At 45.8% G+C, this 144,179-nt stretch overlaps 2 protein-coding genes across 2 annotated transcripts; one reads left to right on the top strand and one right to left on the bottom strand.

Moving 5' to 3' along the window:
• Positions 1-3,909: 3,909 nt before the first annotated feature.
• On the top strand, positions 3,910-28,160 carry GDPD4 (glycerophosphodiester phosphodiesterase domain containing 4; the record flags this gene model as incomplete). Its single annotated transcript, XM_080363289.1, has 15 exons — positions 3,910-4,092; positions 4,930-5,033; positions 6,084-6,177; positions 11,533-11,592; positions 13,112-13,210; positions 17,025-17,118; positions 18,662-18,807; positions 19,173-19,255; positions 20,120-20,270; positions 21,892-22,116; positions 22,930-23,087; positions 24,332-24,479; positions 25,627-25,709; positions 27,127-27,209; positions 28,037-28,160. 15 exons carry the CDS (start codon positions 3,910-3,912, stop codon positions 28,066-28,068), a joined length of 1,743 nt encoding a protein of 580 aa, XP_080219415.1. The 3' UTR covers positions 28,069-28,160.
• Positions 28,161-32,077: 3,917 nt separating this feature from the next.
• Positions 32,078-101,802, bottom strand: MYO7A (myosin VIIA; the record flags this gene model as incomplete). Its single annotated transcript, XM_080356313.1, has 48 exons — positions 101,737-101,802; positions 98,714-98,827; positions 97,589-97,741; positions 92,267-92,451; positions 90,333-90,454; positions 88,329-88,471; positions 87,833-87,946; positions 85,920-86,073; positions 85,174-85,250; positions 84,291-84,410; positions 82,929-83,071; positions 82,274-82,484; positions 81,677-81,812; positions 81,070-81,176; positions 71,885-72,022; positions 67,801-67,959; positions 67,372-67,464; positions 65,960-66,054; positions 64,525-64,609; positions 63,413-63,631; positions 63,143-63,250; positions 62,372-62,581; positions 61,614-61,817; positions 60,491-60,667; positions 58,535-58,624; positions 57,132-57,259; positions 55,674-55,800; positions 52,087-52,206; positions 51,184-51,357; positions 49,812-50,039; positions 47,607-47,777; positions 46,477-46,594; positions 46,070-46,196; positions 45,786-45,955; positions 45,497-45,687; positions 44,863-44,987; positions 43,899-44,067; positions 41,435-41,577; positions 41,165-41,320; positions 40,642-40,747; positions 38,880-38,993; positions 38,022-38,109; positions 37,086-37,192; positions 35,972-36,157; positions 34,738-34,854; positions 33,546-33,629; positions 32,919-33,038; positions 32,078-32,167 (listed from the first exon to the last, which is right to left on the bottom strand). Exons 2-48 carry the CDS (start codon positions 98,810-98,812, stop codon positions 32,078-32,080), a joined length of 6,501 nt encoding a protein of 2,166 aa, XP_080212439.1. The 5' UTR covers positions 98,813-98,827; positions 101,737-101,802.
• Between the last annotated feature and the right edge of the window lie 42,377 nt (positions 101,803-144,179).

The following is a 144,179-nucleotide window of genomic DNA, read 5'->3' on the forward strand; positions in this document are numbered from 1 at the left end:
GTGTTGGAGAAAACTAGTTAGATACAGGAGAAAAGAAAAAAGACTCAAAATGCCCAAGGATAAAGCTATTGGGCAATGCCAATTCGGCTGCTATACCTTTTTACCCCTCGAAAGATGGATGTCCTAGCTCTACATCGCTAAAGAAGATGAAGATTCCCCCTCTTTGCTTGTGCACTGGCCGCTCAAGCAAGCTCGGCTTGCAGTGCTTTCTGCTTTCAGGCCATGTGGCTGAATGTTTCCTGCTTTTTTCTCCCCTGCTCCTTCCTCCGTCATCCCCCCAGGGCTATTTTTCATGCTTTTCCTCACTCTCTGTCAAGAAGTGGGAAATGAGCAGCCCCGTTCAGCTGCCCGCGATTATGGGGACTCTTATCTGCGAGCAAACAAAGTCTCCGTTTGCAAGGGAAAGACCTGAGACCTCTTGGGTTTATGGGGCTGAAAAACATATGTTACTGCTTTCATGGCTCACTGGCTAAGGAGTCCTAAACTTTGCTCTCCTACTGATGCATGTTTTCCTGCTTGCTCTTTGTTCCCTTGGCTTTCCCAGTGAGTGCATTCAGATTTGCTCTTTCCCTCCTCTATCCGTTTACCTTTGCCTGGCAGAGATGGGTGGGGATTGCAGATGACCTCTGAGTTTTAGGAGCACTCTGCTTCAAATCTAGATGTGAGCATTGTAAGGCCTTTTGCTGTGTCATAGAATCATAGAATCATTTTGGTTGGAAGAGACCCTCAAGGTCACCGAGTCCAATTATTAACCCAACTCTGTCACTAACCCATGTCCTAAGAACCTCATCTCTGCATCTGTTCAACACCTCCAGGGATGGTGACTCCACCACTGCCCTGAGCAGCTCATTCCAATGCCTGACAGCCCAAATTGTTCCCAATGTCTAAACCTCCCCTGGCTACAACTTGAGGCCGTTTCCTCTGCTCCTGGCGCTTGTTCCTGGGGAGCAGAGCCTCAGGTCCCTCAGCCGCTCCCATCACACTTGTCCTCCTGGCAATGACTGAGTTGCTTTAAATCCTGACATAGATCTCCTGTCTTTAGGCCTCTGCATCTACCACATGTTGTTGTATTCTTTACTCTTTAGATGGTTGCTGGGTCCAGATGCTTGGATATTTGTTCAAGTCAGATGCTTGTGAATTCAAATACTTCAACATTTGTTGTGGTCTGAGATATGGCAGATTTAGCCAGACCTTGGGAAAGATGTTTTAATGGCTTTTGAGTGCTTCACTGCAGCTGTAACAGCAGACTGGTAATTTGTGAGCAAGGAGGAAACTGTGGGGTGGAGGGTAATGAGAACCTGAAGAGTGGCTGAGGTGTAAAGATGGAGCTTACATTACATTAAATGCAATGTATGAGCATATGAAGGTGGGAAATGGGAAATGCCAGGAAAATCCTAAATAGCAGGTGACTATGGACCTCATACAAAGATTGTCTGAGGAGGAGAGAACATGAATTACAAGAAAAGACTATAAAAGCTGGGGTTGTTTAGTCTGGGGAGGGCTGCCCTGAGAGGTTGTGGAGTCTCCTTCTCTGGAGACATTCAAACCCGCCTGGACACCTTCCTGTGTGATCTGCTCTGGTGATCCTGCGTTAGCAGGTGGGTTGGACGAGATGATCTCCAGAGGTCCCTTCAACCCCAACCAGCCTGTGATTCTGTGACTGGGGGGAAACATCCAAACCATTGTGAAATATGTAACAGAGGAAAGGCTTAAGCTGTTCTAAACACCCACCGTGAACAGGACATGAAGTAGTGGGCTTTAACTGTACCACAGAAGACTAGACATTGGGGAAAAAAAACCCAACACATTTTAATGTTAAAGTTTGGACTGGATTAGCCCATCTTGGGACTTGGTGGGATCTCCGTCCTTGGCAATTTTTATGAGGGGTAGTATGACACCTGGGTTTGACACCTGACATGTTGCTGTAACCAGCCAGATGGAGTGAAGAGTGCTTCGAGGTCTCGGCTATCTCTGTTTTCCTACCAAATCCTGTGTGTTAATACATAAACATTGATGTGTGAGCCTCATGTCCACACCTGGAATGAGAATAGCAAGCTTCATGGCCCTCTGACTTCGAAACTGATAGTTTTGGCCTATTGTCCTGAATTCCAATTGCAGAAGGACAAGGGCTGGGCAAGAATGGATGCTGTGTTTCAGTTACAGCGGAACTCATGGTTTAGGGATCCTCGTAGGAGGTAAAAATACTACAACTTTATGGTGTATGACACCCTTCTGGTAAGAGCTATGAGTCTCAAATGTATTCCAAAGACGTGGCGGGGGTGACTTGGTAATTTCTGGGTTTATGCCAGGTGTGCTTGAGGACGGCTCATGGAGACAACAGGATCATCTGTCATCTGCACCACTCGCTGGTGGCATAGCCCTCACACCCCCATCTGTGCTCTAGGTAATTCAAGAGCAGGATCGATCGCTATCTTGCCATGTGAGATTGGTATCAATTTTTTACAATGGGGTGACATACTGGTGCCCAGATCCAATACTGCTGAACTTCCAGGGAAGGAGGTTGTAGCAAGGAGGGTGTTGCTCTCTTCTCCCAAGTAACAAGCAATAGAACAAGAGGAAATGGCCTCAAGCTACACCAGGGAGGTTTAGATTGGATATTAGGAAAAATTTCTTCCTGGAAAGGGCTGTTGGGCATTGGAACAGGCTGCCCAGGGCAGTGGTGGAGTCACCATCCCTGAAGGGGTTAAGCAGACGTGGAGATGAGGTTCTTAAGGATGTGGTTTAGTGCCAATGTTGGGTTATGATTAGACTCGATGATCTTAAGGGTCTCTTCCAACCAAAATGATTGTATGATTCTATGGTTCCTTGCACCCCAGCTGCCAGTAGACTGGCACATTTGGGAAGGGTACCAGCGATGCATCATTTCAGTTTTAACTTGTGTCTTATGGCTCTGTTTTATTTGTGCCTTCTGCAAACTGATAGTGTTTTTAGAAGTGTCAGTTTGCAATGATTTATCCACTGATTTCTGCAAAGATATGTCAGATTCTGAGTTAATTATGAACAATTCATATGTACATTTCATCCATGGGTATAGTGCAGGAAATAGTTCATTTTGGTCTTAAATGACTGTTGTTACTTCAGATAAATCAGGGAAATTTGACCCCAAAGCTGGGACTTCGCAGCAGATATGCAAGCTTGTGAACATAGTATGGGCTCAAGGATACTATGGCAGTTTTTAATGCAACAGAAAGGCATCTCTGGCTATTTTTACTCTAAAGAAGTGCTGGATAATGGTGCTTCTTTGTATGCTGAAGCAAGACTTCTTTTTCTAAACCTTTCTTTGCCATCTTGATAGTGCCTTGCTCAATGAACCCCTCTTTGCTGGCACAAAGCCCTGTGCTATTTGCTTCACTTTGGTTGTGATTTACCACCCAGTTCTTGGTTTAAAATCTTGGTTATGAGCAGATCTCCTTGTGTGCATCTTTACAGCTACTCTTTCTACCCTTGAAAAACTGTGCCAAGTGAAGTTTTTTAAGTAAGGAAATAATTTTTAATTAAGGGATCGTTCTCTGCAGTGCTGCAGTTTTGCCAGGACAAGAGACTTGTGTACATGGAGAGTTTTAGTCCCTTTCCTACATGAGCTAGTTAAGTCGGTCACAGGTTGCATATGGGCCACAGAGATGTTGAATTAATTCCTATGGCTAAGCCTAGGCTCAGGTTCATCTGACATAATTTGGGAGTCTGCACAGAGTGTGTGATTTCCCTCAGAAGTGGTTCAGAGCACATAAGTTACAACCAGGAGTACCTGATGGTCGCAGCAGCCTCTTGAGAAATCTTCCTCTCTTTTCTTCTGATGTGAAAAAACTTACCCAAAAGGAACATGGTTTGCAGTCTCCCCATAAAACTTGTGGTCTCATTTCAGGAGGAAGATGAGATAAAGCCACTCCAATGGAGTCCAGCTCCACCAGCCTCAAGAGGCTCAAGTTTGGGAAGCTGAAGGTGGTACGTCGGCGCTTGCTCCAGAGGTACGAGCATCAGCCCTTCATCTCCTGCCTGGCTGGGTTCTACAGCTGCCGGTGGAAGCGGTACCAGCGCAGAAGGACTGAGCCTGGGAAATGCTGCTGCAAGACGGTAAATTAACTCAAAATCAGCACAGACGACAATTTCTGTGTAGGGACGGGTCAGTCCAAGCTGACAAGTGACATGTTGTGGGCCAAAGGCATCCCTGCCCAACATCATTTGGAGCTCACTAAGTTAGAATCATAGAATCATTTTGTTTGGGAAAGACCTTTAAGATCATCAAGGTCAACTGTTAACACAACCCTGCCAAGGCCACCATTAAATCATGTCCCTAAAAACCTCATCTATGCATCTTCTAAACCCCTCTGGGGATGATGACTCCGCCACTTCCTTGGGCAGTCTGTTCCAATGCCTGAAAACCCTTTCTGGGAAGAAATTTTTCCTAATATCCAATTAGATTGTTAGATTTTGGCTCTGAGCGATGGATGTATTGCTGTGTTTCCATGGCAGACTCAGTTTTTCTGTGCTGCCAGGCAGCCAACAAATGTGTGGTGGCAGGAAAGGACCTTGCACCAAAGCCTCCAGGCCAGTGCAACATCTCAAAGCCATAGGCTGAAATTAAAGTAGGAAAGTTTGGCCTGGGTGTGCAGTAAAAATTGTGAAGATGGCTGCTGCCTAGTGCAATTCTCTCACACATGAGGTGGCTAAAATCCTGCTCATTTGAGTCATGAGATATGTTTTCCCTGAAAAATAAATACCGTAGAGTACGCTTTTGAGGCCATCTCCCTGGTCACAGAGGGCATGGCGGGAAGTCATCTCCACCTCTGCTTCTGGAGATCCAGCATCAAGCCATGTGTTTTATGGATAGACTAGAAGTATCTGCTCTTTGCTCTACTTGCTTTGGGGTAGATGAGGCTCTGACCACTTGTCCTTCCTCTCCCTCTCCAGCGGGAATGTGTCTTTTTCCCACTGCTTGTTGGAGCTTTCTGCTTTTCTCTGATCTTTCTATACATGTGGAGTGAAGCAAAAAATGACTACAATAACTTTGACTGGTAAGTACCATCATTTTCTCCTCTTCTGCTCCTCAGGAGGTCCCCAGGGTGGTGGGAAGACATGAGCACCCTCCCCAGCAGCTCGTCTGCAGCAGGACACTTTAGACATGAGCCAAAGATTTGGCTTCTTAAGCTCTTGGTTACAGCATCCAAATTGAATATCCAGTGACTTCAGAGGTGCTGAGGCTCTCCTCTTCGTTTGGCGACAGTTTTTAGTGAATTTCATAGAAAAGGAAGAAACATAATCACAAAAATTGTGAGTGAAAGGGACTAAATAGCTCTTCCCTTTCCACCTCCAAGTCTTTTTTTTTCCTCCCTGTTCCTTCTGAAGAAATGTAGAGGCTGGCATCAGAGGCATTGCACCAGCTATCTCACTGCAAAGAGAACTGCATGTTCCCAGCCTTGAAAGTAAGAAATATCTGTAAGGGATTAATGCAAATCCTTTGCTTCTGCAGTACGTAGGTTACAGTTATGCAAACCTGGCCCCTAAAAATTAAGTGAAACCAGCTCAAATATTATGGGGAGGAAAGGTGTAATGATACTATTCATCCTTTTTGAGCCTTTGGGTAAAAAGCAAAGCTTCCCTCTCTCTCCCAGGGCAATCCCTCTACAGCTCCTCCAGATTTCTGGTGTTTTCTCCTTCAAAACCTGACTCAAATTACCTTTTTGCTGTGGTGCACTGAACAACCACAGGCAGACAAGGTGGGCTGTTGGCTTGAGTAATTTCGTTTTACCCTTTCCCCAGGCTGCCTTGTCTGCAGCAAGGTGCTGTGTCCTATGGTCAGACCAGGAGCTCTTTGGAACAAGACCATCATTTGGTCCTGTATTTTACTCCCCCCAGCACACTGAGTTATTAGTCGGGTGGCTAATGCAATAACAGATTTGGAGAAGGAGGCGCTTAACCGCTTTTGCCTGTTACAAGGTAGATTATCCCTCCCTCCTTCTTTGTTTTATTAATTTGAAGATTTCAAAATGTCAAGGAACAGGGCTGTTTCCCTCCAGTCCATGTGCTGAACATAAACACTATCATAACATTTTATTACTTTTTAGGTATAACTATGGGAACCTGGGCTTCTGGTTTCTCTGGTCTCTTGTTCTCCTGATTGTGGCCGCGATCTTGTTCACGTACATCACACTGTTATTGGTAAGTATTACTCCTTGTAAGTTTGTCCTGTGAACCGTGACAAAGCTGGCCATGATTTATAGTCCTGAAAAATAAATGTAGGGATGACTTTAATGTGTCATACCAAAGCTCAGCCTATCCCTACAGATGATCCCTAGACAGCGGATATCTCTTGAAGATTTGAAACACAAAGAGTAGTTATGGTACTTTCTCCACATGTCCACCTGAGGATGACCAGTTGCAACTTCGGGGTCTCTGAACCAGATGTAGTTTCTGTAATTTCTTTCAATGATTTCCCTTCGATTCATTTGTTCAATATCTCCTTGAACTCAAGTGAAGATGTGCCAGCAGTGGCTGGGTCTGGGTTTAGGGGAAGGTAAAAATTGTCATTCTGACAGCAGGGAAGGATGGGGCTCTGAATCGTGTAGCAGCAGTGATATGTCATCAAAGCTGAGTTATTCCTCTAATCCTAAATAAAAATGCTCATTAGAAGAAGGGCAACATTATCACTGAAGCTGCCTTCAGTCTCTCTATTTTGCTAGAAGGATTTCTCTCCAGATGTGTTCACAAAATACTCCTGAAGTTTATACCCAAGGAGGCACCATTCCTAAAATCTCCACTTTTCCAAATTCTGTGAGTTCTTCTTGGGAATTTTGATCTGCTGTCTGCCTTTGTCACTGGAAACATACCATAAGGAGGCATTTCCTAACGTTTCTACCTAGTCATCTTTTTTCCCTGTCCTTAGTCTCATAGGGACCCCCAAATAGAGATCTGCATCTGTGTTTCCACCCTCTGCATCCAGAGCTATAGGCTGAAAAATGACTTTAACTCCAGAACTGGAGCCCTCGTTCAATCTCATGTCTGCTCAGACTTTCATTTTGAAATAGCAGGTGCTGGGGATGAGGTTATAGCTTTGACTCACCTGTGTGACCAAGACAACCAGCTTTTATCTTCAGTTCCTGCTGTTCTTACCCATTCCCTCATGTGTCGTCATATAGTCAATCTGTAAATTGTTCATGGCAGGGAATCTCTTTTTGCTTTGTTCACGCAATGCTCAGCAGAATAGGTTTCTGGGGTCCTTTGTCTCAAAAATATAGTGATTTTATTCTAGTGCTAGCAATAAAAAAACAAAGTGATAAAGAGGACAGCTGCTTGGCCATGCCCACGGCAATCAATAGCATCATAAAAGCAGCAGACTAACTGAGCTCTGAGTAGGACAAATAACAATATCTAATTACAAGGATTTTGTGACACCTTGGTGACCCTAGGGCTCAATGTCTACTATTCAGCAAAGCCTACCTGCCTTTCCCAGTGGCCATGGAGCTGTGAGGGTGGTTTGGTGGTTAAAATGCGACTTCGGGCAACCCAAAGCTTTGCCAGAGATGCCCGTGTGACATGGATACTTCTGAGATCAAACCTCAGCAGGCTGCGGATCTGGAGGCAACCTCAGGATCAGAATAACCATCATAACACATGCTAGAAATGGGCTTTACAGGATTTTCTGGGCTTGGGGAGCCTGAAGACCCCTGGGCTGGTGTATCAGCTCAGTCATGCTCTGTCTGGATCCAAACAACAACCAGAGTCCAAGCAGTGGACTTCCTTAGAGGAGTTCAATGTCTTTGGAAGCATGAATATGATGGCCTCAAGCACTCAGGGCAGGTGATGGGCAAAGCCAAGCCAGAAAGGAAGATGGGAAATATGAGGCAAAATTGGTGTCCTACATGGTTCAGTTTAATCTTGGTCCTACTCTTCGTTGTGCAGACACAACCTCCTCCTCCCCTCAGCAGCTCGGTTCTGTCTAATGACAGCATTTGCCCTCCTTGGGAGGGTGAGCATGGATAAACATGGAAGCATACAAGTAGTCTGGATGCTATCAGACAAGTTCTACAAGAGGAACACCACAGAGGTACCTCTGCTCTGGGCGCAGCCCCTGCAGCGAGGGTCCATTTGCTACTTGCTTTCATGAAGCTGTTAAGCATCCCACCCAAAGCTGTTGGGCAATTGTAAGGGCACTTGACCTGCTTGGTTGCATCACCATGTCATCATGTCTCACTTGGCAAGACTTCTGTAGGTGTCTATGTTGAGAAGTGGATGTTGGAAAGCACAAGGTCCCACACCATCAGGTCTGTTAACCAAACAGGATTAGGTCTTGAAGAAAAGGGGACTGAGGAAAGTAGTCACCACCACCATTCATGTTCCCACTATCTCAAAGTACGCAGGCTCACATGATGAATTGCATCCCGTGTTCTGGTTGAACGGTGTTGGATGGAGCCTGTCCCTGCACGTGTTGCAGGAAGGATCGGAGACCTTCACCCAGGCAATGTTTCTTTATGATGTTTTGCATCAGTGACCCATCACATCAGAAAACAGAGCACACTGATGCCCTTGTTGGAGCAGAGAGATTTTATAGCAACCAGTGGCAGGTTTGGTTTTGTTTGGGAGCACCATACCCTCTTCCTTAATGATGGCACCCAACTGGAGCCTGCAAGCCTGCTTCCATGACCTTATTGTGAACCACTGAAGCAAACACTCTTCTGCCCACTGGCCACCAGCAGCTGAACAAAATGCTGCACAACAAAGCACTTGCTGTCTGTGCAAAGATGTTCTCTGTTCACATGCATCATTGTCATTTTTTTTTCAAACAATCAGTTTCAATTAATTCAATTGTTATCACTCTACAAGACAATTTTCTCAACCCTATTAGAGCTAAAAGGTTAAGCTGAGGGGTCTAATTGCAGAGCAGTTCATGCTCAGTGGAGAGGAAAAAACTTTTCAAGCACCATCCTACTGTTTTCCTATCTGCAGTTCAACTGTGTTTGTTCCAATGGTTTTGAGGAGGTGACTCAGGACTGTACAATATAAAGAGTTTCAGGTGTGTTGTGGCCTCTGCATTTGTAGGCTAAGAATGAACTCAAAAGAGTACATTTGCACTGAATTCCAGAAAGTGATCTCAAACGTCCATCCCTAAGAGACTGGGGTACCAGAGAAGTTCTGAGTTGCTGCATTTTTGCTAGAAAGGGAGTGTATGGACCTGAATTCTGCTGTTGTGAACATCTAAGTGAGCAGATGTTTTAGGTGAGCTAAGTGCCTCCATATCCTTGCGATGGTAGGTTCAGAGCCTGCCTAAGCTTCTCCAGCAGTATTGAAATGAGCACAAGGTCATTCCCGTGCTGAAGTAGAGAGGGGTGAAGAGTCTGTTGTCCATCCTTTTGCAGCATAACCTTGTGGTCAGTGCACCCACTCAAAAAGAGGGAGACAAAGGTGCAGTCCCCCTTTTGGCAAATCCATCTATCTCATTTACTGGAAAGCTTCCCTTAATTACTGCTTTGCAGGTAGGTGGTGGAGGGGAGACACTTCCACACCTCATACTGAAGAGAAGAATGCAATTTTTGGAGGCTCTAAGGTTAAGGGAGATGATGGGACTGACAAGAGGGACCTTGGCGTGAGCCTCAGCAGTGCCAGTCAGACACGTATTGGTCACCTAAGCACACATGTGTGTGTACTTGTTTTAGGCAATCCCAGGATACCTGTGGAAGCAGTTTGAAGGTTGGTGTTGGTTGTCCCTTTGCCTGAAGAAGTTCGGTTCTAGGTGCAAGCTTTGCTAAAGGCAGCTGCTCTGCACAAAGAGCATGTTGTACAGGTCCTGTGGCAGCTTTTGCGTAGCAGGATGAAGTTAGATGACTGTGGCTTGAGATGTTAAACTTCAGGGGTGCACAGAAAGCAAAGAAAACTCAAGCTCACTGTGCCAGAGCATGCGGAGGATAGGCCTTGTCCACGTCCCATCAACTCACTGAACCATCAAGATGTGTTCTCCTACAGCGACCAGTGGTGCAACAGCAAGAGTTCCTTCTTCACCCTCTGAGGAAGAAACCTGGTGATCATTCCTCTTGCAAGCTGATAATGAGATGTTGTTTCCATCCATAGAAATGAGCTGGCCCTCTGATGACGTTCCCAGGTGTGATGCATCATTCATTCAAAAGTTGTACTGCAATAAGAGGGGACGGTCCATTTGAGCATGACCTGTGAATTAAGTTTATGGCTGTACCTTAGGCAAGGACCAGGTCTGTGTAAGATTGCTTGCAGAAAAGGGGCAAAGAGTCTTTTTTCTTCCTTTTTCTGAAATATCTTATTTAAATGGGACTGCCTTAAGATCTTCAGCAGTAATTAAATTCTCTCTGAAATGCTCCCGTGGTTACTCATCATGTCCTGGGTGTAGGATTCGATTAAAGGAGACTAACATGTCAAGAAACACTTAAAAGCTGATCTTTATTCTCTGCTGAACTTTTATCTTGCTTCAAATCAGCATGATCCTAGAAAGAGAGTGTGTTTGTAGCTGGACGGAAAACAACTGACATTCCTTTGTAGTTGCATTTTGGGGAAGTAGAACACCTTCCCCTAAATCTGTATTCACATAATCCCACTGTGTTAGGGTCTGCAGGGGCATGCACCATAAATGGTACTTCTGAGTGGAGCACTGATGTCTATTAACATATACTTTTCTCTAAACTTTGATATCTGGTGATACTGGTCCCTAAATTGTCCTGTATAGTGGCTGGGAATCTTGCCCCAGACACTCCAGATTCCTGAGCCTAGACCTGTCCATTTTCATGCAAGAAGGTACTTCTCCTGGCGAAATCCATCACCAGGTTCATCAGCTGTTTAGGTCTGGGACAACTTGAAGAAACTCTCCATCAGGCTTTCCTCATCCTTTTTTTCTTGGCTTCTCGGGTTGTCCTCTGCCCTGGGGGGGTTTGCACATCTCACAGGACCCCTCCCCAAGGGCTCCAACTTGACATCAGAAGAGAAGAACATGCCATCCACCAAAAACTAGAGTCTTTTAACCTCCAAGGCAGTTTTCACTGTTCTGAGATGTGCCTATCTCTTGTGTTTCCTGCGATTACTGTAGAAGTGTTGTTTCCTTCACTGCCTACTCTGTGTCTTTGTGGTGCTTTGGGGGCATTTTTCTAGTCCCTGACCTCTCTCGCACGGCCTCTAATCATGACAACTGCACAGAAAATAGGCAAGGGTTTTTCTGTACATACAATAGCAGTTGATCCTGGCCATCATTTATTTCTCAGAATTTGTACTCACAAAAACAAGTCATCCAAATTATGTAACCTAAAGTGCCCAATTATTTGTTAGCCAGGAAAGGGCTTTGTTCCTACAAGGCAGCTTTGCTTGGCCATTTCAGAAGCATTTTTGCTGTAGCAACAAACGTTTCTCTCCATACACCTGTCCTGCTAACAGCCATGACATTGTGCAGGAAGACCTGGTATAAAGTGACTTCACAATGCAAAAATAATTCCAGAAATGCCTCACTGAAGATACTTCACAGTTTTCTTCCAGGATACAAACAAACTTTTCTTGATTTCCCAGGTCCTAGCGATGTGTTTGCTTGCAGAAGGTCAGCAGCTGTACCTACACTGGAGCCACAAGGTGGGATAAGTCAGAGGTTTCTGGTAACTCTAATCCATGCTTTAAACCAATTGGGTCTGTGGTGTTTCTCAGCATGAAAAACATCTTAGATTATGGGCAAGAAGGAAGAAAGGGAAGAGGTTAATCTTTAGAATGATATCTCCAGCTGAAATGATCACCTGAACTCCTTTTCAGTCGGTTGTGGGAAATGAATCCTCTCAAGATGCAACTCATCCAGCTGGTTGTAGACATCTAAATTGAGATGAGATGAATCACACCTAAAGAACCCTTTTCCCCCACTGACACCAAAAGGAGCTTGTGGTGACTCATTCAGGTGATGGTGTCTATATTTCACATGTCGACATGTGGTGACATGAAGACAAAAGCAAAGTTTTCGTGACAAGCACAGTGTAATTTTCTGTAGAAAGCTCCAGCAGCAGTGAAAAAACAATAAAATCTGACATTTCCAAGGCATCTTGGTGCCTTATGCCTTTTGATCATTGGGTGGTTTGAGAAATGCCACCTGGAGATTTGGAAGGTGCCGAAACCAATCTTCAGAGAGCTGTTGCTGCATAATGGTGCATTAGAATCACCCTCCTCAAGAAATCCTTGAGGTTATGTAAGGCATTTAAAAAATGAGCTTCTAGCCATGCAGTTTAGGGGATTGTAATTCTTGCAGTGGAAGGGAATAGCTGAATGTGCAGATACTTAATCTTGTGTTATGTCATTTAAGTAACAGAAACACAGTCGTCTTTGCTGTTGAAAATTGGTTTCCAGAAGAACCAGAAAGATGTAGAACAATTTGTAAAAAAAAAATAATTGTGACTTGTGTGGAAGAGATTGGAGTGAATTATTAAGGTGTTGGTCTGTAGGATCACCCTAAAGAATGGTTAGGGCTTTGGTCCTGTTTCTGCTTGAATGTAGCCCTCAGCAGATAGATGATGTACCAAGAAGAACCTGCCATCACAACTGTGCTGGTACCAAACTGTGCAAGAAGCCAAGAAAAAGACTGAGCTACTTCCTTGCTTTTTTGATTATAAAGTGAACTTCCATCTCTTAATTATGCAAGTGTTGCTGAAGCCCTGTTGCGCAGGAGCTCATAGCACAGGGAAACTGTGTTGCTGTCTCTTTTGAGTGGAATTAATCACTTCTGAATGGAGCCATTTGCAGGTTAGGGATTTAATGTAAGCTGATTATCCAGGCTCCATCTAGAACAACAGAGATGGACATCTCCCATCATAAAGGAGACAGGAATAGATCACCTATGGAAATTCCTCTCTTTCTCCAGTGATTATAGAGGGAGTCCAGAGGGCTGACTTTATTGGGTACCCAGCTCTTAAGATCAGTCTTGCCATGTAGAAAAGCGCTGTTGGTCTAGTTTTAGTCCCATTAGATCTCTCTATCTTTGAACTCGCATAGTCAAGCTCATGCACCCTAAACTTATCAAGTCCAAGTTGCTTCAATATGCGTGTGAGTCAAATGGATGGCATGCCCTGTGCAGAAATGCTGAAGCTGATTTTTGTCTTCCTAACCTCCCCAGATTGGGACTTTTCTTGTCCTGGGCTTCTCTGTCACAGCCCTCTTCATATTATCGGTGCTCTGGGGAGATCAATGGAAAACTGTCCACCTGTCATTTCAGGTAAGAGGGGCTAGGAGGTCTGTTTGAAAGAACAACTTGTTCATAGAAGTATTTTGTGGTAAATGGTAAAAAATATTCCATATACTGTTTTTACAGGAGTTTTCTTGGCAGGGTACATCATTTAGAGAAAACTTTATTATAACTTAACATTTCCTATTGTGAGAAAGGAAGCCAAGAGGTGAGGTTGAGTTTCAGGCTACCTGATGTAACATGTCTCAGTTTGGGAAGTTACATCCAAAACACTGTAGGTGTAGTTTTAATTTCCAGGTGCCCAGGGCAGGTAAATCAGACCTCTTTGGCTGGCAGGGTTGCTGGAGCAAGAACTTTCTCCCTAATTAGCTCCTGCCAGTTCATCAGCTTTAGCATTAGCACAATTTCAGTGCGCTGTGACTCAGAAGAGCTTCATCTCCTAGGGGCATGACAGCACTGAGATTTTGGGCAGCAGGTGGGGAACGTTGTTGTCAAGTGGGACAACTTGTGGGATACTGTGTTCAGTTTTGGGCCCCTCACACCAAGAAAGGCCTTGAGGTGCTGGGGCAAGTTGAGAGAAGGGAACAGAGCTGGTGAGGGGCTGGAGCACAAGTGTGATGGAGCGGCTGAGGGACCTGGGGGGTTCAGCTGGAGAACAGGAGCTGAGGGGAGACCTTCTGATCTCTGAACTGCCTGAAAGGAGCTTGGAGCCAGGGGGTTCGGGCTCTGCTCGCAAGGAACAAGCGCCAGGACCAGAGGAAACAGCCTCAAGTTGCGCCAGTGGAGGCTGAGGTTGGATCTTGGGAACAATTTCTTCTTGGAAAGGGTTGCAGGCATTGGACCAGGCTGCCCAGGGCAGTGGTGGAGTCACCATTCCTGGAGGGGTTGAACAGACGTGTAGATGAGGTTCTTAGGGACATGCTTTAGTGACAGTGTTAGTTTAACAGTTGGATTCGATCTTAAAGACCTTTCCAACCAAAATGTTTTCATGATTTTGTATACGAGGTCAGAGTGCATGGTCTGAGATGTCCAGGACATTTGAGACTCTGAGCAGACCTGAAGGTGGAGGCAAGAGTTGCCCAGTGCTGTTTAGTGTCTGAGCATCCAGGTCCCCACATGTATTGGGAAGAAATTGTCTACTTAGCTGCCTTGTGGATGCTATTTGGACATATCACCTCTCCTCCATGTGGCTTAGGGCTTGTGAATGTTGGGAGAGCAATGCATACGGATGGGAAGAGGAATCAATTTGTAGCTCCAGAGTTTTGGAAGTCTCTTGGAGATGTGTTTTTTGTAGGGTGTGGTTAATTGCACTTTCCCACTCTGCAGAGTTTGGTAATGGTTGGGCTGGCACAGGTGATGAGAAACCATCAGATTCTCCTCCCTCTTACAGACTCCAGGGGACGTGGATGAGGAGAAGAAGATACAAGAGGTTTGAGTTCCCCACAAATGCTATTTATTTTAGGTGTTCTTGCCCTTTCATAGAAACATAGATTCATAGAATGTCAGGGATTGGAAGGGACCTCGAAAGCTCGTCTAGTCCAATCCCCCTGCCGGAGCAGGAACACCTAAATGAGGCTACACAGGGACGTGTCCAGGCGGGTTTGAATGTCTCCAGAGTAGGAGACTCCACAACCTCCCTGGGCAGCCTGTCTGTTACTCTTACTGAGAAGAAGTTTCTTCTCAAGTTTAAGTGGAACCTCTTATGTTCCAGCTTAAACCCATTACCCGTTGTCCTACCATTGTTTGTCACCAAGAAGAGCCTGGCTCCATCCTCATGACACTCACCCTTTGTATATCTGTAAACATTAATGAGGTCACCCCTCAGTCTCCTCCAAACTAAAGAGCCCCAGCTCCCTCAGCCTTTCCTCACACGGGAGATGCTCCACTCCATTCAGCATCTTGGTGGCTGCGCTGGACTCTCTGCAGCAGTTCCCTGTCCTGCTGGAACTGAGGGGCCACAACTGGACACAATATTCCAGGTGTGGTCTCCCCAGGGCAGAGTAGAGAGGAAGGAGAACCTCTCTCAAGCTACTAACCACCCCCCTTTGAGATGCTTCACGTGGCCTCCTGCTGCTGATAGCAAAACACATGAATCTCTTGTAGATCCTGTGTCATCCTTTAGCTCTGCAAAGCTATCTCAAATGTCCTGGACATCTCAGATGGCACTTCTGTTTATGCAACTGAATCCTGCTTCTAATCAAAAGATGTTGGTATCAAGTCTCTGGGGCAGACGCTGTCACAGGCAATAATATCTCCCAGTAAGTTCTGCATTCTTCAACCCTTCTAGCTTAGGGATTCAGGCATGGACTAAGCGATAGCAAAGCCTTACATCTGAATAGATTTTTTCCGAGCATGTGTCTTTACAACTCTCAGTTCTAGCTGGAATGGCACTTATGGGCCTCTGACAAGCATGAGAAAATGATAGATTAATTTCTTTGACAAATTCCACTAGTTTTATGAAAGGTTTGTCTTATCAACATTACTTGAGTGAAGAGCATCCATTCAGTGTCAAACTATTTCTGCTTGGTTTTCAGCTCTGTTCATGCATTCATGATAAGCAGAGAAGTGTTTCTTAGCTTCTGATCTTTTTTAATCTTTAAGACCAAAGAAAACAAGTCAAAGTACTTTATCTGTCTGGCAATTGGTATTATCTAATAGGGCATAAGCATTACATGAATATATTATTTTGAGTCAGTAAATTGAGAAAAATACCTACACATTGAGTTTAAAGTGGGGAAAAAAAAAAAAGAAAAAAGGGATGACAAATGCAATTAGCCCTAATGCCAGTGACTTAAATGCTTTGAAATAAATGAAAATGAATTATTGTCCTGGAGCAAGTCCAGAGGAGGCCACGAAGATGATCTGAGGACTGGAACAACCTTCCTGTGAAGACAGGCTGAAAGAATTGGGCCTTTTTAGATTGGAGAAGAGAAGGCTCCAGGGAGATCTTATATCAGCCTTCCAGGGCCTAAGGAACATCTACAAGAAAGCTGGAGAGGGACTTTTTACAAGGGCAGGTAGTGATAAGGAAAACAGTAATGGCTTTAAACTGAAAGAGGGGAGATTCAGGTTAGATATAAGGAAGAAATTCTTCCTCGTGAGGGTGGTGAGGCACTGGAACAGGCTGCCCAGAGAAGCTGTGGATGCTCCATAGCTGGGAGTGTTCAAGGTCAGGTTGGACGGGGCTTTGAGTGACCTGGTCTGGTGGAAGGTGTCCCTGCCCATGGCAGGGGAGTGGAACTAAATAGTCATTAAGGTCTCTTACAACCCAAATAATTCTATGATTCCATGAATATATTGATAACATGTGAAATTAGGTGCTGCGGGGTGTATATGAGTCTAATATCCACGATCAGACAGGTACCAGATTAACTACGTCTCTTATACCGCAATATTTAGTTCCATACAGGTGTAAATACCACATTTTATCTGTCAGGCTTGTTGATGTCAGTTTAATGATTCAGCCACAGTGTGGCATGGAGACGAGATGATGTTCTTAGGTACATGGTTTAGAGGTGGACTTGGCAATGTTAACAGTTGGACTTGATGATCTTAAAGGTCTTTTCCAACCAAAATGATGCTGTGATTCTATGAAAGGAGAGCTGTGTAGTGCAGCGAGGAGCACTCCTCAGCCCAAGGAGCTAGCACATGATGGGGCACATATATATCTCTCCCCCAACTCCAGAGGTATTTGGTGGATCCAACACAGATAAGGGAGAGATTGAACTTGTAGTATCTGCAGCAGGAACCCATTCAGGTGGAAGGTTGTAACTGTGTTGGAGTTGTTTTCCACCTGTCTTCACACTTCAACCTTTTGACTAAAATCCCTTTCTCTCCTTGCCAGATCACAGCTCCCTATCTGCACATAGGGGCAATAACCATCATGGTCCTCCTGTCCTGGCCTGTGGCTCTTCATGCCATCAGAGCACATAAGAAAGGTACAGTAACTCTGCTTCCTGCTCCTTGTATGAAAAAAGATGTATGTCAGTGTGGGAAAACAGGCGTGCAGGAGCCTTCTATTCCAACACCTGCACTGCAGATGGAGGTCACTTTTAGCCTCTGTGTATCCCAGGGAAATTAGGGCGGCTGGGGCTTGGGCTGTGCCCTCTCCTCTGGCTGTCCAGGTCTGTTACTAGTTTGCATGCTCCCTTGCACAGTTTTGGCTTACACTGAGGCAGTGAACCTATTTTGAGACGGAGGAGATTAGCAGAAGCAACCACATTCTGAGTCATGCATGGAAATTTGGCCAGCTCTCTGCAGGAGAAAACAGACAGTGGCAGCTCTCCTGCCTGACCTTTGCTTGCTATACTCAACTTCGGCATCTCAGGAGGGGTCTCAAGTCCCATCAATCCACTTCAGACTGGTGCATATCAGGAGAAGCCATCTGAAAGAGGGAAAGAGCTTTTTGACTAGTTCCTAGTATTGTCCCATGGCAAGTTCTGTCTACCTCAGAGAAGTGTGACCAAGTAGTGTAAAACCAAGGCCAGATGCCAGTAACAACTGCACAAGAGCCTGTTTCTGGGACTGACTGTTTTTTTCTGACTTAGTATCTCCATGTAGTCAAAGTTATGTACATGACACCCATTTGCAGATGTTAATTTGTAATAAAAATCACCGACAGAATGAGCTGGTGAAAGTGTATTTTTTTCTGCTCAGGATTTTCCTATTGAACTACAGCTGGGAAGGTTGGGGGGAATATGCTGGGACCCTAAACATTACAGTTCACCACGTCTAATGGATTATCAGCTCAATACATCAGCTTGATGTGAGCCCAAGTTCCTTCAGAACCACTGGCACAACGTATGGAAGGGTGGTGGTACCCATTCAAAGAAAGAGATGTTGGTGCACAGATGCTCATTTCTCAGAGGAAATGTTTTGTTCCCTGAGGTGAAGGATCAGTGTGTCAACAGACTCCAGAGAAGACTGTAGGTGATGAGCTGGGAAGTTTCTGAGGTGCAGTACCCATGCAGTCAGAGTCTGCAGGATTCTGTAGGTCATTGACAGCAACCTGAATGAACTGGAGAAGTATTCACCTTAAGGGGATGTAACATAGTTGAAGGAGAAAGGTTCCTCCTCTTCTTCACTGTGAATCAAACTTCAAAATGTTTGTTGTTCTTATCTGAGTAAGAAAAATATTAGCATCATTCTGTTGAGGATTGTTTTTCTACAGATGGGGGATATTTCATTGTACTGCCTCTAAAGAAAAAGAAATTAAGGCCGTGTCTTGCTTTAAGGCAATAAAAGCACAAAACCTGCAGTCCTGACGTGGACAATGAACATCCTTGCTTTGACCAGTTTGTTTTCCTGGGTTGCATTGCTTGGAGAGAAAGAGAAAATTAGGGGAAGAAGGGGTGGAAAAAGGGATGGGACAAAGCCCAACAGCTACTTAGCTGGAGGGCTGTATTAAAAGTCGAACTACAAGGCAAACTCATGCATTACCACATGGATTAACTCTAGCCTTCCTCCTTCAAATTCTTTCAGTTGTTCAGGTGATAATAGTTGGTCCATACCTGGCTATCCTTCTCTTTCTTTTCTTGATACCTCTGGGGATGTACTCTCCTTGCATCAGAGAGATGGGGACACTTGGACCAAAGCCAGCCCTCATTGGACACCGTGGAGCACCAATGGTAGGTCTGGAGAAGTTATTTTACATCATTTTTTTCATCCTGTGTCTTGCTTCTTTCTACTTTCATCATCATCTTCTGGGTTTTTTTTCCATTAAAGTTGTGGAGAGTGGGAGGGGAGACATTTCTGTTAGAGACTGCATGCCAAAAGCATCGCTGCATAGGTTTGCTAACAAGGATAACACTGTTCCTGAGGGACAAGATGGATTTGGTGGCTGAAGTGGAAGAAAACAAACAGTAGACTTTAACAAGATAATGATGGTCCTTTAACAAAAAGCAGAGGTGTTACGAAGAGACAGAAAGTGCTTATTGAGTACTCCAGAGTGTATTTGAAAATGATCTGTTTATGCACTTTATTTTTTTTCCAGCTGGCACCAGAGAACACTGAGATGTCATTTCAGAAAACAATTGAACATGGTGCGGATGGTCTCGAAACAGATGTCACCATTAGGTAAGGGAAAAGCATCGCGTCCCACAGAATACACGCTGCTTCTCCTAAGAGTTGCCTTTGGAGACATGCAAGTGCGTGCAATTAGGGTTTACCGATGGCTGGGACAGCGTCCCTCGATTGACATGTGATGATAGGGGCTGTAGGGCATGGTTGTTCTCAGGCAAGTCAATAAGCTGCAGCTATCGATTTAACAACCGTTATTTCTACAGTGTATTTTAAATGCTTTGCAGGGTATAAAGACAAGTCCCTACCCTGGTCTGACTTCCAGGTCATGGCAAGGGTTGTGTCAGGCCTACAAACCAGCAGAAAATTATATTCAGACTTGTGACGGCATTGTCCTAATTATTAGATCTTTAATTGCCTCTGTGTGGGGGACTCATGGACATAAATTGCTAACATGCTGTGCAGGACGAGCGTTTGTCAGGCACTGAATAAGAAAAATACTCATGCTTAGATGTTCTACTAATTTACACCTTTCTGTAAGAGAATATTATGCCTTTCCATCACTGTCTGTTTAGACTTCAGTCCTCTGAAACCTGTAACAACACTTTGGTGTCAGCAAAAAGATATTTCAACCTCAAGTTACTATATATTTTTTTTTGGCATAAATGCCACTGTCTCTACTTTGCCTCTGAGGAAACTGAGACATAGAGAGGCATGACTTCTCCAAGGTAACTCAGCAGTATTCAAGCCAGAAATAACCTGGTGTCTTGAGCCTCAGCCTTCCTATCCCACCCTCTGCATTGAGAGAGGCCGTACTACCGTGTTCATGGTGGCCCATGTATACTTCTGACCTGGCATGAGTCTGCTCACACCAGGAATGAACCCGCACCCCAGGTCACCTGAACTCTTGGTCTCCAACAGCTACGATGGGGTTCCTTTCCTCATGCATGACAGCACCTTGAGGAGGACAACCAACATCAAGGAGGTCTACCCCAATGACACTGCTCAAAATGCTGCGTTATTCTCTTGGGATACCCTGCAGGAGTTGAATGCTGGAACATGGTTCCTTAAGGTAAGTGCCATAAAGGACTATCATCAACTGGGTGTACAAGAGACACCAGCTGGCGACTACTTAATAGCATAAATGTTAGGAGAGGAACTACTGTGTTAAGGTGGTTCCTTTTCCCTAGGCTTTCCATGGCAGAGACTCAGTCAATAAATCATGAAGTTCTTCTTAAATAAACAACTCATTTGCAAGATACAGCATAGAGCAGCTTGAGTTCAAGAAGGACAGGGAACTACTGGAGGTAGACCAGCGCAAGGCAACAAAGATGATTAAGGGAGTGGAGCATCTCCCGTGTGAGGAAAGGCTGAGGGAGCTGGGGCTCTTTAGCTTGGAGAAGATTGAGGGGTGACCTCATTAATGTTTACAGATATCTAAAGGGTGAGTGTCAGGAGGATGGAGCCAGGCTCTTCTCGGTGACAACCAATGATAGGACAAGGGGTAATGGGTACAAACTGGAACACAAAAGGTTCCACTTAAATTTAAGAAGAAACTTCTTATCAGTGAGGGTGACAGAACACTTGAACAGGCTGCCCAGGGGGGTTGTGGAGTCTCCTTCTCTGCAGACATTCCAACCCGCCTGGACACCTTCCTGTGTAACCTCATCTGGGTGTTCCTGCTCCGGCAGGGGGATTGGACTGGATGAGCTTTTGAGGTCCCTTCCAATCCCTGACATTCTGGGATTCTGTGAGTTGGGGGCCTCCTGAAGAGGGACCATTAGTAGAAAAAAGCTTGGATAATTATGTGCCCATAAGCCAAATTTCTACCCCCGCTGCGTCACTCTGGGCCAATTGCAAAATTAAAGTCTGTGGTCTCCCCATTCTTCACTGGATCTCTTCATTTCCTTCAGGCAGGCCATCAATCAAAGTCCTGACCTTCAGTTGCTATTTCATACCTGCAGCTGGAGAAAAATAAGTTCTTGCCAAACTAAAACATTTTTCTGTTTTATCTTCTTCTGTTAAACATAGTTCTCTTCCTTCACTTATCTCCAGGGATGCAGATCCCCTTATTTAGTAGCTCGAACCACTCTGAGGCCTTTTTTGCCTTAAAGAGGCAGAAAGTTCAAAAGTTCACAGATTGCAGAAGTTATGCTAAACAAACTCTATACAAGAAGTTTCTAAACAGGTTCTGTAAGGAGCAGTGTACCCAATACTTCAATTAGCTAAGGCAGTCTGTTCCCTAACAACTGGTTGAGGCAAAACTCAAAGAAGTCAGTAGAGATCCTTCAGTTGGATTGTCCAGTTGTCCTTTAGGCATAGGAGACCTATGACAACTGCCTGGTGGGTGTTCTTGTGGCTCCTTATCATGGCAGCAGCAGAGCACGTGGTCTAGAGGAAGAAGACAACAGGTATTATACTTGTGCAAGGTGCTGGGTATAACAGCGGTGGGAAAAGCCACACAGCAGAGCCTACAGAACTACACAATTTAGGTCCCAGAAGCAGTGTCATCACAGCCTGGCTTAATTTCCCTCATTTCTCAAGTAGAAGAGCTAAACAAAATAAAATATCCTTACCTACTGAGGGCTCATGTCAAACGTTTTCCCTCTTTGAGATGAGTTTTTTTGCATGCAGCTGACTCCCATAGGCGACTACCTGATTGATTTCCTTTTTTAATATCTGTTTATTTCTAGGACAAACCATTTTCATGCATGGGCTCACTGTCAAGGGCAGATCAAAACCAGGCAATGAATCAGTCCATTTACAAGCTAAGTAATTTCTTGCGCCTCGCAGACAGTCAGAATAAAGTTGTGATATTTGATCTCTACCGCCCTCCAGAGAAACATCCTTATAGGAACTCATGGATCAACAGAACCCTGGAAGTCATCCTCAATGAGTCGGGGATTAGACCCCATCTGGTAGGGTGGCCTCACTCCTCTGTATGCTTTTTTCTTGCTCTCTGAATTTAGACTTTGGGGTCATGCCCTGTGTGATTTTACCTGCATAAATTCCAGGCCCTTTCATTTCACGTGTTTTAAGAGGCATCATTTGGGATACAGTCCTACTATTGGCACCTCAGCAGGTACAAAATGGTGTAACCTTACAGAGAACAAAGAAATAAGCTGTTGTATATACTGGCTGATGCCTTAGCCCCCAGACAGCATCCTTTCATAATAATTGACAGCCTACTCCCTGCCACACATGTTTATTTTATATATTGCATAGAAGCTCCTGTCTTACATTAAAGCACATGAAGCTGTGAGCCTTCATTGCCTTCCTCCTTCCCCAGGCAATTCCCTGCTTGGGATGAATGCTAAATCCATATGGGTCAGGTTATGCGTCCATTGGTGTCTGGGTGGTTACGCTGATTTGTATCTGCTGAAGTTTCCCCATGCTAGGAGAATGGGAGAACAGAATATTTTCTGTTGCCTTTCCCAGAAACCAAAGCCGTCTTTTCATCCATTTCAAAGACCACATCTTTTGTTGGGCTGTGTGAAATGTGCTCACTGATTTCAAGTTGATAAGCAGGGAACAGTGAGTACTTATTTCTTGATGAATGTGACTTGCAAGTTTTAACCCCGCATCCTAATGTTCTTTGATCATCATAAGAAATATGTCATTTGACAGGCAGGCTTAAGCTCCTCAAGACCTTATCCTTACTGGGTTTGTGTGAAGGGTAGGGCACATAGTAAGTCTGCTGCGAATTCACTGGTCCCTCTTGTTGGTTGCAGGTCCTATGGCTGGAGGACGACATGAGGTCCTTTGTTCAGTCTGTTGCTCCTGGGTTTCAGCAGACAATAGGCCGTAAAGCCCCAGTTGAAGACCTCTTGATGGACAACATTGTCAAACTCAATCTGCCCTACGCTGAAATGTCCAGTGAAGATATCAGGTAGGCTGGAGTTTCAGCCCCAAGGACGCTTGGACTGCATCTGGACTATGTTTGCCTCATGCATGTAGCAATGTCTCCCTCCAGTGACCAGCTCCAGGATCTGTAGCATTTTGGGAAGAGCTCCTTTAGATCAAGTGGCCATTCCTGTTGGATCCTGGGAGAGAAGGACTCTAGTCCACTCCTACTGTTGACCTCGTGTGTGGCCAAGAGGTGGCAGATGTAATTGTACTCCCTTGCCCCCAAATCCATATTTACTTGACCAGTATCTGGGTAGCATAACACAGGTATCTCTTGATTTTTTTGTCTTTCTATTCATGCCATTCCCAGTCCCATCAACACTGAATCACAAAGAAGGAACAACCATTTAACCTCTCGTGACTCTTCCATAGACATCAGTGTGAGTGCATAAAGCTGTGGTGCATAACACCACCCTCTTGTGGCTGGTGTTTTGGATGTTTCATTTCTTGTCTGTTTTACTACCAGTACTCTGTTGCTTGCAACACACTAAAAACATCATATCTCCAGTGGAAGGTTCTGCATTCATTGCAGGAAATTACAAAGTGTTTCTTTCGTATGAAAAATCAAAACTAAACAAAACCAAAAACAAGTCTTACCTGTCCATCTCTCCATTTGTAAATATGATTTTTTTTTCTTTTAAGTGCACAAAAATATTGTAATCTAATTTAAAAAAATAAGATAAAAAGTTTAATTCTTTGGATGAGAATGATGTTCATGTTTTCTCAATTATAATTTTCACAGCATGTAAAATCCTAGGTAAATCCGTTTAGGTTAGATCCTGGTAGATTTACAAGTGCTGATATTGATGATACATTCCTTTCCTATTACACAGAGTAGGATCTTACTTCATATTAAGTTTTGATAGCTTGTAAGAGCTTGAAAGATGAGTTAATGCAGAAAAATTAACGAACATGTGTAGCCAGTTTTGAGGTGGTTTTGAACGCACCGTTGGGAGATTACAAACACATAATTATGTTGATTTGTATGGCAGAAGGTTAAGCAAAGTTTTTACCTCTTGGACATTTTAACTGCATTTTCTTCCAGCAGATCAGCTATTCTGTTATGACCAATTATGAATGATTAATTATTGGCTGGTTGCTTTTCCTTTCTATTCCTTATCTAGGTCCTAAAGCAATCTTTTCTACAGAAAATTGCTGTCCATCCTTGATTCAGCCCAAAGGAAGTACTAACCTTAACAAAGGTTATTGCCTTTTGGTCTTTTAAAGGAAATATGCTGAGAGAAACATCACCACCAACTTCTATGTGATCAGTGAGCCATGGCTTTTCTCCCTGGCGTGGTGCTCTGGGGCACACTCTGTGACCACCAATGCCGTCCACACACTGAAGAATCTCAGCCAGCCACTCTTCCTCATGGTAAGTGAAAATCCTCTGCCTCTCATGGGTAGGAAGTAGGGTTGGGATGGTCATGGTTACCTTTAGAGACCATGGGCCCGTTTGCGCAAGGGTAAAGGATCCTTTATATGAAAAGGACCTGAGTTGAAACCTGGTTTACCTGGAACCTCTGAGCTGCTCCAGGTATCACCATACCCTTCTCCTCGTTTCTCTTGGCTCAGGTAGAAGCACCCTGCTCATTAGGATTTGCAACTTAGGCCTTGAGATAAGAAAGAAAAGCCATAATGAGACCTGTGTGGGAAGAAAGGGCCTCTGAGGGCACATGCCGATGCGTGAGAATTTCTGTTTCTATGCTTTTGAAGCACCTTATTGGTGTCAGAAATTCCTCATTTCCCAGGGCTTCCCACTGACCTTCTCAAACTTGATCTTGTTCCACAAGACTGAGTGAAACAGACAGAAATAAGCCTTCCTTGTTGGGTGTAATTTTTTTTCACATAATTTGTCTATTCCCTATTCTGCCTTGGGCAACCTGTAGAGCTAAGGAACACCTGGGGCACTGGTCCCTCTGGAGTCCCTGCAGCCTGAAGGCTACTACTTTGAATAACTGGCTTCATACTCTTGAAGCAGATTTTGCTGTGCTCCCATCCAGACAACTGCAGTGTTTCCGTCCATTGTGAGGGTGGGTTGAGGTCTAGTCTAAGGATGAATCTTCAGATGATCTTAGACTTGAAGCAGGAGCCAGACCCTCTGTGGTGTTCACTAGAGGACAGTTTTGCCAAGGAAAATGAGATGCCACCAGTTGACATTAATGTCGGAGGGAAGTGAAGTGAAGTGAAGTGAAGTGAAGTGAAGTGAAGTGAAGTGAAGTGAAGTGAAGTGAAGTGAAAGGCCTGCCCATACAAACAGGAGTTCCCCGTTATGTTCACTGTGATGTGGTACAATCTTCTTGGCCACAGAACAGATTTGTGTTTATGAAGGATGATGATTTGGCACCAACAACCACTGGTGAGTGGCCACTTTGAAATACCACCAAATGCTTTAAACACTGCACATGCAAACCAGGCAGCTAAATGGCCATATTTGAGAAGTGAGAAGGAGCCTGAGCAACTCTTTTTTCAATACCTTGGGGTCCTTGGTGGTGGATGCATCCTCTGTTGTTCTCTTCCAGACTCCGCAGCAATACAACATCATGTGGATCCTGACAGACCTGACCTCTGTGCTCCTCATCTCACTCATCTTTGCTCTGCACTGGTAACTACCCGAGTTGCTAATGGCTATGCTAACCTGATCTTTTGTGCCAGGTGGAGGGAAGGAAAGATGCTTCCAGGTGACCTGAAGGGTTAAAACTACTCCTGAGAATAATTAATTTCCCTTCAAGAACTAGAAGAAAACCCTGAAAGTCTCCAAATACCTCTCTACTCCTCCTGCTTGCTCTCATTTTTCCTTTCCACCGTGGCAACTCAGGTATCATCTACCCTCAGGATTCAGTGGAAACCTGGTGGATTTGCAGTAGCAACATAAACCAGTTATCAAAGCTGATGGGCTAAGAAAGGAACTGATTTTTCTATGCTTACTATTTATATAAATACCATTGCATTGGACTGAGTGAGGAGGAAAGCTCCCAGTGTTAATATTTGGACACCCTGGGTGGTGTCTGAAGAGCCTCTGAGGAAATCCATTCTCCCAGATGAAAATGTCTGAGTGTGGCACAGACACTGTTTTTGGTTTCCTCCCATGCCATCAAAGACATTGCCTCTAATTAGTAATTGGGAAAACTGGGGTTCACAGAACAGGCACAGAGTGGCTCCTTCCCTTCCTTCCCATCTCACCCTGACCTGGTCCTTTCCCAGGTCCTGCTTTAGAAGATGTCACCTTGTTTTTAAGGCAAGACATGAGGAAGAATTTTTTTACACTGAGGGTGGTGAGAGCCTGTCCCAGGTTGCCCAGAGAGGTGGTGGATGAACCATCCCTGGAGACATCCCAGGCCAGGCAGGACGGGGCTCTGAGCAACCTGAGCTGGTGAAGATGTCCCTGCTCATGGCAGGGGTGGCACTGGATGAGCTTTGAAGGTCCCTTCAACCCAAACCATTCTGATTCTGTGATTCAAGGCTGCAAGTTGCAGGGTGGTTTGCAATCACTCCTCTAAATCATCCACACCACCATCAGACCTTCCCATGCCCATCTTCTCCAGGCTTTTGTTCATGTTGTCTGTGCATTTCCCAGAGCCCGGCAGATGCTTCTGATCCAGCCAAATAACAACCTCTTCTGGGCTGGCATTGCAGCAAGAGCATTCCCAGCCTTACTGGAGGTGAAAGACCATCAGCAGTGCCTGAGAGTCCTGTGTGGTCTTTGTCAGGTTTATGAATGCACCAAAATCATAGCTTTTAAATTTCCCTGTTTGCAAACTTTTCTGGGGCTTTTGAGCTCTTAAATATTTCTTAGTAAAGAGGGCTTAGTCACAAAGTTGCCTTCAAAATACTGTTGCACATGTGAAGTGTGGATGTTTAGTCCCTCTGGAGTCCCTTCTTGGTAAGGACCTGAGCAAATCTCAAAATATCAAAGCAGTTCCTGCCATGACAAAGTAGAAAAAAGGTGTCTGGGGCATGAGGGAGCTGTGAGGGTAATCACAGCAAGCGGTGGTTTGACCCACATGCTTTGCCCCATGCAGGTGGAGAGAGAGAAGTTTCTCCTGCTGTGCCCACGATGACGACCCGATGCTGGAGAGTGGCACTTACAACAAGTTCAGGACAGGTGAGCATGGCAAGGAGAGCATCCTGCTCAGGGACATCTCCACAGGGGCACCAGGGTCCTGGTAGATGGGTTGGTGACAGGTGCCCATGCTGTGGTGAAGGATGGTGGCATCCCGGGTTGTCTCAGGTGCAGGTGGCAGTGTTTTCTCCTCTCTATTCAGCACTGGTGAGGCCACATCAAGACACTGGGTCCAGTTCAGGCTCCCCAAACAGATTGTGACAAATGGGAGCGAGCTCAGTGGGACAACAAGCTAGAGGATGAGACATTTGAGATCTGAGTTTGCACAGTAGGAGAGGTCAAGAGGCATCTTATCACTGTCTGCAACCATCTAATGGGAGGGTGTAGAGAAGATGGAACCAAATGATTCTCGGATGTGCAGTGACAACAGCAAAAACTGCAACCTTGGAAATTTTGACTAAACATCAAGAGTAAAATCTTCCCCATGAGGGTGGTCAGGATATGGTACAAGGGCCCAGACAAGTGGGGAATATCCACTTTCAGAGAAGTTCAAAGCCCTGAGCAGTCTGATGTAATTGGCTGTGCTTCAAGCAGAGGTTGGGGCAGAGACCTCCAGATGTCGTCTCCAAATGCATTACTCTGCAATGCTGTGAAAAGAGAGCCCAGAGGTGCTGAGCACTTTTGGGTCTGCAAGGTAGGGTGAGATTGGCTGGGGACCCTCTTAGATTTCTGTCCTCATGGAGCTACCATCCAGACAAAATGACCTGACCTGGGCTGCATGCATTTTCAGACAGGTTCTGTTTGCTCATGATGGCTGATAAAACAGCTGCAGATGTTTTGGTGGCTTCACTGCATGTCTCCTTTTCCAGAGCTCAGCGACATGCCTGCCACCATGGCCTGACATGGACAGGAAGGGGATTTGGACCTGCCATCTCGATGAGGACTGGACAGCAGATCCTTCCATACTGCTCTTTCCTGCAATGCAAACATCAGCCTACCAAGGGGTCCATCTGGGGTGCTCAGATCCTCTTAGTGAGGAGGAGCAATTTACCTCCATGACCCTCTTGGAGATGAGCACTGAGCTTCCTCTCCTACAGCTTTTCTCATAGTCCCATGCCTGGCAGAGATCCCTGGGTTGTTGGCAAGCACAGATGGATTTGCAGCCATGAAGAAGCTGTGCACCATGGTGAGATGCAGCAATGATGTGGGAGCCACCATTTCCCTCTGAGACCACTGGCATCCCACAGGGCACTCATCCTGCGATCCCTCCAGCATCTGTAAGCCCTGTGTTTCCACAGCTGTGTTTAGCACACGCTGCAAACACCTGAGCATCCCCTGATCCTCCTTGTTCATGGCTGCCCATGTTTCTTCTTCAGACCAGCCTCTTATCCACACATTCCCTCCCTCCCTCCCTCCTCAGAGGTCTTCTCCAGCCCCAAGACCACACCACCCCCACCACGATGGCATCCTTGCCCTGCCATAAACCCTGACAGAACAGTCCGTTCCCCTTGGCTGTGGGCAAGAGCATCTCCTTCCAGGGGTGCTGAAGGACTCTTTGGTGCCTTGGCCATCTAACTGCTGGGACTATGACCAGGAACACACCACTTTTCTTCAGAAGAATTGAGCTGCATATGGGTTGGTCCCACGAAGTGTCCTGTTCGCTCTTCCCTTGGGAAGGTCTCTATACACTCTCTGCACCTGGGGATCTATTCTGATTTTCATTTCTCCCAGTGGCTGCTGGCACATAGAAAGAAGGGGGTTCCATGCCCTGTTCTGCAAGGGAGATGTGAGCATCTCCCAGGTTTAAGCCATAAATTTCTACTTGAACAGATAGTAAGAACAGATGTTTTTTGTAAATCGCAAGTGCTGTTTTAAATACATTTTAGTTCTCCTATCATGTTTTGTTCTTATTCTGTCAGACTGGAAAAGGGGAAGAAAACAGCAGTCTTTGCCTAAATCAGGCTACAGACATTTTTCCGTACATAAGCCTCACGTAGCTTGGCGATTTTGCTAAATAAAACTATCACAAGTGAAATATGACAGGAAAGCATTAGGTTTTAGAGTTAACTGTGCTGAGAATCTCTCAAACATTTCTAACTTACAATTTAGGAGTGTTTTGGAGGCTAGACATGCAAAAAAGCAACATCCTCCTTTGAAAAGGGCTAGAGGGTGGGTGGATTGGTGTAGAGCAGCTCCAGATCTATGAATCACGGGGAGAACATGCTACTGATAGTGTTAAACCCCCTCTCCATGCCTTGTATCCATAGCAGGTTCATGACTTTTTGTGGGTATCACTCATGTAGAGGTACATAAGCAGCAAAAATGGCAGGTGGAGAGGATGTGGATTGACTGGTGCTGTGAACCATGAGGTCCCCTGTTGTCCAGGTGGTGGACTTGGCTATGCTCCCACAACCACTGCCTTTTTTTAAAAAAAAAACCAAAGAATATTTCACTTCATTTTCCATCTGGTCACGCTGATGATTTCCTCCTCATTTCTGGATACTCTCGCCACGAGTCCCGCTCTGCAAAGAAGTCCTGATCCCAAGGACCTGGGAGCCCTGAGCCCACCCTTCCCCGTGGAGACATCACCACAACCGCACGGTGCAGAACAGCCTCCCACAAACCACTTGATGCTTTTTAATTAGAGTATTTCACTTGGACATATGCTTTTTTTGTCATATTACATTGCTTGGTGTGTATACAAAGAGGCCAGCAGACGCTAATACATATGACACACAGGCACACGCACACCGAGTCCCGGCACCCCCCCAAAACGGTGGGGTGGATGGGAGGCTGACAGAGCTGTGAGGGATGAGGGTGGTGGTTGGGGAAAGCTGGCCCAGGACAGAGCTGGAGAACATTTCTGTGCTGCACCATCTACTGAGTGTGCTGTGGGAGGCAGGGATGGCTGGAGACTCACAAAAAGCAGTGGTGGTGATGGGGATGATGAGCACATGTCTAAGGACAGGTGGAATCCCTGGGACAGCTGGATCGTGGCTGCTAGGAAGGGGACAGAAGCATCAGAGATGGATGGTGAGAAGGCAGCTGAGCTCCCAACATAGCCTTGGCTGGTGCAACCATGCTCCTGACGCCAGAGTGTCTCGGGTAGGGTGACGGTGGAGGAAGAGCATCTCCTAGAAGCCCTGGCTGGCTGGTGGATGCCTCCATGCAGCATCTCATTTGCTTTGGTGGAGCAACCAAGGTCCAAAGTCACTGCTGCATCCCAGTCAGATGTCACAGTCCTTGAGGTCCAGTAGACAGTGCTGCTGACTCTGCTTGTAACACCATGGTGTTGAGGGACTGAGCCCAGCTGAGCTTAACAGAGCAACACACGACAGCCTATAATACAGACTTTTATAAAAGCAGCCAAACCCAGCCCAATGCATGGGCTCAAGAGAGGTCTCCCACATCTGCTGAGATCCGTGCAGTGTTAGTGATGCCAGCATCAGGTCTTGGTGGACAATTCTCATCCCTCCTGTTGCCACACATCCAGGCACGTGCTCCTTTGAAGCCTGGATTTTTGGAAAGGCAACCCCTGTCTCCTTCCCCTACATCCTCCCAGACACAACACGGCTTCAGCCTCCTCTCTGCTGGCAGGTCCCATCTCTGCTCCAAAGCAGGCTGGTCCACACTGTGTGGTATGGGGTGGAAGACGTGACTTCCAGCCAAGCAGATTAGTACAGCCAACCAAAGGTGGAGAAAAGCCCACCGAAATCAAGGGCCTGCCCTTGCTGTGAGTGGTTCAGGTCCAGCTGGGACTCATAAAGAGCCATTTCATACAGCAACACACACAAAAGCACAACAAAATCATTATCTGTTTCCAACCCTGATGACCAAGTCCATGTTTGAATTACAACTCAACACAGGCTTGGCCTCAGTCTTCCAAACACAGGGACTTCAAAACCCCTACATACATATTGAAACTTGCAGTAAAGATCCTCCCACGGCTAATTTGTCTGGACACAGCAGGCAAAAGGAGATAATTAATCTTCCAAGCCTCACTTCCAGTTGAGCCTGTAAGTTGGGAAAGATGTGCCTTGGTCTCTGGTGATCGTGGAATCCCTGGGCGAGGGATTGTCCTGCAGGTCGCCCTCAGCCCCGAGCCAGTGTCCAGATACTGGCATGAAATGCAGGATTTTTTATTTGTTTTTCCTTTTTAATATTTTAAAAAATAAATAGAAGAAGAAACAAAACTTTAAAATCTGTTCTTTAAATATTTCCAGCATTGCACGGACAGCACTTTAGTACTCTAGCCTGTTTGATCAGTAGTTTGTTTATTCTGATTCCTAGTTAAAAAGTGCTCTTCCCAGCCTGCTTTTTCATTCTGTCCTTCTTAAGAACGCTACATATTCTTTTGTAATGTCAAAAAAACACAAGCCCTTCAGCTTTCATTGGATAGTTTTCCAGCATAGGCTGGGGCTCCGTTATTCCTCTTCAAACCTGAAATTCTCATAACCTCACCAGAAAGGCATTAGCATCTTGATAGCTCTCAATTAAGAAAAAAAAACCCGAAACAAACCAAAACAAGCCACACACACACACACACACACGCAAATCCTCTTCCAAGAGCTTTTGTGATGCCAGCCATTGGGTTCAGGCAAACCTCTTGCCAGAGCGTCTTTGCTCAGTCACTGTCTGAGAGCGGTGGTGTCCCCTGGAAATCTTTGAGGTGTGAGACGGAGTTGGGGTGCAGGGTGGGCAGGTAGAACGGGAGGTCACAGGTAGTCATCTTCGCTGGAAGGGGAGGTGGGATTCGAGCCCTCAAGGTCAGAGTCCAACGAACTCCCTGATGGCGTTCGGCTCATCTTCCACATCTGGGAGGCAAAGGTTGTCCCCCAGCTGCACGGGTACCCCACAGGCCTCAGCTGGTGAATTAGCCCCATGGCCACCTGCCAGTGGCTTCTTGCAGTTCACTTGCTACCCTTTGCGCTCCTCTGTTTGCTCATGGCTGTTAACATCTGGCTGATATACGAGGTCAAAAGATCATCCATCTTGTAGCCCTGAGGGGGAAAGAGAAGATATTACCTGCCTTTAGGGAACATTTTACAGGTTTTTGTTCATTCTGCCTGAACACACTGGCTACCAGTTGTTGACTTTCATGTTTTCAGGTACGTTTTGACCTGCTTCGCCATCCTCCTTAAGTGAAATGACACCACCACAAGGAACACATCCTAAATATAAATTGCAGTGTTGGGATAGAGGAACTCACTGTCCCAGGATGCTATTGAGGCTGAGAACATAGGGATATTTGGATGGCACCTGGATTTTCAAATGACCAACAAAAACCTGAATGCCTCAAATTAAATAACAACTAAACCAGCAGGGATTTTTATCGCTTGTGTTTTGAGTTTAAGATAGTCTAGGACGAGGCTTATTGTTGCTAATGTTAGTAGGGACACACTGGGCAAAGGATCTTGGTAAAAGGGCTTGAGAATATTTCCTAAGCCCACATTTGCTTTAATACGCCTTTCAGCGTAGTGACAGGGAACAATGTCCCATGTTCCTGAGATGGCAACATCCCAAGCACCCGAGGCTTGTAAGTTGAATGATGGACCAAGTGAGAGCCCCTGATCTGTTGAGCAGAGCCATGGGAAATCCAGAAGAAAAAAAAAAAGACATATTGGGGGCTCTTCTAAGCAACCATTTTCAGGCCAGAGAATCCCCGAGACACATTTTGCTGGAACCATTTAGTTTTGCCTGCCAAAGATGGGATTTGGTCTGACTGGGCTCAATAATGTTAACGCTCATTACCAGGGAGGTCTCGCAGAGCAGCTTGCTTCCTCTGACCAGATTGCCGATGGTTATATGGAAGTACGTGTTGCCACTGCTCCAGTTGGAGATCTTGGTGAAGGGGTGAGTGATGAGAATATCCTGGTGGGAACACAAGATTGACGTTCAGTATGTGAAAGCCTCAACTTGCACAAAGGGCTGTGAGGACCTCTCATATCCCCTGAGATGAGATTGTACCATGGCCTCATGGAAATGGAAGTGAAGTGCATGACTCTGGATCTTCCAGTGTTTGTGGATGACTGTCATACTAGAAAGACCATGTGGCTGGTGGAAGTAATTAGTAGGAGCTCATTTACTCCATCTCCTGCCCTAATGTCTGTGAAAGGATTAAGGAAGGAGTGTGAATATTCTCCAGTTATAGGGCCCTAAGGGTTGATGCTCCCAATCCATCTCCTGTTGAAAAACCCTGGGCTGGCTCTATGCAAAAGTGAATTTCTGCCTCCTGAAACTTTTCTTGCTATCCAGCCTTTCTAACGAGGCTTAATGAGAACTTCTGAAGTTCTGAGCAACACACTCTTTGGGTTGACTTCTGTGAGGGGTTGGGGAGTGGGATCAGGATCATCTAGTAAAGGCCTCAGTTTTGCTTACCTTGGTTTTGGGATCGATGAGGCTGACTCCATGCTTATTGATGGCAATTAGAAGGATTTCTGGATAATTTGGCTCTGTAGTTTGCTGTTGGAAATGAGATGAACTGGTTAGGGGATGTGTCATGAAAAATTTGATCCCTTCCTATTTCCTCTCTCCCTGTCTTCTCCTGCCAGGATTTAGTGTCTCATTAACTGCTCTCCAGTTTATCCTTTAAAGATAAACACAGACCTCATTAAGATATCAGCAATAATCAGGGCTGTCTAGTTAAGTACAGATCTCCTCATTGCATGATGACCAGTGAGTGAGTTGCTGACAGCAAGTTTCTTGCCATTGACAAGTAAGAGCCGTGACAGGCTGGAAACCCCCAGACATCTCCTTTCCCTTCCAGTGCCTCTGCTCCTCCTCACACCTGCTGCTGTGGACCTCCAGGCCAAGACTATACTGCTCTGTCCCCTTCTGATTTTTACGTTGGATTTTGTTCCTGCTGGTAAATCCTTCTCCGAGCCCTGTGCCAGAGGACCTTCATTTTGTCCCATTGATGAGGTAGGGCACAGGGGATGGGAGCTCAGCTCCTGGCCCTGCCACAGATTTCTTGGCTACTGAGCCACTTTGGGTGGGAAATCGCAGGGTATATTCAGGTCACTTAAGCTATCTAAGATGGACATCATAACAGAAAACGGGGTGCCCAAGTTCAAGGAACTGATGAATAATTTCAGCAACTTGTTTCCAGCCCAGGCTATGTGGCCATTGAGAAGAGGGAGTTATAATAATGTGTCCAGAGTACTTGGACAGACTTAATGACTACTGTCTCCTGTCTGGTATTGTTGTGGGTTGTCTGAATTTGCTTCATGGTGTGTGCAGACACATCCCTTGGAAAGCTGCACACTCTCCTTTGACTTGGCAAAACCAAGAACTGCTCTTGGCTCTTCAGCAGCACAGGTACGAGTATAGATCCAATGTCTGAGATAAACTGAAGATTTACAATGCCTCTGTCTGTGCAAAGAGGCAGGGCAACAATAAATGAGTGTATCAGCCCTTTACTGATAAAAAGTGACACATTTCCTACTTCATGAGGGTCGTCCCATTGTGGTCCAGACACTGGAACAATCCTGCCTACCTGGAACCCCTCTATGATATAAGGCTCCTGACCTTGGCCCAAAGCTATCAGAGAACCCCCAAGCAAGGCAGGTACCTTCACTTCAAAGAATGCTGATCCAAACGTAGGCCACTTGAAGATAATCTTTAGGAAGGCAAGCTTGGCTTCTTCTCTTGTTTTGCCCGCGTGCTTATTGTAGTATGCCACAATGGACTGCAACAGAGAACACGACAGAGCTGGAGGGTTTGCACTACCTAGCACCAGGGATGTTTGCAGGGAAGGAGCACCAGTCCCACAAATATAGTCAGTTCTAGTCTCTGCTTCAGTGACAGAACCTGAGGGAATGGCAGGAAGATGTGCCAGGGGAGGTTTAGGTTGGACATGAGGAAAAGGTTCTTCACCCAGAGGGTGCTGGACACTGAACAGGCTCCCCAGGGAGGTGTCACAGCCCCAAGCCTGACAGTGTTCAAGAAGAGACTGGACAACATCCTCAGACACATGGTGTGAATTTTGGTGTTGTCCCGTGCGGGGACAGGAGTTGGATTCTATGATTCTTGTAGGTCCCTTCCAACTCAGGACACTATATGATTCTGTGAACATTTCACAGAAGTGCTGGTTGGTCTCTGGAGCAGGGCCTGGAAAAAAAGCAAATCCCTTTTTCTTTAGATGAGCTGTGCTGGTGTCTCCATTAAAGGGATTATAAGTTTTGATCCTCCAATTTATGCAGCAGAGGAGACTGAGAGACCTTCATCCCTGAGAAGCTGATAGCTCCCTGGTTAGGCATATCACCAAGTTCAAGTCCCAGGAAACCAAAGAGACTTATACGAGTATTTCTTGGCAGTGAGACACCTATGTTATTTTATGGCTCTAGACCTGTTTATACCTATGCCACAGCTCTCCTTGTGTGAGGCAGGGAAATTATCACAGAACTGTATAATAGTTTGGGTTCGAATGGACCTTCAAAGGTCATCTAGTTACCCCCTGCAATGAGCAAGGACATCTTCAACTAGATCAGGTTGCTCTACACTGAAGTCTGCTTCAAACATTAGACTTTCACATGGGACCATCTCTCACCATGTGTCCGTATGGTGCTTCATCCACCACTGCAGCCACAATGCAGCACAAACAGAACCCACTTCAAGGTATGAGTGTATGAACACACATGTACCACTCCTCATCTTGGTGATGCTGGAGAGTCTGCAGGCTCTGGAGGGACCATGGGTCACTCATTCTGGCAACCTCACTTTGATGTTATATGTCAAACAAGTCACCCAAGAGGCTGGGCTATCCCCAGCCACGCCTGGCAAGTGACCCAAGCTGCTGCTTTTACCCTTTTCCAGTCATCTGGAGAGAGCTGCCGGACAAGGTCCTGAGGCACCAGCTCCTTCAGGAGCTTGGGGATGCTGGGAAAATAGGACTTGTCATCCTCGAACTTCACCCGGTAGATGAGAGCCGCCAGCTGCAGGACCTCTTCCCGTGTGCACTTGTGGTAGCCACGCAGGTACTTTGGTAACTCCTGGATGGGAGAAAGAATGGTTCAGAGACAGAGAAGATGGCAACAGGCTGTCATCCTCAGGTGCTAAATGGAGTTTGTGGAGGTCTCCATCCCCTGGCTAAGATGTTATCCCCTGGGAACACTTGTGGCCTCTGTGCTGAGTGTGGTGGAGAGGCAGCTACTCCTCTGAGACCACACTAGATGTTTAAAAGTCCTCTCTGGTCTGAACCAGTCTCCTGATATGTGGAACAGGAAGGTTTATGTGTTAGCTATCAAGTGTGTGAACCTACAGTCTTGTCCAGCCTCTCTCATCCCAGGAAATCCAGCCCTAGTAATGACCTCTTGTAATTGAATGGGTTTCCTGCTTTTTTATTTTTTCAGTTTTAAAAGTCTACACCCTCATTACCAAAAGTGTCTAAAAATGTGTCAAGTGACTAAATTAAGGGATACAGTCATATTGGGGTAACCACTTTATTCAGGCAAGAACACAGGGAGTGTGAGAGAGAGTGAGCTTGGGGACATGAAAGTGTCTCTTCTTGTCTCTTCCTTTTCCCAGAAGGAAAAAGGGCAGAAACTAAAACTAAAACCTTTTACCTGGCTGCTGGGACCACCACAGCTCATCATGAATGGAGGTGGCTGAAAACCCTCAGGATGCTTCTGAATTGAGCTGCCCTGCTGAGGCTGCCAGCAGGACACGCTCTCTCCTGTTTCTTGCTGCCCACCCAAGAGCAGATGGCCCAAAATCATGCTGAGCTGGTTACCCTAAGGTGCATGAAGGCTGCTCCTTGTCATGCAACTCAATAGTGCTCTTTGTAATGCTCTATTTAAGGCAAGAGATCTTCCTATTTCAGGCAATAAAAATTTCATTTCTGTAGATGGACCAAGTCTTTTTGTAACCCATTTCTGACTCCTCCCAAGTCTCCACTGCTATTGCAGGCTCCCGGAGTACCTGGTAATAGTGGAAGATTGAATCTGCCATCGAATCCTTTCCAGGCATTGTGTTGGTCCACAGCTTTTTCATGAAGAACACTTGGTAGGTGAGGGAAGGCACTATACCTGTGCGAAGGAAGGAGGGAGTTGATATGTAAAAGCTGTGCTGTGAGCACCAGCTGGTAGTCAGTGTCCCTACAACCCAGTGGTGCCCATGTGCCATCACAACATGCAGGGACAGGGGCACTAGCAAGGACAGATAGGCTCTGACTTTGTAGAGGAAGCCACATCTTTCCATTGCAAAGCTTCAATAAGATAGAACAAGCGTCTGGATTCATTTGCATGGCTGTACTTTGACTATAGTCATATAATCGTAGAATAGTTTGGGTTGGGAGGGACCTTCAAAGCTCATCCAGTGCCACCCCTGCCATGAGCAGGGACATCTTCACCAGCTCAGGTTGCTCAGAGCCCCGTCCAGCCTGGCTTGGGATGTCTCCAGGGATGGTTCATCCACCACCTCTCTGGCCAACCTGGGACAGGCTGTCACCACATTCAGTGTAAAAAATTTCTTCCTCATGTCTGGCCTGCATCTCCTCTCCATAGTGCTCATGTCTCATGCAGGACAGATGAATTGAACCCTGGAGTCACCTGTGACTTGCAGCTACTGATACTCTGCTGCAGATATGGGCAGCAAGGTGAGATGAATCCCACCACTGAAACTCTTCCCTATGCCAGCCCTGGAGAGCTGCCCGTGAGCAGGTGGTCCTCATAGCGGCCAGGTCTACCCCTGCTGTTTCTGGACATCTTGCAGATGATGTCCCCAGGGCTGGTGTCAACAGCACAACCACAGCAGTGTGGCCCAAGAGATGTGGCAGACTGGTCAATCTTGTTTGAAAGTTCTGTAGGGATTCAGGAGGTCTCTGTGTAACCCGCAACAGAGAAAAGTCACTGTTACCATCTTTTGCTGGTCTTGCTTTCTTTATCCAGTCCGTCAGGTGTCTTACAAAGTCAAAGAAGAAATCTCCCTCAGGAACACTGATGACCTGGGGGACATAGCACATGGTTACAAAGGCTGAGCAAGTGGCAAGAGGCCACAGGCAGATTGGCCATTGCCCCATCTTCTGTAGTTGTCACTCGCTGTTTTGTCCTGGTTACACTGATGTGTTATGAACTGCTGATGTGAGAAAGCCACAGCCTTGCTGCAGGCTCTCTCTTATCCTGTTTCCTCAAAAATAAGACAGGGTCTTATATTATTTTTTGCTCCCAAAGATGTTTACTTTTTTACATATATAGCTGCCTGGATGCTATTTAAACCAACTTTTAAAATTAACTGTAACAAGGGCTTATTTTTGGAGTAGGGATTATATTTTGAGCATCCTCAAAAATACTGAAAAATCATGCTAGTGCTTATTTTTAGGGTAGGTCTTATTTTCAGGGAAGGTCTTATTTTTGGGGAAACAGGGTATTTCACCCATTACTCCTTATTGCAGCTTCCTGTTTCACTGAAACAATTAATTTCCCTTCATGATTACTATCTCCATAGGTTTCTCACAGCTGCCTGAGGCATGTTTTTCTTAGGCCTTTCTCATAAACCTGACCCAGCAACAGCCTAGGATAGCTTTGCCTATCTGTGTTTTAAGCCCTTTGGGATGATGGCTGTAAACCAGGGCTGAGATACTGCAAATCTGATCTGTACCAGGTTGGATCTGACTTAGAAACACCACAATTCTTGCAGAGAAATGCATCTCACCTGTGAGGGTGCAGATAGCTCTGGCTCCACCAATGCATACCAAATGGCAGGTGGGTCACTCACCTTGTCAGAGATTTTGACGAAGAGGCTGAAGCCCTCAGAGGACTTTAGGAGCAGCCTGTTGGAGATGTTCTGGCAGAAGTCCTTGGCTTTTGTGCTGGACTCCACCTCAAATGCCTACAAAGAAAGGAAGATTGCCACTACTGCTACCTCAAGGTTAATTTCCACTTTATTCTCTCTTTGAAGAACTTTAGGCTCAGATGCACAAAGGGATTTAGGTGCCCACCACCAATGACATCAGTGACATTGTGGATCGTGGCACTGGGCATGGGAAGGGACATTTGCAGGAGCTCAGCCATGCTGTTGCTGTGCGTCATGATGCTCTATGTATATTCTGTGCTGGCTTCTCCAGGGATTCCCAGGCAAAGCAAGAGATTTTTCTGATCTAGCAGTTCTCAGAGCTATTTGTCTAGAGGGGAGAGATACAGAGAGAAGCACCTCCAGGCTGATTTTCCCCAGCTATCTCTCTACTGATGATAAGGAGGTCAGATGCCTGGCTTAGAACAAATGTCTGACTTCTGGGTGGCTGAAGAGAGGGGAGATGACTCCTGCTTTACCTATTGGGGGAATATCTAAAGGACTGTCCCACCTGCATGCACTTCCCAGCCCCTGTTTTGCCTTTTGAGTTGTGCTCAGGATTTGCAACACCTCTGCCTGCTTAAAGAGATTTAATTCATAGCCACTTAAGGAATTTAAGCTTCTGACCACCACGTGCATGACTGTGATAGCCTTGAACCACCAAACCACCAGGACCCGTGTTCCACATCCCACAAGAGACTGCCCTGGAGCTCAGTGCTCTGCAACCCTTTGGTGCAGATGCCTATTGCACTGGGGTGATGCTCCTCTGCCAGTCCACCTGTGTGATGGTCATGGCCAAAAGGATCACAGCAAACCCATCCAAGTGCAGAAGTCCCCGCTGCTTCCTTCTACTGGTTCTTACACAGATGCTTGTGCATGAAGCTTATTGCTGGTCATGTGGTAAAAAATGCTCAATGTGATGAGAAATCCCAGCAGTTCTTTCAACTCTCTATTATGGGTAAACCAGGGCACACATCTGCTGGAGAAGAATCATCCTTTTCCTCCTGTGGGTGTGCAATCATACATAAACCCATCTGGAAACACAAGAATTTAGTTGTGCCCAAGGGCACAAGGGGAGAAAGAGGTGCAAGCCTCACAGGATGACTAATCAGTGCCAGTATCTGCAAGGACATGTATATCTTCTCTGGCACCAATATATTGTAATTAGCTGCCTCATTAGCACGTAGGATGCTTAATGAGAGGTTCCTGAGTGCAGGTATCGTGATTTCTGTGTCATCTCAGGTCAGAAAGAATAATTTAAGTTGCTCACTTGTCACTGTTCCCTGCCTAGCCTGCAGGGAGAGCCATCATGGTACCCTGCTGGGTACAGTTGGGTGGACGATGTCTGTCGGTCTAGGATGCAAATAGCTGATGGCCAAGGCTTGTGAACCACTTAGAGAGTGAATGGTGATGAACTCACACAAACTCCCTCTTGCTGGAATCATATTATAAAGCTTCCAGTGCATGCCAGCATATCAGCCACGTCTTGAAAAGAAGTGAATTGCAGTAAATCAAACCCCTGAGCTGGTCAGAGTAGATAAGGATGGGTTTTCCTTACATTGCTCTGGCTCTGGTCCAGAGTCTTCTGGGAAGGCTGAATTTTTCTGAATTAGCCTCTCCTGAGATTTTAAGAAGAAAATTGACAGCCACGCTGATAGAAAAGAATTTCCTTCCCTCCCCCATTTACCTCATCGGTGTCATCAGGGAAGTAAACCTTGTGGAAAATTTGGGTGGTTTTGTGTTGAATGGCTTCCACCTCTACTAGATGGGGTGGGTACTTCCTGGATCCGTTCCTGCAAAACAAGAAGTGGCAGGTGCCACAGCATCAAAGCAGGAATCCTTTGTTTAAATCTTGCATTTCAATACATATTCTTTTTTTTGAGTAATTTTGGCTAATTTCATAGTATTAGCTTTTTTCCCCCTTAAAAAGAAGAAAAATTGGAATGGGGAATGTGTATTTGCTTAGGTTGTAGGTGACTCAAATGAAGCTGGCATGACAAAGTTGACTTAATTAATATCTGTTTTTCCCCAGGCAGTTTACCAGTGACCTCTTCCACCCACTGTCCTTTCGTTCAGCTCGGTCGAACACAAATAGAGTCTGTGAGCTTTCGCTGTCCCCTCAGCCACCAAAATATTTCCTACTTGTATTTTCTCATGCGTATTTGAATGCTGTGGCACAGTGGGGACTAGGAAGTCTTTTGGTGCCATACCTCAGGGCTTTCTGGAGTCTCTGGATACAGTCTGTTGCCAAGGGGTGATGTTTCCGGGACTGTAGGAACCTCTGGACATGGGGCAGGAGGATGTTACTTGGAGGGAAAAGGCCTGTGCACAACCACAACAGCTCCCAGCCTTTCTCTTCACTGTACCTAGATGAGGAGAGACCCAGGAGGAAAACAATGACTCGTGGCATGGACACTTCAGGTTTGATTTGCTCAACACAGGCTAGTGCATTTGGGCCAAGGAGAAGGAATGACTCTCACTTGATGTGGTTGTCTGTGAGCTGCTTGAGGGTCTGGCAGTAGATTTCATCCTTCAGGGGTTCGGCTTTCAAGGCACCTTCAAATATTTGGTCTGTCAGCTCATTGACTGAGCGTGTCCTTTTGGATGGGTAGTCACCCATGTACTTCAGCACTGGTGGGAGGTAGGAGTCAAGGATCAAGTAACCAGGATAATTTGGGAAGAGCAACTGCTGCTGATGTGATCAAAAACATCCTACACATGACTACAGAAGTGGCTTCAACTTGTTGGAGGAGGCACAATGTATGGTAAAGGCTTTTAATCTCTTTAGGACAGGTCCAGCTAACTCCCTCCCTTTATCATGCATCATCTCAGGTTGAAAGAATGATTTTTAGGTCAGGATATGTCAACCTAAGAAAGCTGGACATGATCATTCATTACCTGACTACACACACAGGTACTGCTGTAAAAGACCAGATTTTCAGCTAGTGTCAGACACCAGTGGAGCTGCAGTAATGTAAGCCAGATGATGACTCTCACCATCACGCCATATTGCAACTATTCTGTGTGAGAACAGGCCACAATTTTCTGAATTAACCTGTATGATACAGGAAAAGGAAAAGGACAAAATTGCAAATGTCCTCTTTTTCTTTTTTTTTTTTTTTTCCCCAGATCTTTTAATTCCTCCTTCTGTTATCATTTCCTACTAAGACAAAAATGGTAGTAACAGCAATAGGGTAATATTAATCAATAACAGGTTTATATCAACAGAACTCTTAAAACCATGAAGTTTGGATCCTAGAGCAAAGCCCCACAAAAAAATAAAGGCCACTTCAACAGATTTGATCTATGTCTGTACTCAACTCATCTCTTCCATGCTGTGTATATTCCAAACCCTGTCCCTGAGGCCATATGGACAGGTTTGCATTCACACTGATTAGAGCTGCAGCCTTCCACAGCAGATACTGAAGAGGCTGTGCTGTCATCCAGTGAGACCTGGACAGGCTGGAGAGTTAGGCAGAGGAAATGTAATGAAATATAACAAAGGCAAGTGTAGAGTCTTGTATCTGGGTAGGAACAACCACAGGTTTCAGTGTAAGTTGGGGAACGAGCTGTTGGAGAGCAGTGTAGGGGAAAGGGACCTGGGGGTCCTGGGGACGGCAGGATGACCATGAGCCAGCACTGGGACCTTGTGGCCAGGAAGGCCAATGGTACCTGCGGTGGATGAGAAGGAGGTGGTCAGTAGGTCAGAGAAGTTCTCCTGCCCCTCTGCTCTGCCCTGGGGAGACCACACCTGGAATCTTGTGTCCAGTTGTGGCCCCTCAGTTCCAGCAGGACAGGGAACTGCTGGAGAGAGTCCAGCGCAGGGCAACAAAGATGATTAAGGGAGTGGAGGAAAGGCTGAGGGAGCTGGAGCTCTTTGGCTTGAAGAAGAGGAGACTGAGGAGTGACCTCATTAATGCCTATAAATATGTAAAGGGTGAGTGTCAGGAGGATGGAGCCAGGCTCTTCTCAGTGACAACCAATGGTAGGACAAGGGGCAATGGGTTCAAACTGGAACACAAGAGGTTCCACTTAAATTTGAGAAGAAACTTCTTCATGGTGAGGGTGTCAGAGCCTGGCCCAGGCTGCCCAGGGAGGTTGTGGAGTCTCCTTCTCTGCAGACATTCCAACCCGCCTGGACACCTTCCTGTGTAACCTCATCTGGGTGTGCCTGCTCCGGCGGGGAGATTGGATTGGATGAGCTTTTGAGGTCCCTTCCAATCCCTGAGATTCTGGGATTCTGTGAGCACAAGTGTGATGGGAGCGGCTGAGGGACCTGGGGGGTTCAGTCTGGAGAACAGGAGCTATGGGAAGACCTTCTTATCTCTGAACTGCCTAAAAGGAGGTTAGAGCCAGGGGGGGTCAGGTTCTGCTCCCAAGAAGCAGTAGGATGAGAGAAAATGGCGTCGAATTACATCAGGGGAGGTTTAGGTTAGATATTAGGAACCATTTCTTCTTGGAAAGGGCTGTTGGGCATTGGAACAAGCTGCTCAGGGCAGTGGTGGAGTCACCATCCGTGGAGGGGTTTAAAAGACATGTAGATGAGGTTTTTAGGGACATGGTTTAGTGCCAGTGTTGGGTTAATGGTTGGACCTTACGAGCTTGAGTGCCTCTTCCAACCAAAATTATTCTATGATCCTATGTGTTTTGGGGAGACACAGCTGAAGCAAACTAGAACAGAGGTGGTGAGTTAACCACTAAGCACTGTGGACCAGCAGGACTCAACAACTTGCTCTCTGGCCCTCATTTATTAAGCAGACTAATACCTCTCAGATCTAAAGAATGCTTGAGTATAGATTTCAGGATCAGACCCAAGCTTCTGACATGGTCCTGAAGTCCTTAAGAGGGACCACAAACCTTTGTATTGGCTTTGTTTGAGGCCCTGAAGATCCTGCTCAGCTCTTTGCCTGTCCAATCTGTTCCCCAAGGGCTCACCCCAGGCAATGGAAGGATATCAATGAAGGCCATGCAGGCTTCTTGAGACAGCTCCTCGCTTCCCAGGATCTTCTTCAGCAATGGTTGTTTGATGGGCTCACGGGTGTAACACCATAGCTTGTCCTTCCCGCGGCTCTTGGTGATCATCACCCGGCTCAGGGTGTGCTTGGGAGGTGGCCTGGTGGCAAAGGCAAAGCAAGAGAAAAGGTGGAGAGGTTACAGGGTGGGAAGGGACCGCATGTGGCCAATGCTTCACCGAGAAGGGTTGCTCACAACACTTGGTTATTGAACTCTAATGTCAAATATAAATTCACAGTTTAGCAAGTATCCAGCTCCAGTTCTACCCTAAGATAACCATTTGTACTTTCATAGGGCTCAGAAAAGTCACTTAAGGACCCTGCCCAAGTATGGAACAACCTTCCCTGCCCCAAAATGCTTCTAACCACAAGAGGACAGATTATAGCAATAGATGGTCAGGGCAGCAGTAATGAAAGCATATTGCTTAGCAGAACAAGTCTACCAGGGTGAAGACATCCAAGAGGATCTGGGGTGCCTGTTTGGATTGCCAGCCCATCTGAAAAGGAGCGGGAGTTTTGGGATCAGTCTGGTCGGCAGTGGTGCACACTTCAATCTTTGGAGCTGAGGTGAAAATGTCTACACAATTCAGCTGCTACCTATACGGTCTGATGCTGTGTATGGGATCGTCAGAAAGGAATATCCACAGCCTCCCACACAATACCAAATTTCACTCTGTTACACCAGTGCTAAGCCAGTCTGAAGAAATTATTCATAAAACCTTGTGTATGGAAAACTGACATCTCAAATACCATGACCTAAACTGGAGACTGTACAAAGTCATACAAGGGGATATTCAGAGGCTTTTCCAGTAGCAAAAAATATCCCTGATTCCCAAACTACCTGGAGCTGGATTTCTAATTCTATTAAAATTTTTGAAGATTATTTAAAAAGTCACCTAAAATAATCATAGGAAAATTCCTCCAAGGTGTATGGCTTGACTCTCTCTTCGCTGTCTGAAATTGCCAGCTGAGAGGTTCTGATAACATCTTGTCGTTGGTCAGGGGTCATTGTGACCAGTGCCTGTGGGATGAGAAAGTCCCTGTTACCTGGTATATTTTATATAATATATATTTGATGCATCCAGAAAGAGGAAGCATGTATAAAATGAAAAGATGAACAGTGAATGAATAAGAATAATCCATTCATTCCAGTTAAGAGCCAGTAAGAACTGTGCAATTCTCATTTATGTGTGCTATTCTCATCAGTAATGCAAGGAATAACAAATGTTTATATATTGTGGACCATTTCCTAATGAAGATAATGTGCTTTCAGTCCTATAGCTCCATATGTGAGTGTACCCACCAACCTCAAATACAGCTACAAATATTCAGACCAACTGAAGGGATATTCCAAGTCACAAGTCTGGGGTGTTCAAAGACCAGAGAAAAGGCTGAAATCAATTCTGCCTCAGACAACCTGACACCTCTCAGCCACTCTGGTATCCACCTTGTTGTCAGGCTGATTCTGGCCAGATCTAAGCTCTTCAGAAAGGCTTTGACCTCCTTGGGCTTTGTATCAAGACAGCTTACCACGATCTCCAGCGGAGGCATAGTGACTGTAGGCAACACGTAGACAGAATCGGTTGGGAAATCCCCTTTCTGCTTGGTCCGTTCATTGTACCCGTTAGCCCACCCCGAGTTCATCACATGTTCTCCCGTGTCCTGGTCCAGAACTATGAGGTCTCCTTTGAGGAAGCTGAGGAACCCAGAGTCTTCTCCCACTGCAAGAAAAACAGCCATTAGTTTGATATTTTTCTAAATCTCTTGGGAGTAATTAATCTATCCATACGTTTATCACTAGGCTGGGTCATTTACTTACCAGGGTTTGGGTTATCTTGGAGAGTGACCACATACTTGGATCTTTTCCTTAGTCCTTCAAGGAAGGTCACCACCAGGTCCCGGATATCCTCTGCATTGTTGGAGGTGAAAGTGTATTCATCACCTTTAATGGTGGCCAAGGTGAAACTCTGCCCTTGCAGCTTTCCCCCTCTGGGATACGTTTTTATAGGAGACATAAACAGGAAAGATAATGGCATCAAAAGGCAAATCCTGAAAAAAGAGTGGTTTAAGTTGAGATGACCACCTAGGTCTATTCCTCCTTACCTGCTGCTTGACACAGCTGTGATCTCAGGGAAAGAGAGCTCTAAGAGAACCTGCTCCTGTTCATCCACAAAGTACACCCCTGTCCAGTTGACAGCTACAATCACATCATTTTTAGGCAGGCTTGGCCCTGGATTGAAGGCAAGACATTTAATCAGTTCATGAAAGGTCTTAGTACATAAAAAAATTGTGCACTTCAAAGGGAGATGCAATGATAAAAAACCTCAGTGTTATTTTTAGTAAGAGAAATAGTGGCAGACTTGTATCTTGAGCCACTGTGAATCAGGATGTGCCAAAATAATGTATCTAAAAAAGATCAACTAGATGATGGTCCATTAAGTCTTCTTGCCTGTGGAGTCCCTATCTCTCCTTCCTTTTGCTTTGGAGCATCCTGTGCTCTACTGACTCACCTGAGAATTTGAAGGCTTCGTAAAACCGAGAAAACAGCAAAGGCCACTTGAAACGTGCAAAATCCACCACCTCTTCCTTCACTTTTTTGGGGTCTGCCCTCTTTTGAGTGTAAATTCCCTACAGACAAAGCAAATTACAACCAACATGAAGCACAAAACAAGTTAGAGCCAGGAAGAGAGCAAACAAAACCAATTCATGCCACCTGAAGATCTTCGAACTGATATTAATTTAGGCCTCGATGACAATAAGGGCCAAAGTCTAACAGGAATATGTAATAGGTTGTACAACATCCTGGCAAAATTTTGGTTTCCACTTCAGGGAATAATTTCGCTCTGAGAAGCCTGGACAAGCATCTACAGTGACCAGTCTGAGTGTGATTCATCTTGGTCTCCCTAAGGTAAGAGTCTACCTTTTAGCTTGACAGTCCTTTAGCTGGAAACAGACATTCAATAAACCTTAAGCACAGACATCTAGCTTCATTTAAGATATCCTCAGATACCTGAGACTTCTGTATGTATCTGACAGGCTGATGTAAATCCTTCAAGATCCAACTGAATTGCATCCTTGGGTCTCCATTGACAGCAGTAGGAGGTGAGACTCCTAACACACATGGAGATGCTTATGTTTTAGGGGTCTTAATCTAAAGCTGGGTTCTGCTGTTAAATGAATGCCAGTTCTTATGCCTGGATGACCAACCCTTATGGTTGGTTAGGAGTTTTGGGTAACGAGTTATGGAAGGTGTTGCTGTGGGAGGGTGTCACAAATGTTGTTATGGAAGTCAGGGATATTTTATGCAAACCCTGGCATGATAAGGTCCTGACACTGCCTGGGGACATGAACTGCCACTGTAATACAACCAACACCACCACAATCCTGCATACCAGGAATGAAACCCCAGAGGTGGCATTTTGCTTCTCACAGTGAATCCCTGCAGATTGTCGTCTTCTGCCAGATCTTACCTCAAAACCAGTGGTAAAGGTGAATACATCTAGTACAAAACCTGCCTCTTTTTTTGATTTAGCTTCAGGCCAGGCTAAGAACTGAACCATGATGTCTGATACATGTTTGATAGGCACATGAAGCTACTGAAGCATGCCTTGGTCCTTGCCAGGTCACCTATTGTCCCCACCTTTTTATGTGCAGCTATAATGAGCTGAGCCCATTTTTCCACTGTTTTCGAAGCTGTGATCTCTCTGTCTGGGATGTAGGATGGAATTAGATTTAGCAGCCTTTCCAGAACCATCTCTGACCCGTAGTCCACATAGTACTGCTGGGAAGCCATTTCTGCCAGATCTTCTTCCTGTGGGAGCCAAACAAGCTGGCTTAATGCTGTTATCAGGCCATCACCTCAACATCACTCAAGGAGCTCTTTGTGGAGGTTGTATGTACTGCTGCTTCAGAATGTTGTAGAGATGCTTCCTTTTAGGAGATTGACCACTAAAAGCTATGATTAAGACTTAATACACTCAGTGACCTGCACCATGCAACCCTGGGCTGTGTGTGAATACAAGAAATTTTTTACAATGAGGGTGGTGAAAGCCTGTCCCATGTTGTCCAGAGAGGTGGTGGATGCACCATCCCTGGAGACATCCCAGGCCAGGGGATGTCTTCACCAGCAACCTGAGCTGGTGAAGATGTCCCTGCTCATGGCAGGGGTGGCACTGGATGAGCTCTAAAGGTCCTTTCCAATGCAAACTACTCTATGATTCTATGTTTCTATGTTTGTACCAGTCTTTCCTTGCAGTTCAGTCTGGTTCTGATGCCTGCAGCCAGCAGCGGGTGATTTTGCTATGGTAGACAGAGTTTAATGATTGAAAATTGCGTGTATCCATCATTTCTCATCCTTGAGAAGCCCAGCAACTGAAGTGCTGGTGCATTATGCAGAACTGTTAAATGTCCCTTGGTGCAGCTATATTACCAGAACTTTGGGGTGAAATAATAGAGCTACTGAAATGATAAAAGCACAAGGAGATCAGGAGCAAGAGAAGGAAAGGAAGAAAGGCCAGGACTTCTGATAGGATAAAAGAGCTGCAGTTAATGCAATATAAATGGGAAAAGATTATATAGTTCCCAAGGTGACTGGTCTTAACTGGATCACAGAAGAATGATTAGGTGTTGGGGAAGGGAGATAATTTCAATTTGTCACCTGGATGATTTTAAACACAAGAGGGGAAAAAAAAAAGTGATGAACATTGTCAGAGATTTTCACTTTTCTTGAAATGTTCATTTCAGTGACAATGGAATAATTTTGTAAGCTCCCAGAGACTCTAGAGGTTTCTACTGCTGATATCCCTTCACCATACGACAGCATTATTTGGTTTGTATTGCATGGCAGAGATCTGGGTATCCTCAAAAGCATCTCATATGTCTAAGGCTTATCAGGATTCATCAAACAGGATCCTGTTGTGTACTCCTGATCTGGTGATCTGGTTACATGATACAGGGAATTGACAACTAATTTATTAACACTTAATAACTAACACTTAAAGAACTAACCCTACCCCACATCACTAAAGACACTTAGAGAGCTAACCCTTTAACCCACATCACTATTGCCCAGCCTTGGTTAGTTTTGTGTAACTTAATGTACGAGAAACAGGACTTCACTGACATCTTGCAAAGATAATAATCCCTGGGTGCATCCTTGGGTGAACTAGATAACAGAAACTTGGGCACAGGACAGGAGATACGCCAGTTCTAACCAACTCAGCAGTCTGAGACCTAACCAACTCATCACACTGGACCAAAGGTGACCGTGTACAGAGAAAGAGGACCCAGGTTCATGATCACTGCGCAGCTGCAACCAGGAGGAGCTGGAGGTGGAGACTATGGAAATGGTCTCCCGGAATTCATTGTAATATGAACCGCCTTCTCGGGGACAGGTTATGAATATGTATAGGCGTTCCTAAAACTTTTATTAATATGTAACACTTTACTGCATTTAACCAAACTCACAGCTACTGTAATTTTACACACGCATTAGGTGAAATGATTCCCCGTGTGTCCGGCGTCGTAAATAAATGCATACCTTCCTTATAACGTCAAAGGTTGTAAGGTCATTCTGCACCTCATACAGACTACTTGTGGCCCTTCAAACTAAGGACAATGGATGAAGAGGCTGTTCACTCTCCTATCCAAAACTCACCAGGATAGGGCACATGGGAGCATCCAATCTGTCCCCAGCCATGTGATGCATGTAGCTACTGTTTCCCACCGTAATCTTCAAACTAGCAAGTGTTCAGGCAGGAAGATTTCTCATCCCCTTTGGTGAAACCTACTTTGCCATATCAAGAATACATGCTGGATCAGACCAGTAGCTGCTGAGGTCACATACCTTGTCACACCGGTACTCCCCGAACTTCACCCCTCGCACGATCTGTTGGTAAATGAGATTGGTGGCCACGTTGTCCTCACTCGGGTTGTGCCAAGGAGTGAAGATCTCCTTCCTGAAGAAGAGCCGCCATGGCGCATTGCGCTCCTGCGCTCCCTGCTCTTTGGCGTACTGCTCGCATTGAGACACCGCGTCCATCACGTGGTCGTTGCCACTCCCCAGCGAGGAGACCTAGTTAGGGCAGAGGGAAATGTGGCACTGGATTAAATGCTGGTCATTCTAGTTAGAGGTATCTATCTCTGAGACAGTCATCCAGGCTTCTTCCTTTATAATAAAAATAAATCGAAGTATCTATCTCTAGCAATCAGCCAAGTTTGAATAGGTCTACATCATAGATGGGTGAGCCATTTTGCTTTGAGCCCCAGTTTCCCATCCAAAATGAAAAGAAAGCATCAATGCGAATTAGCAAAGACACCAGTGCCGTTATAAAGTATTGTTTATTCATACGGTGCTTTGAAACATCCTGTTTCAAAGTCATAGGCTTAGATGCAACCATGCTAAGCATCAGACAAACCTGGAATAAACAGCTTGTCCTGTTGAAGAAATTGTTTACAATGAGGGTGGTGAGACAATGGCCCAGGTTGGCCAGAGAGGTGGTGGATGAACCATCCCTGGAGACATCCCAGGCCAGGCTGGATGGGGCTCTGAGTAACCTGAGCTGGTGAAGATGTCCCTGCTCATGGCAGGGGTGGCACTGGGCACTTAATCCTCTTACACAGCAGCTATAGGAATAACTCTGTTTCATTGGCTTGCAATTATTTTGTCATCTGATGAAGTTTTACCCTAGGTCAATTTTCCCATCTCATTTACACTTACATTTGTTTTCATGGGATTTTTAAAAACACGTATGTTTTTACGTTAAATAAGCCAGGTTAAATGCCAATGCAGGTATGGCAGTTCAAAATTTAGGTAATATTGGAACCTTAATTTCGGAACCTTAATTTCAACCATTAGCATCCAATTTAATATGGCTGCTCCCTTGCATAAAAATCCAGGCTGTTTGTTTTACTGGAAATTCGCCTCAAAATAGTTTGACTGAGAGTAAGGTCTGACTTTGATCAGGTTACTCTGTGCCTTCTGTTAAATTCTGAATATCTCCAAGGAGGGAGATTTCATAGTGTCTCTACAATCGTGCTCCAGCATTTGACTAATTGTGAAAACCATGCTGCAACTTGCACTGTAGAAAAGTTCACTCCTCCAAGCTGACCATTTTTGCAGAGCACAGGATCCTTCTGCCCTCTGGAAGATACATGATGGCAAGGACAACCTCCCTCTTCTTTCATAGAGCTAGTCAGGAACACCACTGAAGACATACCTTGTCAAAAAGTGCAATGTAAAGTGAAAAGCCAAATCGGTCCTTCAGGCTGATTTTGTCAGCCAAAGAATTACAGAGCTCTTTAGCGGTTGTTGCAGAGTCGGTCAACAGTGTTTTTGTTGTCCCATCCATGAATGTGACAGGCAGCATGATTGGTTTCTTGGACTTGGTTGCCTAACGGATTAAAGTCAAACTTTATAAAGGCATGTGAATTTCAATCCCATCGAGACTATTTACCTACATACTCTTCCACCCAACTGTGTTAACCATTTTCTAATTCCTGATCCCACCAACTGTCTGCTTTTCAATACTACCATAACGTCTTTCTCAACAGGATAATGTCCAGTCAGCCACTGGAAGCGCTTGGAAGTCCCAGGTTTTTTATTTAATACATTCAGTCACCTAAGTGTCTAATCCAGTAAATCCAAGCATGCCTACAAATAAATGCTCCTGGGCATTGGAGTACAGCTGTCTATGCTAGTAAACCATCAGAGAAAATAAGCAATTATTGCATAAATTATGCCTGTTCTGGTTAACCCTGAACAAGTCCCAGGGACCATCCTCAGCAGGTGGTTTTTCTGCAGCTACCTTCATCTGGAAGACAATTTCCTAGCATACACGGGGGCTTGCTCCGTGCCAGTTGGCCTCAATGCCTGAGTGCACTCTTGAGCACATTTAATTTACAAGTATTGATGCAGCTGAAGGGACTGATCTTCAGCATCCTCTGGAGCAAAGCCAGGCTGCACAAGGAATGTAATATCTCGGAAATACCTGAAAATTCTTGAGAAAAATAGGCATTTTGTTGCCCTGCTTTCAATCCTGCCAGAGATGCATTTCTCGTGATAGTGAAAGGTTTAAACCCTGAGCCCCATCTGCATGGGGAGGGGATGGAGGGTCTCGTACCTGCAGCTCCAGCCAGCTGGGTGGCTGCGTCCTTGTCCCATTGGCAAACGTCCTCCTCAGCCTCTCTTCACAATAGGGAGCATAACCCGGGGGTCCTCCATTGATAAAGTTCCTTAAATACTGTTGGCATCAAGGAACACATAGGTTAGACCATCTGCTCTAGAAGTCAAGTGTTTGCCAAAGTTAGAAAGCCCTGTGGGACTAACAGCTCAGGCTCAGGATGTTCCTACATCATGTTGCTGAAAGCAGGACAGTCTATACCGTCGTCTTGTCCTTGTACCGTGCAGTTCTGGCCTTGGTGGAGATAAGATACCAGCCCAGACAGACCTTTGATCAAATCCAGTGCAGCAGATTTTCCTGCTATTGCTGCCGCTGATTTCTATCTCTATATTTTAAAGACGCATTATAAAATGTTATTGAGTGTTGGCCAAAAGGAGGGGAGTGAATGAAAAAGACATGCAAGTAACGATCCAGGGGAATTGTAAGCAAATGCCACTCAGAACACTTAGCTGTCTGTAGAAAAGATCTTTCACTATTACATTAAACAGATGTTTCTGTAGCCAGATTTCAAATTGAATTTGAAGCACTTCACTGTATGTTAAAAATACAACCACATTACTGTAGAGAAAATTAAATTCAGTGACTTCCTCAATGTGAAAGATAATACATTAAAAAAATATTACATAAATACCTTGGCCAGAAAGGTAGCTAAGACTGATAGTTCTGTAAACCATATTTTTCAGAGACACTTCATGAATAGATAAAGAGTTCTCTGAATGATAACACATAGCTGTTCTTCCAGTAGCACAGACTGCTCTATAACACTGTCAGTCCATAAATGACAAGGGTAGAGAGACAGATATCTCTGTCAATCGTAACTTACAGACATACTCTGAAAAAACTAGGTAAGGATATATGGCTGGGAGCTGCTGCAAATGATTGCAAGCAGCTGATGCTGTGTAAAAGTGTAGTTTTAATTATGCTGTTAATAATGGACTATGTAATTACATATTTTTTGTATTTCTCCTTCCTTGTGACTGAACCTTCCCACCAAAGCCCGTTAGTTGAAAGGTACAAAGAATAGAAGGAAAAGAGGAGAAAAGGGGATCTTCATTCACCACAGCTGCCTATCGTCTCCAACATCACAAGGTGCAAAAGGCTGATCAATAAGGGCAGAATTAGTATAAACCCGCTCCAACTCTGTTTAGAATATGCATAGAATCACAGAAATGTCTAGGTTAAGATCAAGTCCAACTGTTAACCCAACACTACCAAGTCCACCAGTAAACAGTGTCCCTAAGAACCTCATTTATACATCTCTTAAACCCCTCCAGGGATGGTGGTGACTCCACCACTGCCCTGGGCAGCCTGATCCAACGCATGTCAACCCTTCCTGTGAATAAATTTTTCCCAATATCCAATATAAACCTCCCCTGACGCAACTTGAGGCTGTTTCCTCTGCTCCTGGTGCTTGTTCCTGGGGAGCAGAGCCCGACCCTCCCTGGCTCCAAGCTCCTTTCAGGCAGTTCAGAGATCAGAAGGTCTCCCCTCAGCTCCTGTTCTCCAGCTGAACCCCCCAGGGCCCTCAGCCGCTCCCATCACACTTGTGCTCCAGCCCCTCACCAGCTCCGTTCCCTTCTCTCAACTCGCTCCAGCACCTCAAGCCCTTTCTTGGCGTGACGGGCCCAAAACTGCCCCCAGGATTGGCGGTTTGGCCTCCCCAGGTCCCAGCACAGGGACGGTCACTGCCCTGGGCCTGCTGGCCACACCAGTGCTGGTACCAGCCAGGATGCTGGTGGCCTCTTGGCCACCTGGGCACACGCTGGCTCATGTTCAGCTGCTGTAAACAACACTCTCAGCTCCTTTTCCACCAGACACTTTCCAGCTGCTCTTCCCTGAGCCTGTAGCGCTGCCTGGGGTTGGTGTGACCCAAGTGCAGGACCTGACACTTGGCCTTGTTGAACCTCAGACAATTTGTTGAACTTTGGCCCACTGATCCAGCCGGCCCAGATCCCTCTGTAGAGTCTAAATCCCTCTAAGGATCCTTGCCATATATTTCAGCATGGACCATAACTTTGGGCAGAGCTATGTATGAAACACTGTCCTGGGTTGCCCAGAGAGGTGGTGGATGAAGCATCTCTGGAGACATCCCAGGCCAGGCTGGACGGGGCTCTGAGCAACCTGAGCTGGTGAAGATGTCCCTGCTCATTGCAAAGGGGTTGGACTCGGTGGCTTTTAAAGGTCTCTTCCAGTCCAAACTATCCTATGATTTTATCTCTGAGTCTCCAGAGCTACCCTTAAATTATTTCTGAGAAGTGCTTCACTCAGCTAAAATAATCTTCCGCTATTAAAGATTTAAACCCACAGAACCTCCTGTGGCACACTTTCTCAGATCTCATTTCCAGACATAATTTAATTTTCCACCACTTTGCCAGTGATTTATCTGCTTTATTAGATTTCATACTGGCAAGACCTGAGGATGAAGGAAGGATTTCTATTCTTGGCTTCAGCTCTTTCAGTGCTGAGGACCAAGTACCTGATCTGATATCTATGGAATTTAATGGAACAGTTCTATCTCCAACAGGCTTGGGAGCAGGTCCAGGCTCCAACATTCAAAGATCTGAGAGGGACAAAGAAGGTTTTGTCATGTCATGGCAAGTCAAAGACACAATGCTCAGTCCTCTGCCCTGTGCCAGCCAAACTCTTAGGTATGTGATTAACACGAGCAGCCCAGTGGTATTAATCAAACCGTAGGTATGTAACTCATTTGGAAGGCAGACTATGCATATCTGGGCAAAAAAACATTGACTTTGCCCAGGAAAAAAATAAAATCCTTAAGAACAACCTGAATTTCAAGAGTGTCAGCCACTTCACATCTCCCACTGACTTCAGTCCTGCTGATCCACAGCACTTCTGAAGATACATTACATGTCATCTCTCATGTGGCTGTTTAGAGTTGGATGTTTTCAGTATAACACGTGGTGGGGCACGTTGTAGCATGCAGAGAGCAACTATGCAAACATGCTTCCAGGTAAATTAAACCTCTCCCTCTCTATGTATAATTATTTATATTGATTTATATTTATAATTAGCTATGTAGTACTATTCCTTGCCAAATTTGTTAGAGTTATATGCCTGAAGTCGTACTGTCGAAGCCAGTAGATGCTGGAATGAATGCACAGACCTTTGCATGTGAGAAATAGGGGAGAAATGTGGGCTATTCCTGGTGTCCAAATCCCACTTGCAGCCTCTCGCGATCAATATTCCTGCCAGAAGTCACTTAATCGCATCTTCACACATCTACAGTGCAGGAGGCATCGTTTGAACTGGATGTCTATGCTCCCTTTTAAGTCACAGGAAAAAGAGACACTTCCGAGGAGCAAACCATCTCATCCACTTTGCACATTGAGCCTAGGACCATGTACACTTTTCTTTCTGATTAGGAACTTTATGTCATTGTAATTCCTGGCAAAGTTAAAAACCAAGATTCCCTCTACTGTGAAACCCAAGGGAAAAGCTGGTTCTGTGCATGAAAAAGAAAATGTATTGACGGATAATTAATAAGAGAAACATAATGTATAATTTACCTTCACAAACTTCTCAGAAGGAGCAAAACATCCCACACAGAGGGACATCAGGATCCAACCCCTGGCGTGGCTGCTTTTGGATGGATTCTGGGTCAGCTGCTTGCAGATTTGACAATAGATTTCATCCCTGCAACAGGAATTAAAAAAAAAATATAGAGTTAACGAGGTGGTATTTTTCAGCATGAACAGAAATAGAGCCAGATCCAACCTGCATGTCATTGATAGCGAAAAGTTCATTTTAGAATCGCAAGGATATTCATTTAACTGCCCTAATGATGGTCACCCTAAGCATTGCATTGTCTCTCAAATCCATCACCAGTCCCATATTGTCCACCGAGTCTTCTCTGTGCTTCAGCTGAGATTTCCCACAGCTGAATGATGCTGCTCAGAGAAAATCAGGGAAATAAAGGGGAGTCTGAAGGTTCAGGCAGCTGAATGTCACCTCTAGATGGTGGAGTCTACCCTTGTTTATCACACATATTTCCCAGTGATACCAAGAGAAGCTTCTAGACTAACTTCCATAGAAGACCATCGGCTAGAGTCTATATTTGCTGGCTGTTCCTCTTGAGACATCTGAACTTGCTTTCTAGAAGTGCTGGGGACTCCAGTAGAAGTCAACATTTGTCCATCTCTTACACACAAACAGGTGTGTACATTGTCAGGTGTCTCAATTTGGGAATTCATGTCCACTTTTGACTTTAACCTTAGTTCTCTACATACAAAATGAGGGATAATGTTACTCCTTCATCTACATGGATGGCAGCAAAGACTTGTTAGCCAATCTCTTACATTGACAAGCCCCATGGGAAAGCCCATGGGACACAACCAGCTCTGCCTTCAGAACAGACCTTGTGCAGAAAAATAAGGCTAAGGGTTTCATGGTGATCTGGGAGGATGAAATGAAAATTAGAGAAACTAGTCATCAGATGAGGATGCAACACCTGTTCCTGGAGTTAGCAGATAGGTGTGAGTGAAAAGAGTGTAAGAATACATAAACAAGGACTATATTATAACAAACACACATAAATGGGCTAAACCAAAGAGGTACAGTTGGCCTTAATTTGGCACTTTCTATTTTTTGAGTGCTTAATTTGGCAACTGAAGTGAGTCTGAATTTTTCATTAGTACACCATTAAAAATATTCTCACAAACAATAGAGATCTAAATGGTCAAAGAGAAAACAAGGCGCAGTGAAAAAGAGTGAGCATTTAAAAAAACAATGCAGTAGCCACTAGCACTTTTGGAAGCATTTGAGTCCCTTTGCATGGTCTTTCAGTCAGGCCAGATATGGACAGTGAAGAACATGATTCAGCCCATATTATAAAACACAATCAGAAAAATCATATAACAAGAGTTTTGTAAAGCTGCACACAGTAGCAAAATCATTTGGACAAGCATAGCTCAAGGAAGAAGGAATGAAAAGAATGTCATGTTTATGCCTCTGTCTTGATTTCTAACCTTAAGGCTGGCCTGAGGATCCCATTACCAATAATGAAATGGAGCTTCTCCAGGTTGGAGGTGGGTCGGTCTTCAAGCATGCTATTACCCTGGAGTGTGGACTCGCCGTCATGAAGTCTCTTTGTCACCTGCCAACCAGACACATTGTTCTCTTTCAGTACAGCCAGTTACTATGTCCCCCCCACCCCCATCCCAAATGTGTGGTGCTCCCCCAGGAGGAATCCTCCACCAGCCAGGAGGGGTCTCAGAAGTTCTTTAATCTAGCACTTTATCAGCAATGGGAGGGTGTGACTTCGTTGGCTTTAATCGCATGTGGGTGAAGATGGAAATGGTCCTGTCTAGTCACACTCCCACCTGCTTGGTCTTTGTCCAAGGTTTCTGTGATGACATCCTTACATCCCAGCTCTGAACTGGTCTTGCAGACAGGTAAGGGCCACCAAGGATCTTTGGAATAACCCAAGCTTATTGCCAAGGAAGGCCTGTTCCTTCAACTCAGTTATATTAAAAAATATATTAAAACACTGACAGAATGGACCTGCTCCCTATGCTAGTGATGCAGGCAAAAGCGCATAAGCATGGTGCTGTTTGTGAAAACAGGCATGACGTTTAGCCGCTTACCAACTCTATGTCTCAGCTACTCAAACCAGTCTCCATTTAGAGACACTTGAAATAGGCATTTATGGAGTGACAACTTAGGTTAAGCTGGACTGGGTCCTATTTCTCCCCACTGACCCTAAAGGGAAGGAGGGTAACCACCTAAGAGAGCAACCTTCATGCTCTCAAGCATCTATAGCCAAGAGAGATGGTCTCTGCTCTGAAAGTGGACATGGCCGTGTGTAAAAGAAGACTGAATCCACATCTTTGCCCTGCTTTCATTCCCCACCAGAACATTAAAAAAACATTTCTTGTTCCTCAGTCTTTTGAAGTGAGATTTTCAAAAGCTCTCAGCTTAGCTAACTGCTCCCATGGGGAATTTTGACCCTGGCACTTGGAGAGGAGCAGAGGATGGGTGAAGGCTTTTGGCTATCCCACCTCTGCTACCTACGCCATGGCGGAGGGCAGGAAACTAAAAGCAGGGATTAACATTCAGACCATCACAGGGTGGTGGGAGGTATCGGCAGCTGGATGGAAGGCTGTGAAAGAGGGGAGGGAAGATGCTGGATGGATGGAGAACGGGAGCCGAGGGGAGGCCGGCGCGAGGTGCAGAATGACTCAAGGAGACACGGGAAGCCAACCTTTCCCCTTAAACACTCCTTAAATCTTTCAGGCAGAGAGACAGGTAGCGCCAAACCCAGAGGAGGGCTGGTTCTATGTTGTCTAGGGAAAAGCAGAAGAGAGTCAGAGAGGGCTGCAGACAATCCGACGGCACTTGTGCTGCCAGGCGGCCAAGCGTCTCCTCTCACCTCCTCCGTCAGTTTGGATTTCTTCTTGAGTGTTAAGGAGACCAGTTTGTGCCGCACACTGTTCTTCTTGTGCCCATCAATGTGAGTACTCTGCAAAGCAAGAGTTGTGGATGCAATGGGGTGAGACACAGAGCGCTGCCAAGTACATGCTCTCCCTCTGTCCCCTGGGCTCATTAATCCTGGGCAGAGAGTGAGATATTTCCAGAGGCTGGAGGCAACTGTAAGTTTGGATCCATATTCCCACACCCCCTCATAACCCATGTCTGGCTCTGAATTCCACAGATACTCTCTAATAAATGAGCCTCTCCCAGATCAAAATTACATATCGGAGATGCCAGAAAAATATTATGTTGAATGCATGGTTGACTCCTAGACAACCTGGGTCCAGCCAGTTCTGCTGTGTGACATTCAGGCTTGTTCCTACACTGCAAATACTGGAACAGGTTGGATGGAAAGGTGGCAGATGTCCCAGTCCTGGAGACATCCCAGGCCAGGCTGGACGGGGCTCTGAGCAACCTGAGCTGGTGAAGATGTCCCTGCTCATGGCAGGGGTGGCACTGGATGAGCTTTGAAAGTCCCTTCCAACCCAAATTATTCTAGGAGTGAGACCATTCTCTGAGATGAGCCATTTGCACAGCAGGTTTGTGAGCTGGAAGTTATCTAGGCAGGGATTCATGGACTGGTAGTTACCCATTGGGGTTTCATCACTGTACTCTAACAAATTTTTCCAGAAAAATAAATTTTATGTGGGACAGACCCAGGCACTGACTACATACCATCAAGTTACTGTTGCCTTCCTACTTTTATACCAAGTTTATGCTAGTTGTCAGATTTAAATGGCATGAATAATCACTTCACTTTTTGACCCAGTTAACCTCTCCCCATTTAACAGCCTTGAAACGATCGTAATTTTACACCAGATCAAAACTTTGAGTCTTGCAGTTGTGATGGTTTATAGCTGTTAAAAAGCCAAGCTAGTGCTGTAAACCAGGATTTTCATATCATCATGCTCGGGGTCAGCTCGGACATGTCTCTGCACTGTTGTGCACTCTGCTTAATGACTGCTTAAATTTTCCTTCTCTTCTGTACTACCTGTTGTCTCAATTGGCTAAAATACATCTTTTCATAATAAACAAGAAAGAAATGATATGTAGAGGGAATGAAAAGTTATTCTTGGTGCATTTTTTCACAGAATTACAATCCAGATGAAGCTACTCTCTTTCTCAGGTAATTCACTGAAAGTGATGAGTGATATAATTGTCTCTAAAAACTAGGAAATTTCTTAATTTACATCTGCAACTGATGCTTTATCCAAACGATACTACAGAAAACTTATTGAAAATGCAACTGTATCATCTAGAAAATCCCAATTCCATGTAATATCTTGTCCTGTTGAATAAAGCAATTGCCAAAGATGAAAGCACCATAGCGATTTATCCAGAACAAAGTCTTATCTGGGAGGGGTCCTAAGACAAAGTCCTCCAGTGACATCCCAGAATACACTAGGATGCACTAGGGATTTTTTTGGGAGGATTTCCACAGCCTAATCCCCTGGTAACTTTACTTCCTGCTCCAAGATTAAGGGCACATTTTTAATTTACTCTCTTCTGATGCAGAGCAGATCAAAAAGAAATCCCCAAGTGAGAGACCGATGACACGGGACATTGCACTCCCCCCATGTATTTCTGACCTACAAGGAGGAGGAGACAGATCAAAGCCTTATGAGAGACATCACTTTCCTTACTGTATTACTGGGGGACATTCAGTTATCCCTGTGAAGAAGAAGGGACAGGATCAACACCTGACACACAGGCAAACCTCCCTTTATAACTCAATTGCAAAAAAAAATATCAACAAATTGAATGCCTGCAGCAAACCCCACAAGTTGCTTCTTTCCAACACATTTCAATAGCCAACACCTAATAATACCAGCTCTTTTACAGCCACAGCAGTTACCTCTCCTTCTCCCTGCAGAGCCTGCAGTTCTTTCTTATAGGTCTTTTTTCCAAGAGTCTCATAGATTTTTGTCATCACTGGTATCTTCTCACCACCGTCACTCATGGCTGTATGATATTTTGGCTCAGGGAGGTCTCCCATGAAACGGAGGATAGTGATCCATACAGCAAGTGCTGCCTGTTTGAAAGGAAAGTTAAACTCCATTAGCTCATGCTAGGGCAGTGGAGGGGGTGGTCAAGTCATGCTGAATCCATCAGGATCATCACTGTGGTCTCTCTGTACATTTGCAGGAGATAAAACACCTTCCTGTGTCATATAGAACAGTTTTGCCAGCAGCATACATCCCACCTGAGCAACCACACTGAAGGCAAGTTCATGGCCAATGTAATGTTCATTACAGCCATGCAAGTTTACTATGATTCTGCTCTGGTACTGTTGGTTATAGAACAAGTGTTTCTCCTCTTCAAGCTCTGCACTGGTAAGGTAAGAAGCAACTTTTTCAGCTGCTGAGTAGTAACTTTACAAGTGTTGCTCACTCAATAATTTGCATTGTCTAAGCCCTGAGTGCAGAGCGCTTGATTAACGGTCCTAACACAAAGGTCTTTGTGGAGACCTCATTGGGACCTTTCAGTACTGAAAATGGGCCTAGAAGAAAGATGGGGACAGACTTTTTAGCAGGGACTGTTATGATAGGAAAAATGGTGATGGTTTCAAACTAAAACAGGGAAGATTCAGGTCAGACATGAGGAAGAAATTTTTTACAGTGAAGGTGGTGAGAGCCTATCCCAGGTTGCCCAGAGAGGTGGTGGATGAACCATCCCTGGAGACATCCCAGGCCAGGCTGGACGGGGCTCTGAGCAACCTAATCTGGTTGAAGATGCCCCTGTTCATGGCAGGGGGTTGAATTGGATGAGCTTTGAAAGCCCCTTCCAACCCAAACTGTTCTATGATACTATGATTCTATGATTCTACGAAATAACAAGGTACAGAAGGGGACTCACCACTGCCTCCCTTTAACACAGTATATCCCAAAGGGAAACTCTGATGTCCTTTAGCTGAAGGGTTCCCCAGGTTTGCTCCAACCCACCCCGCCCTGCTCAAGAGTTTTCATCCCCTGCCTCACCAACTGGTCTCCTTCATCTTCATGGTACAAAAGAGGCTGCTTGAGAGGCCGTCGGATGTAGGTGTGTGTTGTCGTGCCCTGGAAATACGTGGCGGCAAACTTGGCAAATTTGTACTCTGAGAGATCTTCCTCCTCTTCCTCAGGGAGAGGCAAAGCTGCATCTAGGTCCTCTTCCTCCAGCTCCTTCTGGGCTCGCTCAAGATCCTGGTGAGGAAGGACATGTTAGGTGTTCAGAGTGACTTTGGATACTGAAATACACTTTCCCCTTGGGCCTGACTTTTCTGTCTGTCTGATTTCCACACCCAAAGAAAAGGCCGGTTGGAGAGAAAACCATGAAATATAACTCTGGAGCCCATGCAAAGCCTCAGTCTTGAAGGACATGCTGTGCCCAGGAAGGTCCCCAGAGCAATAGGAGAAACATCAAGCCATGGCCCCACTCCTAGAATGGGAAAAGGATGTCCAGGAACCAAATGCTGTGAGCTGTGATGAACCACAATGTAGAAGATGTCAAATGTCACATGTCCCCAATGGTCTTATAGTGATACCTCTCCCTTCCATGCAGTATCCCCAGAGAAAGCCTGGAGACTGTCTGCCTGTCCCCAGCCACAGCATGCCAACCCTCTGGGCCATGTAGAAGAGCATGGTCTTGAATGAAGCCTTCAGAGACCCCCTTTTGGATTGTCTCGCTCTCCCATGATTCATTAGTGTGTTGCTAAAGCCTTTCCTGTGATAGCCAGACTTGTGTATGTCTCCAGTACCTCAAAGCCATTGGGTGCCTGTCCTTCCTGGCCAGGCAGGGAGGAGGTTGTCCCCAGGAATCCAAACATTTTGTCCACCATTTCTGAGTCATTCACTGGCTCGTTGCGAGCTCTCTCCATTTTCTCTAAGAGCTCTTTCTTCCGACGTGCTTCCTCCTTCTCCTTTACTTCTCTCTCCGCATCTTCCCGCGCCAGCTGGGCCAGGCGTACCTGGAACAGGACAAGTACAATGACTGAACTGTTCCTTTCAAAGAGCTGGCACTAACTTCTGCAGAGCTTGGTTTTAGAGAGGCAGACTGCCTGGTGCTTGGGGTACTATCCAGCAATGTGACTCGGAGCAAACCAGTAACTTGTACATGCCTCAGTTTCCTAATTGCAGAAAGACAAAGCAATAGCATTTTCTCTCTCCTTAGTGCCTGTTTAGGGGGTCTTATTCATAAACAGAGACTCTCACTAATCTCATTTTTTCATTTTCTACAGTAACCATGCATGTGCACAGACCCACAGCATCCCAGTTCACCCTTCAGCCTTTATACAATAGCAAAAGCAAGTGAATAATAACCGTAATCTCTGGCATTCCTGTGCAGCAGATCAGAAATTCTGGAGCAGCTTCAAGCTAGTTAGAGCACAGAGTTCTTCAGTGAATTAAATACAAACCGCTCAAGCAGGGCAGAAATCCCTTAGATATTTTTGGCATTCCCCCTCAGAGGAGTAAAAACAGTCCCTGGAAAACAGAGACAGAACCTCAGAAAGAGATCTGTCCCCACGTACTTGGTGCTTCTTTTCTGCTTCTTCTTTGGCTTTCTTGGCGCTCATCTCCTTTCGGAGTCGCTCTTCTTCCGCCAGACGAAGTTTTTCTGCTTCCAGGCGTCGATGATACTGGGGGAATAACAACAAGAGCCCTTTTGAATAGGCATCTACTTATTTTCTAGATTTTTTTTTTGCTCTTTGAAGAATAATCCCATGAGCAAGTGATGCAGAACCTTGTTTATTTCCCCTCTCCCCACCTCCGTTTCCCATGACCTCCTCCATGGTACTTACTTCTCCCCGAAGACGCTTATACAGCCTTCGGGCGATCATGCCCCGGGCGTACGCCTGGACGGTGAGGACAGCCCAGAGACGGTGACGGAAAGCCCGGCGGACCAGGTATCCCCGGCATCGTGCCTGAAACTCGATGATGCGCCGGCGAGCCATGTGGTACTGCTTGTGGAGCTTGCGGGATCGGTAGAGGGCCTGCAGCCTCAGGAAGCCGATCCGCATCTGCAAGAGGGAGCAGGATGAAACCACCCCACTGCCCAGGGGCTCACCCACCCTAAGCAGATTTCCATCACTAATCTTCTTGCATGGCTGTAAATAAGAGCCACTGAAATCAGCCACCACCAGGACAAACCTTCATTAGGGAGGTTCTCCAAGAGGGTGGAGAAAGGAAGCTCTCCGGCTACGGCACTGATTCAAAGCACAGGGAGGATAAAGGCAGTTTCTCCCCCACTGAGTCCTACAGAGTTTTTGCTCTTGAGAAGCCTCAGGTTGTCTGGTTGGCCATCCCAAGGTAGCCACAAGGCATGAGGGTTGTTCCCATTGAGGTCCAGCACCCACAGACCTCCTACCTGATGGCCAAGTGACTGTTTCATGGCAGAATGCGGCATCATGACCAGCTTGGAAGTGGCTATTTCTTTCAAGTTGTAGGCTGGGAGAATGATACTGTTAGACTCTTTAGACACAGTACACTTCCCAAACGACCCACTGTTAGGTCAGAGCCAGGTGGGACAGGGAGGGGAGAGGGCCATGGACTGGACTGAAGAGAAATCCAGATACAGTCCCACTTGGAGATGGAGTCTGTATTTCAAAGGGAGCTGTTCTTGACTTTTCAGTCACCTGGCAACTAGGGGAAGACTTTTAAAACCCCAGGTGACCAGTTGATGCACTGGACATCTAATTCATGGGCAAAAGGACAGCTAGAAGTTGTTCAGGTGCCTTCTAAAATGAGAAGCCCAAACAGTAAGAGCAAAGCTCCATTCATTGCTCCAACTGATAAAAGCCAACCCCACCCCCTCCTATACTCCATGGGACATTTTAAGCCAGGAAACCCTTACATGTGTTCCAGATTAAAGGAGTAGGAAGGCATAGGTGAGAGGAAGCACCCCTGTACTTACAGCACCGTAGTTCTTCCTGCAGTTGTGTCCACGCCAGTATCTTTGAATCATCAGGACTGAATTTCTCACTTTCAGGAAATTAGACCTGCAAAGGCATTTCAGTCACTTGCCTCTGGGTTTTGGCTTCAAGTTATCATCATCTCCTGGGCCTCCTTCTTTGGAGATTTGAAACTGAGTACCCAGGTAGAGTGAACATTGCATTTTTGGCCTGAAAGAGTCTCCTCTCACAGCTCTCCTTGCTTTCACAAAAAGATCTGTAGGGGGTCTCTGTAGGTCTCTGCAGGAAGATTTCTGCCAGGTTATGGGAACAGGCAGAGTAGAAAGTGATGAGAACGGTCCCCTTCTTCCCTCTACCCTGCACCCTTTTGCATCTGGAATTTCTTCCCTGCTGCCATCCCAGCACCTGAGAACAGATCCAGTCTCACCCAAATAATCAACAGCAAACTTCAGCAACACCACCCTGTTATCCCTATCTGCTTCTCCCATCCCTCTGATCCTGTTCTGATTCTACTTGTAGACATGTTGGAGACTATTGCATCAGAAGGGCTTGCTTGGGGGTCTTGCTGGGATTACTGTGGGAAGGATTACTGAGTTATCTGGTGCGTGTCCTTTCTGCAAAACCCAAGGCACAACGCAAGTCACAGCCATGGCTTGGACAGTCAAAGAGCAGAAAGCCCCAAGAACTGTTTCTCCTATGTGGGTCCAGATTGTCCTTGGCTGTGACTACCCCTCTTCTTCCACAACTGTGCCATGAGCTCCCCATGGGCTACCTGCCCTCCTCCCAGATTGAGCAACTATCCTGCAAAGGGGACATTCCCAAAGCCCTTGGGCTTTGGGGAAAGCAGTGTTAGTCACAGTGTATGACCCAGTGGTCACACCACAGTCTTGTGGGGATCTCCATAGGCTGGAGGCTTAACGTTGCCTTCAGCAGACTCAGAGTCCCGTGGCTGCATTGTCATAGAAAACACTGGCAACAGGCACAGACTGAAACACAGGAGGTTCTATCTAAACATGAGGATAAACTTCTTTACTTTTAGGGTTCTAGAGCCCTGGATCAGGCTGCCCAGAGAGGTTGTGGAGTCTCCTTCTCTGGAGACATTCAAACCCACCTGGACACATTCCTGTGTGATCTGCTCTGGTGACCCTGCGTTAGCAGGTGGGTTGGACTGGATGGTCTCCAGAGGTCCCTTCCAAACCCAACCACTCTGTGACCAGCTCCCCTGAAGAGAGCACTGAACAGGGACAGAAGGTCCATCCTGGAGGCAGATAACACTGCTTTCCCCTTGTTTCCTCTATTGTTTGCCTCCAATACTTGCTGCATCTGAGTGTCAATACATTTGGGCTCCCCTTTCCCTGGCTGCAGGCAGAGCAGGTCAGATGGGCACCAAGAGAGCAACGCATCCCCCAAGCACCAGTTGCCACGTAGCTCACCTACCTGTCTTTGAACCCACGGACCACCTTCTGGATGAGGATGACTTTGTCCGTGATGGCCTTGTCTCTCTCAATCTCCAGCAGCATGTCATGATGGTCCTGTGGGAGGAAGCACCACAGCACCCATGTCTTAAGTTCTCCATCTGCCTGACATGTGGTGGGACGGGTGGTATGAGGCCCTTTCCCAGAGGAAATCTCCAAAATAACCTCTGGGGACATTTTATATCCCAAGTATCAGCCCACTCACTCACTACATAAACCCTAGTTATCTACTGCCTTTATTCCAAAATGAACCAGAGCATCCAGAAGTGGCATATGCAGTACTTTACAGTCTGAAACCAACCAGATTACATTGTCTTTCCATGCAGAGCTCCCTGCTAGTGCCATCAGCCATGGGAGCAGTTCCTGGAGAGGTTTGGGAACAAACTCCAGGCTACCTGGGTCCCATCGCTCTCTCTAGCCAAGGCTGCAAAACCTCCATATCCTAAGGACAGAACAGATCCTTGAAACACTGAATTTTGTTGCCTTGAAGATCTCAGATGCACCAGCCCAAGCTTTCATTGATTCCTCCCACGCCGTTTGTAACCCGGTTTTCTTTCCCGGTTGCAGCACGTCAAATCCTGCGGCGCTGGGTGCAGCAGAGGCAGCTCCACACATTTCCTACTTTGCTCAACCTCACGTGGCCCCTCGGGGCCTCCCGATTTCTCCGTTTCCTGCCCTGACAGCTGTGAGATCTTGATAACAGGCTCTGGAAATAACGACTAGTAGGAACAGCTTCTGGGGAAGAGATGGGGGTGATCGCGCTGATTATGGGTTTGGGGTTTACTGTTGAGATTTTTGCTCGAGAGAAGCCTTTGTGTCCAGACTGGTTTCTGGTCAGCTCAGCCTCATTATCCCAGAGTAACACAGTAAAGGGTTTTCAAAGACAGCTAATTGTGAACGGAGCTGCAGGGGACCTGTAGTGTTAGACTGCTCTGTGTCAGCTGAAGTGATGTAGAAAGGGATGTTGTAAGCACGTCTTGGGTTGCATGAGCGTGTGCTGGAAGCAAAACAAGCCTGTTGTTCTCCTTTCTCAGCAGAGCTCTGCATGCACATCCCTCCTGCTGCTGTGCTTTTTGGGTGAAGGCAGTGGATGAAGTTGAGCGGCTCAGCCCAGGAGGGAAAGGGCTGTGAGCTGTATGTGACCATTTGTGTGTCCGTATGGTTGTGTGCATGTTGGTAGAGTTTCAGGACTTCCTCCCGCCCACCGCTTCCTAAACTGGCCCCAAATATCCTGCCTTGGCCCAGGTTCTACCCATGGCCACGCCAACCCAGAGACCACGGGAAAGGGTCACGTCTTGTGATGGAAAGGGAATGGTAGGAGACCACTTCACAGGCAAGGGTCCCATGGCAGGGAGGACGTGGAGAACCACCTACCTTCAGGAATATCTTTGTCTTTCCAATCTGCCAGTCATCATCCTTCCCGAGCACTGCTTCAGCAATGCGCTGGCATGTCCCACGCAGGTCACCCTGGTAGGACAGGGGGTGATATTCATCAGGACCAGCCTCACCCATTGCTTCTCCCAAGCCCAGTGGGGACCTTTTCTGGTCTCAGTTCCAGCAGCTTTTTGTTAATGGGATTCCCCAGGCCTTTTTTTCCACTAAATTTAAGGTGAGAGGGACAGGTTGAATATGGCTACCTGACCCTGCCAGCCCTGTAACCATTCACTTGGAAAGCCCAGAGAACCACTGTAACCTCTGGGGATCAAATCTTTCATAATTGCTTTTGGAGAGGATGCACACCCCACAAATATCTCTGGAGAGCCCATCAGAAAGCAATTGCTACCCGTGGAAGAAGATGCTCACCTGCTTGTATGCTGGTTTCACCCCGGGCATGAGCACTCTGTACCGGTCCACAAACTCCACAAATGTGTAGCGGATGGGGTAGCCAGCTCGGCGGATCCGGATGGTCTCCATCATCCCTGAGTACCTCAGCTGACGGACGCACAGCTCCCGGTCAAACAGCTAGGGAGGTTACAGGACATGATGGTTTAATTGCGGATCTTGGCCCAAATTGGTCATAAGAGAATGGTGGCTCTGAGGATGTGTGGTGTTACCAAGTCAGGCATCCACTCAAACCCTTCACTTGGTGGACCCAAGGACATAGGACTGTTGGTTGTCATGGGCCTGATCATATGAACTGCTGAGTGTGTTTGACTCACTCAATTTCTTTAATTCCTGCTTGTGTCACAATACTGCATGTGTCCCACACATTATACAAAAGTCTGAGGAGAACTGGAGAGCATGAAGCAATGGTGAACATCACCTTGGGAAAATTGGCAGTGATGCTGCATCTACAAGAGTCAAACCATACAATGACCCTCGCAACAATCATTCATGGTCATTAACTTCTGACCACCACTCTGGGCTTTACCAGCATGATCAGAGCACTCCTGTACATGCAGGGCAATACTGTTTTGCAGGCAGAGGAAGCAGAGGACCATATCAGTGAAGCCTCAGATACTTAAAGGTCTTAGGGTGCCTACACCAGGTAGGGTAGGTGACACCATGAAGTCACACAAAGGAAGAGTGCAGCCTTGGAGATGCCAAGGCCCTGAGTTAAGCCGGTTATCATCAAACCACCCTGTACCCAGAAGGACATCTGAGGAGCTTAAAATGAACTGAGACCAGCTGAGGCTTTTATGGAAAGAACGAGTATCAGACCAGCATTTGCAGCTGCTCCTGACAAGCAGCAGACAGTTCCAAGGCCAGACAGCATTTGAAGGTAACCCAGACATAGAATCATAGAAAAGGCCCTTGGTTGGAATAGACCCTTAAGATCATCGAGTCCAGCAGTTAACCCAACACTGGTGCTAAACCATGTCCCTAAAACCTCATCTATGTGTCTTTTAAACCCCTCCAGGGATGGTGACTCCACCACTGCCCTGGGCAGCCCGTTCCAATGCCCAACAGTCCTTTATTTTTACCAATATCTGATCTAAACCTCCCCTGGAAGAACATGAGGCCATTTCCTCTCATCCTCTCACTTATTACTTGGGAGAAGAGGCTGACCCACCTGGCTTCAACCTCCTTTCAGGTAGTTGTAGAGAGTGAGAAGGTCTCCCCTCACCCTCCTTTCCTCCAGACTAAATACCCCCAGATTCTTCATCTGCTCCTAATAAGACTTGCAGTTTGTTAATAAACCTGGCTGCACTCACTTTAGGTGCCTCTACTGAAGTGAAGGAAGTTTCAGGAAAACCCCTGCCGTCAACTTTGTGCTTTAGTGGATTGAATAGGATCCTGGAGCCCCTGATATCACCCTCTTGCTGCCTGACATTGTCTGCCAGGATCATCCAAAAAGTGTTCAAACCCAAGTGTAAAATAAAGGCAGACGTCGCGTGGTGCTCGCACACCAGAGAAAGTCAGGGCAGTAAATTCCAGCCTGGGCCAAAGAGTTTCTGCTATGGTGTTATTCATCTGCCCTTCCATGAGCTGTCCAAAATGTGGGCATCTGTGCATGTACAGATGTGAGCATCTAAAATGTGAGTGATGCAGGTGCTCCCTAAAGTGAGGGAGGAGAGATGGACATGTACCTGTATCTCAGACATCCCTGTGTCTCAGATGCATCTGCTGGGACAGGAGGATCTGTCCTACAGATACACACACCTCCCCACCCCTGAAGGGAGGTTTTTGACTACCTCATAACCACAAAAGGGCTGGAGTGAATTGAGACAGAACCTGCTCCCAGGAGAGGACAGTGAATCAGCGAGGAAAAGGCAGAAAGCAGCATCATCCAGATTTAGTCTCAAGCTGTCTCTATCTAAAGTGGGTATTGGGGACAAGAAGGGTGCAGAGCAAAGAGGTGTGTGTTCCTCTGTCTTGCACTGCCGTGAAGTAGGAGGGTCTGTGAGTGGTTGTGGGTTTGCAAATAACCCTCCAGACCTAGTAGGGCTACTTCATGGCACATATGGGCAACTATGTTCTCCTTGCATCAGTACCTGAGGAGGCACAGGCTGTTGGAAACAGTTTTTACTTTCTTTGCATGGTTTGCTACCTAATTCATGCCACATATTAATATTTCTGTTGTACTAACCAGAACTACAGAGCAACGCTCAGAGAACTCCAGCCAGCATCCTGATGCAAACAAATTTTCCCACCCCCCAAAGCACAGTTTAGAAGGAAGCAAAAGTTTTAAAATAACATAAAGTAACAAACAGTCAGGACTTTCCACTGACCTTTCACTTCCCACTATCCCATTTCCTATCACTATCAGAACACTTTCCTTCAAAGCCAGGGACAGAAAATGAACTCCCAGAAAATGTTCTCTTTTACAGTCACTCTGCACAGCTCTGTGGATTTTATCTGGGACTTTTTTCCCCTCTTTTGTATTATTAAACCAAGGTCAAAAATAAGTTTAGCAAGAAATCACATTGAATTTCTTATGGCACTGCAGTCCCTGATTCAGTGTTAGCTCATCCACTCATTACTTTAACGGGGAGATTAGTTATCTTTTTCTGATTCTTTCAAACTTATAGTTGTTTTTATGTCCCACCGTAAGTTTTGTAGATAAATGGGGTGGACAAAGACTTCTGGATTAGAGCTTGCAAAGGCTGACGAAACATTGATTTGCTACACAGGGGACAAAATGCCAGACCTATTCCCAGACATCCAGGTGTAAAAGCGGCTCAAAGTCAGGGCATTAAAAATAATCTGTTAACGTCAGTTTGCGATGTACACCTATTTTTCAACATCAACCATGTTCTTAAGAAAGGGCTTGGTTTGATCCCAGCTTAGATGGTAATATCAGATCAGACATATTGTTAAATATTAATTCAAAGTATTCATTAACATGATATTAGGTGCCTTTTTACGCTCACCAAAAGCAGGATAAGTGCACAGTAAACTGCTCTGAGAGATGGAAAAACCTTTCACCCCGCATCATATGAGGTTCACTGAGCAGCAAATATAAGCTTAAAACAAACACCGCTTGTATATAAGAGCTCTGAAATTCAGTATTATGGGGTTTTTTTGCACTCAGTTGAGCTTTGCTAACAGACACTGACTTTAGATAAAACTCCAGATCTGGCTAGATTAACCACTACTGAGACGCAAAGGCAATGACAAAATGACTCACAGAAACAAATTACTAAAATTATTATTAAATAAAGCTCTTCCTTCCCACACAGTGTCACTACTAAGAGCAGTGAGCAGCTGACACTGATTGCAAACAGCACCAGGGTCCAGCCCTACAAGGTGCTGACAGTGGGATTGGGGTGGTCACTACACACCTTTCTCTGCAAAACTCCAAATCCCCTCCATGAGAAGTTTGTGGTCAGAGGGATTTACAACCATCTCCTTCCCTTTCATTTGCTCCATGAAGTCTCTCCTGAGAGCGTTTGTTGTTTTTGGAGCAATTCTCTGGGAATCAGAGACTTTCACCTTTCCTCTGTGTTATTTTGCCTCTTTATTTTAGCAAAATTATGTTTTCACAATTGGTGCAAAAAAAAAAGCAGTTGAAAGGATCTAATGGGGGTGAATATGAGGGAGATCCCTCAGAAGCCAAGACTTATGTAGAAAACCCCATGGAAAGGGGATCCCTTTTAGGAAACTTTGGACCCTGCCACAGGATTGAAACCAGGGCCATATAGTTCAGCCTACGTGTCTGGCAGGGTGGTCCCTACCCCCTATGGAAATTCAAAGACATTTCCTATAGCAGGAAGGTCGTCAGGGTGAATTTCTTCAGCTTGTCCTTGGGAAGAAGGGCAAGGTGTGGGTGTTCACCTCTGCAAAAATTTCTGGGGTGCTGTTGGATCCCAAGGCAAGTGACTGATTTTGCTTATGCTTTGGTGACTCCGTCACTTGCAGAACAGGTGTGGGTTGGTTTTGCTGTTAGTCACCCAACAGGCATTGCCGTACAAAAATACAACAAGGAAGGAAAAGCAGGACTTACCATGGGCTTCTTGTACTCATTGGGCTTGATGCAGCGGACAAAAAAGGGCTGACAGACGCTGAGAGTCCTCATCAACAGCTCCAGGGACCGCTTGAATTGGCTGCTGAGTGTCGGCGAGCGCTTCCTCGTCTCTGCTCCCTGCAAAACCACAGCAGAGCGGGGTCAGGAAATGAAAGGATAACAGAGCTTTTTCCCTCCGGCCACGTCCTCAGGAACCTCCCATGACAGCCAGGAGTGGAGGAGGGAGCAAGGACAGAGGTGGTTGAGCGTTGAGGCAGGAGAAGGACAGGGCAGAGCTGGCGAGCAATGGCCAGGCTCTGGCAACCTGCTCTGTACGCCTCTACATAGTGAGGAAAAGTGCCATAATTTAATTTCTCCTGCTCGAGCCTCCCTGCATGACTGGCAATCCCAGAGAGGTGGTGGATGCCCCATCCCTGGAGACATCCCAGGCCAGGCTGGACAGGGCTCTGAGCAACCTGAGCTGGTGAAGATGTCCCTGCTCATGGCAGGGGTTGGACTGGATGGGCTGTGAAGGTCCCTTCCAATCCAAACTACTCTCTGATTCTATGATCCCAACTTCCATATGCAGATCTATGAGGAAGATCTGCCCATAAGAACAAACAACCCTTTCCAGACCACCAAAACCCCCTGGATTGCAGCTTGGGGTGATGCATTTGCCCAGAGATGTTCCTCTGGAACAGCTTGGGCTTCCCTGTCCCCATGCATTGCAGCATGGTCATGACAACCCTACTGATGTGGTTCCTCATGTCAGGCTGAGTCTCCTCTGTTCCCCAGGGTATATGAGCAGAGACCCATGTAGGGTGACAAATAAGCCGGGGCACTTTCAGTCTGCAACAGCTCCAGAAACTGCTGGTCTATATTCCTCAGCCTGTACTACAGGGAAGATTGGAGTTGTGTTTGGAAAAGAATATTAACTGGACTAAATGAAATGGGTATTTAGTGTGCAACAAGAAGTTTTTGAGTATTCTGCTTGTTTTAGCTACCTTGGTTAAATTAACAATCTAATCTCTAGTTCGGGGCATTTCAAAGGCAGAATGGAAAGGTTTCCCTTAATAGCCCATTCTCTCTGCCCTGGGAGAAGCTTGTTAAACCAGCTTCAATCTAAATGAAGCCCCCAGCTCATTTTATGCATCAATTGCTGTTACCTGAGCTCAACACACATCAGTCATAGTGGTGCTATATGTCTCATAAGGTCTGCTGTTCATGGGGTACCAAATACTACTAGTGTGTTGGAGGAAGAGCTGGGTACCAGAATGCAACTTCCTCTGAATTGACAATAGGGCAAATTGTGACATGACCTGGTGGCCAGAGATTTGCCAAAGGGACAATTCCAGCAGGATTTTAATGCACATTTCCTCCAAACATCCTCTTTTTTGCAGGTGGTCAAGCCATGTATGGAGTCACAAAGGCCCCATTTACACTGGCCTTGCTGCTATGTTTTGCAAGATTATGAGTTTTAGTTCTACTTTTGCTAAAATATTTACATGTGCTTCATTGTATTACACCAACAACCTGTTAGATAACATTGCCACCCCCCAAAACTGGGGAATTTCATAGAAACACAGAATGATTTGGTTTGGAAGCGACTTTGGAGATCATCTAGTCCAAGTCCCCTGTCATGGGCAGGGAATTTGAACAGCTGAGGTCGAACGATGAGACAAACCAAATGAACACAAACAGAAAGTCATCATGGAATTCCAACAAGAGAAAACCCAGCTCATGCACATATGAGACAAAAATGGCTTTCTTGTCCAGGAGAGCTTGGCAGGGGCTATCAGTGATTTCTCCCAGCAAAATCCTCCCCCAAAGGACAAACCGTGAATAAATCTAGAGTAATTAATGGATGCAGCTGCTACCTGCAGAGCAGTGCAGAGCTTGGTGCTCACACTCTGTCACAGATTTGATGAGGAATAGGCTGTTTCAACAAGAAACTTGTTTTAGATAACTTTGATTAGTGTTTTCTTATCACATTGCTAATTCTGTGCAAGGGGTCACCTCTGTGTAAGGTGAAAGGATCGCCACAGGGGTTAGAAGCAGCAACAGATGCAGGAGAAGGGCTGGAAATCTGAAGCAACTGCATGTTGGCCAGGTTTGTCAATTTTGGCTTGGCTGGGAGAGGTCGTTTTTCAGCTGTGGTGGTAGGAAGGGTGCAAGACTTTGTACAAGGGTCTACAAGGGAATGCAAGAGTGGTTTGTTTGCAGATAGCAAGACCTGCCTCTCTGGGTTGCTGATGCCTTGTATTTCTTGCTTGCACACATCCAGCTCTGGTAAAAAGCCATCTCCATCCTTACACCTGAGAGCTTTTTGCTGCGAGGGGCTGGAGGAAAGAGATGGCAGCCAGAAAGCAGCTTGTCTTGCTATCTGAACTGTCAGAGCTGTCTGAGCTCTTCCTGTCAAGACTGCACCATCCCATCTATTTATGGAATCACAGGCTGGTTGGGATTGGAAGCGACCTCTGGAGATCATCCAGTCCAACCCACCTGCTAATGCAGGGTCACCAGAGCAGATCACACAGGAAGGTGTCCAGGCGGGTTTGAATGTCTGCAGAGAAGGAGACTCCACAACCTCTCTGGGCAGCCTGGGCCAGTGCCGGGTTCCTGGGCCTGACGTTTGTGCACAGACCCCTCTCAGTGGTGGGCACCAGCCCTATGGGCACTATCTGGGCTCTCAGATACACAATAAAACCTCAGGCAAGTGTTTTTCATCATCTACCTCCTGTCAGGGACAGGGTGACACCACTGAAGACATTGTGGTTTCTCCTGCCTCACTTCAGCACCACCATGGGAAGGATCACGCCTCTTCCCTTATTCCAACAAAATGGCCCCAAAATGAGTGGAGCAGCCTGCCAACACAGCCTAGCGAGGCACTGAAAATACAGATTTCATTGCATTTTTTAGCTCAAAACAGACCCAGTCCCCACTGTCTGAAGGAGAAAGAGCTGAATACATTCTCCTTTTCTCCTAGCCAGACATGTTTTATCTTTTGAACTCTGAGACTGTAGCAGCTTTGGGACTGTCTCTTCACTGGTGCTCATACAGAGCCTAGCACACAGGAGGATGCAATCTATGTGTCATGGGGAAGAATGAGCAGGATTCATAGGTGCTGTATCCCAAATTGGGGCACTGGCTAATCACTGAGCCTGTGCCCACCATCAAAGGGGAAAAAAAAGCAGAAGCGATAAATAACAAAAAGAAGAGAATTACACAATTTACAGAGAAGCACCGTCTCCAAGGAGAAGTTCAGAAAGACCTGCAGACCAGTATGATGTTTAAACATGTTTCACTTGAACACAAGACCTATGGGGAGAGACTGAGGGAGCTGGGCTTGTTTAGTCTGGAGAAGAGGAGGCTTAGAGGGGAGCTCAGCACTCTCTAGAACTACCTGAAGGGCAGTTCTAGCCAGGTGGGGATTGGGCTCTTCTCCAGGCAGTCAGCAATAGGACAAGGGGCCATGGGCTTCAACTCTGCCAGGGGAAATTGAGGCTGGAGATTAGAAAGCAATTCTGTGCAGAGAGAGTGGTCAGGCATTGGAATGGCTGCCCAGGGAGGTGCTGGACTCACCGGCCCTGGAGGTTTTTAAACTGAGATTGGACATGGCACTTAGTGCCATGATCTAGTCAATGGGCTGGAGTTGGACCAAGGGTTGGACTTGATGATCTCTGAGCTCTTTTCCAACCCAGTCAATTCTGTGATTCTGTGTGATTCAATGCCACTTCTTTCTGCCACCTCAAGCCAGTCTGGCTTTAGAGGTGCGGAGACCTGCTTGTGGTAACAGAAAGACACATGTCAAGGCAGAATATCATCAGGACACAACGGGACGTTCTGCTAACAAGGGGTATCTGAGATCCCCAGTGGCACAGCTGGAGCATCAGCAAATATCACAGCATCTCTGTGAAGCCGTAAATCTCTAGGGACCTATTCAGATTCCTTTCTTTGGTGTCCTGGGCATATTTAGGTACTTATCATATATCCAGGGCTGAGAAAGCAATGACCAGTTCATCTTATCTGCACCCTGTGTATTCATTGAGTTAAGGTGGACGCAAAGTTATGTTGGGTAGGATGGTCTTAACACAGACCCAGAGTTCCATCTAGGGCAGTCACCAGTTTTGTTTGTTTCTTTGTTTGTTTTACTTTTCTTTTTAACAGTTAAACTAAATAAACAGAAGCAAGGAGAAAAGCAAATACAAGGAGAAATGTCACAGAGCCAGAACTGGTAGGAGTTACTCCTGTTGTCCCTTCTCACCTTGTCCATCACCCTGCTCAGCACTAGGTTTGCCAGTGAGGTGGCAACCTGCTTCAGTGGAAAGGTAGGAATAGAAAGTTGAATTACTCAAGGTGAGTTAGGGAAGGAGACAGAAGCATATACCACAAGCAATACTTTGGGGAAAGGTTCTGGACAAAGACCATCCTACCATCTCTTTAATATTATAAGATCACTAAATTGGGCCACGCCAATATGACATGCTGTTTCTCAGCCTTTTTTTCCTGAAGTCTGAGAAAAATGATGTTCGTTGCTTATTGTTTTTGTTATATGAAATGTCACTGGGGTGGCCTCAGGCAACCACTGAAAGTTGAGGCAGGTTCTGTGGTGGCACATAGTGAGGAGACAGTCTCTGTCCTATAGGCTGGAAAGTGCCTTCAGATGCAGAGTTGGCACAGGCTACATAATGGTGCCAAGCAACACTGTTTTGAACTAAACCCCCATTTTATGAAACTTACTGATGTTGATATATTTGGAAAATCTTTTTTTTTTATTTTGGCTTGGTTGTTCTAGCCTTGCTCAAGTGCCTAACAAATACAATCAATTATTATTAATTAGAAAACCTACAGAACATGAGGCTATATTATGAGAACAACTACAACAAGAACAAAACTCAGAGAAATTATCAGTGTTATTTCTTCCATTTCACTGTATCTTCTGGACTTAATCTCACCATATCCTAACTCAGGAAGGATTATGTTTTTCGGAATGTGGCTTTGCTACAACTCTAGGGGGTGCTCAATGAGATGTTGAAATCAAAACCATTTGTAATCATGATATGGAGGGGAAGGATTCCAGCTCTGGAATGAATGACTTTGGGTCATTTTGGGTCAAATCCCCCCTCATTGGAATTCCAAGTCCAAACACCCCAAGACACTGCAGAGGTAAGGAGATTGAAATTCAGCCCCATGCAAAGATCTGAATTTTGAGAGTCAGGTCCATCTCTAACATAATGCTCTGACTATTGAGAGATTGTTGTGGAAATGTGAGAAGAGCGGCAAAGCTAACATCACAACATCTTTAGCACACAATATGCTGCACTGTGGCCACATATCTAGCAAGAAGGGTTTGGGAAGCCATCAGAACCAGTCAGGAGATAAGACGCAACAGAAAAGACCTAAAAAGGTGCCAAGAGCCTGCTTGGATGATCATGGCAAAGTCCAATATTAACTGTGTCTTTGAAGGCTCGGATTTGAGCTCTCCCCTGAACAAGACTTATACCCTCCTCTGAGAATTATGGCATTTCCAAGCAACCCAGAAATGCCACCCAGGAGACTCTCTTTACACAGGAACTGTCATCTTCCTGCTTCAAAAAAGGCAAAACAGGGCCAGATTTGCATTTGCATGGGGCAATAATGTCCCACTGAAACCAATGGTGGCACTATGATAAGCAACACACAAGTCCCACTGATGATCCAGTTCATTAAAATGATTCAAATATCAGAAAAAATCCCCAAACTTTGGCTCAGTCTGGTTCTGATTTTATCCAAAACCAAACTCCCAACATTACATGGTTGTTCTGAGTTGAATCCTAGAAATAAATGGAACAGTCGTACACCTGCATCTATTCAGCAAGCCATTAAAATGCTCTCCATCACATTGGTCACTTGAAATGCATCCTCTATAGACAGTGCAGGAAGAGGAATAAACCAACAAGAGCAAAGCACAATCCTTGCCAAGGAATATACAACAGAGGAACTCATGTATTCCGTTTACCTTTGGTGTGGGTGTGGGCGACTGGCCAAATGTGCTGGATGCATAGCCACAGAGAAACTACATGAAGCACAGGCAAAAAACAAAACAAAAAAAAAAAACAAACAGAGACAGAGAAGAGCAAATAGTGAAAAGAAGGAATAACTGAAATGGGAGCCTGACATTGTTAGTCTTGGAGGTCCAGCTGTTAAAATATCTCATGAACAAAATGCATTAGTTCTTAGATTTTTGTCTATCCCCCTCCTGGTTTTCCCCTTTGTCTCCACATTCACATCCCTGAAGGTGAGGGAATTGCCACTGTCCAGCTCTTGCCTCTTAGAGAAAACTCTTCTACATCTTTGAATCTCTCTCATTATCCATCCAGTTTCAACCACCCCCATTCCTGACCCTCACACATTCCTGCTCTACTGTGACTGGTTGCTCTCAATCGATGGTGGTTGGGAAGACGCCAAGGAAATAAAATAATCACAAAATTTCTAAATAAATCCCTTCCTCCCTGATTTTAATCCGACTTTTAATCAGATAGTTTCTACAGAACTGAAATTTTTGCAAAAGGAAAATCCCTCTACTTGTTTTTCCCTTCACTGGTTTCTACGGCTCACTGCTCCTTCTGCCTGTTCCTTGAGCAACCATCGCTGCCAGACTGTACCGGCCGATTCCTCAGAGGAATGGTGCATAATTCCCACTGAATCCATCATTTCACCTGGCACTGCTCAAAGCAATGTCCCGATTTAGCAAACACACGCAGATAGACCTCCTCCATGGTGGGCATGCACAAATCGGGCTGCACAGCCCCATGTGCTCCAGCAATACCCAGTTCACCACACCAATTTCATTGCCTACAAATATTAGGTCTTTCAGGAACCCAACAGTCAGTACGATATACAAATACACACTTTCAACTTGTTTTCAAGCCTCACTGATCTGTGGCTTCCTCAAGTTTCTGGCATATAAGGATCCCATTTGAAAGAATGTGAAGCAGATGGACTTGTTTTTCACCGACTCACAAATTCTTGCAAACTCATCAATAAGCTCCTGAAGACCAAAGCTTGGAAGCTCTTGAGCAAGTTGCCTCATTATTTGATTTAGACCTTAGCAGGGCAGCCACTTGTCTCATTTTAAGAGAAGATGTTAGATTTAATTGACCTGATCTGAGTGTCTCTGGGAGGTTTCTCCACGGATTGTCTTGCTGATGCTCGGGGAAGGTGTGCACACCTTCAAAATGAGCATTTCCCCAGCTCTTTGCTACAGGCAATCAATTCCCATGACTCATCCTCAGCCGCTCCTTCTCTTGGGGAATGCATTTTAAGAAAGGTACTGCAAATATTATTGAATTTTGGTGGAAAGCAATGGCGAAATAATCTCATCTCCATGTTTGATCCCACTTGTCTGAGCAGGTTTTTGTGTGTGGTGTTTAGAGGACTTGTGCTCTCCCAGGTCACACTAACACTGTGTGTGATTAGGGGAGGTGGCACACAGTGTTTGCTCCTCTTCCAGTTTCATGCCAGTCAGGTTACAAATCTCTCATTCAAAAAAAAGGAAAACAGAGATCATTAAAGTGTCAAAGCCCAGGAACCACAACTCAGGGCAGATTCTGAAGAAGTTTAATGGAACTATAAAAGTTTTGTTTCAAAAAAAGTGCTCTGATGCTTTAAAATATCTCAGTTCTTGGGTCCTAGACAATGCCCAGGTGAAAAAAAATCTCAATTTTGCTGTCATATACTTCCAGCATCTTTCAAAGGTGCTTGGTAAGTCTTCCCATGAAGAAGTCTATATGACTGTGTAACCATGAAAGCTCCCGCTCATCAGTTTCCCAGAGGGTATCTCTGCTCTGCCCAAAGAAGTAAGAAATCATTTCCAAGGTGAACTGCAAAGCTTGCACTGAAAATAAAAAGCAGTGAGGAATAAGCAATAAAAAGCAAAGTAAACAGCAGTACTGATGCCAAGGGAGTTAGCATCTAGTTCAGCAGGCAGATCCACATCTTTCGATAGCTCTGAACCCACCAGGACTGTCATGCCAATTGGTAGCTTAATCAGGGCTGATAAACATTATCTTGTTCCTAATGAAGTAAAAAATATTTTGATGACTCATTTCAGTAGGAGCAAAACTGAATGGCTAAAGGTTATGAAAAAGGCTTGCAAAAGTGTCTGTAGCCTATTTAAAGTGGTTTATTGGGAATTTAAACATTTCCTTAGCAGGAAAAAGAATTCAGCACTTAAATCTGTTTGGCACCGCTGAAAGTCCTTGGATCATCAGTGGCATTAGCTGGAATCTGGAAACAGGACTTCAACTTCTGAAAAACTTGGTTGCTTTGGAAAACTTTACCCCCAAATGCTTTGCAGTCCTGTGGCTCTGCCTAAGGAAAGCCTGGAGGATTTAGCCATAATGACCTATCTCTGTAGATCTTCAGGTTCTGCAAGGCTGATATTTTAAAGTGGTTCCTCCTTTAATTTTGGGAGCAGGGCTGATAATGTCTTAGTAGGGAGGTGTAGATGTTCAACTTAGTTGAGAAAACATCAAATATTTGTGTTATTCATGGTGAAATAGTCACTAATCACCTAAGCTGGTATCCCAGTGATCAATGCTCACATGTGGTGGGAAGATTTAAGGTTGCAATTGTGCCTTTCTCCAAAGCTTCAGTGCACGTGGTCTCATCCTACACTGAGCATGGAGCAAGCACAAACCCTCCTGGAGGACTGGGGCTTTAAAGTTCAGGTTTCATGCCTGGTGTCTCTTCTCTTTGCTGTTGTAAGAACAAAATGTAACTGTTGGCTGGTCCCTCTTAGTCCTGCCGCAGTGCTTAAGGGACAGCCAGATTGTCCCTCCATTCTGCTCTGGTCCTACAACAATTCGGTTTTCACTTCTCGTTCTGTTATACACAGATCTGGACTATTCAGCTGGAGGGGCTAGATCTTTCTCTCTCAGATTTCTACAATCACAAACCTTATTGTTCCCATCCCTACACAATTAGGAGATGAGCAATCACAGCACAAAATAGTATTTGACAAACTGATTGCAGTGACCTGGAGGTGTGAACGTGGATGTACCCATGACACCACACAATGGTCGGCTCACACTACCAGGTTGGAAACACCCCAAACAGCATCAGAGCAATAGGACTCTTCCCAAATCTCCTGCCCCTTCCAGGAAAAACCCCCGTGAACAGAGATCTTCTCTCCCCTGCATTACCATTGCCACATCTGCTTGGAAGATCTGCTTGATGAATTTGTTTTTTGACGAATGCACCAGCTGAATGATGTCTCCATGTAGTGTGTCCCTGTTTTTCTCCAAGAAACCTAGAGGAATAATGGGACAACACTTAGGTAGGTAGGTAGGTAGGTAGGTAGGTAGATAGATAGGTAGATAGGTAGGTAGGTAGGTAGATAGGTAGGCAGGTATGTAGGTAGATAGGTAGGTAGGTAAGTAGGTAGGTATGTAAGTAGATAGGTAGGTAGGTAAGTAGGTAGGTAGGTAGGTAGATAGGCAGGTAGAAAGGTAGATAGGTAGGTTGGTTACACAGTACAACATGGCCAGGATGAGCTCTGCAAGCAGCCTCTGGGTTGCTGGACTATTGGCTGTTCTTGGAGAGGTCATGGGGGTAATGAATGAGCAGAGAAAGGGGGACCAAGAGAAGGAAGACGGAGGCACATCTTGAGACTAGATCAAAGTCATTGCACCCAGAAAAGGAGTACACGATATTAATATGGGCTACCATCCTGCTCTTACCCATCGCAGCAGCCCACCTTCCCCCGAGCATCCCCTCACACCTGCAGTGTCCCAGAAAACTGCCCCATACCTTTTGTTTCGTAGTAAACAATTCCAGCAAAGTGGTTAATGCCAAACTGTGTTTCGTAGTTATTCTTCGGGGGAATGTAGTTGGTGTTAAGCTTGTGCTGCGAGTTCAGCTTGTGTAACATGGTGGCATCTGTACCCTGTGCACATGGAGAAAGATCTGATGTTTAACCAGGGTTTGTCCCATTAAAATAATTTTCCAATCAATAGTGCATTTCTTTTTTTGTCTTGGGTGGCAATGTGTATTTATTTTGAGAAGAGATGTGTTGGTGGGGATATTGCAAATGCAGAAATTTTAAAAAGGGATTAAATATCCCTGGCATGTTGCTTTATATTCAAGATAGTGCTGCAAAGGAAGTACATTTAACATTATTTTGTCTTAAACTATTTATTCTTGAGCCTCTTGAAGGTATATTCTTCCACTAGAAAAGATAACTTGTTTTAAGCACAGTTGAACTCATGGAAGAAAATGTGACAGAGCAATAAAGATGTGAATAGGTAACAAACTGGTGAATGTATATTTGGGGCTGATCAGCATGAAAAGTGCAAAGGGGGTAAAAACAGGAGGTTAACTGGAAGCAGGGCTGAGCCCAAAACACACCTTGGGGAACTTGCTCTCCTCATCAATGAGGGAGATGATGTTCATGGGTTTGATGGCAATCATGTCCAAGGCATCCTGGTTATCAGTGAACTCGATGTGCTGCCAGTTGATGTTCTCCAGGTTGTACTCCTCCTGCTCCAGTTTGAAGACGTGACGCACAAAGAACTGCTGCAGGTTCTCGTTTGCAAAGTTGATGCAAAGCTGCTCAAAACTGTGGAGAAAAGGTCAAGGAAAGACCACTTTAGATCTAACACGCTCTATATTTCTCTGTCTTTCTCCATGATTGAAGCAGTACTCTCAGACCTCATCAACCATTCAGTAAGGTTGCTGCTGGATGAGAATTTCCTTATAGGTTCAGATAATCAGTTTTTCTTCCCCAAAACAGTGTTAAAGACATCATATGTGTGTAGCCTAAAACAATTAGTTGGAGGTTGTCTGCTGTGGCTACTATGTGGCAAATACTTGAAAAATTAAAGTAAATATGTTGTCTGTTGCAACATAAAAGCAATTAATTCTGCTAATCTCTTATATAGAAAAAGGTTTTGTCCAGTCCAGTCCAGTCCTGCTCATCTCAGGAGAGGTGAAAGGTCTGCAAGACCTTGATCTTGGGGTGGTGAAGGAGGGTTAAAAGGTTCTCCTTTTGCAGGCTCCATACCTGTTCACAGTGAAGTTCTCAAAGCCAAAGATGTCAAGGAGGCCGATGGATCTCCTGACACTTTTGAGTTCCTGGGAAGGAGGTCTATAAATCGCAGCATTGATCTTCTCCACGATCCACACAAACAGCCGCCCATAAATTCCCTGCAACATCCCAAAGATGGAGCTCACTCAGTCAAATTAACAGTTCAGCCTGCTGGTCTGCAGCACCATTCATAGGGCACAGGCTCCCCTAAAGCATGATGAGCAGTTGGATGGTCCCTGAGGACACGCTCACCAACATTCATGCCAGACTCTTGGCATGGTTTAAAGCTTCAAGACCCATTATGCAAATGAAGGAAAATGCACCTGAAAGCCTAAATAAAAGACAACTGAAAGCAAAATCCTTAAATTTTATATCTATGGGCTTGCTCTACAGCCAGAGAGTCCTTTCCTTGTTTTCTAAACATCTGTATTTACAGACCAGCAGAGCCACATTGCACTGCTAGAAAAACCAAGGACATCTCACCTGGACAAGGAGCTGATTCAAATATTGCAGCAATGGCCGAACAGTTTGCTGATTGAATGAGGGAACTATTGCTGTTTCAGTAATTCCAGAACTGCATATTTTACAATGTTATTTATTTCTTTTGTATGAGCCATGGCAGTACCACCAGGAGGTGGAGCCTAACCCAAAGGCCCACCACCACTGCCTAGATTTCCAGACTAGTTAGGTGTTGAACCAACTAGCTTGACCAACCAGTTCCCTACCATAAGTGAAGGCACCAAGTTGGCCAAAGCATGCCACCAATACTTGTTTTACAACATGTCTGGGGCTGTAAACAGCACAGCAATGATGCACACCCACTTCATCAACCTTCATCACCCAAAGCCTCAGGTGATGCTCTCTCTTAGTGCTCTAGTGACTGCTGAACTGCTCTATCCCTATTCCTCGGATGTTCAGCTTTATTACTGCTGCAGACAAGCCCAAATCTTGAAATTCGGGTGTGGGCATTACAGGTGTTGATAGAGTTGCTCTGATTTATAGCAGCTGAGTAGCTAACCCTGAGGCTCAGGCTGGTAGTTTTCCTGAAGTTGAGGTGAAGTCATTGCAGAATGCTGGCCCCTTCAACAGGTTACCTTTGAGTATAGACAGTCTCAAATCCAGACTGCAAATTTTCTGAAGACTAGGCTACCTAGACTCCTTCCATCTCAACTCTTTGTGCATCCCCCTAAGAACATAAGTTTCAAGGCCATCTGCTGATCTGAGCTCACATGAGCATCAAGTGAGACACTTTTCCTGTGCATTGGATGCTCCAGTCTCAAAACTGGCAGATTTCTTCAGCTTAGCAACAAGACCAGAAAGGAATGCCCTAAGATTTACCTTTACAAAAGCGTCCCTCACATCCAGTGCTTGTTCCATGCTGAGAGGGGTGGATACGGTCTCACCCCTGGTGATTATAGTCCGGCTGGTGAGGCAGTTCATCACGTCCTGAGGGTCGACCTGGCAAAGATACCACCAAACATAGCTGTTGACTCTACAGCATGAGGAGTCCTTGCAATGCCCTGGGCTACTGGCCTGAATGTGTATGGCCAGAGAGGAACTGCATAGCCCCCATGGCTGGAGGTAAATGATACGACTGTTGTTAGCTGTACAGGGCAAATAGCTCAAATGATGTCACAGGCATTCTCAGAGAGTAGTTAATACTTTTATAGATTGTTTTACCATGTAAAGTGTTCCTGTGACTTAATGTGAAATGTTAATGAGGAGAGGAGTCAGAAGATGAAAAAGCAAAGCCTGCAAAACTGTATCCTACCAGCGTGAATGTTGCTTTGCATCCTCTTGGCCCCTTTTCACACTTCTGAGATCAACCCAGGGAAATGTCCACCCCCTAAAGTACATGAAAAAAGCCCACAGACAGCAGTGGATCACACCCTGGGACCAGCAGCGCCTATGGAGATGAGATGATGTCCCTGAGGAAGCCCTGTTTTCTGCTGGGGAGGCCACTGGAGAACGCTCCAGCCACCTCATGGATGGTTTGGGTGAGGATCATCTCACCTCACTTCAGTATAGATGACATCTCTGTCTTGGCTACTGTAATGAACTCCCTTTATATCAATGAGGGAAACACTCTGTTTTAGGGACTGAGCTCTTTTGGATGTCCTTTTTAGGATGATGTGCCACCAAAGCATCCATGGCTTTGCCACAACACTGGGAATATGGGAACAAGCCAAAAAGGGGACAGCAGCCCCGCAGAGCCACTGACCTCCAGCAATGATGCTGCAGTGATTAGTGACGCCGACTGAACAACCTCACAGGCATCCAGGTTGTCATAGGTCCGAGCTGGGGGAAGAAAGGCAGAGGGAAACTCATCAGCAAGGGACACAGCTCTGCAGAAGTTGGATGGGGTGATGGAAAGGGTCCTTCTTTTATCTCTTGGTGTGATGTCCAGGCAAAATCTGGCCATCAGAAGGGAGAGAAAAGTTCATGTGGCTGCTGGAGTCCTGCTGATGTTTGCAAAGGACCTGTATTCTGCTCTGCCAGCCACCCTAAACGACTGATGGGGTAAATGCATTTCTGGCATGCAAGTGCTTTAGGTTTCTGTCTTCCAAAGAAGTTTTTAAAATCACCGTGTCATTTCTGACAGCAGGGCAGTTTGATGACTTTACAAAGGCATTTCTAATCACACAAGCACTTGTCAAATACTCCATTAGTCTCTCCTTGCAAAACCTGTGCCTATTGAATGGTCGGTTGCCATACTCAACATCCCTAAATTCAGGAAAGGCAGATGTCACAGAGCATACTGGAGTCTGGCAGCCCTGCACAGTGGGCAGGTGGACTTATTCCTCCTTTCTTGTCCTTACACACCACAATAAACACCTGAGTCCCTGGCACAGCACCATGGCAGGTGGTCTGGATACAGCTCTCTGTCCCTAAGCTTGGCTCCCTCCTACCATGCAGAATAAGGAGTAGAGATGTGCTGGACCATATCCCTGCTTTTTGTCATTGTACCTTCGTACTGCAGGTTCCCCATGTGCAGGATGGCAGCCAGCAGCTTGGAGATCTCCCAGTTCTCCGTGTCGGTGAACATAAGGACCTTCATCGCGGAGCGGATGTTGGCGTACTCCTTGCTGTCATCTCTGCCATCGCAGGTCGTGCAGTTACCCTGGGGAGGAAGAGAGGTAGCAGAGAATTCAGATTCACAAATTCAGAGATTTTTAAGGCCATATGGGACCATCATGATAATCTAGTCTGACCTCTCGTATAACAAAGGCCATACAATCGTATCCAGTCAAATTTGCCCTCACCTGAATAATTTGTCAAATTGTGCTTATTGAACTTCCAATATTGATTCACATTTTTCATAAAAGGAAACGGAAATAGTTTAGAAGGTGACTTGAACTACATTTCCCCACACTTCAACCCAAGTATTGCTCTATTTCTGTTTAGATTTTTTCTAACTTCTAAACACTGATTTTTGACATGGCTTTTACACACAAGACTTCAGAGTCTGAGACTATCTCAGGGACTCTCAGGCCAAAATCGAGTCACATCCTGGGCTCCTTCAAAAGATTAATTGGCAGTTAATTATTATATGTTTTCTGCACTTTTACCACTCCTCCTCTGCACCATGATTTCTGAAATACAGATACCATAACTGGGAAAAGATTCAACTGATGTTATGAATGATGCAACAAACAGAAAACAGTGTCTCCACCTCATCTCCTTCATAGACAGTAACGAATGGAGCAGCTGCTCAGCAAAGAGCATCTGTGTGTAACCCTAAGCTATCCAGGCTTCCCCCTAAATCAGCAGTTGTTTTTTTAAGGGATGAATAAGCCAAAGATGATATTGAACCTGTGGATCTGGTTCTGTCCTTTGGTGTATATTGATTCGGTGCTCAGCCTTGTGACCTGCACTTACCCTGCTGTCACCAGCTATCCCGTGTCTGGCTGATGTCAGAGCAGGAGAAAAAGCTCCCTGAGGTGGGGATACAGAGCAAGAAAGAAACATACTGGAGTTTCCCACTGGTCCAGCTAGAAAGCTTAATCCCAGCCTTGCTGCTGATGGGCCAGCCTTAATTACATCTGCTTCTACCCCCTCCACTGCATTGCAACATTGAAGGCTCGAGGGATACCTTATTGCAGTCTTTTCATACTTAAAAGGGGCCTGTAAGAAAGATGTGGACAGACTTTTAGCAGGGCCTGTTGCGATAGGACAAGAGGTGATGGTTTAAACTAAAAGAAGGGAGATACAGGCTGGATATGAGGAAGAGATTTATTACACTGAGGGTGGTGAGAGCCTGTCCCAGGCTGGCCAGAGAGGTGGTGGATGCTCCATCCCTGGAGATATCCCAGGCCAGGCTGGACGGGGCTCTGAGCAACCTGAGCTGGTGTAGATATCCCTGCTCATGGCAGAGGTAGCACTGGATGAGCTTTGAAGGTCCTTCCAACCCAACCTATTCTGTGATTCTATGATCTAGGGGTAGGGCTGGAGATTTCTGGCTCTGTCAGACTTGTGAAGCAGAGACAGCCCAGCAGCGTATGCTGCTGAAAATGCACCATCCAGCCATGCACTCCTCCCTGTCCGTCGCTGCTGCCAGGGCATCAGGTTGTATCTAACACCCTGGTTATTTCCAGACCCATGGTGTGGGCTCCAAACATCAAAACCATTCAAGCCTATGTCCTGCTCCAGAGGAAGAGTGGAAATAACCTGGCCTACACACAGGGGTTTAGGGTTTGCACTAAGACTGTGAGTCTTGCACTGATGGGACAAAGTCCCACAAAGCCCGTGGCTGAGACTCAGAAGGTGACAACCAGCAAAGCAGCTCTTGGGCAGCAGAGAAAGCATCTCTCACTCATCTCTCCCTGGCTAATATGCTTTCGCCACATCACCTCCCCAAAATTCTGCTTCACTGTCCTCACCATTGCAAGGTAGTTGTAGTCTGTGGCTTTCCCAAGACCCAGCTTCTTCTTCTGCTCCAGCGTCATTCCTCTCAACATGCAATAAAACACGTGGTAATTCCTCTCATCCTGAGCCTGAAGTAAAAGAACAAATGTCAGCTCTGTGAGAACAGCACTGCAAAGGTTCATAGAGTCATAGAATGTCCTGAGTTGGAAGGGACCTACAAGGATCATCGAGTCCAACTCCTGTCCCTGCACAGGACAACCCCACAGTTCACACCATGTGTCTGAGGACATTGTCCAGTCTCTTCTTGAACACTATCAGGCTTGGGGCTGTGACACCTCCATGGGGAGCCTGTTCCAGTGTCCAGCACCCTCAGGGTAAAGAATCTGTTCCTAATATCCAACCTAACCCCCCCTGGCACATTTTCCTGCCATTCCCTTGGGTTCTGTCATTGGCCACCAGAAAGAAGGTTGACCAACCAAGTGCTCCCACACCTTATAGGTGTCGCCTTACCTGCCTGCAGACCCGGGACTTCTCCAGCAGGTACTGTTCAATCTTAGCCCCCTCGATGGCTCCCCTTTTGTTGAAGTGGATGTCGATGTACTTCCCAAACCGGCTGGAGTTGTCATTACGGATGGTCTTTGCATTCCCGAAAGCTGCGGGGAAGAATTGCAAGCAGGTCAGAGGGGATCTGACGCAGGGACAATTGTGGCTCTGATCTCACGGACAGAAAAAAATAACCAAAAGAGTGAGGCTGAGAGGGTAAAAAGCAGCCCCAAAACCTTTCCCTTAAGTTTGTCTGGCTCAACTTCATCTCAGCATGGGGAAACAGGACATACCACAAATGACTGTCATTGGAAATACAGAAAGGAGCACAGAGAAGGACGCATGGGAATGGGGTGACCTTATCCAGGAAGAAGGGCCAGGACAGCAGGATTTTGGCAGCAGATGGTGAAATATAATACAAGAGGGCTGAGGAAGGCTGGCAGGAGGATGCTGTAGTGTGCACGGTGACGTAGAGCGGGAAATGACAGAGCTGCTGGTGAGCGATTTGGTGAGTGAGAGGGAAAGGAAAGAGCTCGTCCTTTGGGGAAATACAGAGGGATTAAGCCAAATTCCAGCAGGAGACTTCTCCCTGCAAACAGACTGTGTGCAGAGAAAGGTACCCACATCCACCCTCTGTGTGGGTGCAGATGGCTGGCATGAGCACCCTGGCCAGGATGCTCTGGAATTTATACTCCAGGATTGCTGGCGGGTGATGGAGATGCATTTGAAACACAGAACCTCTCTTCCATGCAGTTCTATCAGTGATGAAGAAAAACATGCACTGTGATGGTTTACAATGCTGGTGGTGGGGCAACCCTGCTGTGCCTTGAGACCCTCATTGCATCTTCGTGCGATGGCTGAAGGAAGCTCTGGCAGAGCACAGATAAGGAAAGCTCAGCCAGGGACTTTCTTGTCATCTCTGCTGACATTATGCATGGAAAGCGGTCAGGAAATTCACATTTCTGTTAATTCCTAGGGGGTTATTTACCAAGCAAACCACTGCTCGCTGTCAGTAGTAGGAGGGGTAAAAATAATGTTATTTTTAAGGAAAATACTATTTTTTTGCATAAGTATAAAAGCTACACCTGGCATCACATTGGGGCCAGAGGGTCAGATCAGCTATTTAATTTACAGACATCACATTAAAACAATGGGGCTGATCACAGAAACTGCTTGCCAATGTACCTATTAGGGCCACAAATTCTCATTATCTGGTTCTTCCTTGAACTGCCTTTATTTCTTATTCTGTATTCTGCTACCATTTGCTGAGCTTGGAAGGAGAAGGTGTGGTTTGCTATTGTGTATTGCCAGCACAAGGTGTTTAGTCTGGGAAGCTCTGAACAAATTAATCTCATGTTCTGAACCAGCAAAGAATAGGAATAGGATTTTTGCAGCTATGGTCAAATAAAACAAAAAGAATAGTTAACTGAATGGAGCATTCACAGGATGTTGGGGCTCTGCATTCAGTTATGATTCCAGCACGGGAAGAGGTAGTAAGATTTTATTGAAAAGAGCTTTGTGTATTTGATGATCAGCATTTTTTAAATCTCAGACTGCAAAGAGAATTAGGTAAAATTCAGGCTTCTGTTTTGAGATTTTTTTTGGGAAAAAGGTACTGATTTAAGTGGGAAAACAACATTTTTTAATTTTAAGTGAATGAAACAGTTGAAAGACTTTTCAGGTCAGCTGAAACCTGTCATTTTCAGCAATAGCTGTAAAAACACTAATGGAAAAATTCAGAGTCCAAACCAGAGTCTTGTGAAAAATAAATTCACATGGAAAGAAACAGAATATGCTGTTTAAAAAATGTTTACTACATTGCTTTTGTTATTTAAAAAAAAAAAAATTCTCACTTTTTGAGACTCAAAATTCAACCCGGTGACTTACATTTGGGCATATCTCGTGTTTCCTGAACCTGATATTTTTTTTTTTGCCAGCAAAAAAAGATGCTTCCACCATCTGAGGCCTCACCTTCTAAGATGGGATTTGCCTCCAGGACCTGCTGCTCGATCCAGGAGTGCTGACCACTGATGGCTGCCAGGAACTGCAGAATCAGTTTTGTGCTTTCTGTCTTCCCTGCTCCAGATTCGCCGCTGCAAAAACAACAGGAATCGAGGTCAGTGAAAGCTTTGCTGCACCCCTGCCAATGTCCCCTCTCTTTCTTCAAGGAACTGATGCCTCTCAGTCTTATATTAGCATAAGTAGGATGAGGCCACTAAGGATGGGTTTCTAGCATCCCATGGACTGGTTGCAGGAGAAATGGTAGGACACAGTATGGACAGCTTCCAGCCAAGATCCAGATTTGCTTTACAGTCCATTTGGCCCAAATGGTTTGCTTGGGTTTGGGTCCCTCCGGTAGATACCATCATTCAAGAAGGTCATGAAGCACTTTCAGACAGTGCTTTTCCAGGTATGACCACCAGACCATGAGCTTGTGGTTCAGGGGCTGGCTGGTCCAATGGAGCAGCTTCATCATCAGTCTTGAGCTGACAAAATGCACTAGAAGGCAGATTGTGAAATAGCGACTTTTAGAGACAGGCAATTTCACAGGCCCACATGTCCAGATAAGGGGCAGATAGGAGTGGAGAAGATCTCAGGGCAAGGTGCAAGAGTTAGTCCTCAAAGCTTCCTCTCCACTGAAAGATAACTTCCATTATGTTGTGATCATAGAATCATAGAATAGTTTGGGTTGTAAGGGACCTGCAAGCTCATCCAGTGCCACCCCTGCCATGAGCAGGGACATCTTCACCAGCTCAGGTTGCTCAGAGCCCCGTCCAGCCTGACCTGGGATGTCTCCAGGGATGGTTCATCCACCACCTCTCTGGACAACCTGGGACAGGCTCTCACCACCCTCAGTGTAAACAATTTCTTCCCCATGTGTGACCTGAATCTCTCCTCCTTTATTTTAAAACCATCACCCCTTGTCCTGTCACAACAGGCCCTGATGAAAAGTCTGTCCCCATCTTTCTTATTGGCCCCTTTTAAGTACAGAAAGGCCACAATAAGCTCTCCCCAGGGCCTTCTATTCTCCAGCCTGAACACTCCAACTCTCTCAGCCTGTTCTGATGGTACAAGAGGAAGGAATGGACAGAAATCCCTTGGTATGAGTCTATGGCCCATCTGTTATATGGCAGAGCTAAAGTAGGTGATTGAAATGGACCTTCCCGGTGTTTAGTAACCAGCCTTGGCCTGAATTGCTTCATGCCTGGCCTCGGCTCTCCTCTGGGCCCTATATGATGCTTTTTTAGCCCTGCAAAATAATCATTACTGCATGGCCTTTTCAGTCCCACATGTCTCAAACACTATGCACAGAGTGCTCCAGAATTATGATTTTATGAAACAAAACTTAGGGTAGACATGCCTTGGAGGGATGAGGTTCCCTGAAAGCACAAAGATGGTTTGAGGGTTCAAAATAGGGCTGAGGGAAGAAAATTTGGTTCATATCACCTTTTGGGACACAGACACTGAACTATCACCATAACTGTGATCAGACATTTCTTGGTGCCCAAGGTTGACCAGTCCAGAGCAGAGCCATACAGGGAGACACCAGTGTGAACAACCACAAGTCCCATGCTCGAGCTTGTCCATGGCCCTTCCTTGTACAAAATGTATAGATTTCTGCATCTGTGATGTCTGTAGGAGGACTAAGTTTGAATTTAAAAAGGAAGGTTAAAGATGAATATGAGATCTATTGAGTTGTAGGGTAAGTACCAAAAAGACCAATAAAGTGTCTTTACTAGGAACAGTGACTGCAAACAGAGACCACTTCTACGTTGGGAATATGTGGATGAAAGATCTAACAGGTCTTCCAGATTTCTGATTCTGTTTGATAAGCTGTTCCCCGTCAACCACGTTGCACACGCTCAGCATCTGTTTTGAGGATATTTACAAATTCACAGACTCACCTTATGATACAGCACTGGTCCTTGTTGTTGCGCTGCATGTTGAAGTAGCAGTTGTCAGCAATTGCGAAGATGTGTGGTGGCATCTCACCAATCTTTTTGTTGGTGTACAGGCGTATCTGCTCGGGTGAGTAGATGGGTAGGAGCTGGTAGGGGTTTACTGCCACCAGAATCGAACCAGTGTATGTCTGGAGGAGAAACACATGAAGGTTTATGTGGACAGTGAGATGTGGCTGAGAGGTTTTGGCACCTTGGATGGAACGCAGAGGCCAGAAAAATCAAGACTTTTCAAAAGCTGGATGAAAGATGATGTTCAAGTAAAAGATGCTTGCAGGGTGGAGCCTGGAGCAAAACTAGAACGTAAGTCTCAAACTGTTTAAATCAGTTCACACTCAGCCTTGCTCATGCACACCATGGATTCAAGCCTTAATTCATACTTCGAGTGCTCCTCCGTTAAGCTTCAGGGTTTCAAGTGAAGCTCATATTTGCAAAAATATCACCAGAGCCAGCACATATCCATACATATTTATTGCATTGGACAAATTACGAGAAACTACAGAAGAAAGGGACCTGGAGGCCGTTGCTCTATCTCAAAGCAGGACCAGCTGGATCCAAACTATTCCTGACAGATATCAGTCTAACCTGTTTTTAAAAATCCACAACAGTCGTGCTAAGCCTGCCTACACAATATGTTATCCTCTACCATTTCTGTCTAACCAAGCCTCTCCATGCTGCCATTTAAACCTTGTCCTATGCACACAAATATGGCCCACAAAGTCCTGACATAATCCTTCTCAGATATTTCTGAGTAATTTTTGAAAATGGCTTTTTGTCCGTCCCATATGCTCTGTGGCACTCGAATAAGTGAAGTTGTCCTGGACCTTGGGCTGCAAACCCCTTTGTGGTGTTCTGCTCTTTCATTTCTGCCTTTCCAGGAGCTGTTTCTCTCAAACCTCTCACCAAAGGACTCATGACCTTTGTCATCCTGCTCAGGTGCAGCTCTGAGGTTCAGAGGCTTGGCCACATCCCAAATTCAAGGCAGAGAATAAGGATCTCCTTCCCCTAGTTCTAAAAGTTAGTATCTAGGGCAAGCGAGTCAATGAGGCTCCATCTCGGGCTAACCAAGGGACATGAGATGAACGCTACTTTCATACCATAACCTCAAAGGAGCCAAGTCACCTTCTCTAGGTTAACTTTTGGAAAATAAAGTTACAAGAGGGAGAGGAGTGGACAGAGAGACTTCTAGGTACAAGCCTCAGGTTGAGTTTCTCCCATCAAGCCCAGTATCCCTCAGTCATGATGGAAAGGTGTTGAGTGCAGTGAGATGATAATTTGTTTGTCACTATCTACGCAACACTTCCCCGCAGCTCGGCCTTCCTGAATGGCAGCCAGTAGGTGGCAATTGTGTCCTATAGAAGGGATGCTGAAAGCCCTTAGGGACTCATCACTTTCCAGCCTCATGGCCAACACCCGAGAGCAACTTTCTGGTCAGTCCCAGGTGAGGTTTGAATTTACTGTGGTAACTGAGAAAGGATATGATAGTTTTCCCTGTAATACAGTGTTACGTGCCAGTAAAGGAAAAAGGCTCTTTAAGCCCAAGAACAAAGTTGTCACAAAGCCAAAGGGCAGAAATTGGCTGTGAAATCATGTAGACTGAATGTTAGAAGGAGAAGGCATTGAAATAAGGCAGCAGAGAAGTGCCAAACTAGCTTTCTGCAGGGACAGAGTAGGTAAGTCTAGTGCTTAGAGAAGGAGTGAGCTCAGTTTCTGAATGGCATCATGCCCCCAAGATCCCAAATGAACCCCAAGACTCCTGGGGTGAGATACTTGGAAGACTGTTTTCTTCTTCATACTTTACTACAAGGTTAATTTTAGGGACATTTCAAATCTTCTTTGACCCTCTTTTAAAAAAAACCTGACTCTTGGCAAAAGTCTCTGAAATCCCTGCATTTCAGTCACACTGATGTGCCCCAAATGCAGCCAGTGAGACTTTCAAAGGAGTTAACCATTACTTGCAAGAATGCTTTCTGGGTGCTCTCACTGACCCTTCCCTCGTGATCCACAAAACACTTTGTCAGCATGAACTCTGGTACTGTTGCTTGTACTTGTAGGCCATTCCTAGTTGATAAATACTCACAATTTGCCCAGTTCTCACAGTTGGTGGAATGCAAAACTTTGTCCACTTTGCTGATGAGGGGACAAAGGGCACCTCCAAGGAAATACTATCTCTCTGGTCTCTATTGCTAGGTGAAGGAAAAGCCCTCCTGTCTTGGGAAAATAAAGCTTTATTGGTAGGCGAGGGCTCTGCCATAGCTGGCCACAGGAACCACATCTCAGAGCAAATTCATTACCGCCTGCATGACCTACATTTTAATTAGCCCCAAACAAATCCTTTCTGAGCCTGCTTCCCTCGCTACCCAGAACACCATGGCTGACTTCATCTGGAATTTTATGGGGTTAAAGCTCTACCAAACATTACTGTGTTTTGAAAACACGTAGAGAGCAGCAGCAAGCATTGGTTTCTTCTCCAGATAAGGAGATTTAACCTCACAAGTCCAAACTCCCCATCAAATGCTCTTGCTATTCAGCATAGTTTCTCTTAGTGTACGCAAACCAAAACAGGGGCAACGAGCCCTTGTTGAAGTTTTTATCTTTTTGCTGCAGAAGTTTCTTTACTTCATGTTGAGGTTGTTGCTGAGAAGCACTTAAAGCATTAATCACATTCACAGGTTGGGGACTTTCCAGCTCTGGGAAGGTATCACAAATTCACCATGAAGGTCTAGCTCTGCAGCAAAGGGGATGATGCTCTCAATGCATTTGTGAAGCAGCAGCAATGGTGGTGCAAAATAAATGAGAATGGCACAATGGTGAGCAGAAACAAGTGATCCGGTGGAAGACATGACAGCGATTGCAAATGACAGCTCCAAGTCATACTTACCCTCCCACCGCAGTTTGTCTTATGAGTAAAATGTGAGGGAGAAGAAAAAGGAAAATTATATTTTATTAGAGCAGAATTACACCCTCCACAAAGCTAAGGAGATGAGGAAACAAGGGGGACTGGAGTCCCATTGGAAATGACACCCTTTACTCAGCAGGCTCAGAAATCCTTTTAAGCAGTGAAGTCACACTGAGCTTCACTGTCTTTAAAAGAGAGAAAATCATATCCCAGAAAAAGACACCTCAGGGGACTGGGTATCCCATACCCCAGGGGCATCAAACTCATTTTTGATGGGGGCCACATCAGCCTCACAGTTGCCTTCAAAGGGCCAAATGTAATTTTAGGACTGTATAGAGGTAGGATCAGTTACATTTATACAGTCCTTAAACTACATCCGGCCTTTTGAAGGCAACTGTGAGGCTCATGTGGCCCCAGTGAAAATGTATTTGACACCCCTGCCCTACCCACGAGGCATCCATACAAGTACCTTGGCTTTGAAAAACTACCAATCAATATTTACCACATGCAACACAAATCTACTCCTTCTAGTGCCAGCACTCTTAAAAGATGAGATCTAAAGGTGGGTTTCTGAGCCTCCAACAACATGTGTAGGCAGGGGTTGTTCAGGAGCCTCTCCATTAGGCTATGTGCCCTATCTAATTTTGAGTGTCATTCTAAGTTTGAGATTGTACTAACTGCTGTGCTGTACCCAGGATTGTGGGCTGACTCTCCAAAGCCATTAGTGGTGTGGAGCAATTAAGCTACCTAGAACCTCTGTGATGCAAATCTCTTTGTGAGATGTAGCCATCCCTACGCCATAGCTCTGTAGGACACATGGCACTGTCACCATCAGACCCAAAGAATGCGTAGAGAAACCACACCGTTATTGAGTCACTTTGTAGAGTCATAGAATCATTCGATTGGAAGAGACCCTCAAGATCATCAGCCATCAACCTAACACTGGCATTAAACCATGTCCCCAAGAACCTCATCTACAGGTCTTTTAAACACCTCCAGGAATGGTGACTCCACCATTTAGTTGAAGATGTCCCTGCTTATTGTAGGGGGGTTGAACTAGATGACTTTTGAATGTCCCTTCCAACCCAAACTATTCTGTTATTCTACGATTCTATGATCTTCCAGAGTTGGGGCAAGGGGCTGTCAACTGTATGAACAGCTTGGGTAACAGAGTGGTGTGCCCTCTGTCACTGCCCAGCTCTAGCCCAAAACCATCTTTCATTAAAGGCCCTAAACACCAAGCAGAACAAGCAGATTTGACAGATAAAATCCTGGATATGGTCTGCTAGCTGATGCTCTCTGGGAAGTTGGACTGTACTGCAGTTCCCTCTGTCCTGAAAATCTAGTAGTCGCTAGAGTCTTTTAAAAATTAGGTTCTCAGGTGTCTTTGAAAAGGCCTTCAAAACACAGCAGGTAGTTACTTGAGTATCTGAAAACTGTAGGATTTAAAAGCAATACCCAATTTTCCATATTTGCATAGGATCTTTGAGGACACTATCTAGTGGCAAATACACACACACACAGTCCTCACTCTGACCCAAGAACGTTCACCAGACTACACAGCGTATAACACACAGATAAAACCAGCACAGAGACTTGAGTCCTGACTCTTGTCCTGCCAGAAGGCGGCTTTCAAGATGCTGTTGCAGAAAAGAGTTGCCATTCTGGCTGGCTTTCTGTAGAAGCCTGATTATCTGAATGTCTGGTTGGATTAGCAAGGCTGCACTGGGTCCACTGGGCATGACGCGACTGAGCTGACCTAAGGAAGGACACTGCTGTCTCCAGACATCAACTGTCAGGATTCCAGGCAAGACAGAGCTTATAAGTCATAAACACAGACGGGGGAGATATTTTAAAGCTGTTCTGGGAGTTGCGTCCTTCACTGTTCCCAGTTATTTCATGCATACACCTCGTCCTCCTTCCTCTACCCCTTGAACCTCCAGCAATTGTTGTCTTCACCCGCTTGAGCTGCATGAGTTGGTGGTTCAGGGGAAGAAGGCAGAAGTGCCACATCCAGTATGCATCTGCCAAAGGTTTTTGCTTTAGGATTACTACAACATGCAAATGGCCTGGGTTGAACTGCTCATTGTGTGTGCAGAATGTTAATGCGTGTCCCCAAAACTTCTACAGGGGCTACACAAGGAGGTGACACAGACTTTGCTCATTACTTAAGACATGGGATTGTCCACTGGGGCATCCACAAGCTCTTCAATGTGTCCTCTAAAATGCAGAATCCCTCCACCACTTGGGTCCAGGTGAAGGTAGAAACCCAGATGCCCAGCTCAATCAGGATTTCCAACATGTGGGTTCCCTAGTGCGAAGGAAAGCGGGGGTGCAGGGCAAGAGGTAGGGGTGGGGAGGACACTCACATAGATGAGGTGCTCTCGATAGCGGATCAGCAGGTTCCTGAGGATTCCCGCCTCGTTCAGGTCCCCCAAGCGGATCATGTCCTCTACTCCATGGATGGAGGTGGGGTGCATGGGTTTGATGTGGCTGGCATTCTGCGGGGAGATCCAGTGCTCCTGGGAAGAGAGCGAGGGCAGAGAAAGATGAACAAAATTAGATAACACTGGGACGAGAGACAGAAACAGCCCAACCCAGACAGAAGGACCAGATGGAAGAACATACATGAGAGAGCATTGGCACACAGGCCACAGCTTCTATTATTGGACATGGCAGTGACTGATTTGAAATATTCCTAGCAGAAGAAAATATCTTTTGGTTTACTGAAGCAGTAAGAGACATGAGATGTCAGCCATCCTGGAAGAAGCATCATCCAGGGCAGCATGGACATCCAGCACACGAGGGGTGCTTTTAACAAATAGCAGGTTTCTGCCACAAAATACTGTTGAGCAGAGAAAAGATGATTTAGAAGAGGAGAGAGGGATGCAGAGGGGTGGTAAAATCACACTTTTATTGTCAGAGTGTCATTTAGACTGATCACTTCTGGAGGGCTTCAAAAGCCACTACAAATTGGACACAAGGACCCTGCTGAATGAAATCTCTTTCTGAAGGGAATTAGAGCATTCACAACTATCTTGGGTTGGAAAAAAAATGGTAAAGGACAGAGAACCTCCTCTGGTCATCCTCTGCTTGTGACATAGACATTCCTCCAAATCAGCCGCCACGGCACAGAAGTAGGACTGAAGGACAACCAGTGTTTGGGCACATCCCATGTTGGTAAGTGGTCAGAAGGGACTACGTAACAGCAGAGGAACATCAGGTCGAGGTGGTTTTGCTCCAACTACTATCTACATGAGCTTTGGTGACCTCTGTTATCATTGTATTCAAGAAGCTTTTCAACTCTTCACTCCCAGTACTGCCACAAAAGTAGGGACACAACATTTTCTTGTCCTTACAAATAGAACACTAAGGCACAGTTGATTCCCAAGGGTATATGAAAAGCCTGTGACAAAGTCATCATGATCCCATGACCCCTGGCCTAACCAGGCCTATAGAGCTGAAGAAGGGTCAGCACAACCTTTGGTACGTACATTGCCTTCATCATCCACAACCTGGATCTGTCCAGAGTCACACAGTTTAACCACCGCTCCAATGGGGACATCGAATTCCCGGCCAGTTTTGAGGTCCATCCACACATAATCCCCCTGGAACCAAAGAGAAGACAGTTACACCCAGAGCCTCAGAAGGTTCAGCATCCCCTGGGATACAAGATGCTGATGTTTTGGACGCAAATAATTGCTACAAATCAAATTACTTCTTTGTAAACCATGAACCAACCCTTTTTCACAGATGTTCAGGAAACTCCCTGCAAGGTAACAGTAGCAGGAAATGTAGCAAATTGTGCATCCACTGCACTGTCTCTCCATTTCATGGGCTCAGGAGTGGTTGTCCATCACAGACTTGCACATGTTTTCCTTGCAGATAACTGCTATCAAACATAAATTCTCCTACCTTGGAGACTGGTGAAAATGAGACAACTAAAGAAGTGTTAAGAACATACCAGAGAGGTGGATATATTTATATATATATACAATTCTTCAGGAAGGCTCCCAGGTACAGCAATTTGTAGGTGGTCTCTTCACGTTCAACACTCCACAGTGGATTTCTACCTACTGTGAGCATGTCCAGTTGCTTCCTGAAGCTGTGCTAAGCTTTAGCATCCATCATGCCAAATGAAGAGTTTAGCTAAAAGCTGTGGCCTTTTTCTTGTTTAAAATGTGTCACCTCTTCTGTTTGAGACCTCTTTGTTTTTGTTTTGGAAGGCACAGTAAACAGTTGACCCCTATCCACTCACTCCATGTCACTGGTGATCCCACAGAGCTCTCATCAGGCCTGCTGGGCAGGGACTATCTGCTCATTAACTCCGCGGATATTAAATTACTGGAATACAAAAAGGCTTTTAAAGAAGTTGTCTTCCTCAGTACAAAAGCAAATCGTCAAATAACCCAAAGCTAAACTCCCAAGTGGGACTCACACTCCTTGAAACAAGGCAGAATTAACTCCCACCCCTAATCTCAATGTGAAGAGGTGATAAAAGTTGAAGCCACCTGGATAAGTTATTATCAGGCATATTTACATCGAGCAAGTAAATGTACATTTTCATCCGAGTTTAATATTGTGAACTTGTAGCCCCACCTAATGTGGCATTCCTGGGCCCACTTGTGCCTATTAAGCACAATGAAAATGCAAAATCTACCTTCTGAAGTCCTGAAAAAATACAGGGAGAAGGAAAAGTGAAAAACAGGGTGGATCACTTAGCTTATGCTCTGATATAACCCCTTTCCTGAGCATCTACTATTGACCATTTCTGTAGACAGAGTATTTACAGATTGGGTTTCACCCAGTGGGGTAGTGAACAACCTTCAGCTCCACTCTGGGCGGTGGGAACTGGAGACATCCAGCAATATCAAACATGACATGGTAAAACGTTCACTATCCAAGTCATCACCCACCAGGACTTCTGAGAGATACTAACCTCTGAGTGTCACAGTGATGTAAGGCAATACCCAGGGACCCACACATGGAGAAACACTACACACAAGGCATCCCCAGCCCATGTGTGGTAGACTCCATCCTTGGCAACTCCTGCTAGGTTTCATCTAGAGTATCAACAAAGTCATCCTGCTTACATGGAGATGAGGATCCAGCCTTTAGTTTGGGTTTTCTGTTCCTCAGAGGGTTGTGCTACAGCACTGTTATAAGGATTTTTACACATTTCATAAAAATATAATATTCAGATCTTTTGCTCCTTAACTGCCTTACCCTCACGTCCCATAACTCAGTTAAAAAGAAAAAAAATAACAAAACACAAAGCTAATGTATGCAGCAAGTCATACACAGATACATTATAAATCCACTTATATTAATATTTATTTCTTAGCTCCTTTGATCCAAGACTCTCAAAGCATTTACGACTGTTCAGCACTGTTATCCTCCTTGCATAGTTGGGCAAATTCATGCACAGAGTGGGTAACTTGATCAAGGTGTCAGCAAGAGAAGAGCCAGGTTGCTCAGTCCCTGCTCAGCAGAAAATCCTTCTCAGCAGCTGCATAAAAATTGGTCTCAATCAAGAAAACAAGAATCGTATTTCTTTTTTTTATCTCTAATTTTGAATAACTGTAAAAGCAGCGTGCTTCATATGTTCTGTTACCACACAGCTGAGATAAAAAGGCAGTTTGCTTTCCCCAAGGTAAATTGATACTCTGCTACCACTAAGACAACGCCTGTGCTTTGCCTGCCTAATGCATAGAATGCTCATCCCCGCAAAATGCTCTTTCTAAACACATTAAAGTGCTCTTCTTAATGCTGGTGAAAAAAAAGCCCAAGTCTTATGGGATGGGCTAAGCTGGTAAGCTCAGAAAGGTTTGGGGGGTTCAAAAATAACATCACTTATTAAGACTGCTGACCTATTTCTTTCCCTGACTTTAATGAATTTGATAGAAACCCCATGGAAGTCTGTTACACTCCTTCCACTGATGCAATCACCTTCAGATCAGCCCCAAAAGCAGCAGATATATTGGGGATTTCAGGGCAAATCGGGGTGATTCATGCATTTACCAGCTCGGGTGGACTGGCTTATCAGTTGCATAACCTGTCTCATGCCTGGACTGATGCAGTTTATTTTCCAACACACAAAATAGAGTACTGGAGAAATGAGAATGTCACCAGTCACTTTACAGCTTCAACATGGTCCAACTCTTCCTCCTCAATGCAGCTTCTGGGTGCAAGTGTCCTTCTGGGTCAGACCCTCAGGACCTCACCAGCTATGGGCAGTGACAACCAACCAGCAGCACAAAAGGAGGAAAGACCATGATGGGTGCACACACAGATCAACACAATTAATGAAGAGGATCTTTAGGAAGAGCTTCTGAATAGAAAGAGCAAGAAGGTTGCACCATAGGGGAGCTATGGTGCTTTGGGGGAAATGAAGACTCAGGAGGAGGTGAGAGAAGCTGGCACAAGCAGTATGAGTATCCCAGTAAACAGCGAGATCAATTTCAAAGTAGTCTGAAAGTTTCTAGCCATGCTCAGAGCTTGGGACCCCCTATCTTACCGCTAAAATGGTCGTGGGCTTCAGGGCCTGGTTGACGTTGCGTAGTAGTGTCCATTTGCCCTGGTCTCTCTCCTGATCTTCCACAACCTCAGGGCATGGCTGCACGAAAACAACTTTCTTCCTCTTCAGCATCTCCAAAATCCTGCAGTGGTCTTTGTCCCCCTCTCTGCTTTCTACATATGTTCCACCACGAATGCCAGAGTGCTGTGGCTGGTTGGCTTTAGACCTCCAGGGTGACCATGCCTGCTGCTTGCAGGACACCCCTGTGACCTGATTCACAAAGTGCCTCTTGGTAAAGGTCTTCTCCTAGCAGAAAAACTTCCACACACTAACCATGGTCCTCCACTGGCCAGCTAGCATGCTTGCTCCATAAAACAAGTTCTGCAAGAGTCTCAAAACAAACTGAACTACTTTGCTTCTCTTCACTCAAATTCTTCCAGTCTCTCCAGTAAGGGTTGATACTTGGTTGGAGACCTGAAGGACACCGCAGCCCCTCGTTCTGGAAAAATGACTGCCGGATTGACAGGAAAACTCTTCATTTCCCTGGGACTTCTTTCCGTTATCTTCCTTTCTTAATGAAATAACCGTCTGCCAGCTTGAGGACTTTCAGCACAGAACACACTCGAGTACTTATTAATCCACAAATGCAGTCAGTCCCCATGCAACACATGGCATTTAATTAACCTAATACCTTTACATACCAAATTAACCAAAGCGCAGCGGGAACTCAAAACCAGAGGCCATCTGCATTTTCTTTAAACTGATCACCTTGAGTAGATCCATAGCAACTGAATTTTAAATAATTGAGTGGAAGGGTGTTCGGAGCAGCACAGCCTCTGTGCCTATAGGTGAGAGGAGCACCTGGGCTGTGGATGAAGATGTGCTGAATGTGAGGACCACGGAGATAATGAGGTCGCACTGACTCTGCACCTGGCTGCTCTACAGACCCACTTCTGCAATCTCTCCTCCTGTGCAGAGACGACTGCTCTTATATGGACTAATCAGGGCTGCTGGCCCAATCAGAAGAGCACGAGAAATTTTACAGTCACCTCGGATTTACTTTTTCCTGTCCTACTTTACACGCACTTGAGATTTCTCGTTTTCATCTAGGAAAGGCTATTCTGCTAATTTAGAGAATTTAAGACTACTCTACCTGGCCTCCAGTCTCTTCCATGTAAATGCTGAATCTAAATTGGTGCCATTTATGCAGACCAGAGCAATGCATGACTAGGTAATGATGCAGCTGCTAAGCTTCCCATACCATTCTCATCACTATTTTAATGCAAAACTCTACTGATGCCTTAATTCCATGGGGTTTTGAATCCGTTCATCCATGATGCCGAGGATATATTCTTGGTAGAAAGTTATCTAGAGGAACAAAGGCTTTATAGGTCCCCTTCACGGGACACAGTCACCAAGGACAACCATAGATGATGAGTACATCAAATATACCAAGCTACTTCTGCTCATCAGTGAACAGTGGTGAGAATAGTGAGGCAATCCTTCCCTAAGGGGCTGATAATGGATTAATAACTTTGTAGGCTTAAACCATATTACAAAGTCCTGAAACAATAAGGTGTCTATTTCTTGTAGCTGTGCAGATGATTTAAGGAAGAGGTCGAGTCTCACAGATAAGAGGGCAGGTTAGAGATGAATAAGATGGATGTCTACAGTCCACCATAGGAGCAAGAAAAAATGTACATGAGATGCAATAGTAATGTAGGGAGAAGAAGACACAGATCAAATGTAGCCACCTCATGGGAGATGTCTATCTCCAGCGTGACCTGAACACATGATGCTGTAAATGGCTGCATTTTTTGCTCCTCTAGAAAGTATAAGATAAATGTCCAATCAAAGCTAATAACCAACGGGAGGATGCATGTAGAAGGAAGGACTGGATAAATAAATGTCAAGGTGCCTATAGGATGGGTTCTATGGATTTGAGCTGGGTCCTGCTCTTTGCTCATCAGTACAACTTTCCGCACTGCTGTACCACGGTAACAGGAGCAGTGTGGGAGCAGCAGATCTGAGAAATAGCAGCCAAAGTATTTATCTCATTTGCACTGGAGCAAACATTAAGATCATTGCTCGGCTACACCCTGTACCATATTCCTGAGGCTGTGTATCTCCATGTGCTGCCAAAGAGTAAACTATGGAGCAGAGAAGCAGAATGATTTGCATTAGGTTTATCCTTGGAGTAAAGTAATGATGGAAACCCACAGGGCTGTATCCCATCTCTGTAGTCCTATTACACGAATTTACTGCTGAAGGTCTCTCATTTCACACATTTCCACTGCATATTTTTTGCCTTGCTCCTTTGCTAGCAGGAGATTTTTGCGAGGACTCATTAGAGAGTGTCATGTGTGTCAACCAGAGGCATTTGGTGTTAGCAGAGCTGTCTTCTGCCTCCTGGAAATGGGAAATCCCATCCCTTCGAAGGGATAACCTGGCTTGGAAATCAGCCTCCCTTCTGTATGCATCAAGGGGCAGAGCAACAGCATCAAGCCACCTATCAGCACGCTTTTTCTAAGCGAATGTGCTATGCCTTATGTGGGAAACAAATAAACACACTTAAGACAATGAGGGGAGAGACACGATGGGGGAAAAAGAACCTTTAGCTGGCTGGCAGCCCATCAGCAATGCCATCCGGTTTAGATTACAGCTCCCCGGGGTAACATTAGACTCTTCGCTGCAGAGACAGAAGTTGGAGCCCGAAGAGCCATGCTGGACCCTGATCTAATGATTTACTGCACCTCTGCAGCAGCAGGCACAGCTGGGATCAAGGTTCTGATGTGACACACTTTGTGCACATGCATAGTAGTGAGGGGAAAATGCTTATCCTAAGGAACTGATTTGACCCAGGCAATAGATTTATGTGGCTGCTGAGACCTGAGCTCCTGTTAAGGGCTACTGTGCTGGTGTGGACCTCATTTCTAGAGAAAAAAGAGAAATATAGCCTGCAGGAACCACCCTCACAGCAGCTGAAACACCTAATTTAATGAAAGCCTGAGTTTCTTTCTCCCATCCTGTTTTTTCACACCCAAAGAAGATGCAGCAGACACTGCCAGAGCTGAGGAGGTGTTCTTGGGCTGCTTGTTTTGCAGCTATCCCTGAAAAGCTGAGTTATTCACTGCAACAGCTTAGATGCGGCTCAACTAACCCAGTGCATGTGTCTGAGCAAGACATCCAGATCTTTGCTAGATGATCACTGTAGATCCCTTCCAACAGAAATACTATTCTATTCTATTCTATTCTATTCTATTCTATTCTATTCTATTCTATTCTATTCTATTCTATTCTATTCTATTCTATTCTTAATTTTCTATCCTATCCTAAATTCTATTCTATTCTACATTCAAGGGAAAGAAAGAGACACTTCTACGATCACCTCTGCACAAAGCAGGTATTTAAACTACGTCAGATGATACTGACCTAAAGGAGTGTGTGAAGAGGACAGTTTGTGAGCGGAAATCTACAGTACAGGTGCCCAAATCTGGCTCCTACCGCTAGCATGGGTGGTCCTAAGGGCTGGTATTCAGGTAGACTGCTGAAGGATACGGAAAATGACTGGTTATCAGTGGCTGTCCGTGAATTCAGCAGTGCTCCAACAATTCCTCTCTGCTCATTAAACTTACTTTTCTAAAACAGAAAGATTGATACCCTGCAAAATGGCTGTTGATGCATCAATGCACCATGTGGGCCAAATGTAATCTCTATGGGCCATATCTCTGACAATTGATGTAAACCAACCTGTTTATGCAGGTTTTTGTGTGTGTGGGGGGGGAGGGTTGGTTTGTTGGTTTTACAAATAGGCATAATCACATACCCAGGTCTCCAGAGAGCTAGATCTGAGCTGAGTTCTTTACTTCCTTACTGCCTGTCTCTGAAGCAGAATATCCTTAGTGCACACAAAAGTGCAAATATAGGCCTTCCCCCAGCTCCAAATTTCAATGTCATTTGGAGAGCAGACTGAAATCTAAATGCATTGGTGCATCACAGCATGTTAAGCCAGTGCGGACTTCCAACAGCTACCTGAATCCTTTGGGCAGTACGATGCCAGCGCTCTACTAAAACCACATATCACCTCTAGATATCACCTATCTGATTCAGTTCAGCTCTCAATTACATGGGTGTACTCTGCTCAGTTTAATGGAGCTTCTCCTGGATCTACAGATGCCCAACCCAGAGGAGAACTAGGACAGCTCATCTCTATTCTTCGCACTCATCTTTAGCTGTGCAAATGCCACCAGCATCAAGAAAAGGTGGGAAAGAAAGAAAAAGCTAGAATTTCTACTTAACGACAAACTGTAGTGCAAGAAAAACACATGCTGGTAGTCAGTAACCCTAACAAATTTTCTGTTTCATAAATAAATAAGATTCTCTTCCCAATTTCTTGTAGCACATGAGGCACCAGCTGTCAGCCAAGGTAACGTGCTGCACACAAAAGCTTTCTGAAGCAAAGGGAGAGACGCAAGAGGAATTGTTAAATAATTCAATAACCAATGCACTGCTCGCTCATCCTGTAACTTTGATACTGACAGGAGGGAAAAAAAGAACAACCACAAATGTGGCACCCATCCCAACATCTCCCCATTTAATGCTGAGGGATAGTCAAAGACTCCTGGAGCAAAAATGATGGATTTAATCAGGTTTGCATGGGCGCAATGCAGTATGGTGCAACAAAGCTCAGCTCCAAGCGATGTTTGACCTCGTCCTTGGCTTTTGGCGAGGAGCTTGTTGTTGACTTGTTTGGGACCTCTTGGCTCAGGAGCAGGTTTTAAGCATGCAGACAAACACGGAGATAGAAGATTTAATCCGTGATTCCTACGGCATTACTGTCGCAGGAGAAGCGGAGAATCCCTCAATCCGTTGACGTTACAAGCAGATTAGGCTGGCCCTGGGTATCACCCATCCAAACACCGTGCCAGAGCCCCACGTATCAGGTCTCACACAAAAAAGCCTGATGGTCACCGCTTGGGATGCGATTGAAAAGAATTTGCTAAGACACAGAATTGGAACAGGAAATGAAGACTGAGCCTTTTAGCCCCATGTCTGGGTCCTGTCCTAAATGCAAATAGGAGAAATCCAAAGGCAGACAACAGAGCAATCGTAAAACGTACAAATCTGGAAAATTGGAGAGGGGTAAAATAAAACCAGGCGGAATCAGAGGGGGTAAGATCACATAATTTAGTACTGTTAGACTGAGACGATGTTGCACTGGTTCTACATTGGGAGCTCTCGGATCTGTTCTAAATCTTCCAACAACAGTCACCCCCATCCCCCAGACAACTAAGGGTACAACTAAGAGTTCCCTAGTTTGCAATAGGGGGCACGGTGGAAACCACTTGTCTTTAGCCACCCAGAAGCAAATATTTTGGAGATTTTCCTTTAATGGCTTATTGTTTTGTATATCAAGCTTTAGGAAGATGGGATTAAGGGAATGGCATCTTCAGTGAGCACAGTTTGGGAGGGATGCTGGTTCCAGCAGGTCCCTATGGCTGGACAATACAGCTGCGTTCTTCCATCCCTTTCTTTGATTTGATCCCGTGGTGAACTGGCTCAGGGAGTCAACCCAGCAGCAACATTTTCATGTATTTTTGCAAAGTGTTTTGCTGGTTTAGTCCCTGAACTGGCTCATCAGGCAATCAGCAAAGCCCCAGTGAAGGAGCAGAGAGAGCAGCAGGAATGTGCATGGCCAAGGGAGTGGAAGTGCTGCGTGTACCAGTATCTGAAGGTGGTGAGAGCCTGTCCCAAGTTGGCCAGAGAGGTGGTGGATGCCCCATCCCTGGAGACATCCCAGGCCAGGCTGGACGGGGCTCTGAGCAACCTGAGCTGGTGAAGATGTCCCTGCTCATGGCAGGGGTGGCACTGGATGAGCTTTGAAGGTGCCTTCCAACCCAAATTATTCTGTGATTCTATCTGCTGTGGCATCATCAAGTAGCATTGTTGGAGGCTCTGTCTTGCTCATGGATGAGCTTTATTTCCCAAGTGAAGGCAAAGAGATGTTTGATTTGATTCATGAAAGAAGAGTCCCAGTTGATGAGCACGAGAGCTGCAGAACTATGCAACAGAGGGAGCTAATCAGGTATCAATATCTTCACACAACATTTTTCTGTCTCCGATGCATACAACATTTTCAAGATCACACAATGATTCACAAAAAGGACACAGTTTGAATTCCATTGGTAAAGGGGAAAAATAAAAGAAAAAATAAGATCACACACAGAAATGCAAATTGGAAGGGATGCTTTTCATCTTGGCTCAGAAAGCTCGTTCAAAGAAGCCAGAAAGCAATGACATGAATTTAATTGTTTTACCTGATTTTATTCCTGGGGAAACAAAGCCGGATTTTTCCACCATATGAGACAAAAATCTCTTTTGCTTATCATATACAACCTCTCAAATTCTCTTTCAGAGTTTCATCTTTCATGCTCTGTGTTCTTAAGGTTCCTCCTTCCCTCCTCCCTGCCTTTTATCAGCCTCACTGAGATCTAGTCTGCAATCAGTTCCTGTGTACTGAATAGACATGGTACTATTGTAATCTGCACAGCTATTCCTATATAAACAGGAATGTAGACAAAGTGCAAAGATGTGCTTAATCCTAGTAAAAATGTATTATTTTCCCATATAGTAGTAATCTATACTCATGTAAATGCAGTTTTCCCAGTAGAAACGTGTCTGTGCAAAGGCTCCGCATTAGCCAAAGTGGCATTGACATGTCTAGACAAGCCTTAATGTTTAAAATATCATGTCTCATCTTCAGAAATATTGAATGAAAAGGGAGTAGTGCTGCTTTTCCTTCACTGCCACGCTGGATCTGAGCAGCATTGCCCCTTTACACACTTCCTTTGGTTATCTGTGAGGGTTGTCTTGGTTACTGAGGAGGGTGAGGGAGTCTGGAGGAAGGTTAGTTTGCAGCTCAGTCAATGGCATCTTGAGGGAGTTTGTGATACAACTGCTTAAGGGAGAATTGGACTGCGCCAGGGGTGTGTTTGAAAAGACAGTTCCTGAGAGGAACGAATGGCAGGAGGAAGCAAAATAGGAAACAAACAAAAAAATTCATGCTGGCAGTGCTGATGGTGTAATCTAAAATGTCTTCATAGTGGTTTTTGCTCCACAGGTGCCAGCCACAAGGATGCAAAGATGCTGAGATACAAGCTGTGTCCTTCCAAGAGGAGAAAAGATACTCCCGGATGTCAAGAAAATCTTGAAGAGGCAAAGCACCTGGACTTTTTTATCATCAGGAAACAGATTAAAAAACCCCACTATTTACTAAAATAGAGCAAAATCATCCATATTTCATTGCTTGCTTCATAGGTTTGGAGACTCCAGGGTTGGCTCCATGCAAGACCACCCTTGAGATGGAAACGTAGAGCAGGATGGTAATCACAGCCACTTGCCTGGATTCTTCAAGCCCCTCTTGCCTATTGTGGCTGGAAAATTTCCCAAATTGTTGCTGATGGATCCCTCCGAGGGAACAGGTGGACCAGTCACGGAGTTGCGCCACGGGCTCCCAGCAGCACAAAACCAGCCCCATCTGCTGTAACTATCTGGAATTACCAAGTGCATCAGGAGGTTTCTTTCTGGTTATTTCTCCATGCGTTTTAATTAAACTTTCATGCCAACAGTACCCTAAGCAGAATGAGGAATGACAGAGTGTGCATTTTAATCCCAAATTTCACCTCATCACAACTGGGCTGCGGAAGGCGTGAAATTCCAGAAGGCTCTGGAAGAAGGTAGGGACACCAGAGGACAATGGGGTTGATTAAGGGTCTGAAGTCAGCATGTCCAGCTAGACAAACCCTAACCTAGAGGCTGCAAACAGACAGAGTGGAGTTTTTAGACTGGCACAAGATGGTAGAGATAGGGACAAGCATCACTATTCAAATCACAGTTATAGGTGGCAGGTCCAAGATGGTTGCTTTGTTGGATCAGGGCAGGTACAGATGTGCACTGTGGATGCCTTCAAACCATGAGCTTGGGCCAGTTTTACAGTTAATGGTTTATAGTCCATTGGGCACGTATTGAAGAGACTTGGTTATCAGAGAGAAATCAGAAGCCAGACCTTGAACATCAGTCCTATATCATGGAATCATAGAATAATTTGGGTTGCAAGGGACCTTCAAAGCTCATCCAGTGCCACCCCTGCCATGAGCAGGGACATCTTCACCAGGTCAGGTTGCTCAAAGCCCTGTCCAGCCTGGCCTGGGATGTCTCCAGGGATGGGGCATCCACCATATCTCTGGCCAACCTGGGACAGTGTTTTATCACCCTCAATGAACACACAAACACACAAACCTGCTTCAAAAGTCCCATCAAATAATCACCAGCTGTTAAAAATAAAGCAGTAGCCACAGATTGAAAAAGCAAGTTAGACCTATGTCATACATGAAATTTTGAAGGAATGGCAGCTGGTAAGATTTCCGGTGGGATTAAACTTTCATATGGACAACCTGAACTCTAGTAGCTAGAAGAATGAAAACATAAAAGAAATAAGCTCTGCATGCTTTTGGGGCAGCAACTAATTATTGTATTCTTGGTGCTTCTTAGCTTCCTCATGGATATTTTATTACATGGACAGTCCATTCTGCATACACTGCACAGTGTAATTAGGGGATGTGGCCTCCAAAGTGTATTTGTCTCACATTTTCTCTGCTTTACGATTAAAAGGGTTACATTACAAATGGGTTTTGTTAAATGTTACTCCTGGAACCAAACTTTTATTTCTGTTGTGGGTTTGCAAGGTGTCCAGTGTGGCAAAGATCCCAGTCCAGCAACAAGTAGTTGTTGGTTGGTGGTCATGTGAAAACCTAAATCATGTAATTCTTGTGAAGAATGCTCATCAATTTTACACTTGTTTTGAGAAACGCAGTAATTGCCATGCAGCCTGGATTTTGAAACTGCAAGTGTATTATCACGTAGATACAGTAATTATGTGAATGTTTCTGTAAGAAACGGGCTGACAGAGTATCAGCGTGGAAATATGGTTAATGCCCCCATTGCATTTTGCTGGATGCAAATGCTGTCAGACTTCAAGCATCTACTTAATGAGAAAGGGCTGCCTGTCGTCCTTGCACTGAATCTAGCAATTTTATGGGGTTAAAGGGCAGCAAAATGACTTTATAAAGTGATTTGCAGATCATGAAAATGCAGTGTGTGACCTTAAGAGTCATTTGCCAGCAACAGTGCTGGCAATAAAATGCTTGGCTGGCCGGTAGGAGATGCACATAAATTGCTCACATTGCATTCACATCAGCTGCACAAAAGGCTTCCAAGTTGTAGTACACAAATCACCGGCAAGACTGTGTCCCAGACAGGCAATTTTCCCCAATCTTAAAAACAAACAGAATTTGGCTCTTTCTTCTTCAGCGTGCAAAATAATCCAACTTATTTTTTTCTCCTGGGTTCTGTAGAGATGCTTCTTTAAAATGCTGTTCCAGTCCAAAAATAAGGAGACACCCACCAAAGTCAGTAGGGACTAGGTTCAGCAAAAAGCTATGGAGGTAGAAAGGACACCTGGAGAAGTTATGAAGATAGATGAATGCTTGGAAGAGAGATGCATTAGGGACTGCTAGCCAAATAAATAACATCAGACTTGGGAAAACCCAGAGCTGAAAGCTCATAGGTAGAGGCCAGAAAATTATCTGAAGAACACAAAAATATTGTGAGGGAATTACACTGTACACTTACTCATCTCTTGGTGTCCACCAACAGTTGGTTTGGGTACAGAATACTAAATAGGAGAGAACTGGGTCTGAACAAATGTGGTTAATTATTTCATGTAAGTTCTAAACTATAGCACACTGTAGCTGTATTCAAAATTCCATCATAATATCTGTTCAGGAACAGAAGTCATCATCATTTCTAGCTAGTGATGTTTTCTCCTTTCACAGAAGTGCCTACTGGAGGATGAAATCTTTGCAGACTTAATATTGGCCTTTCCTCAGTGCAAGAAAGCATCTGCACTCCTCAGCCAATACCACCTGCCTGTGCAGAGAGCAGGAAGGTGATGTGGGAAGGGGAATCATAGAATCACAGAAGGGTTTGGGTTGGAAGGGACCTTGGGTTGGAAGGGACCTTGGATTGGAAGCTCATCCAGTGCCATCCCTGCCATGAGCAGGGACATCTTCACCAGCTCAGGTTGCTCAGAGCCCTGTCCAGCCTGGCCTGGGATGTCTGCAGGGATGGTTCATCCACCACCTCTCTGGCCAACCTGGGACAGGCTCTCACCAACCTTGGGGGAAAAATTTCTTCCTCATGCCTGGCCTGAATCTCCCCTCTTTTCATTTAAAATCATCAGCCCTTGTCCTATCACAACAGGTCCTGCTCAAAAGTCTGTCCCCATGTTTCTTATCAGCTCCTTTTAAGTACGGAAAGGCCTCATTAAGGTCTCCCCGGAGCTTCTGTTCTCCAGCTGAACACCCCAACTCTCTCAGCCTGTCCTCCCAGCAGAGCTGTTCCAGCCTCGGGTCATTCCTGTGGCTCCTCTGGCCCCTCTCCAGCAGTTCCATGTGTGTCCTGTGCTGAGGACCCAGAGCTGGACCAGCACTGCAGGGGGGTCTCACCAGAGCGGAGTCATTTGCAAAACCCAGACCCCCATAGATGGGGTCAGAAGGCAATTTCCTCAAATGGCAACAGTCTAAAGCACAACCCCTGCAGCAGCCAGTCAGTACTGCTGACCGCTAGACCAATATCTGTAAATATATCCAGGAGTGGCAAAATGAAACGCAAAAGCATCAGCGAACAAATTTCCAAGTCGCAGTTCACACTTATTCATCTCATTTCCCCGCTGCTGAAATCCCAGTAGAGGTATCCAAAGTGCCAGCTGGCTTACCAGCGTGTCCTGGGCTATTTCACTCACAGCATTCAATTTACTCTGTTCTTAATCAGATTTTTTTTTCAGAACAGTCTCCTTATGTGCATTCTAACAAACACCCAAAACCTTCTGTTTTGGTCATATTTATGAAACAACTAAAAATAGATTTACTCCTCCAAAATTCTTACTGTGAATCTTCCCTAGAGAATGCGATTTCACCAAAACCTCAAATGCAACAGGAAAATCATATAAACAGAATTTTTAATGAAAACTCTTGAGTTTGGCTAAAGACTGACAGTGGGGCTATCTCTTTGACATTCTCATTGCAATTCTGTTTTCAAGGTCAGCTTTTAATTCCAATAAAATTTATTGGAATTTATTGACCAGACAATGACATCTCAGCAGATATTCTCTGTACTCCCAGCTCAACTTTCTCTTGAGAAAGAAATGCCATTTTTCAACCTGTGCCTTTGAAAAGGTCTGTTATTGCTTTCCTTCCCCTGGGTCCCAGGATCTGCACACAGCTTCTTGAATCTGATTGTAGAAAGCCAGAGCTCAATTGTTTTGTTGTTTTTGGGTTTTTTTTTAGGAAAATATCTATCAAATCTACGCTGTGCTAGAAACAATGCTGTGGCTTGAAAAAAAGGAATGAATTTTACACCATAAGGCCAACTCTTTGACTAATGTACATCAGGGTCATTCCACAGATGTGCCTGTGACCCCAAATCCATGAAATGTTGAGGGCTTCCTTTTTAATGTCTTCTTGTTGTTTTCCAATTTCACAAGGGGAATTTGATAAAAAGGAAGGTCATGTTTAACAGGGAGAGCTGCCTATCTGCTGCACAGACATTTGTACAAGAAGCAGATTAAAATCATGGTCCCACACTCCATTAAGGATGTCATGTCGCGAACATTTCCTACAGCAGCCATGTTGGCTTAAATGTCTAACTTTTACCCAAATACACAGAAACACAGAACGTTAGGGATTGGAAGGGACCTGGAAAGCTCATCCAGTGCAATCCCCCCATGGAGCAGGAACACCCAGATGAGGTTACACAGGCAGTTGTCCAGGCGGGTTGGAATGTCTGCAGAGAAGGAGACTCCACAACCTCCCTGGGCAGCCTGGGCCAGTGTTCTGTCACCCTCACTGAGAAGAAGGTTCTTCTCAAATTTAAGTGGAACCTTTTGTGTCCCAGTTCCCTCCAACTGTCACTCCTTGTATCCCATCTGAGAACTGATCTGTGTAAAAATAACAGCAATAAGTAAGAAATAATAAATTATGCTCAAGGTTTTTTAAAGTACTTGTAAGTCATATGATTTTGGTGAAACTATGGACAACCTGATTCAGCCAACAGCTGTATCACACATCTGGGAGGAAGTGTAGGGCAAACAGAGGGAGGTGGGTGTGCAGGGATGGAGATGATATAATGGGATGGGATGGGATGGCATGGCATGGCATGGCATGGCATGGGAGATCCTCTGCTCTGTTCTGTTTGCACAGCTGGGATGAAGATGCTTCTTCCCCTTATTAACAGTAGTCAGAGGCTCAATGACTAGAGTGAGGACCAAGGGAAATCAACCCTTGTGTTGATTCCTAGCAGCAAGATAATATGTGGGTGGGATGGGGTGGGTGGGAATGAAGGATTTCTGACCTCCCGCCCCAAACCTCACTCTTACAAAGGAGTTGCTGGAAGGGCCATCAGCCACTGGCTTCACCCACTGGTGCACAACAGCCATATGAGGTCCAAGATTCACTAGGGTTTTTTTCTTTACAGAAATCATATCCAAACAGTGAGGCTTCTTCAGAGTCAGGTTATAGAATCATAGAATTGTTCAGGTTGGAAAGGATCCTGAAGACCATCAAGTCCAACCATTAATCTAACACTACTAAGTCCACCTCTAAACCATGTCCACCTGTAAACTGTGTCCCTAAGAACCTCATCTACGCATCTTTTAAGCCCCTCCAGGGGTGGTGACTCCACCACTGCCCTGGGCAGCCTGTTCCAATGCCCGACAAGCCTTTCTGGGAAGAAATTTTTCCTAATATCCAATCTAAACATCCCCTGGTGTAACTTGTGGCCACGATGAGTTGGAAGGCTTAAGGGAAAGAGGCAGTTTGAGGGGCTGAATTTCTCTCTTCTCCCTCCAGACTTCAGGTCACAGCAAGTTAAATCCCATCTTTAAGGACTCTGACAGACACAGAGAATTTACCATAGAGAAGGCAAGTTGATATGTGAGCTGCTGTGCAAGAGCCGTCCCAAGGATGCAGATTTTCCCTGGGGAAAGCTAAGGTTTCAAGATTAATTCAAAGTAAATTTTCTTATCGAGTCTTTTGAAGTTTCCTGTACCCTCAAACAAATGTCCCATTGACTGGGTATTTTGCTATGCCTCTTAAAAAGAAAACCTAAACTCACCCACACATATAGCAACTCTCACTCCAAGCCTTCTCTGTCTTGAGATCAAATAGATTAAGGTTTCAGTGCACATACTTTGGGGAAGGTGGATCCTGAGAGCTTCTCTAAGGTATCAAAAAAGCAGGAATGAGCGTGTTTCAGACAGGGTTTCTAAGAGGCAGGGCTGAGATTGCTCACCTTACCTTTATTTGACATCATGCAATTTATATTCTGCAGCCATAGCACTGCAAGAACATCTCCCTAGCCTGCAGCTTCATTTTCTGCACACAGCTACCCCGGCACTTTAATTGTCCCATAAATTTGATGGAAAGGATTTGATGCAGGGAGCTGTTAAAATGCCAAATGTCTTGAGCACTGCAACTAATGAATGGCTCCCAACGATTCACGTTTCAATCTATATGCAAATGTGCCCTTTGGTTGGCTTGTGCTGGACTTTTCATTGCTGCATTACAGCTATCCAGGGAAGCCTCAGACTCATAGATCAGACAGATACAAGGCATAAATGGGAGAAGACTTAAATTATTCAGTGTTTATGAGGAAGAGAATCCAAACACTGGACTTACGCTTTGCTTTTTTATAATAACACGATTACAAATCAGCCCTGAGAAGAGCTACAATAACGCTGATTTTCTCCCCCACCCCTTTCTTCTTCATAACAAAATATATAGCACAATGAATCACTTAGCGAAGCTGAATGCATATTATCCAATAACACCCCAGATAGTTTATGTCAGCTCCAGGTAAACCTGTAGCTCACAGACATCAGCTAGGAGATGTCTGTGAAAGGGCTGAAAGATTTAAAAATCCAGTCTCTGCTATTCTTTCTCCCACTAAGGGAAAACATCTCTGGATCATCAAAATGATTCTCTGTAAATGCTGGTGGTCACAAAACCTATTTCTGCTCATTAATGAACTGCACAAACTCCTTTCACCTGCAGCACGATGTGCAATTCTAAGCAAGAAGAAATTGCAATGTGCAATTTCTTAGCAAGAAGAAATTAAGCTGGAGGAGGTTCAGAAAGGGCTGCTACCATCACAAGAGGGCTGCAGAGCTTGTTTTGCAAGGAGAAAAAAAGGATTTTGCAGGATTTTGGTCAATTCTGAGCCTAGGAAGGAAAGTGATTGCTCTCTATACAAACACCTGAGAAACAGCAAGAAGGGGAAAGGACAATTTTAGCTACAAGCCAGTCCCAGGACAATAACAGCAAGACACAAACAACCTCAGAAACAGTGACATGAACATATCAAGAACGGTCTTATTTGTGTAGGACTCATTTTGTGGGGTTTAAAGGTGAAGCAGTGCTGGGGTTTTTCTGCTCAGAGAAATGCCGGGGGTGGCCCAGACTTTGCAGAATCGATGGTTGTAGAGAAACAGTGAAGTTTTGCATTGCCTCCAAGAGTCACACCACCAGGAGCACTGCTGAGCCAGGAGAGCAAAGCTGAGGTCTCCAACCAAGCCTTGGCTCCTGCAAAGCTTCAAACTAGGCACCTTCCTTGCCCTCCATGTCAAACTAAAAAGAGATTTACAGCTTGAGGCACCCACAGTACTTGATCCCTCAACACCATCATTGCTGGCTGAGCTTTGGTCTTGTTTATCTGCTTAGCTTCAGTCTCTGCTGTTCCTTTTCACTCTTATTTCTACTTCTCTCCCTACAACCCATGGAGCAGGTTGGGAGGCCACTGAGACTGAGAGAAACCCATAACAACATCAATGCCCCTCACATGATCTGGACGTGGTCAGGAGACCGGAGTATTACAGGTACAATCTCCTGCCAAGTCTAATTTAGTGGATGAACTTTGTGGGATGCTGAACTTGGTCCTGAATGGAATACTTCAATTTTGTGAGTGTCCTTTATTCCCCAGCAGATAAGTGGTTTTGATTTCTACCAATCTGGCCCAGCAGCAGGAAATTATGATAGGACAGGAGGTGATGGTTTTAAACTAAAGGAGGGGAAATTCAGGCCAGGCATGAGGAAGAAACTCTTTACAATGAGGGTGGTGAAACATTGGCCCAGGTTGGCCAGAGAGGTGGTGGATGCCCCATCCCTGGAGACATCCCAGGCCAGGCTGGATGGGGCTCTGAGCAACCTGAGCCGGTGAAGATGTCCCTGCTCATGGCAGGGGTGGCACTGGATGAGCTTGGAAGGTCCCTTCAACCCAAACTATTCTATGAGTCTATGAAATTTGCAGCACTGGGAAAACTCAGCTTTAAAATCAGGTTGTATGAGGGTTGCCTACACGAGTGAGAAGATGGGATTTGCCAAAAACAGCCATGTGGCAAGCAGCAAACATTCACTGTTTGCTACCAGGACAGTGTTGGGGTCACCAAAGCCCTCTCCATAAAACAGCGATGTGCCCCTTGCCAGGCTGTGTGGTCATCTGCGGCCAGGGCCACCACACCCTCCTGGTCTCCACTCCAGCTCTAAAAACAACTCTGCTTTAAATAAAAGGCCCAACATGAGGGAATAAACCACCACTGTGCTGCGGAGCCAAATGAACCTGTCACACTGCCAAGGCAGGAATTTCAGAAGTCCTCCTTTTTCTTCTTCCCTTTCTTTGTGAGTGGAAATGGACTTGCCATGAGTAATTTGCCAGTGACTAAAGCTGATAAGTTTGGCTCCCTGCAGGCCCCTGCTGGGGGAACAATACTGGCTTTTCTTCTGAATTACTGGGTGGAAGACACAGGGCAGGAGCTCTGTGCTTTCTCTTCCCCTTGCTCGGAGCTATGCACTGTCCTCCATGCTTTGCCATCCCAGAGCCAACCTCTAAGGGACATCCTAGTGGGAACTGTTTTCCTGGGAAAGTGAAAGATATGCAATATCACAGGCTCATCTTCAAAATTCCTGGATTTATAGTTGGGTGAAGATGGGGAAAACAAGCCGTAGAGGCTAAAAGCTCTGTGCTGATCTATCCTAGGCAATGATTTGGTCCTCTGTTTTATCTCAGTGGAGAAAGTTTTCATAGGAAATGGGATGGGACAAACAAACAAACAAAAAGAATCCAAAAGACAGGCAGAAAGCTCCCTGGAAAGTCACGTTGAACAGTAACAGCACAGATGTATTTCTAAAAATCTTACAGCAAACGTGAAGGAGACAAAATACATATATTGCTGCTACTTGCAACTAAGCACCACCATAAACAGCAGCTCTGGACCATAGAGAAGAGCATGTTTCAAGTGTGACTCAAATTGGACCTCTAGATGGGGTAAACTGGTATAAAGTGACCTGAGAAAGAGCCTGTATCTGCTGACAACTGGGCAACCTTATTTCTTTGTGGAGGGGTCCTTGCTCACCTTATCCATGCTGCAGAGAGATATTTGCAGTAAGCAATAGTTCTACAGAAACCTATTTCCCTGATATTTGTCAGTACCCACTCAACATCTGAACCCACAGGGAGAGTTAGTCTCAAAACTATTGAGAACAGCAAGAAATGGAAGAGCTTTTTGAAAACTAGCTAGGGTTTCTCTTGTTTAATGATAAGAAGCTTTAATCCCAAAGCAACATACCAAATATTGTTGGGAGCCCACTTGGACTTAATACACATTTAACACCCAGTCCTTACGAACTAAAAGATCTTTGTATAGAAAAAAAAAATGAATATCTTCCCTAAAAAAACCTACAGAAAACTGAACATGCACATTGGCTTTGGTGTTAAGAGAACGTAATACCTGCCTGGAGGTGACGGGCTTTGAACACTTGGGTGATAGAAACACATCAGTCACAACTGGCTCCAGGTTTATTGTCTAGCATCCAGCTTTCAGTACAGAAATACCACTAAGTTTTCCCTTCCAATGTAACATCCTAGAAAACACTCTCACCTGTTAAATAAGGGCAGCATCACTCCTGCTCTGCTCCAACTTTACGGCTGTAACACTACAGACTTGACAGGTAAAAGCCCAAGAATTCAGCCCCATTTTCCAAACAGACTAACCACATCCTGAGATTTTCATATGGACCCAAATCCCAGACAAGATCCTGGGACTGACTAAGTAGAGCCCAGAGCAGACACCACAAAGACTGGATGGCATAAAGTGCCTTGATTATGTTTGTGGAGCTATTACTGCCATCTACTTGTCCCCTTTGCTGTGAGTTGCTCAGAAAACAGGGGTGGCAGAAGAAAAGAACTATTTACCTGCACCTCAGATATCCATTCAGAGCTGGGTCTACCTAAATGTCAAGCACTTAAACTAGTCTTGCAGTTGGTAGACAAGGGAGAGAGACATCTCCAGAAAGGAGATTCAACCTACTGTAGGACAAGTGAGAAGGAAGTGACTTCTAGAAACACCCTGCTTCCCTGCCTAGACAAGACACTTTGGTTTTAGGTAATTATGATGATTGATTATTTGATTAAAGCTCTGCAAATGGCAAATTCAAACCAATACAGAAGACTATGAGCTAGTACCTGAGCCACAGTGGGGTAACCTCCAGCAGAGAGACATTACAGGCAGCCTGCAGCAACACCTTTGTAGACAGGGCTGTTATGGCATACAACTGCTATTCTGAGCTTTGAAATTATCATATAAACTTACTTCATTTTAATTTCCACACCTATATTCCTTGGCATCACAAACTGCATCAGTCAGACTTTGTGATAGGGGGCCAACACCTCTAAGTCTTTTGGAAGGAGGACCGACCTCCTTATATCCCATAGTGAAATGCAGATTGGTTTTGTTGGCCCACAGTTACTGAAAGGTCAGGGCACCATTGTAAAGAGCATTTCAGTTGAGTTGGGGTTGTTCAGCCTGGAGAAGAGAAGGCTCCGGGGAGACCTTATTGTGGACTTTCCATACTTAAAAGGGGCCTGTAAGAAAGATGGGGACAGACTTTTGAGCAGGGCTTGTTACGACAGGACAAGGGGTAACGGTTTTAAACTAAAAGAGGGGAGGATCACGCCAGACATGAGGAAGAAATTATTTACACTGGGTGTGGTGAAACCCTGTCCCAGGTTGGCCAGAGAGGTGGTGGATGAACCATCCCTGCAGACATCCCAGGCCAGGCTGGACGGGGCTCTGAGCAACCTGAGCTGGTGAAGATGTCCCTGCTCATGGCAGGGGTGGCACTAGATGAGCTTTGAAGGTCCCTTCCAACCCAAACTGTTCTATGATTCTATAATTTACCATTCCTTCCACCCCTAAAGCTACACTCAGCTCTTCTTGTCACTGGTATGAACTGGTACCACTTGAGTTCCTGCATGCAACTTCAAAGGCCTAGAGCTTTCTGCCCAGTTGAAGCCAAAAGCTTATTTGCCAAGACAGACACAGGTTTGATCCAAAACTCTTGGGCAGATTTGGTCCATCACCTGAATGACTGACTGTGTTGACATGTTTAAATCTCGATCTGCAGCCCTGACCTGGGACATGTGGCAGTACAGTGAGTCCTGTCCAGGTGAGACATGGCAATGAGACAACCTAGAAGCTGCACTTGAGAGACACATTATGCCTAGGCCCAGGGAAAACACTACAATTTGAAGCTCTACATTATTTATAAACTACATGAGACCTGCCATACAACTTAAATCCTCTTCAATTTATTTTTAAATGTGCAACAGGACTCCATTTTTACACAACCAAAGCAGCACTGTTCCTAGAAGTTGAAAATAATTTCTTGACTAGATCATTGTCCAAGGCAGGCGATAAACTGTTTTATTCTTCTGCATATCCAGGACTCACGTGCAGCTCCTGGGCCATCCCAGATGAGAAAATAGAAGTGGAACGTTGCACGAGGTTAATCTGGACTACACACACAGAGCAATGATTTCCTCTAAGCTAATCAAGGATTAAGGCTAATGAGTATCTCTGTATCTTGTAACAGTCCTTTTAGGGAAATAGAATAGAATAATAATAGCCTGACTTGACCCTTACCCCCAAAATAGACTTTTATTAGTTCTTGAGGTGATGGAGTAAAATTAGAAATGCTGAAGAAAGGAATGCTTCACTTACCTGTCGTAGAATGACCATGGTTCCTGTATAAACACATCAGCAATCACCAGGAATGGACCTAAACCAAAAGAAATCAGTAGTTAATGAACTGACACCCTGACTCAGAGACCACAGCTCAGGGACTGTCCCAATCCAAAAGGGACAGATGCAGCCCCTCGGTGTGGAAGAGGACTAGAAGCACTTAAACTCCCAACGCTTTCATAATATTAATTCCAGACAGTAAGAGACAATCCTCTAATACCTCCAGATTAATGCCTGTACCCTAGTGATGGGATTGGACATTGCTTATGCAATTAATATTTTGTAAACTGAGTCCTAGAAAGTTACCCAAGGATTAACCTAGCAAAGAGACTGACGCTGATTTACCCTATGTGTCATCAGATCTCGTGGTATGAATTAAAGCACGTGGAGAAGGGAAGCCCTTTCCTTACAGCCCACAAGACTGGGTGGATTATCACCTTTCTGTCAAAACTGCTACTAAACCCTCCACCACAGCCTGCAACTAATACCGGTTTTTGGTAAGGACCAAGAGGATTGTCTCCAAGGGTGTAGGCTTGACCTTTTTATTCACCATTTCTTAGATGAACAGTAAAATAATTGCAAAATCCTTAATCCTGAGTACCTCCACACTCTGCTTCTGCCTGTTCTGCAAATTGTACCTTTTTGTGATTTACGTGGGAAAGTCTCATGTTGTTCCTGGGTTTGTCCTTACTGGTGTGTGGTGGCACTTCACAGTTCTCCCACCATTAAATGGGTTTGTTGTGTATAAGTGAGAAATAATTTCTAATAATTGAATTTCTGCAACTTTTGATCCACATGTCATCCTTACTGCATGGCAATCAATAATTGTTATACAGGGTGTTTCAAAAAGATGGACCCAATTTTTTATTATACTGCTTCGAAATTGGGTCCATCTTTTTTAAACATCTGTATGATGTGGAACATGTTTCAGTGTGGTAAAAATGCTCATGCCCTAAAAAGCAGGAAAAAAGGCACTATCTCAGAGACACAACTCCCACAAGACACTGGAGATGTGAAAGCTGACAAAGGATGATGTTGCTGGGCACAAGACATTACCCTTCACAGTGACAAAGTGGTCCAGAACCATCATAAAAACCTAAATATTTTGTTTGATTAAAAAAAAAAATGTTACTTTTATTTTTGTGTATTATTATTATCATTGTCATCATTATCATTATTATTATTATGTTTCCACACTAAGAAAAGAACATTCCTTGAGGGGGCAGGAGGGAATAGTAAAATCTTTCCACGCCCTCTCAACCATCTCCAGGTGAGATGTCCCAAAGAGACAATATGGGACAGACTCAATCTTGCAAAAAAAACCCAAAACAACAGGAGTGATAATGCCCTGTGCCAGTGTCCCAACACACTTTCCTTATGGCAAGGAGAGCAATGTCTTTTCCCCACCAGCAGCAACTGCATTCATCCCATACCGTAATGTCGGACTTATTTTTTGGTGCTGATCCTGCTCACTGAATTTTCTGTAGCTTCTCGGCTGCAGTGGGAAGCACTGATGTTCCCCATCCTAGCTAGAAAGCCAGGATTTATCTCTATTAGCTCCTGCAATGACTGCAAAGGTGCAACAGCATTGCCAATTATTCCCTTTTCCCTCATCACGCTGCCTGCACCACCTCTAAAATTTACTGTCACACATTCGAAGGTGGAAAACTACCCCACTGACAGCTGTAGGAGTTTGCCCTCTAAGTGTCTTCACCACCTTAATGAAAGCATCCAAGTATTGAAATCACCTCCGTGATCCCTCTGCATTGCCTTGAAAAGGAATTGTTGTCTTAAGAGCAGCCAAGGCATCACTGTTCATTAGGAAATACTCACTAGACAGATTTTGGCCACAGATCATGTTTAATAAATTAATTTTGCTTTATCTAGAAGATAGATAGCTGGTGGAAAAATCACGTGCCCACTTTAATATCTAAAAGACTGTGAGGCAATTTTCCTAATTCTCTGTTTGAACCTTCTCCATAGCACTTTAAATTATACCTCTTCTCCTTAATTCACGTGGTTTGAAAATAGCTTTCTAACCCTGCCAAGTAGTGAGCCCTGAGACAGGCTGCCTAGAGATGCTGATGAGTCTCCTCCACTGGGACCAGTCAGTGAAATCTTGGCTTGGCCAAAGGTGAGGGTGAGGTTCTCCAGAGGTCCTTCCTAGGTCTGTAGCATGACAACCATACGGTCACTGATGAACGCTGGGTTGGGTAACAGCCTGAGTTCCTTGATTCAAGTCATCTGCAATGGAAAAGTCATTTTATCGTTTCTTGCCTCAGTTTCCCTCTCAGAAAACCAGAGATCTCACCCAACAGGGGAGTTCCTAAGTATTTGCATGCTAATCAGCCAAATGGCCAGGTGAACTTCCCCCATTGGGTATCCGTGTTGCAAAAGCCATGCACAGGGGATCTCTTCCCACAGACTGGGCTAGAACATCAGGTTCAGGTCTCAGAGCTGCTCCTTCAGTCATTTGTCCTTCTGCTGGGTATCTGCACAGTTGGTCCAGCTCACAGCACAAAAACTACCCTGTACATGGGCATCCTGCTCAGCCTGGCCTGTGGCGGTGCTGAATAGATGTTGTGCAAGGTTTGGAAGAGCATTTACATACCCAACCCAGTCTGCTTTTAAACAGGACTTTGGTACGCAGAGCCTGTTGGTTTTCTTTATTTTTTTTCAAATTTTCTAAAGATCTATCCTTCAACCCAAGCCCCCAGGCTTGCTTTTTTTCAATGCTTTGTAAATCCTCTTGCAATGATGTTGCAAGAGAGGCTGTAGACAACTGTCAGCCAGTTTTCCCCACAGCTTGCTTAGCAGGGAGAACCCCAAGAAGGCAGGGGGAGCAGGAGACTACCCTCCCTGTTCTTCCCACAGGGATCAGTAAGAAGGATTGGGCTTGTCTGAGCACCAGGGAGATCAGCTGGCTGCTAATTCATGAGAGCATCAGTGGAACGAACTGGCCATCTGGACCCTCCAGCTCTTGCTGGCAGGCGAGTGTAGGGGGCTTCATTCCCACCTTTGTCTCCTGTGTGAAGCTCTACAGCTGCTTGTGCCATGGGAAACGAGCTGGGGTAAACAAAATGTACCCATCACCTCTCCAAAACCGCTCACACATAACACAAGAGCACAAAGTCACCTCTCCGGAAAGCGTATTTTTTGTAAATTTGGTTCTTTTTACAGCTCTCTGCTCATCACTAGTTGAGCATCAGCTGAACTGAGCATCTGAGGGAGGGAATGGGGTGATGCTAATGAGTCTTTAAAGTACTTCTGGTTATAGAGTGATCAGAGAATCATTTTGGTTGGAGGAGATCCTCAAGATCATCGAGTCCAATCATTAACCCAACACTGGCACTAACCCATGTCCCTAGGAACCTTACCTATGCATTTTCTAAACCCCTCCAGGGATGGTGATTCCATCACTGCCCTGGGCAGCCTGTTCCAATGCCTAACAACCCTTTCTGTGAAGAAGTTGTTCCCAATATCCAATGTAAACCCTTCCTGATGCAACTTGAGGCCATTTCCTCTCATCCTGACATGTGATACTTGGGAGAAGAGACCAACACATGGAACTATACATGCTAATTGCTCACAAGAAATGGTCAACAGAAGCCAAGGAATGATTCAACACAAGGTCTTCATCACAGTGACCTCCACTGTGGCTTTCTTGCTGGTTCCGAAGAGATCCCAAGTGCAAGAGGAACCTGACAGAGCTCGACTCTGAAGGGAGAAAGCCTGAGGAACCTGGACAAAGCCATTATCCTTCAATTGCAAAGGAGGGGGTTGCTACTCTAATCTGTTTAACTGGTATTTCTGTGCTCCTTCTTGGCACTTGCAGACCGGAGTCCAACCACATGACTGGCCATACTGCCTGGGGGATCGCTCCGCAGTGCTAATCCTCCAGAGCACGTGCTCTTTAAGCATCAGTTAGGAGAAATTCAGGTATTTCATTCTAAGTGCAAATTTTGTTCCTTTCTCCTGAAGTTCCACGTCCCACGTGGTTTTCCTGTCTGCAAATGCAGAGAAGAAAATGAATAATGAATTTATGGGGTGTGTGCATTAAAATTCAACAATGGCCTGTCCCCCTCTGCACCCAGCTTGGTGTAGAGCCTGTCTTTAGGAGAACATCCTGGGCATATAGTAGCGTGAAAAAACAAGACAGGTGGCTGTTGATTCACTGCCTTATGTCTACTTCACTTGATTGGCAGATACGTAATATATCACCTTAGCTGAGCTAAGAGATTTAACACATCGATGCTCTCTGCACACTGCTGCTTTCACCTCCTGCCCTCCAGCAAGGGATCTGAGAAGGATTAAAGATTTTGCAATGTGTTTTACTGTTCGTCTGAGAAATGGTGAATAAAAAGAAGGTCAGACCTACACTCTTGGAGACTACACACCACCTTAGTCCTTACCAAAAGCAGGATTCAGATCAGCAAAAAAAACAATTGCTCTTGAATGAGGTTAAACTAACAAACCCACCAGTCTTTGGTATTTCTAAACACTAAATGTGCATGATAGCAAGCAGAGGAAGAAGGCAATGTCACCACATACCACTCCTTCTACTCCTTGTCCTGCTGGAATCTGGCATGCTTGAGAAGTTATGACAGATTGTACTTTTGCGTTCTTCCTAGAGCCCTGAATCGGAACCAGAGGTTTAAGGTCAGAACATATTAGTCTGAATACAGCAGCCGTCCATCTTCTTCTTGGCTAACAAGTGTCTTCCCTGCTAGCTTGATCATAGAATAGTTTGGGCTGGAATGGACCTTCAAAGCTCATCCAGTCCCACCCCGGACATGAGCAGGGACACCTTCACCAGATCAGGTTGCTCAGAGCCCCGTCCAGCTTAGCCTGAATCTCTCTTCTTTTATTTAAAACCATCACCCCTCGTCCTATCACAACCTGCGCTGCTAAAAGTCTGTCCCCACCTTTCTTACAGACCCCTTTTAAGTCCAGTAAGGCCTCCCCAGAACCTCCTCTTCTCTGGGCTGAACAACCCAAGCTCTCTCAGCCTGTCCTCAGAGGAGAGGTGTTCCACCCCTCTGATCATTTTTGTGGCCACCCCTGGACCAACAATCAAGCTCTTGACAGAGATGATCCACTACTCTAGGTAATTAGCTCCAATGGTCAAATCATCCTAGGTGTTTAAAATTAATTATCTTCTCCTCATCTATATTTGTCTTCAGTTTCTTAACTGAGGTCATTCTCATCTTACCAGCTTCAAATGACCCCACATATAGCCCCACAGGCCAGAGTTTCACCCCACTGCCGTACTTCCACTTCCCTCATGCCAGGGTCTCATGGACTGCTTGGCTTGGAGTGGTGACCAGAGTATGGAGAGGAGGGAGGTCAGGATGCTATAAGGTATGACCTACGTTTATCGGTTTGTCAGAGCATCAGCATCTAGTATCTGCTCCCTGTGAAGGCACTTCCAGCCTGTTCCCATCAGTTCTCACTCTGCTTTTGAACTGAACACCCAGGCTCTCACAGTAAGAACTTAAGACCAACGTACCATGGTTTCTGAGCCCACCTTGGATAAATCTTAGATATGTCTGATCTCCTGCCATCCATTGCTGCCCGAGACACCCCTGTGTCCTTGGGCTGTAGCCTCCTATTTTGCTTTCTTTTCTGTACAAAAGATGAGTTCTCCTGTCTCCTCAGGTTTGCCATCAAAGCTACATGAAGGCTGGCTGTCCAGGACCTCCTGCAAGGTAGATGAGTTGGGTTCAACTCCTACCTTGGTGGAGGAGAGTCCAGAATTAGAGTCTCACTAGATGAGTGCTTTGGCTACTGAGGTGTTGCTTAAAACACAATCATTTCCCGTCTCTGAGATTTGGACTGAAATGTTAATGGTAATGTTCCTTCTCTTACACCTTCCCCTCCTGTGGCACAAATATCTTCATCCTCACAAGAAGAAATAATAATTTCTAACTTGTCCAGTGTAGATTACACAGCAACTAAAATCAAGTCTTCTGATTTTATTATATATCGTCTCTTTTAATGTGGGGAAGAGACACATTCCAAATAAAAACAACAATATTGCCCTGAGGGCAATGGTGACAGGAATTCACTCAGAGTATTTGGTGATTTTTCCACACACAGGACAACATTCCCTGAGCTTTCACAAGTATGAGACTCTTGTGATGGAGACATGAGGACACGGTGAGCACCACTTGGCCAGCACGCTGCCTGCCACCGTGCTGAGAAAGTTTCCTTGTTTACATCTTAATTGCCGCCCCCACACGGACGGATCAGCTTGAGGTCATGATGACAGGTGACATGAGGAGTGTGATGGAGCTGTCACCTCAGCAAGGCAGGTCACAACAGCAATAAGCTCTGTGAAAAGCACAGAGAGTGCTTTCCTGGAAAAAAATCTGATCCAAGTTCACTGAAAGTCAAGAAAAGCCTTTCCTACAGCCTTTGGATCAGACCTGGAGTGGCCACCAGAGAGGTGGTGGATGAACCATCCCTGGAGACATCCCAGGCCAGGCTGGACGGGGCTCTGAGCAACCTGAGCTGGAGAAGATGTCCCTGCTCATGGCAGGGGTGGCACTGGATGAGCTTTGAAGGTCCCTTCCAACCCAAATTATTTCATGATTCTATGACTGGGAGACAGAGAAATAGCTGCTTTGAACAAGAGTTGCATTTTGGGGTAAAGAATTATCCCCCCATCAGCTGCAGGTCCAGATGCCTGGACAGCTGAAGGAAAATGAGAGATTCAAGAGAAGCTGCAAGCTTACATATAAAGGTACATGTGACAGCAGGGAGTAAAGATCCATCTGAAGCCCTAGATCCTCAGAAAGGCTCCTTGGTGTTTAGTTATGAATGCAACACCATGCAACTGAACAACAGCCTGCAAGGGTTGTTTGAAGGAGCAAACAGATTTTTCTCAAGCTATTCCTGCAGTGTTCAGCCTTACAGTGATGAGAGACACAGGATTAGGTACTAATTACATTTGATGATGAAGCCAGGTCAATGGAGGAGCTTGCTTTAGTTGATGAGGACTGGGTTAAGGAGCAATTAAATAGACTGGACATCCATAAATCCATGGGTCCAGATGGGATGCATCCGCGGGTGCTGAGGGAGCTGGCTGAGGTCATTGCTGGACCGCTCTCCATCATCTTTGCCAAGTCTTGGGAAACGGGAGAGGTGCCCGAGGATTGGAGGAAAGCAAATGTCACTCCAATCTTCAAAAAGGGCAAGAAGGAGGACCCGGGTAACTATAGACCGGTCAGCCTCACCTCTGTCCCTGGGAAAGTAATGGAACAACTTATCCTTGGTGCTATCTCAAGGCATATCAAGGATAAGAAGGTTATTAGGGGCAGTCAGCATGGCTTTACCAAGGGTAAGTCATGCTTGACCAACCTCATAGCCTTTTATGAGAATGTTACAAGGTGGATGGATGATGGCAGAGCCGTGGATGTGGTCTACCTTGACTTCAGTAAAGCCTTTGACACAGTCTCCCACAGCATCCTAGTTGCTAAGTTGCAGAGGTGTAGTCTAGACAATAGAGTAGTGAGGTGGGTTACAAACTGGCTTAAGGAGAGAAGCCAGAGAGTGGTAGTCAATGGTGCGGAGTCTAGTTGGAGACCAGTATCTAGTGGAGTACCTCAGGGGTCAGTACTGGGGCCAGTATTATTCAATATATTCATTAATGACTTAGACGAGGGAATAGAGTGTACTATCAGCAAGTTTGCTGATGACACTAAGCTGGGAGGAGTGGCTGACACGCCATAAGGCTGTGCTGCCATTCAGCGAGACCTAGACAGGCTGGAGAGTTGGGCGGGGAATAACCTAATGAAATTTAACAAGGAAAAGTGTAGAGTCCTGCATCTGGGCAGGAACAACCCCAGGTTCCAGTATCGGTTGGGAAATTACATATTAGAGAGCAGTGTAGGGGAAAGGGACCTGGGGATCCTGGTGGACAACAGGATGACCATGAGCCAGCACTGTGCCCTTGTGGCCAGGAAGGCCAATGGCATCCCGGGATGTATTAGAAGGGGGGTGGTTAGTAGATCAAGAGAGGTCCTCCTTCCCCTCTACTCTGCCCTGGTGAGACCCCATCTGGAATATTGTGTCCAGTTCTGGGCCCCTCAGTTCAAGAAGGACAAGGAACTGCTGGAGAGGGTCCAGCGTAGGGCAACCAAGATGATTAAGGGAGTGGAGCACCTCCCTTATGAGGAAAGGCTGAGGGAGCTGGGTCTCTTTAGTTTGGAGAAGAGGAGACTGAGGGGTGACCTTATTAATGTTTATAAATATATAAAAGGTGAGTGCCATGAGGATGGAGCCAGGCTCTTCTCGTTGGCAAACAATGATAGGACAAGGGGCAATGGGATCAAGCTGGAACACAAGAGGTTCCACTTAAATTTGAGAAAACACTTCTTCTCAGTAAGGGTGACAGAGCACTGGAACAGGCTGCCCAGGGGGGTTGTGGAGTCTCCTTCTCTGGAGACATTCAAGACCCACCTGGACATGTTCCTGTGCAACCTCACTTAGGCGTTCCTGCTCCAGCAGGGGGATTGGACTAGATGATCTTTTGAGGTCCCTTCCAATCCAGAACATACTGTGATACTGTGATACTGTGATTAGATTTGAGGGTACTCCCATTGGGCTTCTCCTTCTGGTGGGCGGATGCTGTTCCCAGGGAAGACCTGGTAGGTGGTGGTTGTTTTTATTTATCTGTTTGGGTGGTTTTTGTTTTGTTTTCTTTTCCAAAAGGAAAGTTCCACTCATCCTGCAAATTTGGAATCTCCAAAACCAGGGAATTCCAGCTGCTCAAAGTAAAAACAACCTTTCCCACGTTGAAGAACACAGCCAACCTGCTAATCAATTAGCCAAATAACTAAAGGGAGAGAAGACTGCAGGTGCCAAGGTGGTTTAATGTAGTGAAACAGCCCACGGTGAAAGTAGTATTGATGTAGTAGATAGACAGATACTGTGCATTTCTGTACATTAGCATTTTTTTCATGCAAGTAGCTCAAGGAAGAAAGTGCTGTGCTAATGCACACTGCAATCTGTCATTCTGCAAGTGCAAATGAAACCCAGGGAAATGATGCTTGTAACCGAAACCACCAATAAATAGGATGTAAACTACTCAACATGAGTGACATGGAGGTGTCAGGGGTTGTGCAGTAGGTAGAATTTCCAGCTACAGACTTCAATACACAAAATCAAGGCCTGGTTTTCAACAGACATGAGAACTTCTGAAAAATCCAGCTTCTCCCTAAAAACTGAGCACTTAAACCAGGTCCTGAGCTCTCCTTATTGGTCGGGTTGACTATGGATCAGCTAAAAAATGTAAATAATGTTGTTTCTTTTGACCTAACTAAAAAAACCTCACTGGCCAGACCCCCAGCAGTATTAAATGATTGAGATGCAACTGACTCCAGTGCGACCATGCTGATTTTCACAAGCTGAGAATTGAGACAAGGCAAAATGCCGAGGTGGTGATCTCTGTGGAGACACGGTGTGAAGGTTTTTAAAATACAGCAAGTGAAAGAAATGTGATCCTCTGTGCCTTCCTTCACCAGGAGCTGCAGGCATTAATCACAGCCCATTTGCCTTTGCAGAGCATCGCACTGGTCAGGGAAAAGACCATGGAGACTCAACTCCAGCTGCAGGATCTCAGAGCTTGTTTAGTCCTCTGTGTTCAAGTACTGATCTCCTAACAGAGTTACCCAAGCTCTTTCATTTTTCAGATAAGGACAAGATGGACAATTCCACAGTGAGCCTGACTCTGTGTGTGCATTTAGCTGTACTGAGGGTGCGAGAGTCAACTCTGAGTTGACACTGTGTCTCCATACGACACGGGTTATAGTGTGGAGGGTGTTGGTCTCTTCTCCCAAGGAACAAGCACCAGGACGAGAGGAAACAGCCTCAAGTTGTGCCAGGGGATGTTTAGATTGTATATTAGGAAAAATTTCTTCACAGAAAGGGTTTTCGGGCATTGAAACATGTTGCCCAGGGCAGTGGTGGAGTCATCATCCCTGGAGGGGTTTAAAAGAGACGTAGATGAGGTTCTTAGGGACATGGTTTAGTGCCAGCGTTAGGTTAATGGTTGGATTTGATGATGTTGAGGGTCTCTTTTAATGAAAATGATTCTATGATTCTATGTCTCACAGTATTAAAGAAAATAAAACTAACCCCCAAACACTGCAAACATCAGGATGGCACTTTAAACAAAGCTGAAGTCATGAGCTGAAGCTTCCACAAAGCCAAGAGCCCATCCTGTGATGCACTTACTACCTCGGAATGGTGAGAAGCAACTCCTGAGCACTTCTGTGCCTCCTCCTGGCCACGTGCACAGATCACAAGAGAGCTGAGGGCTAATATCAGTGTCACCAGTGTTTATCCACGTGAGCCTGGCTACCAGGGAGTAAGACGGAAGCATGCAAATTCTAGAACAGGAGTACATTAGTACACAACTCTGCTGTGGCTTTCTCCGCTGTATCAGTACATGTTGCCTTCTCACCAGTGACAGCACTGTTATTTAGGTGACCTTATGGTTGTCAATCTTTAATTTGTTCTCTAAGTCCTATCTGACACCCAAACTGGGGGTGAGCTGTTCCGGTGCAGACAGCATTTGATTAAGTCAACTGAGATCAGCTCCTTGACTACGGGGGCAAAAGGTTGCTTTCCTCTCCTATGAGGACAGGCTGAGAGAGTTGGGGGTGTTCAGCCTGGAGAAGGCTTCTTATTGCGGACTTTCCTTACTTAAAAGGGGCCTGTAAGGAAGGTGGGGACAGACTTTTGAGCAGGGCCTGTTGTGACAGGACAAGGAATGATGGTTTTAAAATAAAGAGTGGAGATTCAGGTTGGACATGAGGAAGAAATTTTTGCCCCCGAGGCTGGTAAGAGCCTGTCCCAGGTTGGCCAGAGAGGTGGTGGATGAACCATCCCTGGAGACATCCCAGGCCAGGCTGGACGGGGCTCTGAGCAACCTGAGCTGGTGAAGATGTCCCTGCTCATGGCAGGGGTGGCACTGGATGAGCTTGGAAGGTCCAACCCAAACCCTTCTGTGATTCTGTGATTCCAAGGACTGATTCCCTCAGTCTTTTGGAGAAGTCAGCATTATTTCTCCCCACTGACTACCAAGGAAGCCTGAGATGACTGATTTTGTTTGGGTGTTCCCTGTGCTCCCTGAGCAGCTGGGAATACGTCAAAAGACCACTTAGCTCACTCTGTGGGACCAGTTTGGCCCTCAAACCGCTATTTGAAGGGTCTTGTTAGCAGTCTCACCAAGAGAGACACCTCATCTGAATGAATCACAGCCAAGAGACTACATCAGAGTGAGGAACCACAGAAAACTCCCTCCTCTGGAAAGTCAGAGAATCGATACGTAGCCTCTGTTCATCTGAGAGCAGTCAGGAAACGGGCATCAATTTTTTAAGCCTCTAGCAGGAAGTTCAATAGATTTGCACTGCATTCAATCCCTCCAAAAAGCCCGGCAGGTAGAGAAGCTGAACAAAGGACCTGACCTTTCCTCCCTCCCCCTGCTTTCATGTAGCCAGAGCAGAACAATGGACCGTGGCGGCATCTGATCCCCACTGGCCGCAGAGCGCTGGGCACAGCCACCCAAGGAGGGCGATTTCCCTTTGTGCACCAGCCTCTACCAGCGACTGAGTGTTTTTCAACAGCCACAATAATTAATCAAATAAAGTATCCCTTTGCAAAGCGGTCAGGTGTAATTTCAGCGTAATCCAGACCTAGCAGGCTGAGCTGATCTAGGTAAAATGCTGCACCTGCATGTTGGCCAAACAGTGTTTGCAATCTGCTTCCTCATCCATACATGAAACCCCAGTCTACGCATGGGGCCTGGCACACAACAAGAACAAATTAGAAATTAGTTGTGTATTTGAAATTTAGGGTGATTTAGCATATGAACATGCTCTCAAGCCTCTTCTCCTTGGAGCAGGGTTATCATAGAATCACAGAAAGTCCTGAGTTGGAAGGGACCCACAAGGATCATCGAGTCCAACTCCTGTCCCTGCACAGGACAACCCCACAGTTCACACCGTGTGTCTGAGGACGTTGTCCAGTCTCTTCTTGAACACTGTCAGGTTGGGGCCGTGACACCTCCCTGTGGAGCCTGTTCAGTGTCCAGCACCCTCTGGGTGAAGAACCTTTTCCTCATGTCCAACCTGAACTTCCCCTGGCACATCTTACTGCCATTCCCTCAGGTTTTGACATTGGTCGTCAGAGAGGAGAGGTCAGCTCCTGCCTCTCCTCCTCCCCTTGTGAGGAAGCTGTAGACTGCACAGTCCTGCACAGTACTGGGCTGTATGGAAGTCCCCTTGCTGGTCCTGAGCACACCAGAATGTCTACACAGCATGATGCCAAGATCGGAGCTCAGATTCTACCCACCCAAGCTCAGGAAACCCCAACTAGCACGGGCTGAGCAGACCAACAGGTGTTCCTGGGGTCACTATGGATCTGCTCCTTCATGGGCTGCTCAATCCCTGCCATTGACAGAGCAAAGTATACACACAAGTCATAAAATCACAGAATTATTTTGGTTGGAAATGACCCTCAAAATAATAGAGTCCAGCCATTAACCCAACACTGACACTAACCCAAGTCCCTGAGAACCTAATCTATACATCTATTCAACCCCTCCAGGGATGGTGACTTCACCACTGCCCTGGGCAGCCTGTTCCAATGCCTCACAACCCTTCCAGGAAGAAATTTTTCCTGATATCCGACCTAAACCTCCCCTGGCACAACTTGAGGCCGTTTCCTCTGCTCCTGGCGCTTGTTCCTGGGGAGCAGAGCCCGACCCCCCCTGGCTCCAAGCTCCTTTCAGGCAGTTCAGAGATCAGAAGGTCTCCCCTCAGCTCCTGTTCTCCAGCTGAACCCCCCAGGTCCCTCAGCCGCTCCCATCACACTTGTGCTCCAGGTGTGGTGATTGACTTCAGGCTGATGTGTTTTACAATGATCGCATGCATTTTGGAGGAGATCCGTGTGTGGCATGTCTTGTTTTGGGCCAGGTTCAGGACGCAGCAAACTTCTCAGCCCTCCAGGCTCTGCCAACTCAGCAGCTGAACCACAGCCATTAGCCCTTAGCTCAGATGAAGGTTTAATCCTTTGTTTGTGTTGGTCAGGCAGCTACTAAGACCATGTCTATATTCAGAGAAGAACTCCATGAAGATCCAAGGAAAGGTGTGTATACATGTATATAAATGGTATAGAGGATGATAAATATATATATATATATATATATCTCCTAGATATATACTCTGGCCAATACTATATTACTGGTTCCAGTCAGGAATAAGCGGGCATGTTATGAAGGAGATTGGGCTGGATTATCTCCTTGGCCTTCCAAGCTTTCTGTTTCATGAGAATGCAATGCCACAAGCCTTGCTCCAAGACAGAGGGCGGGAGGAGGAGCACTGCACCTATTGCAGGCTCGGACCAGGGCCCTAAATTAAATTTATGGGGTGCCAGGTGGTTTGTCCCATGACACACTGGAACTTGTTCCCAAAGTGGTTTCAGAGGGAGTGAGGTACTTGGGCTCTAAGTCCCATTAAGCAGTCCATTTAAAAACCATCTCTAGATGATCTGCTGCCACCCAGACAACGTATGGCAGAGTTAAGATCTGAATGCTGGATTAATCTCAGTCCAATAACTTAATTACTAACTCACTGCTCCTTTTTCTTTGCTACAGAAAGTTTCATTAAAAAGAGTCTTTACTATGGATACTGCTTTAGTAACCACTCCAGCAAGCTCTTACACTGTGCTGCTCCCTCACAAATCCCAGCCTATTTATGAAGGAGATGATGCTATCTTCATTTCACACAGAGGGAAACTGAGGCACAGAAGGAGGACATGACTTTCCCCAAGGTCACACAGGAGAACCAGGAAGGCGCAATGTGCCCCTTGCAGACACCAAGTCTGTGCCTATGACTCTAGATCAAAACGCCTTTAATAAAAGCAGGTTCCCGGCTCTTCTCTGTCCTTAAATTGTCCTAATAAGCAGCTGTGTCACCCTCTACTCTTGCTGGTCCCCAATGGTCTGTCCTCGACCATGCAGTCTCAGTGCTATTAGTGCTGGCTGGAGCAGGGCTTCTGCAAGCTGTTATAATCCTGAGAGGTTTTTTCTCAGCAGGAACCCCTTTGCTGAGATTTTCGGTAAAATCCTCCCTCCGCCTGCCCCACCACTATCCTCTTATCTCTCATGGTCCTGGAGAAATTCATGACAGCCCTTCAGAGAGGCTGGGGTCAGACTCCCAATGCAGGGACTAGTAAGATAAAGTGGGTTCAAATCAGAAGGTACCAGCCCTGTTTCGTCCTGCTGAGACTCGTGATAACTCCAGAGGGTGTTTTGCTCGAACGGGGACTGTACGAATTAAGCAGAGACTCTGCTCTGCCCTTTCACAGTGGCTTTGGTGCAACCACCATCGCATCCCTTGGGGCAGCATGAGGCAGCACTGGGACAGATCAACCCTGTCATAGCCCAGATGAGAGGGGGTCAGGTGCTCTCTGACTCACTGGCTGCACATGCAAAATGTTATATTAATTTTTCAGCTGGGGAAACTGAGTCACAATGGCTGTTTGCTGCTGCATCTACCGCTCTTCATGTTTTGGTGACATATCGAGTGGCTGGGTGTTCTCCAGCACATGGGATGCTCCTTGTTCCCAGGGAAAACATCTGGCTGAGCTGAAGCCATGCTTATAGGTTTTAGCCAAATCAGAGTCAGACTAAAGCACATATAAGAGGGTAGACTTAGATTAGATATTAGGAAGACATTCTTTACAGTGAAGGAGGTGAGACACTGGCCCAGGTTGCCAGGAGAGGTGGTGGATGCCCCATCCCCATAAGTCTTCAAGGCCAGGTTGGATGGGTCTTTGAGCAACCTGGTCTAGTGGAGCAGGTGTCCCTGCCCATGGACTAGATCATCTTTAAGGTCCCTTCCAACCCAAACCATTCTATGATTCTATGATATGCTAGGTGTGGCACAGACACAAAATAAAAGTCATTCCACGCCCAAGCAACTGGGATGAGCAAAAGAACTGGAGGCTTCAGGAGGTGAAGTGATTTTGCTCTATGCCAGGTTCCCACCTGGTGAAGAGCAGAGCTAGAAATAATGGTAGAAGTCCTTCTGTGAGCAGCAGAGTTAACAAAAGCCTCATCTACAACCACAAAACTCCAGTTAATAAGATTACTTGGTGGTCAGCAGGGCATAGTCCCCCCCAACAAGCTTTTGCTGCAGGTAGAGCATCCAGAACAGTTTTCTCACCCAAACCTGGGCTCTCTGGTGTCCAACAGGAGCTGGCACCCTGCTGCAAAGCATTAGATTTCCCCCATGCCTGCCAACTTATTTCCATCAAGTGCCTAGGAACTTTGCTTACTTGCTGCTCCTCTGTCAAACTTGAATTGAACTTGATCAGCAAATTACTGTGATTAGGTGACACACATAAAGAGACAGCGTGACCACACAAGCATTGTTTCCTATGGAAATCAGACTAGATGAGCAAGTCAACTTTAATCTCACTCCGGTTTTAACAAGCTGCTCTGCTCCCACCCTTGTTTGCAATTTTTTGAGATATCCCTCCAAGGAAAGGGGTGGCTGTTGCTACTTGTGATTTTCTCTCAGGTGCACATAAGGAATAGGTGTTTGCTGGAGACAAGTCTCACTCCTTGGGCTGAACTCAACATCACAGCTGCACCTGAAAAGCTTGACTTTTGTTCCAGCCCCTTTTTATTTAATATCTTCCCTGACTGCTGAGCTCAGCGCTGGGAGGACACGACCTGGTTTGCTACTCTGAACAGTAGTCTGCTGCGCACAAAAATCAGTTATAACAAAGCACTGGGGGAGATCCAGAAGGTTATTTCTAAGAGCAATAACGTTACCCAAATAGCCTTTGCCCCCTTTTACCCACCACCTTAATCTGTACTGGTACAATTACGCTGAATGAACAGCAGTCCTGATTTGCTCCATCATGGTATCCCAAGCTGACATGGCTCTCACAGCAATTTGGCCAAGATCACCAGGTGCTTTGTTGTCTCCTCCTTGATATTTTGGGTGCAGGCATGACATTTAGCAGTGGAGAAAGCAACATCTCAGTGTCTTGCTGGAGTAACTCAACTGCACTTCCAGAAACTCTCCTTCTTGCGGCACATGGACCTGCTCTACCACCCAAAAGCGCTGGTGGCATCACCAGGCAGATCTTCCTCCCTGTTGCGCTGGAAAACAGCAATTTTTACATGACATGGACGATGTCCTCGCAGTATATCTGCTCTGAGAGGCCTCCCCAGTGTGACAGCAGATTGGGCTGACCTGCTCATTAATTTTTAACAAGTCTCCGTGCAATCGCTTCACTCAATCACATAAAAGGTCTAATAGTTCCTGCTGTGGATCTTGATCCCTGGGTGGGCTGTGTCTTGACAACCCAGGTGCTCTAAGGTAGTCAATAGCCCTGAAAACCTGCAGAAATGAAAGGAAACCCTAAAGAACTCTTGGAGAGTTTTGTCCCCCTTATTTTTTGGCTCAAGGATGCTGTGGCACCACCAGCCTGGCATGGGGGCATGTTTAGGAGAAGTTTTGGTAACAATGAAAGCTCATGAGGACTTTCAATCATTCTAGAACTATAACATTTTCTCATGTATGTACCAGAGACCACTCTGGGCTCTTGCAGCTCTCCATCATACAAAAAACACGCCTAAAGCCAGCTATGCCTGACCTTTTCCTGGGCTTTACTTCCTAAGACAGACCACAGAAGTCTGGGTTACCCTGGCTCTGTTGTTCCACCAGGATTAAAGGCAGCCAAGAAGCTGAGCAGAGGAACTGAAGAGCAAACGGGGATCATCCTGTTCACTCTGACAGTCCTCAGGGTGCAACTTCTCCATGGGCTTGAGAAAGGCTCTTGCATGGAGGTTACAGGTGAAATAACCATTCCCATTATTGCTCCAGATAGAAACCTTCTGCAGGCTGTAGGAGAGACAAACCCAGAGCATGTGTGTGTTTTCTGGAGTTTGTCTCAGCCCAGGGTAACTCTGCTGGCCTTCATGGCCATGATCCAGCAAGGCTGAGTGATGAGAGGAAGCAGGACAGTAATAGTTAGGGCAACACAATGTGATGGTGACCACCACTGATGCTGGAAAGCATCCAAAGGCTCAGACGTAGGAGGCAGAGGTTTGATGCATTCTATCTAGGATTGCAGGGCTCCTTCCACCTCACTACAACATGCATTTACTGTGTCCCTCTGTCCTCGTGAAGGAGGTCTGCATGTCCTCCCAACAGCCTCAGACAGGTAAGAGGATCCTATCTCTGATGATGGTATTATGGTTTGTGGGTGCTCTACTCCTTCCCTTTCAGCCCCACTGTTGTGGTGAAGCTCTTTGGTCCTACATGAGCCCAGTGGGACCTTTGCCCAGACTGGGGACTCAGTGCCACCAGGACACAAAGAATTTTATAGAATCATAGGATAGTTTGGGTTGGAGGGAAACTTCCAAGCTCATCCAGTGCCACCCCTGCCATGAGCAGGGACATCTTCACCAGATCAGGTTGTTCAGAGCCCCATCCAACCTGGCCTGGGATGTGTCCAGGGATGGTTCATCCACCACCTCTCTGGCCAACCTGGGACAGACTCTCACCACCCTCGGAGTCATTTTTTTCTTTCTCCCAGCCTCTCTTGGCATGAATTCAATCTCCTCACACACCAGCCCTCACTGGGCACACGGAAAACCATCTTATTGACTTGCAAAGCAAACCTCAGCCTGAAACCAGCACGGGTCAGCTCTGAGATTCACATGCAAACCCTGGACATCCTAGCAGTGATCTAGCTGGTCAACACCTTTGTGGCAATTCCCTGATGACCTCTGTGAGATCTGATACAGAACCTGCAACAAAATCCCATCTACATCCTCTCTGCATTTGCCAGCGTGAAAGTATTTTCAATAAAAAAGGAAGAGAACAGACTTTATTTTTCTACATCCACCCAATACACGGCACTGCTACTGAAGTGATGAAGCTGACACCTTATCGTCCCCCGGACAACTAAGAAGTGCAGCGAGGCAAATATCTCAGAATAATTGTTTCAAGGAAGATTTCATGGCATCAACAAGACTTGGTGAGAGGGAGCATGAGCCCATGAGCTGTATATAAAAAACCCATGTTGGATCCAGCTTGTGGGCTGCACATATATTGCATTTATCTGACAGCAGACAGCAGAGGATGCCTAGGGAGCAGTATAAAAGCAGAGTGAAGATTTAACAGCACTACTCTGTAAAATTCCCCCAGACACTAATAATTTGCAGCTCAAGAACTTCTAGATACAAAGAAGGGTAGCTTTTGTCTTTTATATATATATATATTTTCTAGATTTGAGAGGCATTTCATCAGCGAATTTGTCTGAGTGCTCTTTTTTAACTCATCCATACCTTTAGGATCTACATGGTCCTGCAGTAAGGAGTATCACAGATGCTAGATTGTGTGAATTAATCTTATATTTGAATCTGTTCTCTACTAGCTTTATTTCGTGCTCCCTAATTTTTGTATTGCAAAGGAAAAATAAGGAAAAATCATCCTTTTGACTTCACCAGACAAGCGTGATCTTGCTGGATCTATAACATATCTTCCTCCCATCTCTTTTCAGCTTGGAGTCTTTACCTAAACAATCCTTACTTGTGTTGAAGCTGTTCCAGACCTCCGGTCATCCTTCGTTTCTCAGAATCCTCCCCAGCTAACCTACATCATTTTGGGGATGGAGGGACCAGAATGGTACAGAATATTTCCAGTAACAAGCACACCCGGGGTGCACAGAGGTGAAAAACTGTTCCAGTCTTCGTACCTCTCATGACATCTCTTTTGCCTTTTTTTCTTTTGGATTACTTGAAATAAGTCAACAGAGAAGTGAAATGTGCTCTCTGGCTAATGATAGATACCCTGGGGAACAGAAAAGGACTTGGTCCCAAGAGATGGGTCCTGGTCCCAAGTCTAGCACAGCCCAGGTGGGGCTCAGAGCACCTTTTCCCTGTCCCTTGGTGTCTTGGGCAGGTGAACCCTGCTCAGCGTTTGCAAACCTGTCTCAGGTGGAAAGTATTTCACAGCTGCAACTTGCAAGCACTATGAGACTAAACCATAATATTCCTGAAAATCTGTACATTTACAGAGCAACGTTGACAGCCGTCTTCCCCCAGGCACTGTAGGTACCTGCCTTTTTCTATTTAGCCTCCTTTGCCAGCCTTAGAGTCACAGAGTCATTTTGGTTGGAAGAGACCCTCAAGATCATCGAGTCCAACTGTTAACCCATCCCCGGCACTAACCCACATCCCTGAGAAAATCATCTCTGCGTCTGTTCAACCCTCCAGGGATGGTGACTCCACCACTGCCCTGGGCAGCCTGTTCCAATGCCCGACAGCCCTTTCCTGCAATAAATTGTGCCCAATATCCAAACTAAGCCTCCCCTGGCACAACTTGAGGCCATTTCCTCTCGTCCTATTGCTTGTTCCTTGGGAGCAGAGCCTGACCCCCCCCTGGCTCCAATCTCCTTTCAGGCAGTTCAGAGATCAGAAGGTCTCTCCTCAGCTCCTGTTCTCCAGCTGAACCCCCCAGGTCCCTCAGCCGCTCCATCACACTTGTGCTCCAGCCCCTTCCCCAGCTCCGTTCCCTTCTCTCAACTCGCTCCAGCACCTCAAGGCCTTTTGTGGTGTGAGGGACCCAAAACTGACCCCAGGATTCAAGGTGCAACCTTGACATGGTGCCTATCCTCTCTCCAGCTCTGTCATGATCCCAGATTTGTCTTAACTATTTCCAAATTCAGGAACTGCTCCAGTGAGTGGCTTTGTCTCCTGGGATGAAGACCCTCCCAGCATAGCTCCCACCATCCAACCCAGTGTCAGATGGACAGAGAGGACAAGACCAGGATTCACAGAGGCTCAGTTCTCTTAACACTCAGCATAACCTCGGGCATGTTCTCCTGCAAATCTTTCCTCCACGCATCTTAAAGTTGGAGGCCAGGCTGCTTGCACAACAATAACAGCAGTGGAAACCTCCACCCAAGGTGGCCTGTAAGTCTATAATCAACCTAAAGCATCAGTTTTAACTCCTTTCATGCATGTGGAAAGTGTATTCAGGTGATCTGCACCCCAGGCAAATGCTGGGTTATTACACCAGGTTAAATGCAGGAAAGGGGTGGCAGGAGCTGAACCCATACGCTGTGAAAGGACTTTGCTAGGGCTGAGGTCCATAAAGAGCTCAATGCTTTTCTGCAATTGCTCTGGAACTGTCAGTGACATCAAGCACTTGGCTTGTGGATCCCAGTTGGGCTGATGTGGGATTTGGTACGCAGCTCCTCAGGTTGGGCAGGTCTGGGGAGCATCCAGACAACGGTGCCAAGAAATGAAGGTGTCCCTAGAGATTTTGGCCTTCGGATTTTCAACTTCTGCATATTTGTTTGGCACTCAATCTACTTCAAACACCTGTTTTTCATCAGATTTCTTCACGTTACACTCCCCTTGTGATGGGGGAACAACTGCACTTCGATCTCTCCCAGTATCCTGACCGTAAGAGCTGTTCAGAGCAGGGATTCTGTGCATAGGCTCTGGGCATGGGGCTTTTTGTGGGTTGCTACCTGGGGATGGATGGACAGCCTAAGCACGGGCACTACTGGGGCTGTCCTGTCTTGAGAAGCTTTCTGGCTCTACATCACAGCTCAGCTGGGGGTCCAGATCGTCACAAACACACCAGCTCATCCCATATCAGGTTCTCCTTGCACGTTGCCTAGCAGAGGGAAGTGTTTCACAGTGTAAAGCTCTCTGACATGCTGTTTCCACATCCTGCCAGCCCCTTGGTACAGTGACACTCGTCCCACTCGGCTTCAGGAGCAAGAAAACTCTGGCTCTGCCCCAAGCAAACAATGAAAGTCCCCGTTTCTCCTCAAAAGGGACCAGCAGAGCTGATAAAACCAACAACCCACAACAACCTATGAGCTGACAATGCCTTCATTAATCACAGCATAATCCTTTCCATGGCAACCCAAGGATTGCGAAGTCACAAGTTAGCAAGCGTAAGACAGAAACACTGTACAGGAGACCCTGGTCCGCGGAAAGTTAATAGTGAGTGAGATGAATCAAGTGCTCTGAGGAGGGGAAATGAGTTAGAAATAACATTGCCTTGGAAAAGGGGTTCAGGATTCAGATCTCATAAATATTAGTGTCAGCGGGGAGATACTGTAGCTTCATGAAGTTACCCCAGTCTCATTCCAAAAAGCCCAAGGAGAGACTTTGGCCCTACATGTTGCTTTTGCAGAAGCACAAATTTCTCAACTAGAAGGTCAGGCAGAAAAGAAAGACAGTTTGTCACTGCCCCATCACCACGACTTAAGCATTAAACACAATTTAGACAAATATGTTTGAAAAATCAGCAGAGCTCAGAGATTGCAAAGCTCTGTGTGAAGTGCTCAGCTCAGCAGGGAAGTGCTGTCCTAGTTTTGTCCTTCTTTGTCCCTTTTCTGCTGTTCCTGTGACAGTTTAGACACAGGGCAGGGATGAGACTTGCACAGGGTCTCACAGGGATGTGAGTTTTGACTGAAGCTTTAGCAAAGCTCAGCCCAAAGCTGCAAAACCATCCCATACCTTCACACCACCACTGTTGGAACTTTGTGGTCCCTCACCTCATGGGAAAAGAGATAAGACCTGTAGCATCATACAGTGGAGAAGGAGGACAGAGGAGTCTACTTGCAACACAAGCCATGTCCTTGACATCTTGATGCAAAGCACAGGTTAACACCATGGGGTTGGTTCTCAGACATCCTTTTGCCTGGGCTATGGAGAAGAGCACTCTCATATCAACACAACAGCCTGGGGCTGTGGGAAAGCCACCTCCAGCTCCTGACACCTCCTTCTGGAGCGGGGTTTAGCAGCCAGGAGCAACCAGGCACTCTAAGATCCATTGTCTACCCATGTTGTCCTCAAGACAGATACTCCACCGTGCACCCCAGTCTTCCCAGAGATGCCAAGAGATGCTGATTCTATCTTTGTTAGGTTATCATGGCTCTAACGAGGAAAGCCTGTCCCATGTTGGGTCTCAGTCCCTGCCCGGGGATGGTCCTAATAATTTAAAGAACCTGGGAAGGTCCTGCACGCTGCTTCCCAACACCGATACGACCCCAGCCTGGAGACAAGCCGTGTTATGCCACAATCTGGGGAAACTCCTGCTGTTCTCTGAAGAGCAGGTTGTGCTTTAACTGCCCGGGTGGTGCGTTTGGAGCTGGATCAGAGCAGGGGGAGGGTGAGGTGGTCCGGGGAGCAATGGGTTGAGGAGACACTGGGGCTTTGCCACCACCAGCAGGTCCGTGCAGCAGGGACATCCCCAACAGCCTCTCCCCATCTCTAAGCACTTCCAGACATATTCCGGCATATGAAAACGCCGTGGAGCAAAGGGGTGGGGGGCTACACACCGCAGCACAGGAACAAAATGACTCCCCCACCCCTCACCACCAGCTCACTGCCAGGTGATCCAAGCTAAAATAAGCAGCAGGTAGAAATGACCGAGGCACTAATCCGTACTGCAGGAGCCGAGCTGGCTCGGGGTTGTTGGGCATTTCTGGCGGGTCTGCGGTCGTGTCGCCTCTCCCACGCCCCCAATGAACCCAGCCCATTCCCCAGGTTTGATCCAGGCGCTGGAACAGACTCGCTGCCGGGTACCCCCGGTCCATCGCACCCCATCGCACCCCACCCCGCCCCGCTGCAGCCGCATCTCTCCCCATTGGGAGCACCCCCAGCCCCCAGCCTGCTCTCCCGCCCCCCTCCGCCTTACCTCAGCGGGACATGGCCGGGGCCGGGGCCGGGGCCGGGGAAGGGGCGCGGATGCCCGGCGCGGAGCCGCCGCTGCCTCCGGCACCGAGCGAGGGCAGCGCCTGCCCTGCCCGTCCCTGAGCCTCTTAGCGGGGGAGGAGCCGCGATACAGCCAGCCCCTGGTGTGGGGGGGTGTGTGGGGGGGTGTGTGTGATACCTCCAGCCCAGGGACACCGCGGTCCCCAGGCATCCCCACACCCCAAAGATGTGCGCTTCTGCATCCCTGGGGTCTGCCCCAGAGCAGAGATTACAGAATTGGAGAATAGTTTGGGTTGGAAGGGACCTTCCAAGCTCATCCAGTGCCACCCCTGCCATGAGCAGAGACATCTTCACCAGCTCAGGTTGCTCAGAGCCCCATCCAACCTGGCCTGGGATGTCCCCAGGGATGGTTCATCCACCACCTCTCTGGCCAGCCTGGGACAGGGTCTCGCCATCCCCAGTGTAAAAAATGTCTTCCTC

Source organism: Nesoenas mayeri (assembly GCF_963082525.1).
Source record: "Nesoenas mayeri genome assembly, chromosome: 1".
Classification (NCBI taxonomy): Eukaryota; Metazoa; Chordata; class Aves; order Columbiformes; family Columbidae; genus Nesoenas; species Nesoenas mayeri.